General features: G+C 37.9%; 1 pseudogene; it reads right to left on the bottom strand.

The window, feature by feature from the left end:
* Window positions 1-134,209: 134,209 nt before the first annotated feature.
* On the bottom strand, window positions 134,210-137,328 carry LOC149249888 (ribosomal RNA small subunit methyltransferase, mitochondrial pseudogene; annotated as a pseudogene).
* Window positions 137,329-144,179: the final 6,851 nt, after the last annotated feature.

Here is a 144,179-nt window from a genome sequence, read left to right as displayed (position 1 = left end):
GCCATAAATGGGGTCATTTTTGTTGCTGTATGGAAGGAAGTGTTATACCACCATTCAGCCAGAGGCAACCATTTGACCCATTGTGTCTGTTTATCAGATACAAAGCAACGAAGATATCCTTCCAAACATTTGTTTACTATCTCAGTTTTCCCATCAGATTGAGGATGATAAGATGAGCTATGAGCTAACTGAGTACCAAGACAAGAAAATAATTCTGTCCAAAAATTTCCAGTGAAAATGGGATCTCTGTCACTTACAATAATCTTTGGGTTTCCATGTAGCTTTTGAACTGTTTCCATAAATGCAGTAGAAACTGTACTGGCTTTAAATGGATGTGATAATGCACAAAAGTGTGCATACTTGGTAAGTCTGTCAACTACCACCATGATGACACTCTTTCCCTCAGACTTGGGTAAACCTGTGATAAAATCCATTGAAACCTCCTCCCAACGTTGGCTTGGAATGGATAAAGGTTGTAATAGACCTGGTGTCTTAATTGTTTCAACTTTATTTTGTTGGCAAACCAAACATTCCGCCACAAACTTTTGAATATCTGATTTAAGGCCATCCCAAAAAAATTCCTTCTTAACCCTGTGGTAAGTTTTTAAAAATCCTGAGTGCCCTCCTAAGGGAGAAGTGTGCAATTCCATAAGAATCTTTTGTTTTAGCTGGGAATTCTTACAGAGGTATAAGCGATCTTTGTACCATAACGAATCATTTTGCCAGCTAAATGTATCAGAAGTACTGGAATCTTGTTGTAGCTTTCGAATAAGTGCCCACACTTCTTCGTCATTCTTCCATTCCTCCTTTGCTTCGTTTATCCAATCTGGTTGGATAATAGAAATGGCACACAACAATGCTTCCACATCCTCATCCTTTCTTGAGAGTGCATCTGCCACCACATTTTGCTTCCCTTTTTTGTAGATGATTTCAAAGTCATAACCCAACATCTTTGTGACCCACTTTTGTTGCTCTTCAGAGGATAATCTTTGTTCTAAAAAGTATTTAAGGCTATCATGATCCGTTTTTACCTTGAAGTGTCTTCCCATTAGGTAGGGTCGCCATTTCTTAAGTGCATGGAGTATTGCCAACATTTCCTTCTCATAAATAGCTTTGCTTAAAAACTTTCCCTTGATTGGACGACTTTCAAAAGCAATGGGTCTTTCATCTTGCATTAGAACAGCACCAATTCCATTTCCTGAAGCATCACATTCCACAATAAAGGTTTTTGTGAAGTCCGGTGTAGCTAAGACCGGTGCTTGGCACATTGCCTCTTTAAGATGTTCAAAGGCCTTTGTTGCTTCCGGAGTCCATGAAAATGAATCTTTCTTCAATAATGTTGTTAGAGGTGCTGCTATTCTCCCATAATTCTTAACAAACTTGCGATAATACCCTGTCAACCCAAGAAATCCTCGCAGATGCTTTATGGATGTGGGGATTTTCCATTCCTTAATGGCTTTAATTTTGCTAGGGTCTACCTTAACTCCTTCATGAGATACAATATGACCCAAATATTCCACCTCCTGGACTCCAAAGAAACATTTGGATCTTTTTGCATATAATTGTTTCTCCTCCAATAGTTGTAGCACCCTGTCAACATGTTCAACATGATCCTTCCAAGACTTGCTGTAGATTAGTATATCATCAAAAAATACTAACACAAATTTTCTAAGGAATGGTTTGAAAATTGAATTCATCAAACCTTGAAATGTTGAAGGTGCATTGGTAAGGCCAAAAGGCATGACCAAAAATTCATAATGACCCTCATGAGTTCTAAATGTCGTTTTCGGAATGTCTTCAATCTTCATTCTGATTTGATGATATCCCGAACGAAGATCCAACTTGGTGAAGTAAATTGATCCATGCAATTCATCCAGTAATTCATCAATGACAGGAATGGGGAACTTATCTTTAATAGTGAGCTTGTTGAGCTCCCTATAATCTGGACACATGCGCCATGATCCATCCTTCTTGTGCACCAATACTACTGGAGCTGAGAAAGAACTTTGACTCGGTTGAATTATACCAGCCTCTAGCATTTCTGCAACCATACGTTCAATTTCACTTTTTTGGACATAGGGATATCTGTACGGCCTGATGTTTGGAGGAACACTTCCTGGAATCAGATGAATAGCATGATCATGATCACGCATAGGTGGGAGACCTTTGGGAGTCTCAAATACCTTGGAATGATTGTCCAGGACTTTTTGGAGATCTGGAGAAATAGATGATTCCAATGTGGAAACATCTAGCGAACATAATTGTGCAATTACACCTCTTTGCTCCTTTTTTAGAAGCTTTGTCATGCCATTAGAGCTGATTATCTTTCCTGGTTTCCCTGCAATACCCCTTAATTCAACTTCCTTTCCTTCCACAGAAAATTTCATGAAAAGTTCTTGAAAATTAAAAGCTATTGTACCCAAGGATTGTAGCCATTGGACTCCTAGTACAACATCAGCACCTCCCATTGGAATGGAAAGCATTGGGCTAGTCAATACATATTCTCCCATGGATAGCTTGATATTATGGCACTTTCCAGAACAATTTATTGTTCCTCCATTTGCAATCATCACTTGACACTCTGGTGCTGGATATAGGAAGCAATTCAATTCTTTTGCTACCCTACAATGAATAAAATTGTGGGTGCTTCCTGAATCAATCAACACTATTACCTTTTTCTTCTTGATTTGTCCTTCTATCTTGATGGTTTGAGGAGTGGTAATTCCCGCCAATGCATTACAAGATATGGTCGGATTTATTTGTTCTTCATCTAGGCTTTGTTCCTGGAATATATCCTCTTCTTTTGACCTTTCTTGCTCCTTTTCTTCTTCCTCTTCACAATCTATGTAGAATAATTTCTTCTCAGCACACTTATGACCTTTTGTGTATTTGCTATCACAATTGTAACAAAGCCCTTTTGCTCTTTTTTCTTCCAATTGTTGTGGTGTCAACCTTATAGGTTGTGGAAGACTATGGGCAACAACACTTCCATCTTTATAGTTGTGAATGGTATGCTTCCTAGTTGCCATAATTTTGCTTTCCATTTTTCTTGCTAACCTGAATGCCTTCTCTAATGAATCAGGTTCCCAAAGGCGCACATCATGTTGGATATTATCCTTTAAAGACCCTATGAACACATCAATCCTATGCTCCTCTGGAATATCTTTTACCCTTATGTTCAATTTTTGGAACTCCTCAATGTGCTCCATTATTGAACCCTTTTGTTTGAGACTTATCAATTGGCTAAAAAAAGTGTTGCTTTTTGTATCCTCATAATGTGCTATCAATTCTTCCGTAAAAATTGCCCAAGTGATAAATTGTTTACGAGAACAAAGCCATTGATACCATACAAACTGATTTGGTTCCAAATATAAAGTTGCCATACGTACCTTTTGTGTGTTTTGCACATTATTGAGATCGAAGAATTGCTCCATCTGTAATATCCATGTGGCGGGATCCTTGCCATCAAACTTCCTCATATCGATTTTTGGAACATGGTGAGTCTTCGATCCAACATTAGAGTCTATGGAATCATGATTAACATTTCTTTTGTTCTCATCATGAGTTTCCTTTAGTACTCTTTCACCCTTAGTGACCATTTCTTGTAGCAACTTATTCATATTTATCTTCAATTCTTCCATCTTATCATCCATGTCATCAATTTTAGCGTCCATGCCATTCACCTTAGCTTCCATGCCATCCATCTTAGCTTCTACGCCTTTCTTTAAACGGTCCATCTTAGCTTCTACACCTTTCTTTAAACCATCCATCTTAGCTTCTACATCTTTCTTTAAACCATCCATCTTAGATTCTGTTCCTTTTTGTGCAAGGGACAGTTGTTGCACTTGGTCTTGTAATTTTGATATATCATGTTGCATTTCTTCCTCTTCTTCATGAGTCATGCTAGAGCTTTCAGGTTCCTTACTAGGTGTTTGCATTTTCTTTCCTCGGGGCATCAGTTACCGATAATAATGCTCTACTATGCCCTTTGAATTCCTTCAAAATAAATTTTCAAACCAAGCTTAAGCAAAAATTTAAAAAAATCTACACACCTTTTTTCACTTTGTAGGAGCTTGATATTGCCTCTGATGTATCTCTGTACTTTCCAATCATCTAGTTCTGAAATTGTGACCTGTAGTAGCTCTTTGTGTCCTCTTTCCAATGCCACCAATCTGATCCAAATTGGATTCTCCAAGAAAGAGTTATGCACAATCTCCCAAGCTGACCTGATTATAGACCTTTCCAGAAGAGTGAACTTGTATGAAGTGCCACGTGTACAATTTTTGACCTCTGGTTCTGAAAATTATATACAAGAAACTACAGTCCGTCCTCTTTCTGTACCTTCTTATGAAATTTCAATCCGATCCCGAGAGAGAAAGTTATGATGATTTTCCCTAGGTCACCTGTTTTGAATGTAATTCAGGAGTCTGCAAAAAGACCAACTTCCTCAGATCATATCTCCGCAAATATCGCGCGAAAAGCTCTGAAATTCGGACCCAAGGTTCAGCGCGATTTCTTCTCAAATGGGTTTTTTTGAGACTTCTGAAACGTCACAGAAAAAAAATTATAGCGAAAATGCCACGATGACCTGTTTGGAGCAGCGAAACCCTAGAATCCAAAGCTCTGATACCAAATGTTATGAAACCAGCTCAAGAAAAGATAGAAAAGATAGATCAACGCCTTAGAATTCAGCCTCTTCGAGGGGGCAACCTCCTTTACATTACATAAATGAACAATTATTGGATGATACAAATGACAAAACCTCCTTTCTATATATAGGAGTCTAAGGAGTCACAATATAATCCAGCCAACCTAACAATAATAATATAAAGCCACAAAAATAACAATAGAGGGATTCTATGGGGCACAGAAATAACAATATGGGGGTAATAGGGGCACAACAATATAAATAAGGGGTATAACTACAATAGTAATGGGGTAATCACTAGTATTATAGGGACCCAACAAACTCTATGGTATCATATATCACACAAGGAGAACAAAAACCATACATTCCCCAAAGAGAATAGAACCCACTCTATTACCACTCTTTGGTATCAGATATGACCCAAAGAGAGCTTAACCCACTCTCATACCACTCTGTAACACCATCATCCCACATCTACCCAATTAACTAGCCAAGTAGGGTAAATATGCGACAAGATGCAACTATAATGGGATTGAACCTCCTAGGAGACCTTAAGGAAGTGGAATTGACAAAAAACCCACAACACGGACCATCTATACCTACTACAAGACTCCCACAAGCCTTCCTAGTCATCCCTATGACTAGTCCCTGGGTCCCACTGAGTTTTTAGATCATTAAACCATTGGACACTCCATTGATATGGAAAAGGGTGCATATGGGAGCCTCCAGTCACTCCCACAGTAAGGCATGAGTGCATCTAGGGAAATTTCACCTCAGTCTTGTGCTTGCAACTCCAATATTTGTGCCACTTTTTCAAGCCCAGAGCCCAGGTCATTGCCCACAACTCCATGAAACTTTCAGAATTGAAAGATAACAATGGAATAATGATACAAATACAATTACTTGAATAAGGACTTGACTCAACCCCTATTAGCCATGACGAGAATTTCGTCAAACATGTCACGAATATGTAATCTACAAGTTTAAACAACAAATATGAGCATAGGAGTCTCATACTTATCTGAGAATCGCTAAGAAGCATTGTTCCCTTATATCATTAGTTGAATTATCATCTATTAGTTCATAGATACATTGTTCATTAATTTACAAATCAAAACATGAGGAGAGCCATACATCATCATTATCATAATACATGCTTATAACCAGCATAATAACAACAGAAATATCAAGGATACATAATCCATAGAATCCACCTATATACCAGTACATTTACACATAAGATACCAAGGAAAGAACCTCTTATTAATGAATGCAAAATCCAACCCAGTATGGGACTACCATGTTCCACCTAACCATAGATTGGCTAAGCCAAATATCTCTTCGGCTAATCACCCTCATGCCATATTCCAAGCATGAATGTGGGACTCAAACCGAAATATCCAACCAGGGCATCCTGAGGCTAAACCACCTCACCCTCATCAATAGAAACCAGGCTTTACTACAAGCCACTGTGAATCACTAGGCGAAAACAATAAACATGTAATAATGGGCTTTACCATGATCTCCACCATATCACTAAGGAAAAACAAGCATGGATGCCACTAGATTTCTCCATCTACACCATGAGGAATTTTCCTGTCTCCCAGTCTCTAGGCTTTACCGCAATCCACACTGGGTCACTCAGCCCTAACCAAGACTCCACTCTCTAGGCCTTATCGTATATTCCATCCTGAGATTACAAGGCCTAATGGAGAGCACCCACTTCTAGGCTTTACCATATATCCAGCCATTCACTGCTCGAGGATTCCTAGGCCCACCGAGAAAACACAAAATCGGGCTTTACCACAACCCACAATGTGGTTCAAGGGTTACGAGGCCATGTGTTTTTTTATTTAGATATCCACCTCACTCAGCTTTGAATCCATTTGACAATCCAGCTCAACCAAAAAATGAGAACCCCATCACACCATGGCTATCAAGAAATGTTAAGGCTAGTCTGGAAAACACTTCCACACCTGGTAAAACCTATGCCAATCATAGAAAGAGAATCAAGAACATGCATGCAACATCAAGAATGCCAAATATAGCAAGGAAACCACACATGCAAATTGATACTTGCAAAGAATCATGTTGTATCTACTTCATCCAGCTCTTCCTTACTTGATCTTTGCTTCCTTTGCGTTTCTTGGACCAATGCTGAAATTCTCCAAGAAAACTCTAGGTGTGTAAGAGTGAGAAAGAGAGAGAGAGAATAATGAGAGAGCTCCAAAACTGAACTGACAAAAGATACCAACTGATCCTCAGAAGTGTTTTTATTAATGAGACCTATATTTTCTTCATTTTTCATTATTTTCCTTCATTTTCCTTCTCACATGTAACCTGTGACCTTTCACCTTCCTTTTCATCTAATTTCGAATATTTTCATAAATAAAATGTCAATTAATGCCAATTTACCTTTCCAAATGCCTTAGCCATTTCCTTTGCCAATTTCCTTAGCCATAATAAACCAAATGAACACCCACAGTAATATGTTCTTCCAACCATTCTGTTGGGTCCCTATAATATTAGTGATTACCCCATTACTATTGTAGTTATACCCCTTATTTATATTGTTGTGCCCCTATTACCCCCATATTGTTATTTCTGTGCCCCATAGAATCCCTCTATTGTTATTTTTGTGGCTTTATATTATTATTGTTAGGTCGGCTGGATTATATGGTGACTCCTTAGACTCCTATATATAGAAAGGAGGTTTTGTCATTTGTATCATCCAAGAATTGTTCATTTATGTAATGTAAAGGAGGTTTCCCCCTCGAAGAGGCTGAATTCTAAGTCGTGGATCTCTCTTTTCTATCTTTTTGGAGCTGGTTTCATAACATTTGGTATCAGAGCTTTGGATTCTAGGGTTTCGCTGCTCCAAACAGGTCATCGTGGAATTTTCGCTATAACTTTGTTTCTGTGACGTTTCAGAAGTCGCAAAAAAAACCCATTTGAGAAGAATTGGCGCTGAACTTTGGGTCCGAATTTCAGAGCTTTTAGCGCGATATTGTCGGAGATATGATCTGAGGAATTTGGCCTTTTTGCAGACTCCTGAATTACATTCAAAACAGGTGACCTGGGGAAAATCGTCATAACTCTCTCTCTGAGGATCGGATTGAAATTTCGTAAAAAGGTACAGAAAGAGGACGGACTGTAGTTTCTTGTGGGTGAGTTTCAGATTCAAAGGTTGAAACAGTGACTCGTGGCACGTCGTACAAGTTCGCTCTACTGAACCAGTCTAAAAGCAAGTCACTGTGGGAGATTTCACATAACTCTTCCTTGGAGAATCCAATTTGGCTCAGACTTGTGGCATTGGAAAGAGGACGCAGAAGGCTACTACAGATAGCAATTTCAGAACTGGATGATCCGAAATTACAGAGATACATCAGATTCAATATCAGGCTTCTATAAAGTGAAAAAAGGTGTGTAGTTTTTTTTTTTTTAATTTTTGTGTAAGCTTGGTTTAACGGAATTCAAAGGGCATAGTAAAGCATTATTATCGGTAACTGATGCCCCGAGGAAAGAAAATGCAAACACCTAGTAAGGAACCTGAAAGCTCTAGCATGACTCATGAAGAAGAGGAAGAAATGCTACATGATATATCAAAATTACAAGAACAAGTGCAACAAATGTCACGCTCACAAAAGCTAACAGAAGCTAAGATAAGTGGCGTGGAATCTAAGATAAATGGCGTGGAATCTAAGGTAAATGGCGTGGAATCTAAGATAAAGGGCATGGAAGCTAAGATGGATGGCATGGAAGCTAAGATGGAAGCTAAGATGGATGGCATGGACGCTAAAATTGATGGCATGGATGATAAGATGGATGAATTGAAGAAGTTGCTACAAGAAAGGGTCACTAATGGTGAAAAGGTAGTAAAGGAAACTCATGATGAGAACAAAAGAAATGTTAATCATGATTCCATAGACTCTAATGTTGGATCGAAGACTCACCATGTTCCAAAAATCGATATGAGGAAGTTTGATGGCAAGGATCCCGCCACATGGATATTACAGATGGAGCAATTCTTCGATCTCAATAATGTGCAAAACCCACAAAAGGTACGTACGGCAACTTTATATTTGGAACCAAATCAGTTTGTATGGTATCAATGGCTTTGTTCTCGTAAACAATTTATCACTTGGGCAATTTTTACGGAAGAATTGATAGCACATTATGAGGATACAAAAAGCAACACTTTTTTTAGCCAATTGATAAGTCTCAAACAAAAGGGTTCAATAATGGAGCACATTGAGGAGTTCCAAAAATTGAACATAAGGGTAAAAGATATTCCAGAGGAGCATAGGATTGATGTGTTCATAGGGTCTTTAAAGGATAATATCCAACATGATGTGCGCCTTTGGGAACCTGATTCATTAGAGAAGGCATTCAGGTTAGCAAGAAAAATGGAAAGCAAAATTATGGCAACTAGGAAGCATACCATTCACAACTATAAAGACGGAAGTGTTGTTGCCCATAGTCTTCCACAACCTACAAGGTTGACACCACAACAATTGGAAGAAAAAAGAGCAAAAGGGCTTTGTTACAATTGTGATAGCAAATACACAAAAGGTCATAAGTGTGCTGAGAAGAAATTATTCTACATAGATTGTGAAGAGGAAGAAAAGGAGCAAGAAAGGTCAAAAGAAGAGGATATATTCCAGGAACAAAGCCTAGATGAAGAACAAATAAATCCGACCATATCTTGTAATGCATTGGCGGGAATTACCACTCCTCAAACCATCAAGATAGAAGGACAAATCAAGAAGAAAAAGGTAATAGTGTTGATTGATTCAGGAAGCACCCACAATTTTATTCATTGTAGGGTAGCAAAAGAATTGAATTGCTTCCTATATCCAGCACCAGAGTGTCAAGTGATGATTGCAAATGGAGGAACAATAAATTGCTCTGGAAAGTGCCATAATATCAAGCTATCCATGGGAGAATATGTATTGACTAGCCCAATGCTTTCCATTCCAATGGGAGGTGCTGATGTTGTACTAGGAGTCCAATGGCTACAATCCTTGGGTACAATAGCTTTTAATTTTCAAGAACTTTTCATCAAATTTTCTTCGGAAGGAAAGGAAGTTGAATTAAGGGGTATTGCAGGGAAACCAGGAAAGATAATCAGCTCTAATGGTATGACAAAGCTTCTAAAAAAGGAGCAAAGAGGTGTAATTGCACAATTATGTTCGCTAGATGTTTCCACATTGGAATCATCTATTTCTCCAGATCTCCAAAAAGTCTTGGACAATCATTCCAAGGTATTTGAGACTCCCAAAGGTCTCCCACCTATGCGTGATCATGATCATGCTATTCATCTGATTCCAGGAAGTGTTCCTCCAAACATCAGGCCGTACAGATATCCCTATGTCCAAAAAAGTGAAATTGAACGTATGGTTGCAGAAATGCTAGAGGCTGGTATAATTCAACCGAGTCAAAGTTCTTTCTCAGCTCCAGTAGTATTGGTGCACAAGAAGGATGGATCATGGCGCATGTGTCCAGATTATAGGGAGCTCAACAAGCTCACTATTAAAGATAAGTTCCCCATTCCTGTTATTGATGAATTACTGGATGAATTGCATGGATCAATTTACTTCACCAAGTTGGATCTTCGTTCGGGATATCATCAAATCAGAATGAAGATTGAAGACATTCCAAAAACGGCATTTAGAACTCATGAGGGTCATTATGAATTTTTGGTCATGCCTTTTGGCCTTACCAATGCACCTTCAACATTTCAAGGTTTGATGAATTCAATTTTCAAACCATTCCTTAGAAAATTTGTGTTAGTATTTTTTGATGATATACTAATCTACAGCAAGTCTTGGAAGGATCATGTTGAACATGTTGACAGGGTGCTACAACTATTGGAGGAGAAACAATTATATGCAAAAAGATCCAAATGTTTCTTTGGAGTCCAGGAGGTGGAATATTTGGGTCATATTGTATCTCATGAAGGAGTTAAGGTAGACCCTAGCAAAATTAAAGCCATTAAGGAATGGAAAATCCCCACATCCATAAAGCATCTGCGAGGATTTCTTGGGTTGACAGGGTATTATCGCAAGTTTGTTAAGAATTATGGGAGAATAGCAGCACCTCTAACAACATTATTGAAGAAAGATTCATTTTCATGGACTCCGGAAGCAACAAAGGCCTTTGAACATCTTAAAGAGGCAATGTGCCAAGCACCGGTCTTAGCTACACCGGACTTCACAAAAACCTTTATTGTGGAATGTGATGCTTCAGGAAATGGAATTGGTGCTGTTCTAATGCAAGATGAAAGACCCATTGCTTTTGAAAGTCGTCCAATCAAGGGAAAGTTTTTAAGCAAAGCTATTTATGAGAAGGAAATGTTGGCAATACTCCATGCACTTAAGAAATGGCGACCCTACCTAATGGGAAGACACTTCAAGGTAAAAACGGATCATGATAGCCTTAAATACTTTTTAGAACAAAGATTATCCTCTGAAGAGCAACAAAAGTGGGTCACAAAGATGTTGGGTTATGACTTTGAAATCATCTACAAAAAAGGGAAGCAAAATGTGGTGGCAGATGCACTCTCAAGAAAGGATGAGGATGTGGAAGCATTGTTGTGTGCCATTTCTATTATCCAACCAGATTGGATAAACGAAGCAAGGGAGGAATGGAAGAATGACGAAGAAGTGTGGGCACTTATTCGAAAGCTACAACAAGATTCCAGTACTTCTGATACATTTAGCTGGAAAAATGATTCGTTATGGTACAAAGATCGCTTATACCTCTGTAAGAATTCCCAGCTAAAACAAAAGATTCTTATGGAATTGCACACTTCTCCCTTAGGAGGGCACTCAGGATTTTTAAAAACTTACCACAGGGTTAAGAAGGAATTTTTTTGGGATGGCCTTAAATCAGATATTCAAAAGTTTGTGGCGGAATGTTTGGTTTGCCAGCAAAATAAAGTTGAAACAATTAAGACACCGGGTCTATTACAACCTTTATCCATTCCAAGCCAACGTTGGGAGGAGGTTTCAATGGATTTTATCACAGGTTTACCCAAGTCTGAGGGAAAGAGTGTCATCATGGTGGTAGTTGACAGACTTACCAAGTATGCACACTTTTGTGCATTATCACATCCATTTAAAGCCAGTACAGTTTCTACTGCATTTATGGAAACAGTTCAAAAGCTACATGGAAACCCAAAGATTATTGTAAGTGACAGAGATCCCATTTTCACTGGAAATTTTTGGACAGAATTATTTTCTTGTCTTGGTACTCAGTTAGCTCATAGCTCATCTTATCATCCTCAATCTGATGGGCAAACTGAGATAGTAAACAAATGTTTGGAAGGATATCTTCGTTGCTTTGTATCTGATAAACAGACACAATGGGTCAAATGGTTGCCTCTGGCTGAATGGTGGTATAACACTTCCTTCCATACAGCAACAAAAATGACCCCATTTATGGCACTTTATGGGTATCAACCACCATCCATCACATCATATTTAAGAGAAAATTCTAAGGTTCAGGCAGTGGAACATCACATCGAACATCAACAACAAGTCCTCCAACTCTTAAAGGATAACCTCGTGTTGGCACAAAATAGAATGAAACAACAGGCAGATCAACATCGCAGTGAAAGAAGTTTTGATGTAGGTGATTGGGTATTCCTACGGCTACAACCATATAAGCAAATGTCCCTAAAGCAAGCTAAGAAGGATAATAAATTATCACCAAAGTATTATGGTCCGTACAAGGTGTTGCAAAAGATTGGTACTATGGCATACAAATTGGAGCTTCCTGCAGCTTCTCGATTGCACCCAGTTTTCCATGTTTCATGTTTAAAGAAGGTTATAGGTGACAAGCTCCCAATTCAAACAATATTGCCAGAACTTGATGAGGAAGGAAAAATTATATTGGAACCAGAAGCAGTCACAGAAACAAGAACTCGACAGCTACGAAATCGATCAATTTCAGAGTATCTTATCAAGTGGAAGAACTTATCCGCTGAAGATTCCACATGGGAGGATGAGAATTTTATGCAGAAGTATCCAGAACTACTCAAGCGTTGAGGACAACACTTTTTTGAAGGAGAGGGGCATGTTGGGTCCCTATAATACTAGTGATTACCCCATTACTATTGTAGTTATACCCCTTATTTATATTGTTGTGCCCCTATTACCCCCATATTGTTATTTCTGTGCCCCATAGAATCCCTCTATTGTTATTTTTGTGGCTTTATATTATTATTGTTAGGTCGGCTGGATTATATGGTGACTCCTTAGACTCCTATATATAGAAAGGAGGTTTTGTCATTTGTATCATCCAAGAATTGTTCATTTATGTAATGTAAAGGAGGTTGCCCCCTCGAAGAGGCTGAATTCTAAGTCGTGGATCTCTCTTTTCTATCTTTTTGGAGCTGGTTTCATAACACATTCATCTTGGAATAAGTGTCCCATAATTTGTGGTTTTTATTTTTCCTTTATTGACTTTTATTACATGGAATTTTCACTAGGGTTGTTACAATTGATTTCAAAATATGTGTTTTTGATAAGGATTATAAAAGAAATGGGAAACTTTTTCAACCTAGAACTATCACGCTTTCTTATTCTCTTGATGTAATCTATGAAATGGACCCCTATTTATAATATCAAGATTCTTTTACAAAAATCTATTCATCATGATCAAGGATCTTTTGCATCTCCAAATTCTTTCAAACAATTCAGTGTTAATATTGGTATATACTAGGATAGGATTGGAGATTGTCTTGAGAATTCTTGTCGAGCAAAGTTCCCAAAGAATGGTAAGATAATACTTTCCTTGCTTTTCAATGAGGACTTTCCAAGTAAGCATGATTTGTTTATCTTTAATTTCATCATTCTCCAATTCTTTTTACTAATTGGAGATCTCTTTGTCGTTCCAAGATTGAAGCTATTTGAATGGATACACTAGAAGATTCATTTCACTTAGATTTTTTATTTTTAGAGTAGTGTAGGGTGGCTTTAGATGTAGATTAGTCATTGTTTGATTTTCACTTTTTGTTGTCGAATAATGCAGGTATAGAAAGTATGAGGTGGATACGATCCATCATCACAACACTATTAGGGGAGTTTACTTAACTTTGTTTCTTTCACTCTTTGTATTGTTAATGCGATTTCTATCCTAAGATTAGCAAACAAGAATACATTTAGTGAAATAATAATTCATAAAATTCTCTTTAGTTCTCATGAATTTCTTTAGATTTGAAGTTAACATCATACCTGCATATTTTCATTTATCTTTTAATTTTATGATTTTGTTAATAAAGTGTTAAATCATCAAACATCTCATGCAATGTATAACTTTTAGAGGCAAGCATATGCTTATAAAGGGGATACAATATTAAAGGGTAAATTATGTAATTTTTCCCTACTCTCTAATCCCTTTTATCATTCTTGTATTGTGATTTGATTAGCACATTGGTCGATGTTCATTTTGTTTTTGGCCTATTTTCATGCTTTTGTTTTGTTTTGATTTGATTTCACATTTGTAGGTTTCGAGAGTCTTTATCCCTAGCTTGAATGAGGATCATTTTCACCATTTTCAGGTTCTCCTTGCTTGATTATTGGACAAAACTTTTATGCTCCGTTATACATAAATGAAATCTCATCTTTAAGGAAATTTGTACGCAAAGATGTTTTTCGTGTGCTAACACTCAATCTTCTTGATAAGTTAAATTTTTTATTTTGTAAACTTATTATTGGACTACACTTAATTCTTTTCTTAATATTTCTTCCATTATTCTAAATCTTTGTATTAAACCCAAGAGAAATATACTCACATCACAGTTTGCTTAAAATGAGTCCTTAGGCAGCAAAATTGACCAATAATGATTAGTTATTTAAATAAATTGCATACAATTCCTCACTCTTAAGGAGCATATTTGCCTCCCCATCTATTAAGTAATCCATTGAAGGTTAATTATAATCAGAGTTGCTTTTAATTGGGAAATAGTAGGTCTCATTAAGAGCCGACCTACCATAATCATAGGTCCTAGCAAAAGTGGCATTAATGCTACTAGTCACTAAGCCAGGGTAAAGGTTGTTGGTCACAAGGCTGAAAGACAAGAGGTCTCATCACAAGATGGCTTGTTCACGTTGGTTAGTTCTTGTGAATTGAATTGTCGTCAGCTAGTAACCAAGGCAAGACAATGAACTTTAGTTGATTTCTAATAAAACACAAGTAAATATTCTAAAAAAACTCTGAATCTATATCTAATAGGTGGGATAAAGGCATTTCATTGGGTTAAAAGAAATCCCTATCAAGGCTATAAACACTTGTTGGAAGTAGTGGCCATGCTGGTTGTATCAAAAATTTAAGAAACATTTTGATTTACTTGGTCACCTTGTCTTTCCATAAGCTCATGTCGAATGAATTTTGTTGTTCACATTTTTGGGTTTATACTTAGCAAATATTTAAATTATGGTGGAAATGATTTGGGCATGTTGGATTTTCCAATTATTGTTCATAAAAATTAGAGATGGAACTTTTCAGGTTACTTGAGCGCCAACATTCCTTAACTTCTCAATTTTATTCCTTGACTTTTATAGATTTCAGATCACTCACCTAAAGATAGTTGGTTCATCCTGGTATGTTTCCATATCTTGGCCCACCATATCAATTTTGGTTGCATTACTCTACTCTCACTTTTCCTTTAATGAACATTTTGGAGTGATGTTTCTTTCACACTATGGCACCTTGTTTCGATGAATTTTGACTTATCCTTCGAAAGATTATATGTCTTTCCTTTCATTAGTTCTTTCTTTCGTACCCCCTAGTCTTTAGTTGATGCAATTTCTTTCTGTCATTATTTTCTTAATCCCATATATGTGTATAAAAAATATTATTTTTGTTGTTTATTTTCATTACTCGTAAATAATTATATTATTAAGAAAATATCGTAATGTATATATTAACTAAACTTTTTCTAATATATTCACAAACGTAACCTAATAAATATTTTATATATATATATATATAACTTAAGACATATATCAAAACAAATGAATATCAAATGAAAACAAATACGTAATCCATATGATATATGTCAACACGAAATGAGAAACATGAATATAAAGTGTTGTTATTCTTTTATAGCAAAAGATATTATACAACCATTATAAATCGTGTTTTTTCTTTCATATACATAATCCATTTGCACCACGTTTGTCTTGTTTGCTACTTTATTCATTTTGGGAAACTCTTACGAAATGATAATGCCATAAAGAATATAACATATAGAGGTCAAAGGTCGTGGGGAGGCAACATAATGGAAAATTTAAAACAACATTTTCCCAATTCTATTATATGATGTGTGGCGGCATATGAATATTTGATCAATGATCAATGCACAAATATCATTTATAGTCATATTATTGTAATTTTCGACAGGCAAACTTTCATGCATATGAAATGAAATGAAATGATATTTTAACGTCTATGAAATTAAAAATAGTCTATGAAACCATAAGTTTTTTATTTTTCATCCTTTGTAATTCAATCATTTTCTTATTCAAATTGATGATGAGCTGACTCAACCTTCCAACAATCCCCTCACTGAAAAGACAATGCCAAGAAACTGATTCTAACATATTCCCATAACTTTCTCTGATGTCTTTGAACACATTACATTCCAAAATGAAATGTTTTTCCAATTCCACTGCCCTAGACATGCAAAATGTACACACTGGTTCTTTCCAAGCTTCTTTAGGCCATTTCCACCATCTTGTTTCACACTGAAGTTGATGTGAGTTGGTTCTTAATTGAGAAATAAGAACCTTTGACCTCCACAAAACATTAGCTACAATGTACTCTTTTTGTTGGAGATCACACATAGGGTTGAATTCCTTAATGTAGTGCTTCGTCTTTCTAACCAACTCTTTTACCCATACATGTTTATGAAACTTATCCATAACAAAATTATTTAGCTCCTTGCTATTTGTGGGACAAACATTGAGGTAGATATTCCATTTTTGCATCCATGTGTAGTTTTGTCTCATCCATGTTTTCTTTCTTTCACTCATGTCTTCATTGAAGATAACATTAGGCCATCTACCTACTCTCATTTGCTCAATTCTTTTTAGATATCTTATGAGCCGCACCATAGCAATTTATTCGATAGGAGTTGCTCCTGTTTCACTCAACATTATCTCATAAGGTACCAAACTTTTTATTTTGAACTTGCTCATGATCAAGCGTTTTTGGATTTTCTCAATTTGTTTCCATTTTGAGACAGGAGTGTTGCTAGCCCACACTTCACACCCTTATAACATCACTGGACAAACTAGAAGTCCAAAAGGCACTTTAATCGTTTTCCAATCCCATAACTTTGTCTCTCTACATTTGTTTTGAAGAGCATATAATGCTTTCCACCCTCCTTAAATTCTCTTCTTTTTGCATTCCTCCCAATTAAGTTTGTTGTTGAAATCAATCTTGAGATACTTGTGCTCAGTTACTTCTTCAAGAATGTTTCCTTCAAATAAGAATGTACGCTAGCTCTACTTCATTTTATTAGAGAAAATCAATATTTTGGTCTTGCTAGCATTGACTTGCATCCCCACTGCTCTACAAAAATGCTCAAGGGAATATAGGTGCATCTGCAATCCATGGACCGATTTAGAAATCAATACAAAATCATCAGCATATAAAAGAAGATTTATCACAATCTCCCCCAACCGAACACCATCTCCACCTTGCAGATTTAGCCACTCTTCTAGTTTATCAATATGTAAACTAAAAAGAGTAGGGGATAGAGGGAAACTTTGCTTGACTCCAATGTCACTTCTAAATCTTTCTGAAATACCCGTTGAGGTTCTAATTTTGACTTTCACCTCTTCATAAAGTCTATGGAATAACGACTCTACAATGCAAAGGAAATTCAAGTTCTTCCATTCTATGCCACAACTTATCTCTAGGGATTGTGTCAAATTCCTTTTTTAAGTCAACAAAGCATCAAAATACTTCTTCTTTGTCCCCCAAAACCTTTTCAATAATGTGTCTCAATGTGATACCATGATCCACTGTAGAATGTTTCTCAATATGATACCATGATACACCTAAATAAATTGTGTAACACATAAAACATTTATGAACTTACACATATGCCTTTAGCAGTATATTTTTTGATTCGTATCATATTGTAAACAATCGTTTAACTTGTAGAATAACTACACTAACACATGTATAGGATTAGATTAAATAAAGGATAAAATAGGATAGGACTAACCTTTGTCTTTTCCTTTTCACAAGAAGAAGAAGTAAAAGGCCAGTGGGGCCTATAAACTCGTTGAGAACAACCACACCAAACAGCTAGAGTTATTAAAGAGCTTCGGTCTAGGTCGTTTCTCTCTTATTGACTAGGGTGCATAAAACCCATGCCAACATTATTCCAATCTCTAAAACATAAACTTTATACTGGCATATATGAAATTTTTGTGGAGTATCACATGAGTTGTCATAGAGAAACACAAATTATTCAAATGTTGTTAATCACTTACACAAGTGTTTATTTTTCCTTATGTTGTGTGTAACCTGTATTTCATATCATGGATGTTTTTGAATGTTGATGGCATTAAGGCATAATCAAGGACTTCAATTATCCACTTTACGAACTTGTTCAATTCCAAGGGTTCAAACCTATTGCTTATATCAAACTTACGTAACGATTTCCTTACAAGGTCGACTTAATTTCCTTTGATAGATCTGTGGGAACAAGTATACATATATATAAAAGTCATCTCATATATTTTTATGTAACATGTCATGGTCGATTAACGCCATTTAAAATTGAGTATACAACGTTTCACTGATGCCAATGAATCTAATTTCTTACCATACCTTAATTGAAGCAATCTTCAATAAAAGTACTAACAGAAGGGCCTTTTGAATCTTTGCTCTAGATTAGTCACTTCATGAAATTTCATATATTTTTGTCCTAGATGTGATAAAAGGAGGACTGAAAATGTATATCCACTTAACCTTTCGCATGAGGAATTATTTCTTGTTCACAAATTCCATGTTGACATGTGAATAAGAGCCGCAAAGTTTAAGTATGTTGAAAACCATGTCGTAGAGAGAATATTGAGTACTCCACGCTCATTAAAATGAGTCTTTAGTGAGTTCCTGGATATGGTTATATGAGGCTTCTCATTCCTTGCTTCAGAACATCCCCAAATATGTGTCACAAACTTTGTCCTGGGGACCAAGAATTAGATCATAGTTTTGTATGACGAGTCTTCAATAAGCTTGAGATGATCAAGCCTTAGATAGTATGGTTATTAGAGAGTAGGGTCAAAGACCTTAAATATGTTCTTAGATTTGAATGTGATACCGATCCACCTACGGTATCCGTGCATAGGAAATCCATCCTCTTCACTAACATGTATCAATAAACACAGAGATAAGAGCATATATCCTGATGAGACACAAAATAAAAGTAACAAAAAGCCCTTTAATTTTGCCTCTCATTAGATATTCATGAATTCCATAGGGCGGAGAATTTTTCAGAACAAAATCCAAAGATATGCATTGAGTTCATACTTGGGTGATGAGATGAGGTCTCCTTATATAATTTTGGAGGGCTCCATAGTAGGAAACTGAATTGTTATCTTGGATGGAGACTTGTATTTGAAATTCAAAATTTTTTGGGGTAAAAACCACTTTGAGGGTTTTTAAATTTTTAAATTTAGTTTCCTTTGGTTCCAAAACCCTCACATGCCTTTGACTTTAAAAAATAATTATTTATAATCAACCTTTTTACACAAGAAACATTATTTTTTTCTTAGTCCGGAACCTTATGACATGAGAATTTGTGTTGGCAAAGGAAAGGTTGCTACATCATCATCCTTTGGGGTTTATGCCCACAGTTGGGGGATTGATATTCAAACAAGCGTAGCCACCAAACCATGAAGGCTCTCATGCCATGCTCAAAATTGGCTTAATGACAAGCATCTAATGACAATGATCTTGAGATCAAATTCACTGATATTTATCCTTAAAAACATTAAAAAATGTGGGGCTAATAGGTTTTCCATCCATACTTCTATTAGATCTTCCAACTAATGAAATTTAGACAAATATTAAGAGTTCTCAATAACATATGTTTACATCAATGACAACACCATTCAACAATCTCCCCATTTATTATTGATGGCAACACATACTCCTCCTGTGATCATTGCTCCCCATGACTCCATGCCCTTGGTCTTCTCTTCTTGATTTCTCTCCCCCTTTGACATCAATAAAAAAGGGTGGCTCCCCCTAAAAATGTTCCTTCTTTTCTTTTCATGTAACATATCATTTCTGCTCTTAACAAAATTCCTTCATCTCTCTTCTTGTAATAAAATTCCTTTCATGACTCTCCACATATGAGAAATTCTTCTATGCAAACATGCTACTCCTCAACCTGACTAATCTACCCATAATGTTGATGATAGCTTCACTTTTTCAACCTATCATCCTATTAATGATATATCTTCAAACGTCTAACTACTACTGCATAGACCCCCCCTCTTCAATATTTAGGGAGTCAACAAGTTGTAATCTTTAGAATAATTTATCAATCTGCTCTTTGGTTGAATCATCCTGAAACTTGACATCTTCAAATGTACTTGTTGATTCATCATAACCTTTCTCTTTTCGAAAACCTGAAAGCATGACTAGAAAGGCCTTTTCATTTACTTGATCCTTTTCCTTTTTCTTTCTTCTCCAAACCTTCTTGTACATGATGTTATGCTGTCTTTCATGGAAGTTTCCATACCGTACCTGCAATCACGAGCTATCTGCTCATAGTTATGTCATATGTATCATTCAATGTTGGGCCTGAATAATGGAGAAAATGACATATACTTTATGATTTCAAGGTCATCATGAAACATGTTTTGTGATCGTGCAAACTTGCTTATAGGATTTTGACAACGTCTTTGATAATCAAACCTGCTATACATATTGCAATCCCTGACCATATGGCCAAAGTTATAACATGAAAAATAATAACAATTAAACATGCTAGGGTACCTGGATGAGATGTCATGTCTTGATGATCTTCTATAGTCATTCTTCTTTGGATGAGGTGCAACATTTTTAACCTTCTTCTATCCTTCATCTCGATTTGGAATTTGAGGGATCCTGTTATCAGCCTGCTCACCAATCTTGCACTACTAAGACTTCAAGCTTGTGCCTTCATTGCATGTGTCTTTTCCTACTTATTTTGCCTTCATCTTCAATTGAGCAAATTCTTGATCTTTCCTGTCAATATCCTACAAGTGCTCATTTTTCCTTTCCTTGAGCTTGTTTATTTCAGTTAGAGTTGTGTCAAGTTTTCCTTGTTTTTGAGCAAGGGCTTCCTGAAAATTGTCTTTCAACATTTTCCTTCTTTCTTCTGCCTCTTGTACTTATAATTTTAAAAGAGTGATTTTTTCAATTACTATGTTGAAGTCTTACATTTGTTCCTTCTCCCTTTAATTTTCTTTCTCGAGCCTGTCTATTTCTGCAACAATTGTATCCAGTTTCTTTTGCTTTTGGCTAAATTCTCCGTCGTCCTTTTGAATATATTCTTCTGATTTCTTTTATGTTTCCTTCACCTGGTGTTATAAGAGAGAAACTTCTTCTTTGAGTGTTCAATTTTACTTCTTTTTTTTTTTCCATTATTTGAAGGCATTAATGAATGCTTTCTTTGTGTCCTCTTTTGCTTCTTCTCCATCATTATTGTCAAATTCTTCGATATAAGGACCTACTTGATTTGAAGCATGATTATCAACATCTTTATCTTGACCTATATGTTTTTTACCTACATAGAGATATTGAATTTTTTCCCAACTATGTTTGGTTGATGAGCATTGACCTATATTAGATTTCACAGAATTTGGAACAACACCTAGAATGATACTCAAGCTTTTGAATTTTACCCTTTTTATTCATCAAAAGATGTGTCACCAGTAATAATTAAAAACCATATATTACATTCAATACCTTACAAATCGACTTCCATTTTAGCTTTCCAAAATAAAAAACTTGATTTAGTTAATAGAGGAATCGAAACAACCTACCTCTCTTTGTCGATTTTAAAAGGTTTTGAAATTATTTCAATATCAGGGACTTCCTTTGATTCCTTTGAATTTTTAGTATCTTTCTTTATTTACTTTCCCATCTTGATTCACCTGAGATTTTCCTTCCAACTGTTGAGTTGCAACTGAAGGAACCTACTCTAATACCAATTGTTGGAAATACTAAGAGGGGGGTGAATCATTATTTCACTTCAATTAGTATATTTTTAAATTCACGCAGCATTAATTAACATTATCATCATATGTAACATAAATCAACAGTAAACAACACCATTCAACAATGTGCAAAAATTAAGATAATGGACAACAAATTTTTAGGTGGAAACCCCTTCGAGACAAAAACCATCGAACGCTTCTTAATATTTGTCTTCAATCAAATGTACGTCAATATTTTCAACTCCAAATAAGGGAGGATCCAATGTCGTGGTTTACAAGCTCCAAACCGTAGGATGCTCCAACACCCAATTCACTAGTTGAATGACAAGGACGCCCCAATGCCCTAGTTTACAGGCTCCAATGACAAGGATGCTCCAATTCCCTAGTTTGTAGGCTCTAATGGCAAGGATGCTCCAACACCCTATTTACCATATGCAACTGGAAGGACATGACAATTCCCTATGCATGCTCCAACCTTCCCTAACACCACCCTGCCACCCTAATCAGATGCTCCAACACCCTATTTACCATATGCAACTGGAAGGACATGACAATTCCCTATGCATGTTGCAACCTTCCCTAACACCACCCTGCCACCCTAATCATTTGGCGAACCATGTTTCAAAATTTTCATACTAGATCCACTTATGCTTGATATAAAAAATGTGATTCAAGAAATTGCTATACAATCATTGTTAATCAATTCTGCCTCTATTCTATTTGCATATCAAACCCTAGTTTCACCAAACATAATCCTCAACCAATTCACTGCTTTTCATCTATGCAATAATGTATTGTCATTCCATAACTTAGTTATATAACCTTGGTCAACAATATATCAACAACAAACCTTGGCACATGTCATTTCCCCATAAATGTCTGCACAAGTTTGTTCAAAGTGCCTCTAAATCTTAACAATAGCTTTTAATCACACATCGATAATACATGGACATGACCCAATGTATAGAAAAGTCTTACAATTCCCTACACTATTCTAATGCATCAACTCCTATCAACACAGTTGAATCATCATAACCTTATTATTGTATCAAATCCATACACTTTCAATCATGTCAAACCCTAGTTCATCAGGTTTCTCACTTTCAGATCTGTAGCCCTGAAGCTTCTACTCATCTTCAACAAGCAACAAGGTCAATCTATCAAATCATATTCTGTCAAGGAATACCTATCTAATCACTCAAGCAATCATCAAGTTGCACCCTAACTGGAAAGCATATTCTACTCAAGATACACATATTTTTGTGAAACATTAGTAGTAAGATGTTGCAACTTAGCACAATCTAGTCTTCTTCTTTATCAAAACTTAACTAGACATCATTTCACCTTGTAGAAAAAAACATGTTGAAATCCTAGTCTATGAAAGTCTTTAACCAATAGATCTATGGACAACAGTAAACAAAATCAATGACTTTTCCCTTTGCATATAGCTTAACATCTTCTGGAGCTTGCAAATTTATCCACACATGTGTAGTTGTTACACATCATTTTATCACATTAGGCAAATTACCATCAATTTGGATATTTCACTACCATTAATGTGTTCCAAATCATCCCCTTGCAAGGCTAAAATCCAAACTTTTCCAAAGAGAATGAAATTCTTGGATCCCAAGGCTCAAAAACCTATTTTTGGCTTCCTACGTAGTACCCTAGTCCATTTATACGCATACACAGAAGAGTCCATTAGACACTGTGCATAAGTGCACTCTGTCTAATACTATGGCTTGTGCACATGACTTAACACATGTAAAATAAAAAGTAAAGTATAGAAGCATTGTTGGTCAAATCTTTCCCAACTAACAAACTTTGAACGGATATCTATTCAACCTTGATCCCTTTCATTATGGAGCTACTTACCTCTCTTTGTGGAACCCCTATCCCACCATATGTGGATCTCATCCCTTAGGAAATGGATCCCAAACTTCCTCATGTTGGCCTATAAAGCTAACACAGGCCTGAGGATTGAAGAGGACTATTGAAGGTAGGCCTATGTTGTAGAAATAAGGCTATGAAACTATTCATCCAAGGAGAGGGTTGGAGACTGTGAGAAGAGGCTTGTAACATCAAGGATTTGAGTTTGTAAGTTTATTCTTCATTTTATTAATATAAAAGCATTTCTTCTTTCTTAATTATGTATTTTCTGATATCATTTGTGGGATTCTTTAATCAACCACATAGGTTATGATTTCTTATTGATTCAAGTTATGATAGATGTTGAGTTAATTAATTCATTTATCTTTTATGTTATATATTAGATGCTTTGATCCTTTGTGTATTTCTGTCTATGCATATCTCCTTCAAGACATCACGGAGAAACTGTGGGAAGCATTGCAACGATATCTAAAGCATCAAGGAGAAGTGAATTTTCAAAGGAACTAAAAGGAACTTCGATGGACATTTTGATAAATGGTAAGTAACCTCTCTCATATTTTTTGTTTCAGTCAATTATAACTTAGGGAAAGTAGCAGTTCTTTCTTTTTTGTTGCTAGATTTCTCTGAGGTCTAGGGAGATTCATCTTGTCTGCAAGAGGGATTAGTCCACCTAACAAATTGGTGAATCCACTGGAGAATGTCTCACTCTCCATTATTCTATTTGTTTTGAACTTTGATCCTTTAGCCATAGCCCTCTCTGAGTGTTTGGAACTATTGAAAATCTATATTTTGTGATTTATTTGACTTGTTTTTATTTTTTCTAAAAATTTCCCATTGTACGCACTTCAGCTTTAAGCATAGAGCATACTCTTGCGCACTTTTAATTTTCCAACAGTGTGTATGCGCACTGGTTTGTTATATGACCTACACACATACCTGGAATTTTTGAAAATTTTAGTTTTCTCTTCATCAAGTTCAAAGATTTTGATTTTTCCTGTTTAGTTACACTTATTTGTACCTTCATTGAGTCTCCATCATTCTACCAAAGTGTTTTTAAGGGATTTCCTTGTAATTTTCTTGTTTTCCCAAATTAGGGTAAAAGCTCCATCTGGTGTGTAGTCAAACTATCAAAAGAAAGATCAGTTGGTCTTAGTTTCTAGTCTTCCTGTCTTTCTTCTTTCAAACATATCAATTTTTGTGTTTATTTTTCTCTTGTGTGAATTTTTTTTTTGTGAATGAAAATCAATGATTTACACGAATGAGTATTGTTCATGAAAAGTGCTTCTTATGTTGAATGTGAAATGAAAAGTTATTTTTCTTCCATTGTTGAAGTGTTTCTGAGTTGTACTCTTGATTACAACAAGTTCATAGCATTCAATAGGGAAAATTTCATTTTAGTGTTGATTGGTTTCTTCATGCTTTTTGGAAATTTCCGAGTGAGTGTATGTCAAAAAGAGAAGTTTCTTGATTTTGTGAATTATTGTGCAAAAGTGAAATTTTAAATTTAATTTCCATATTTGGGGTTAATTGAAATTGAATATTTGCATTTAGGAAAATGGATTTGGTGGGGATTTATGAGTTTTTTTAATTTCCATTGAAAATTTGAAAAGAATCTCTCCTTACTTCAATTAGAAATTCATTGAAAAGAAAATATTACAATTTCATATTTGACTACATTAGGATTTACGTCAAGTCATAATTCCATCAATTTCACGTCCATTACCTTTGAGTAAATAACAACGTTTAAAATCAATGCTAATAAAATCAATCTAGATTTTTAAAATATTTTAGGGCTCTTTTCCACCTACATTAGATCAAGTTGTAGGGATTTGGAATAGGGAAGTGAATTAACTTTCCAAATATGAAAACAAAGATTAGTATATGGCAATAGGGATTAAATCCATTTACTGCAATTGGCCCTGTGAAGCTCCCGTCACAAAGGAGTTAAGCATGAGATCATATCAGACCCAGTGGAGTGATTGACCCCACTTCATTGGTTACAGTAGAGTGATTTACACGTATTAAAACGATGTCTAAAGGTACTTGGGAGTCACTTGGAAGTAAACCTAAGATTAACCATGTTGAAGAAATTTCAAGGGGATTGAGCTTTGTTACTCTACCCTTATGTGTATGTCTGATCTGCAACTGTCCCCCTAGGTTAAATTGTTTTACGTGGTAACATTAGAGACCATAATCTTAGGGCTATTACCCTAGGTGATGGCAAAGGGGAAGTCTTTGTTGTACCTATAACAGACGTTGGCTAGACTCACTTAGAACTTTTTGGAGGGTATTCTTCATTCGAGATGGCATAAATTAAGTTTACTTGCACCAGATCATGTACAATAAGCAGGTTGTCAGCGTAACTAGTTCCACTTGCTCTATCTTTAGCCACTTTTCACTTTGATATCTGCAGTGTTGGATTTCATCACCACTTAGTGATTTCGCTATGAAAAGATTGTTTGCATGGTTTGAATCCTTAGATTTACTAGCACATGTTAATTGTTTGTTTTTAATTTTTAGATAACTTAGGTTGGATTGTGAATATTATTTTGTTTTTTGATAAAATTTCATCTTGGATGATTCACCAAGGCATTCACATAGAATGCAGGGTAAACCCCATGGATTTACACCTAGTCAATTGGAAAAGATCAAGACTAAAAGTTCAAAATCAAAAAGATCTAGAACCTCAGAACAACCCAAAACATCTAAAGTTTTACAATATGAGACAGTAGAAATCGAAGTGAATCCAATGCAAGAAATAGGATCAAGCTTAGTTCATTCTGGTCCAGAAGTTATCGAAGTTGTTCAAAGTCAATTTGATACTAGTGAAGTTTCAGACACAGAATTAACTGAAACAGAAGTCAAAGAACCTAAGTTTGATATTTCTCAACCTGAATCACCTTCGGCTGTTATAGCTCCTACTCCCTCTCCACCTTCACCTAGAAGGAAACTTGTAATTATGACCGAATTACCTCCTAGTTTTATTAGTATTGAAGATATTACTAAGAACGAGGAAGAACAATAACCTCGTACTCCAATTACCACTGGTGATCCAAGAGCTTTTCCATGAGTTCCTTTTGATCCCTTCTGACCTAACTATTGGTATTCTACCCCTTTGAAATTTTTGGGTCCAAATTTTCCACCTCACCGCATTCCTTTTTATTCACTGAGACGAACCAGGTTAGAAATTCCTCCTTGGAGACAACCTACTGATTCATCTATGTTTACTAACTCTCTAAATGCACTATTGTATGGTGGTCCTTCTGTTCCTCTTGGATACCAGTCACTTAATGGGACTTTTTTAGGAGCTACTCCTTCTCCTCAACCTTCTACTCGGTCATCTAGTTTATCTACATCTACTAATCAGAGCATGACTTCCATGTCTAAAGAACCTTTGGTGTCAAATTAATATGTTCACATGATATCTGATAACTTAGGTAATCCTTAAGGAACCCCATTTGGTGCTTATTACCTTCCTGGGGGGAAACCACGTTATCCTACACATGGAGGAAAACTTGTACTAGAACTTATGGTCATATACCTCAACCTAGTCTGGGTCAACATTTTGTGGCTTAACCCTTGTTTGGTACTCCTTACCTTGGGACAAATACTATTTAGAAACCTTATTTCTCAACAACTTGTTCCAATTGCTCCTCAAGTTCTAGTTTATCAACCTATTTAGCCTAATGGAAACTCTATTCCAAAAATACCTATGAAAAGTGTTGTAGTACCTATCTAGTAAACTGTCCATGGAATTCCGGAAACACCTATCCAACATCCTATCCAAGGAATTCCTCAAACACATGTTCAGCAACCGGCTTAATAACTTGTTCAGAGTGGACCTCAAACACCTATTCAAACACTTTTTTACTAGTCAGTTCCGAATTCACCTGATACACCTATCCCAGGAGTATCACAAACAACTATCCAAGTTACCCCCCAAATACCTGTTCCAAAAACTACGCAGGCTATCCCTCAGGCATATGCTCATCAAAATGTTCCTATGGTCTAGTCTACACCACAGAGTCCTGTTAACACCCAGGTTGTTCCCTATGACTCCCAAGGGAATACGGCCGGGGTAACCACTAACCAATCTTTGGATCACAGTTCCTAGCCAAACTGTAATCAGAGAGGGCTCTCTCTTTATGATTTGTCTTTGTTTTGATCGTGTTTTTAGGCTAGCTATTATGCTCAGGTTTTGTTTTTTGTTTTGGTTGAAGGACTTCTTTCAGGGCTTAATATGTAGTGTTCAGAGAGTAGTGTAACATTGGGCAATGGAGTCTAGAGCTATGAAATGCTTTGAAATGCTGGAGTGATGATGTTCTAACTGCAGGGCCTATTGTGTATCTCAAACAAACAAATTTAAACTTAAGTGGTGATGCATGGTCAACCAATAGAAAGCAATTAAGAATTCTCTATTAAGCTGGTGATGTGAAAGTGAAACATGTTGCACAGGAGAAAACTTGAATTCCTGAAACAAAGGTCACTGTGAAAGATATATTCTGAAAGTGCAGCAATTAAGAATTACACTTATCAAGATTATAGCTGAAGAAAAACATTCATTAACAACACAGATTGAACTCAGGGTATTGCATGAATAAGTCCTGAAAGTTATTCTTTTTCTTTGTTGTCAAACACTTAGAAATTAGAAACATATATGGATTTTAATAGATCGAAAATACATAACAAAGAGAGTTACAGAAACTTATTGTATTGTGAAATACACAGGAATCCAGCAGTTTTCAATAGACACCAGAACGCATTCAACACTTCAGAAATCCGAGAAATTCCATCACTTTCTTTATTAAACTCTGAAAGGATTACAGCATAAGAACTTCTTCAGGAGAAATCAACAACAACCCTGCAAGCTTGTGCGAGGGGCAAATATATACTCTCGGTCGTTACAAAATATCTGAGTGCTAAGTTATCTCAGAATTGAATATCTTCACCAACCTTTCAAGATATTTAGATCAGAAAGTTATTACATCATTGAATACAAAGTAAATGCATCTTTATGCTTGTCAAAAGATATTTTGGCCTTTGGAGGCCACTGAGTCGGTTGGAGTAATATGCATAAATGCTGTGAAATGCGCTTTTGGAGCTGCTCTGCTGTAGCTTCTCGGCCTGGACACCTGTAGCTTCCTACTTTGCTTTGTTGGCCGAAATTTCTGCTGAGTTGGCTCAGCTTTAATCTTTAATGCATGCTGATTCTTTTTAAACTATCCTGTGTATGACAGTTTTGCCTTTTCGATGATCAAAATTTGTTGAATGGCTTCCTGTTTATAAAATTTTCTGTATGGCCTTAGTCCACCAGTCTACTGTAGGTAGTTGATGCCTGAGAATTGCATCCATAGTCTCCTCTACCTCTGTATACTTATAAAAATTAGGAGGTGCCTCAAACAGGTGTTTGATTTCATTCATTATAAAAAACAAATTTTCTACTCTGTTATAGAGAGTTTGTCCTGTGGTTGGCCCTGTTTCCTCTGAGGTGCCGGGCTTCTCATTGATCTGACTTGTGGCAAATGTGTTAACCCTTTTGGCATACTGGTCATGTGTGAACAATCTCCCTGCGCTGTTCAGTAAGCTAGGGAGCCCTCTATTTTCTAACACCTGGAACTTCTCCATAAACCTGTTCACCTCAGTCTGCATGTCCTGGGTTCTTCTTTCCAATGTCTGCACTAAGTTTCTCAAGGTGAGAACCCGCTTGATTAACTGAATGTGCTCAGTTCTGTTTGGAATTCCCATGGCAGCCAACTGAGTGCTTGTCCTATTGTTAAGCACATTGATCATCCTGGTGGCTATCTCAGGCATGTTGCTTGAGCAGCTCTTGCTCTCTGAATTTCAGTCTGTGCTTTTGGAATGAGGTCCAAATGCTCATGGATTGTTTCAATATATTGCCATTGCTCATTTATAGATTGGCCAATGTTAGCCCATAGCACTATTTTAAGCTCTACCACCACCTTATCTAATTTGAGCTCATTCTCTAGCTCTTTGATCCTGTCTTTAAGGGCTTTTATCTCCCTGCCCTTTTCTGCCACAGACTGCTTGGATTTATCATATCTTTCATTGACCTTGGCTAGTTTCTCCTTGGCCTCATTCAATTCTGTCATTTGTGCTTCCAAGGCCTGGATCTCATTCCTCAGCTTCTGCATGTCCAGGCTTGGGGCCTGCTCTGTTGCTGGTGGTGCTGCCGAAGTGGATGTTGCTGCCTGTTCTGCTTGTTGAGGAGGAGGAACGGTGATTGGAGCAGTTTCCTCAAGATTTATCACTTCAGGAGGAGGCTGGGAGGTCTGACCTTCTTCTCTTTGCTTCAAAGCTGCCTGTAATGCTTCCTGTGCAGCCTCTGATTCTCCCAGCTTTTCTTGTGTCTGGATTAACTGCTTATATAGAGACACTAGCAAGTTTGAGGCCTCTTGATCATGCCTTTGTTGAGCAACCTCATCTGTTTGAGGGTGGATTGTGGCTGGCATTTTGATCTTTTTCTTCAAAGCAGCCATGTCTGCATCCCTTAACTTCAATATCTCCTGGATGCCCTTGATGTCTTTGGGATCATGCCCAATCTCAATAATTATATCTTCTAAGGACCTAATTCTGTTGTCCTTAGCCTGTGATGATGCCCTTTCCAACTCAAGTTGGGCAGCTGTATTATTAAGGCTATTTTCTAGCCTATAATTGTCCAGTGTTTTGTCAGCCAAGGAGGCATAGACCATCTCACCTGTTTGCTTATGCAACTCAATTTTATCCATTGGGTGGATGTCTTTGGCAAGGACCTAAAGATTGGTCCTTATATAATCTGCATGAGACTGGGGCTGTGCTACTGCTGGCAAGAAATGACTCATGATCATCTTGCCCTCCTGGACATCAAAAGCAGACATTAGACGTTGCTAGTTGGTGGGAGCCATATTTAACAGATGGTTATACAGCTGTATTTTTATTGGTTCATTCCTTTTCTTGATTTCAATGAACTGCTGCTTAATGCTGAGTTCACCCCTTCTCTGCTGGCTTGAGGAGCTGACTTCTCCTCCCACAGTTCTGTTCTGTTCCTCTTGGAAAGAACTTGCAGATGCTTCCCTGCTAGGTGGGCCCATGCCCAGAGATTGCCCTGTTGGCATTTCCTCATCAAAGAAAGGGTTCATTCTCTGCCTTTTCTCACCATGACTTTTTGATGTGGTCAAGGGAGTCTCTCTGTCCCTTTTTCTGCTAGTATCCTCCTTTTGTGCAGTTTGGAGGATTGATGCATCAACTGATGTTTCTTGCCTAGAAGGCACCGTATTTTGTGCCTGCTGTTCTGTGGAAATTGGGGCCTCAACTGCCCCTTCTTGCTGTGGGGGCTGCTCTTTATTATGCTGCCCTTCTTCTTGCTGCAATTCCAATTGTTGTTGTTGTTGTTGTACCTGTTGCTGCTGTTGCTGCACCTTCTCATGCGGTGGCTGTTCAGTATCCATCTCTTTTTCCTTTCCCTTGCTAGATATATCTTCAGTGGCCTTAGGCGCTTGCTGATTTACAGTCGAGGAGGATGCAACTGCTCCCACTTGTGTGCTTGGCAGTGAAAACACCTGTGAACAAAGTTCAAGGTCAGCCATCTTTTTAAGATTCCTCACCGCTCTTTGATTCAGCTCTTCTTGTGTAACTGGTTCTTCTAGGTTTGCTCTCCTCCATTTTGCTTGGTTTGCATGTTTTTCAATGTGAGGGATCTTTACATGATCATAGCCAGAGAGCCTATATATGAGCCTTCTCAAAGTGATGAAGTGGTTGGGGTCATAAGGTTTCAAGAGGAAACTGGTTTGAAGGCCAAGGGACTCAAACATCCTGTCTGCTTCTCTCCAACCTTCCTCCCTTTGGTTATAGACAAAGTGGCCAATTTGGTTCCTGACTTTCAACTGTGCTTTCTTGCCTTTGCCTGAAAAGTGAAGCACATCAACATTGCCAAACTGCCTGAAGTATTCTAGGGCAAATAGCCTCATAGGCACATATCTGGGTAGTCTGTAGGGAGGCAGTTCACACCCATACATCCTGATGACGGTGTGGTGCTGGTAAAAATACCAGTCCCCAATGCTGTATGATTTGGATAACTGCAGGATCCTTTGCATTTCATCTGTGAGCCTCAGAGGAGGTGAGCCCATCATCATTGACATAGCTGGGTGAACTCACAATAAGTATAAGGAGTTTCACCTCTACAGTGGAAAACAGATGACCAATAGACCACTGATCTTGGATTGCCTTGGGCATCCTCTCTTTTGATTGGGAAAGAGAATTTCTGATGTTGATGATATAAGATCAAGTGGTAAATGTAGGAGGTATACCTGAACACTCTTTCTCTTGCCAGGTTCATTAGTTGCTCATGTATTTTGTCTGCTATATAGGTGGCATAGTCATAGCAGATAGGAGACTTGCCAGGAGCAAACATGAGCATGATTACCAGCACAGTTTGATCCACAAACTCAATGGAGTTGTAGCCCAAAATGGGACTAATCATGTCAGCCAGATCTCTGCCCAGTTGGTTGAGGTATACTTGATTGATAGGAGGATACTTCACAGAGTCAGAGCCAATGTATAGCTGGTTTAGTTTGGTGACCTGAGCATCTGTCATTCTGGCTCCTTGATTTATCAGGTCTACAAGTGATAGAGGGACCAGTTTCTTCTCAGTCCTGAAGCAAAGCATATCCTTGATAGCTTCTGGGGTGACATAAAACACAGCTAATCCTGAAGGGTCAAGAACTGCCCTCTGAGTGGGGTCATAGTTTTCAGCACACAGATGGATCAAATCAGGGAATTGGTTAACTTGAGGGAGCTTAAAAATAGGGAGGAATGAGTCCCATATGCCCAGCACATCTGTTCCAGCCTCATGCTTGGCCTTCAATTCATTGAGCAAGTGGAGGTGGAACTTAGTACCCATCAGCATTTCCTCTGAAATCTGATAGTCCATGTCTGCCAGAGACTGCCATTCCAATTGTCTCTGAGGGGCATTTAATGGAGCAACGTTCAATGCTATTGGAGCTACTGGTGGATCCATGATTTCACCTAAGATTATGGATGGAGTTGCTATGCAGAGCAACACAAAGAGTTTTCTTCAACGAAAAATGTGAATTGTATGGCACAGAGGGTGAGTGAAACAGCTGCAGCAATTGAAATACTGTTTAAGGTGCGAATAAGACCAATGTGTGGTCTCAATCTGTCTTTTTTAACAGGTAGGTACGGTTTGAGTAAGTTGTTTCGCGATTGCGCGAACAAAGTGCAGTTTCTGTGAAAAAATATGGGCAAACAAGGCTCAGCTAGTGTTTTTCGAGCTCACAGTTGTAAATGGGGGCTAGGCACCAAGATTTCGCCGGTGAATTTTGGGAGTTTTTGTCGTTTAAGCTCTTTTGAGGGAATTCACAGACAAAGTAGGCATATGAAGAATTTACAATGGAGAATACCTGGTAAAGAGCGAGCAATGGTCACGGATGACTGTGGAAATAGCGCGCTGGACGTCTCCGAGTCGATTTCAGCAAAGGTGGTATAATTTGGACGTAAAATCATGCAGAGAAAGCAACAGCTCTTGCGGCAAAAAGTGTGAAAAAACGCGAAAATTGGCCTAAATATGGATTTTTGGCATATTGGCGCGTTTTTTGGATGACGTCAGCATGACGTCATCAGGTGGGGTCAAGGTCGGATGACGTCAGCATGACGTCATCGGGTGAGGTGGCGAGCTACTATTGGTCCACGGAGATGATGCGGTGGCAGACACATTGGCACAGGGGCGGACAAAAGGTTGACGCGATGGCGGGATGGCAATGACGTGAGGATGACGTTGGATGAGCGGATCGACCGAAACCGGAAACGGTTAGCGGTTTTATATCGCACCGCTATAGCTACGGAGGTGGAATGTGTTAGGTGTACCTCCGATGCATTGTGGGGAAGGCGCGTGGCGGGCACCTGACGTCACCTTCTGACAGATATCGGAAGGTATCTGTCGGACATCGGGGCCGCTCCGATATGAACGAGGGCCGTCGGATCACATGGGTCCGATCCGACGATTGACGGAAGAGTGATGTGATCGGACAATACGGATGGGGGGCGGGATTAATTTATTATTTGTTTTGGAATTTGCGCCCGGCGGAAAACATTAGGATATGGTGTTTTACAATGTTTTTCAATGTATTTTGGAAATATAACAATGCAGGCGGATACTTTGGTTAAGCAGCAAAAGGTGGGTTTTTGGGTTATTTCACAATTTCAAAGGGGTTTATGGGTAGGAGGGGGTTTTTATAAGGTTTTTCTTTACAAACGAAGGTTTAATGGGCCAAATGGATTCAGAAGAGGGGAGGGGGTTAGACTTAGGTTCAACAAAGTGACCAGACGCCATTTTGATCCCTGACAGAAGACATATGGCTATAATGCCAAGGGGAGGGATATTTATACAATGTTTGGGGTTTATACACCATGGTGTTATAATACTAGGGAAAGGGTAATATAGGGGAGTTACATAATAGAGTTAGGGTTAATATGGATGAAAAGGAGTGGATGAGGGGAGATAACACTAAGCTTTTTTGAAAATAACTTAGCTTAAGGAGTAGATCAAAATGAAAAGAGTTTTAGACAAGAAATGTGGCTTCTAATAGGACTAAGAACCACTAAAAACTACCAATTCTTTCATGAATATCAACTGATGAGGGGATGTTAGTAATGAATGGAGAGGGGAAAATTGGGAAGTTAGACATGCTTCTTTGCTTGCTGCAACCTGATGGAGAAGAAAGACTTCCCAATCCATTGACTTTGCTTTGTGAAATAGGTTAGCATACCTTCAATTGTAAGGAATGATACTTCTGCAACCCCAACTGCCTACCCATCTACTTGCCTAGCATTTTTTGTTTCTTCTTGGAGGGTGCACTTAGGCTTGCAGACCCTTACTTGCCTTTTCTTTTCTTTGGCTTTTTCTTTTGTTTTTCTATCTACTTCTACCCTTATTTCTTCCAAGGTCCCAGGTTAAGCTGTTGGGAGCCTTTTCTTCTCTACCTAAACTACTTGTCTGCCAAGATTAAACAGTTTGGACAGACTTCTTTCTCTATTCTACAACTGAAAATTCAAAACATGGCATGATCCAGATTAGGCTGTTGGACCATCCATCAAAATTTGAGTCCACATCAGGCTATAAGCACAGATTATATTCTCTTGGAAATATGTGATCTTTGAATCATCAAAGCAGAGCATATTTGGACCTTTTCATTGCCAATCATGAAATATGAAACCTATTGGTATAGGTAGCTAACAGTGGCTCCACATGGGGATGGTTTTTCATTTGAAAGACCAAGAACAGCAGGTCAGATTGCCTTGCCCCTTGACTGCTCTTGCCAATCTTGAAGTTTGCTGCTTTGAAATGCTCAAAATTGTGTGCTTCTCTTCTTGGCAGACCTCTGATTCTATTTACCTTTTGCTGGCAGTTTAAGAAAACTTTGAGAAATTGCATTTTTACATGTTGACAGAAAATAAAAATAATATATACATCTGGATATGTACAAGGGAAAACTCAGGCTGCACTTATGGGTGATATTCAAAATAGTGCTTCAGCATCCTGCCATTCACAGGACCCTCATCCAAATCAGTTTCATTAAGACTTTTAAGGAAATAAGTGTTGTTCCCTTGTACAGCTTGGACAGCAAATGGTCCTCTCCAAAGGGAATCAAATTTTCCATGTTTTCCCTTATCCTCTCTTCTTGAATCCCACTTGAGGACTTTGTCACCAATGTTGAAATCTTCTGCCTTGGTTTTCCTATCAAAGGCCTTCTTTAATTTTTCTTGTAGAACTTGAACTCTGCTGAAAACTTGGTCTCTAGTTTGTTGTAAACATATGATTTGATTGATTCTTCTTTGCATATCATTTGGTTCAGCTTGGATTTCTTGAAGAAGTTTCATAACAGGTATCCCTAGTGATGAGGGGAATTTGGCTTCTAATCCATAAACCAACTCATATGGGCTGATCCCAATTGATCTTTTGGTTGTTAGTCTATCTGCCCATAGAGCATTCACAAGCTTCTTATGCCAATTCTTTTTGTTCTCTTCTAGCACTTTCTTTATGATGTTTACCAGACTTTTATTTGATGACTCATCAAGGCCATTTCCTTGTGGATAGTATGCAGTAGAATGGCCCAAGGTGATGTGAAATTTATGGCAGAAATTCACCATCTTCTTGGATCTGAAAGCAGCGGCATTGTCTGTTATTATTTTGTCAGGACAGCCAAATCTAGCCAATATGTTGTTCTCCAAGAACTGAATGATAGTGGAATCATTTGCTTGTCTACATGGAACAGCTTCAATCCACTTGGTGAAGTCATCTGTAGCTGTTAAGATCCATCTATGTTGGCCTGAAGATAAGGGATGAATTTCCCCAATGAAATCCAAGCCCCATTGTTGAAAAGGTCTCTCTGTTGCAATAGGTCTTAAGGGAAGTGGCAGCAACTGTCTCTTTCCCTCAAACACTTGACATTTATGACATGAGGTTGTGAATTTCTTGACATCAGAGAACATTGTGGGCCAGTAGTAACCAGCCCTTAATATTTTATCCACAGTGGACTTCCAGTACAAGTGTCCACCACAGTCACCTGCATGAAATTCCTTTATGATATTGTCAATTTCATTCTCAATTAGGCAGTTTAGCAATATTCCTTCATGGTTTTTCCACAATAAATTTCCATCCATAACACAGAATTTAGAAGCTTTCATTTTTAAGAACCTACATTTAGTTCTGGACAATCCTAGGGGAGCACACAGGTTTTGCAATACATAACATATATCAGAGTACCAAGGGGATTGTTCAAAGGCTACATTGATCTTTGGAGTCGCCAGTTCCGGTTCACTGTCCAGCTGGTTGATGTCTAAGGCTTGGAAATTTGCTTCTGTCATTAGTTTGGCCAAACCTTGCCCTTTTATTAGTTTTGTAGGTTTTATTTCAATATCAAATTCCAAGATGTTTGCAATCCACTTTCCTCTTCTGCCCTCTAAATTTTCTTGGGTGAGAATGTCTTTGACAATAGGACTTGGTACATAAGCTATAATATGTGAATAAAGGATGTAAATCCTAAAGTCCTTAATGGCTTTAACCAAAGCATAAGCTTGCTTTTCCATGATTTGATATTTTAAAGGTGCATCCCTAAGAGCTCTGCTAAAGAAAGCAATTGGCTTCTCATTTCCCTGGTCATCTTTCTGTAACAAAACAGCAGCAATAGTATGCTGGGAAGCAAAAGTGAAAATGATAAATTCTCTGTCAAACTGAGGATTGGTCAACACTGGGGTTTGGGTAATGGCCAGTTTTATACCTTCAAAGGCTTGATTGGCTTCAACAGTCCATTTGACTTTTGAATCTTTCTTTAGCATGTTATTTAATAATCTGATTAGTTCTGCTAAGTTTGGGGTAAACCTTCTTAAGAAATTGATTTTTCCCAAGAATCCTTGCAACTCTTTGACATTTCTTGGGTGGGGCATTTGTAGGATAGCCTGTATCCTATCTGGGTCAATTCTAATGCCATCTTTAGAAATGATGTGGCCCAATAGCTTACCTTCCTCTAAACCAAACAGGGATTTCTTGGGATTCAAGGAAATTCCATATTTTCTGCATTTTAGGAAGATCTATCTCAAATGTTTTATATGTTCTTGGTCTGTTTTTGAGAAAGGTGTAAGATCATCCAAGTAAATGACTAAAAAGTCATGAATCTCCTTGGCAAAAGCAATATCCATTGCTCTCTGAAATGTTGCCCCTGCATTTTTCAATCCAAAAGGCATCTTTACATATTTGAAAGTTCCCCATGGGGTTGTGAATGCTGTTTTGTCTTGATCATCAGGGTGTACCAGGATTTGATTGAAGCCTGAAAATCCATCCAGTAATGAGATCCTTGAGGCCCCTACCACTCTTTGGAGAATGTGATCCATCTTGGGTAAGGGATAGTTGTCTTTGAGGGATACTTGGTTCAGATTTCTTAGGTCCACACACAGCCTTATTTCACCAGTTTTCTTTCTTGTAGGGACTAAGTTGGAGATCCATTCAGAGAATCTGATTGGTGCTATGATGCCTGCCTTGAACATTTTTTGTACTTCTTGTTCCATTGCTGGGAGAAGCATAGGATTGATTCTCCTTAATTTTTGTTTAAAGGGCTTTTGATCAGGCTTGAGAGGGATAGTATGCTGGATAACAGAGGTGTCATAGGATTTTAGGTCCTCATAACTCCATGCAAAAACATCCTGGAACTCTTTAAAGAGGTCAATATATTTAGGCTTTTGGTCAGGAGGTAAAGAAGCAGACAATTTAATTATTTTGGGCTTGTCAATGGTACCAATGTTGCATTCTTTAATGGCTGCATTTAAGGGCTGCATTTTTGGTTTTCTGGGAATATCATTTGAATCAAAGATGTCCTCTAGTGGAGTTAGGCCTGTTGGTAGAAAATTGTCTTTCAGCTCTATGATGTCAGTTTCAGCATTGGCCACTTCTTCACAACTGATTGGTTGAATTTGTTGAATGTTTTCCTTGCTGAAAATAGTTGGATTTAGCATTTGTTTTGCTGTTCTAGGTGATATTGGGTGAGTAATCTTTTGAAACTGTATTTGTGATGGACTTGCTCTTTCAAGTATTTGTGATTGACTTGCTGTATTAAGTATTTGTGATTGACTTGCTGTATCAAGTATTTGTGATTGACTTGTTGTATCAGTGTCAATATTTAATCCTGCAAATTCTTGTTGCAGAGTTAAAAAATGGTTTATTTGCTTGTCATCCTCAAATACTTGCCAATCATTAACATTGTTTGGAATGGAGGGTCTGTGTTTTACCTCAGCTGTAAAACAATGATGGGGCTCAAAAGGCAGCTTGCAGGTACTTGCAAATGTGGCTAAACTATGAGCATGCAGATTGTGGGTTCTAGGAATTTTAGTGATTTGGAATTCAGAGAAAAAGTCTAGTACCTCAACAACAACAGACCTATAAGTCCTTAGTCTTTTGTCATTGGTGACAAAATTTCCCTTCACTTGTTGGATAACTAAATCTGAATCACCCATGATTGAAACCCTGGCAGCTTGTAAGAACTTTACTAACTTGAGGCCTAGTAACAGAGCTTCATATTCTGCCATGTTATTAGTACATTTGAAGTTTAATCTGTAGGCTCTGCCTTCTGTATGACTATTTTCTTTATTGTGTACCCAAACTCCAGCTCCTGCCCCTAATTTGTTGACTGAGCCATCAAATTCAAGGAACCATAGAATATCCTGTTGGGAAGGAGGTTTAATGATCTGTTCATGGGCTGGCAATGTAAGTAGAAGCTTTGGTTTTTCATCTGGCTTGTCTTCTAGGACAGTTTCATCATTTGATTGGGTATGCTTGATATTTAGAACAGCAGCAGTGTCTAGCATTTGATCGACTGTTGTTTCATGGGTGGTAATTCTTTCATTAGAGTCTTCCTCCTGTATGAGCATTTTGGTTTCAACATCATTTTTTGAGAGAATTGTGCTGTTATTGAAGAGAATGTATGAGTCTATGTCTGAATGGACAGCATATATGGGAAAGTTTTGAGGCTTTTCTTCACTGCTGACCATGTATTTCATGAGTGTTTCTCTGTACAATCTTTTTGGTTGCCCAAAAACAGAGATGGTGGCATATGACATGTCTAATTGTAGGGAACCTTGGAGTTTAGCTCCCCATGATCTTGATAACAGCATCCCATATTTAGGTGGGATATCAGCAACTACAACATCCATCAGAATTGTTTTGTTTGGGTATTGAACCAAAGACACACATAAGTCTTTTATGAGACCTAAACACTTGACTTGGCTGGAGTCAAAGGAAAACAGGTCCTTGTATGGTCTTGTTATATCTAGATTCAACCTCTCCATGACTGCCTTTGGCATGAGACTGTGAGAGGCACCTGAGTCAAACATTGCATTATGTAATATTTTATCATGGATATGTAAGCTGACATAGAAGGGTAACACCCCTGTGACTACCGTTTTTCCATCCACTTCTGGGCCGAACAGTAATTCTGGGGTGTCATCCAGCACATTGACATCATCTTTGTTGCTAGTGAGTTGAAGGGACTTCTTGATCTGTAGTTTATAGATGTCATGCTTGGCTAGTTCTAAGAGAGGAATTGCTATCTTTAATTTGCCAATTTCAGTTTCTAGGTCAAAGGGTTTTTCAGGTTGGGTCTTGGGGTTATGGATAACAGTCCTTTCCTTGTTCATTAAATCTTCTTCTTGATTTTTATCTTGACTTTGGGACTTTCCTCTTTTACTCATCTCTTGGGGAGTAACATTTAAATTAGGTTGAGAGGGTGAAGTGGCCACAGGCTGCTGTTTTAAGGACAGTGGTTCAGTGATCTCTTCAATAATCACTTCTTCTGCAGGTGAATTTGTTTTGTCATTAGGTTCTGTGACTATGGCTCTTTTAGGCTGCTGATTATCCTTTATCTTATCAGGCTGATTTACATTCACAGTTCTGCTCCTTAGCTTGTATTGTTTATGGACTTCATAGACAGCAGTGTCATAGCCTTGTTTAAAGTCAAAGGATTCACCTGATTTAGTTTGGAACAGTTTGATTTCATCATCCTCATGATCTTCTTGTGTTAAGAAAACTTGACTTTCACCATCTAGACCCATTAAATTAATCTCAGGATCTTCATTGGGCTCGATTGATGTGGAAGTTTCTGCATAATTTTCTTGGAAAGGGGGTCTTATGTCTTGATCAGCACTGGCTTTGCCAATGCCTGGGTTTTGAGTTCTCCTAAAATTTGGATTCCTAGGAGGGTTGTTTTGTGGCGCTTCCCATGATGATTTTCTTTCAACCGATTCCACTCTATCACCCAATCTTTTCATTCCAGTGAGTATTGCATCGAGCTTTTGATCAAAAGCAGAGGGTTCCTCTTTGAAAACAGTCCTCTTTTCCAACCTTGCTCTGTTTCTTTTGGCAATTAGGTTGGCTTCCACTGTAACAGCAACCCTTTGGGCCTCTGCAAGGGATTGAGGATCTCTTTCCTTCAACTGATAGGCCATGTCAGGGTCAAAACCATCAGGGAATTTGTACAAAGCTAAATCAGGAGGGGGTCTTAGATTTTGTGGGATTGCGTTATAAACATTGTTAAATCTTGCACAATACTCCAAAACAGTCTCTTGGGGGCCTCTTTTGATAGTGTCATATTCACCAAGTATGTGCAAAGGATCCTTCTTCTTCTCCCATCTGCTAGTAAAGGCTTGATAAAGCTCATCAGGAGTAGTGATGGAATTTGCATTCAGGGATCTAAACCAAGTTCTTACATCCCCAGTTAGGCTTTGAACAAACATCCTCATTCTGACACTGTCATCATCTATTTCATAGGTCTCAAAATGATCTTGCATCCTCTTAGCATGCTGGACAGCTATCAGAGGGCCATTGGATTCAAAATATGAGATTTTGGTTTGGTAATCTTGGGGTAGAGCTGCAGCATTAGCTGGTATCTGCAAGGGTGCATATCTGTTAGCCATATTTACAGGGTTTAGAGGATTAACAGGGGTAGCTGGGATAATAGGAACTGTGGGTACTACAGGGGTAATAGGTAAGGGTGAACCTACAGTGTTGGTCAAGGGGATATGTGCAGTGGATGAAGATGTGAGAGGAGGACTTTGAGATGTGGATGGTGAACTAGGGGAACTAGGAGTAGACCGGAAAAGGACCTTGCATGGGGTAGAGATAAGGCTGGGATGATCTGAATCTGAGGTTAGATCAGCAGGCTGCTCCTGCCTTTGCTACCTCCTAATGTTTCTAGGGATGGTATTTGGATTATCAACAATGATGGGTGGATTAGGGTCAGGATTTGCCCTAGTATGCCGTGGATTTTTCTTGGGAGCCAGCTTCTAACTGTTTTTTAGGATTTTATAGGAAGTTTTTTATATTTGCAAGGACTGGATAAAGATTTTGGAATGGCTATATATATTCCAAAGCTGAGATGAAGACTCACTGAAAAAGCTCTTCCCTAAAGCTGTCCATGTGATACAGAAACAGTTTTGAAGGCCTCCTGACTGATTTCAGGCTTGATTTTCAGCTTTGAGAGATGTATAGAAATTGGAAAATCCTAAGAAGTCCCCAGTGGAGTCGCCAATTATGTTAACACCCAGGTTGTTCCCTATGACTCCCAAGGGAATACGGCCGGGGTAACCACTAACCAATCTTTGGATCACAGTTCCTAGCCAAACTGTAATCAGAGAGGACTCTCTCTTTATGATTTGTCTCTGTTTTGATGGTGTTTTTAGGCTAGCTATTATGCTCAGGTTTTGTTTTTGTTTTGGTTGAAGGACTTCTTTCAGGGCTTAAGATGTAGTGTTCAGAGAGTAGTGTAACATTGGGCAATGGAGTCTAGAGCTATGAAATGCTTTGAAATGCTGGAGTGATGATGTTCTGACTGCAGGGCCTATTGTGTATCTCAAACAAACAAATTTAAACTTAAGTGGTGATGCATGGTCAGCCAATAGAAAGCAATTAAGAATTCTCTATTAAGCTGGTGATGTGAAAGTGAAACATGTTGCACAGGAGCAAACTTGAATTCCTGAAACAAAGGTCACTGTGAAAGATATATTCTGAAAGTGCAGCAATTAAGAATTACACTTATCAAGATTATAGCTGAAGAAAAACATTCATTAACAACACAGATTGAACTCAGGGTATTGCATGAATAAGTCCTGAAAGTTTTCTTTTTCTTTGTTGTCAAACACTTAGAAATTAGAAACATATATGGATTTTAATAGATCGAAAATACATAACAAAGAGAGTTACAGAAACTTATTGTATTGTGAAATACACAGGAATCCAGCAGTTTTCAACAGACACCAGAACGCATTCAACACTTCAGAAATCCGAGAAATTCCATCACTTTCTTTATTAAACTCTGAAAGGATTACAGCATAAGAACTTCTTCAGGAGAAATCAACAACAACCCTGCAAGCTTGTGCGAGGGGCAAATATATACTATCGGTCGTTACAAAATATCTGAGTGCTAAGTTATCTCAGAATTGAATATCTTCACCAACCTTTCAAGATATTTAGATCAGAAAGTTATTACATCATTGAATACAAAGTAAATGCATCTTTATGCTTGTCAGAAGATATTTTGGCCTTTGGAGGCCACTGAGTCGGTTGGAGTGATCTGCATAAATGCTGTGAAATGCGCTTTTGGAGCTGCTCTGTTGTAGCTTCTCGGCCTGGACACCTGTAGCTTCCTACTTTGCTTTGTTGGCCGAAATTTCTGCTGAGTTGGCTCAGCTTTAATCTTTAATGCATGCTGATTCTTTTTAAACTGTCCTGTGTATGACAGTTTTGCCTTTTCGATGATCAAAATTTGTTGAATGGCTTCCTGTTTATAAAATTTTCTGTATGGCCTTAGTCCACCAGTCTACTGTAGGTAGTTGATGCCTGAGAATTGCATCCATAGTCTCCTCTGCCTCTGTATACTTATAAAAATTAGGAGGTGCCTCAAACAGGTGTTTGATTTCATTCATTATAAAAAACAAATTTTCTACTCTGTTATAGAGAGTTTGTCCTGTGGCTGGCCCTGTTTCCTCTGAGGTGTCGGGCTTCTCATTGATCTGACTTGTGGCAAATGTGTTAACCCTTTTGGCATACTGGTCATGTGTGAACAATCTCCCTGCGTTGTTCAGTAAGCTAGGGAGCCCTCTGTTTTCTAACACCTGGAACTTCTCCATAAACCTGTTCACCTCAGTCTGCATGTCCTGGGTTCTTCTTTCCAATGTCTGCACTAAGTTTCTCAGGGTGAGAACCCGCTTGATTAACTGAATGTGCTCAGTTCTGTTTGGAATTCCCATGGCAGCCAACTGAGTGCTTGTCCTATTGTTAAGCACATTGATCATCCTGGTGGCTATCTCAGGCATGTTGCTTAGAGCAGCTCTTGCTCTCTGAATTTCAGTCTGTGCTTTTGAAATGAGGTCCAACTGCTCATGGATTGTTTCAATATATTGCCATTGCTCATTTATAGATTGGCCAATGTTAGCCCACAGCACTATTTTAAGCTCTGCCACCACCTTATCTAATTTGAGCTCATTCTCTAGCTCTTTGATCATGTCTTTAAGGGCTTTTATCTCCCTGCCCTTTTCTGCCACAGACTGCTTGGGTTTATCATATCTTTCATTGACCTTGGCTAGTTTCTCCTTGGCCTCATTCAATTCTGTCATTTGTGCTTCCAAGGCCTGGATCTCATTCCTCAGCTTCTACATGTCCAGGCTTGGCGCCTGCTCTGTTGCTGGTGGTGCTGCCAAAGTGGATGTTGCTGCCTGTTTTTCTTGTTGAGGAGGAGGAACGGTGATTGGAGCAGTTTCCTCAAGATTTATCACTTCAGGAGGAGGCTGGGAGGTCTGACCTTCTTCTCTTTGCTTCAAAGCTGCCTGTAATGCTGCCTGTGCAGCCTCTGATTCTCCCAGCTTTTCTTGTGTCTGGATTAACTGCTTATATAGAGACACCAGCAAGTTTGAGGCCTCTTGATCATGCCATTGTTGAGCAACCTCATCTGTTTGAGGGTGGATTGTGGCTGGCATTTTGATCTTTTTCTTCAAAGCAGCCATGTCTGCATCCCTTAACTTCAATATCTCCTGGATGCCCTTGATGTCTTTGGGATCATGCCCAATCTCAATAATTATATCTTCTAAGGACCTAATTCTGTTGTCCTTAGCCTGTGATGATGCCCTTTCCAACTCAAGTTGGGCAGCTGTATTATTAAGGCTATTTTCCAGCCTATAATTGTCCAGTGTTTTGTCAGCCAAGGAGGCATAGACCATCTCACCTGTTTGCTTATGCAACTCAATTTTATCCATTGGGTGGATGTCTTTGGCAAGGAACTCAAGATTGGTCCTTATATAATCTGCATGAGACTGGGGCTGTGCTACTGCTGGCAAGAAATGACTCATGATCATCTTGCCCTCCTGGACATCAAAAGCAGACATTAGACGTTGCTGGTTGGTGGGAGCCATATTTAACAGATGGTTATATAGCTGTATTTTTATTGGTTCATTCCTTTTCTTGATTTCAATGAACTGCTGCTTAATGCTGAGTTCACCCCTTCTCTGCTGGCTTGAGGAGCTGACTTCTCCTCCCACAGTTCTGTTCTGTTCCTCCTGGAAAGAACTTGCAGATGCTTCCCTGCTAGGTGGGCCCATGCCCAGAGATTTCCCTGTTGGCATTTCCTCATCAGAGAAAGGGTTCATTCTCTGCCTTTTCTCACCATGACTTTTTGATGTGGTCAAGGGAGTCTCTCTGTCCCTTTTTCTGCTAGTATCCTCCTTTTGTGGAGTTTGGAGGATTGATGCATCAACTGATGTTTCTTGCCTAGAAGGCACCGTATTTTGTGCCTGCTGTTCTGTGGAAATTGGGGCCTCAACTGCCCCTTCTTGCTGTGGGGGCTGCTCTTTATTATGCTGCCCTTCTTCTTGCTGCAATTCCTGTTGTTGTTGTTGTTGTTGTTGTACCTGTTGCTGCCGTTGCTGCACCTTCTCATGCGGTGGCTGTTCAGTATCCATCTCTTTTTCCTTGCCCTTGCTAGATATATCTTCAGTGGCCTTGGGCGCTTGCTGATTTACAGTCGAGGAGGATGCAACTGCTCCCACTTGTGTGCTTGGAAGTGAAAACACCTGTGAACAAAGTTCAAGGTCAGCCATCTTTTTAAGATTCCTCACCGCTCTTTGATTCAGCTCTTCTTGTGTAACCGGTTCTTCTAGGGTTGCTCTCCTCCATTTTGCTTGGTTTGCATGTTTTTCAATGTGAGGGATCTTTACATGATCATAGCCAGAGAGCCTATATATGAGCCTTCTCAAAGTGATGAAGTGGTTGGGGTCATAAGGTTTCCAGAGGAAACTGGTTTGAAGGCCAAGGGACTTAAGCATCATGTCTACTTCTCTCCAACCTTCCTCCCTTTGGTTATAGACAAAGTGGCCAAGTTGGTTCCTGACTTTCAACTGTGCTTTCTTGCCTTTGCCTGAAAAGTGAAGCACATCAACATTGCCAAACTGCCTGAAGTATTCTAGGGCAAATAGCCTCATAGGCACATATCTGGGTAGTATGTAGGGAGGCAGTTCACACCCATACATCCTGATGACGGTGTGGTGCTGGTAAAAATACCAGTCCCCAATGCTGTATGATTTGGATAACTGCAGGATCCTTTGCATTTCATCTGTGAGCCTCGGAGGAGGTGAGCCCATCATCATTGACATAGCTGGGTGGATGAACTGATCTATGAACTCACAATAAGTATAAGGAGTTTCACCTCTACAGTGGAAAACAGATGACCAATAGACCACTGATCTTGGATTGCCTTAGGCATCCTCTCTTTTAATTGGGAAAGAGAATTTCTGATGTTGATGATATAAGATCAAGTGGTAAATGTAGGAGGTATACCTGAACACTCTTTCTCTTGCCAGGTTCATTAGTTGCTCATGTATTTTGTCTGCTATATAGGTGGCATAGTCATAGCAGATAGGAGACTTGCCAGGAGCAAACATGAGCATGATTACCAGCACAATTTGATCCACAAACTCAATGGAGTTGTAGCCCAAAATGGGACTAATCATGTCAGCCAGATCTCTGCCCAGTTGGTTGAGGTATACTTGATTGATAGGAGGATACTTCACAGAGTCAGAGCCAATGTATAGCTGGTTTAGTTTGGTGACCTGAGCATCTGTCATTCTGGCTCCTTGATTTATCAGGTCTACAAGTGATAGAGGGACCAGTTTCTTCTCAGTCCTGAAGCAGAGCATATCCTTGATAGCTTCTGGGGTGACATAAAACACAGCTGATCCTGAAGGGTCAAGAACTGCCCTCTGAGTGGGGTCATAGTTTTCAGCACACAGATGGATCAAATCAGGGAATTGGTTAACTTGAGGGAGCTTAAAAATAGGGAGGAATGAGTCCCATATGCCCAGCACATCTGTTCCAGCCTCATGCTTGGCCTTCAATTCATTGAGCAAGTGGAGGTGGAACTTAGTACCCATCAGCATTTCCTCTGAAATCTGATAGTCCATGTCTGCCAGAGATTGCCATTCCAATTGTCTCTGAGGGGCATTTAATGGAGCAACGTTCAATGCTATTGGAGCTACTGGTGGATCCATGATTTCACCTAAGATTATGGATGGAGTTGCTATGCAGAGCAACACAAAAAGTTTTCTTCAACGAAAAATGTGAATTGTATGGCACAGAGGGTGAGTGAAACAGCTGCAGCAATTGAAATACTGTTTAAGGTACGAATAAGACCAATGTGTGGTCTCAATCTGTCTTTTTTAACAGGTAGGTACGGTTTGAGTAAGTTGTTTCGCGATTGCGCGAACAAAGTGCAGTTTCTGTGAAAAAATATGGGCAAACAAGGCTCAGCTAGTGTTTTTCGAGCTCACAGTTGTAAATGGGGGCTAGGCACCAAGATTTCGCCGGTGAATTTTGGGAGTTTTTGTCGTTTAAGCTCTTTTGAGGGAATTCACAGACAATGGAGAATACCCAGTAAAGAGCGAGCAATGGTCACGGATGACTGTGGAAATAGCGCGCTGGACGTCTCCGAGTCGATTTCAGCAAAGGTGGTATAATTTGGACATAAAATCATGCAGAGAAAGCAACAGCTCTTGTGGCAAAAAGTGTGAAAAAATGCGAAAATTGGCCTAAATATGGATTTTTGGCATATTGGCGCGTTTTTTGGATGACGTCAGCATGACGTCATCAGGTGGGGTCAAGGTCGGATGACGTCAGCATGACGTCATCGGGTGAGATGGCGAGCTACTATTGGTCCACGGAGATGATGCGGTGGCAGACACATTGGCACAGGGGCGGACAAAAGGTTGACGCGATGGCGGGATGGCAATGACGTGGGGATGACGTTGGATGAGCGGATCGACCGAAACCGGAAACGGTTAGCGGTTTTATATCGCACCGCTATAGCTACGGAGGTGGAATGTGTCAGGCGTACCTCCGAAGCATTGTGGGGAAGGCGCGTGGCGGGCGTCTGACGTCACCTTTTGACAGATATCGGAAGGTATCTGTCGGACGTCGGGGCCGCTCCGATATGAACGAGGGCCGTCGGATCACATGGGTCCGATCCGACGGTTGACGGAAGAGTGATGTGATCGGACAATACGGATGGGGGGCGGGATTAATTTATTATTTGTTTTGGAATTTGCGCCCGGCGGAAAACATTAGGATATGGTGTTTTACAATGTTTTTCAATGTATTTTGGAAATATAACAATGCGGGCGGATACTTTGGTTAAGCGGCAAAAGGTGGTTTTTTGGGTTATTTCACAATTTCAAAGGGGTTTATGGGTAGGAGGGGGTTTTTATAAGGTTTTTCTTTACAATCGAAGGTTTAATGGGCCCAAATGGATTCAGAAGAGGGGAGGGGGTTAGACTTAGGTTCAACAAAGTGACTAGACGCCATTTTGATCCCTGACAGAAGACATATGGCTATAATGCCAAGGGGAGGGATATTTATACAATGTTTGGGGTTTATACACCATGGTGTTATAATACTAGGGAAAGGGTAATATAGGGGAGTTACATAATAGAGTTAGGGTTAATATGGATGAAAAGGAGTGGATGAGGGGAGATAACACTAAGCTTTTTTGAAAATAACTTAGCTTAAGGAGTAGATCAAAATGAAAAGAGTTTTAGACAAGAAATGTGGCTTCTAGTAGGACCAAGAACCACTAAAAACTACCAATTCTTTCATGAATATCAACTGATGAGGGGATGTTAGTAATGAATGGAGAGGGGAAAATTGGGAAGTTAGACATGCTTCTTTGCTTGCTGCAACCTGATGGAGAAGAAAGACTTCCCAATCCATTGACTTTGCTTTGTGAAATAGGTTAGCATACCTTCAATTGTAAGGAATGATACTTCTGCAACCCCAACTGCCTACCCATCTACTTGCCTAGCATTTTTTGTTTCTTCTTGGAGGGTGCACTTAGGCTTGCAGACCCTTACTTGCCTTTTCTTTTCTTTGGCTTTTTCTTTTGTTTTTCTATCTACTTCTACCCTTATTTCTTCCAAGGTCCCAGGTTAAGCTGTTGGGAGCCTTTTCTTCTCTACCTAAACTACTTGTCTGCCAAGATTAAACAGTTTGGACAGACTTCTTTCTTTATTCTACAACTGAAAATTCAAAACATGGCATGATCCAGATTAGGCTGTTGGACCATCCATCAAAATTTGAGTCCACATCAGGCTATAAGCACAGATTATATTCTCTTGGAAATATGTGATCTTTGAATCATCAAAGCAGAGCATATTTGGACCTTTTCATTGCCAGTCATGAAATATGAAACCTATTGGTATAGGTAGCTAACAAGTCCTATTGGACAACCTAGTATGGTAAAAATGCAAACACATTCACAAGGTCAATCTTTTTAGTTTCCACCTTTTCAAGGTCAATTTTTTCAAAGTCCACCTTTTCAAGGTAAAAATTTCCAAAGCCAGCCTTTGCAAGGTCAATTTATCGAAATTCAACTTGTTCAAAGTCAGTTTGCTCAAGGTCAACCTTTGCAAGCTCAACCTGTATAGGGGAAATATTGCTTGGGTCAAATCAGTCAAATTTAATGTTTCTAGAGTCAATCATACCCTTGTCATACTTATCAAATCCCTGTTCAACCTCAACCTAGTATGATTCACCCTGGTTACCCTGGTTGAATACAAATTCCAAATGCACAAGCTATTCTAGGGTATCCTTAGTATCCTCCTCTAGGAGTTGAACTTAACCCACAAGGTTATCAAACTCTTCAAAAGGACCTTAACCGATAGTTATCATTCATTGCAATCCTATATTTACCACACCTATCTCAGCTAACAAACGATCCTATTTATTATTATCCTTTTTGGCTGATGATTCCCACCAAGTTACCAAGTGACATACCGAAGTTTGAAGGAAAATAAGGAGAAGACCCATCCAATCACGTGATGACATATCATCTTTGGTGTGCATCAAATTCCTTAATCGATGATTCTATCATACTTTGCCTCTTCCAACAAACTTTAACCGGTTCGGCAGCCAAATGGTACATTGAGTTACCTCATGCTTCTTTCCATAACTTTAACTCTCTAGAAACAACATTTTTTACCCATTTCCAACTACTAATTCGATACGACACTGGTATCGAACTATTGACTTCCTTAAAAAATCAAAATCCACTCACATTTCTATTCATATACATGAATGGAGATGTACGTGTCGATTAGTCAAATTTTATATTCTAGATCAAATTTTAGCTGAATTGTTTACGAAGTCATTGCTTCCTGTTATTACCGAGGATTTTTCTAAGGGAGGTGTCGTGATGGAAGAGTAGGTAATTTATCATGCACAGTACTTAGACTTGGTCTATACCCAATCTAGCACCTTGAACGAGAAAATCCCAAATTTACCCCCTTCCCAACAATTTTGAATGATCAAACAGATTCAACTCCTATAAGATCTAATGTCGTTGATGGTATAATAGGTTTTGTGAGCCAATGGTCTAAGGGTAAAAATAAAAATTCTAAAAGTACTCAAGCTTTAGACATACAAGATTCACTCTCTGAAAGTCTTTCTCTGTAAGTTATTTCCGAAATTAATGTCATAGAATCATCTATTGGAAAAAGTGTTATATGAGATTTACGATTGCAGACAAAAGTATCTCCCCTAGGTTTGGTGGCTAACCTAGAAAAAAATAGAGACAAGGAACCCAATACTTTCCTTAAATTAAATAGATGACAAAATGAAACCTACTTGGAATCTGTCTAAGGGTTTTCTCCTTCTTTAGCTTGAATGCTCCAATTCTGACTCCGATTGCCAAAGTTAGAACTTGCACAGTTAGATAACACAATGTAATAAACTACAATATCTATGTAGTATCATCTAAATACTCTATTCAATAGATCAATGTGGTATTTAAATACATGAAATAATAACAACACATACAGGGAAACATAGAATTCTTTTCATTAATATAAATGGAAGCAATTTACAACCATAAATAGGTGTTGATCGTGTAGAATAGCTCCTCCAATCTAACTTGTCCTTTCCTTGTCATAATGTGCACCTCCAATCACCCTAAATGCATGAAATGAAAACCTCTCACCACAATAGCATAAGGGTAGAATCACTCTAAAAAATCAAACCCCTTGCATATGGAAGGCTGTAAATATATAGAGTAGTGGGGTAAGTTGGGAGTTCTTATCCAATTACCAATCTAAGGTTTTAGATCCACCTTTAATGGGAGGATGGGATCAAAGGATAAGGGATGGAAACTCCAAAGTAGGATAGGATAGGATCCAAATGTTTTATCTGAGGTAAATGGTTGTAACAAATTCTGGAAGCTTCTAGAAAAATAGGCTTCCTGAATATCTCTATTTTTCCCAAATTTATAGAACTAATGTAGGTGCAGAGAGAAGAAACTTGTAGGTCATCAACACAGGCCACAATGGAGAAAGTTGTAGGTGAGAATTTTCCAGCAAGAGGCTAGGGTACGTTGGTCCTAAAACTGGCTCAAATGATGCAGTTTAGGGAAGAAACTCTAGGGAATGAGAGAAGCATGCTTAGGGTTTGTGAAAGATGGTAACAAGGGGGAATAGGATGTTGATTGATACCATTAGGAGGCCTATTGATTAGATGTGAAAAAATGGCCTATAACAGATTGACCCCTAAAGCGAAAAGTTAGAAATGATGACTAATGGTTGAGTGTTTTAATATGTGACAAGTCGGGTTCAAGAACAACCGACGAGCTTCATCTGTTACAATACATTTTTTTCATGACATATTTGTTACTGAGGAATACATACCCATACTCAATACATAAGCTAGCATAACATGTACAATTATCAAAACACGCATCCATAGATGACAACTAGTGGACCCATTATAGAATGAATGTCTGTATGATCATGGCCATCATACATTGTGATCTTTGTATAACTCTTGAAATCACAGCCCAAATGGATGAAACTAGATCTAGTTGTTGGCATTATGACACAAATTTGGCACTATGACACAGGTGTTGTCCTTGATGACAACTCACTGAGATGACAGATCAAAGTTCAGACTCTCAAAATGAAGAAAGAGAGGTATATGCAGGTTCCTCATTGACCAAGGCACGTGTACATGCGGGTTTGCAAACCAAAAGGTGTGTATGGCATACACACGCACTTTCATGGAAGGAAAGGCGCGTACATGTTGGAAAACTTAGTTTTGGTCCGTGGTATTTGGTCCATGGTATTTTGATCCATGGTATTGGTCCAAGGTATCCTGTCCAAAGTGTTGACCCCAGGTATTTGGTCCAAGGTATTGGTTCTAAGTGGTTTTGTTCCATGGTATTGAGTAAGGTCTAAGACTATAAAAGGAGGAGAAGATCATTAGGCAAAGGCACTCATGCATTGAATATCTAATGAAGAGAAAGATTTAGAATACAGGTTATTGGGTTATGTTTCACAGCTGGATCTGAATCAAGGATGAACCTTAACGCTTGAGGAAGGATAAGATCTAATGACGGGTCAAGATCTTAAAGCTTGAAGTGAAGTATCTTTGTGTGTTTTGATCTTTTATTTGAATAACTGGCGCATGTTGTAGACTATAAATATGATGATCTGGGTATAACTTAAGTCTGGAATTGTTGTAAGATTAAATCATCATTTATAGATTTGTACGCAGGTTCACCTTAGAAAAGGCGCATATACATGTTGGTTTTGCATATCAAAATAGCGTATACATCTTAAAATTGATTTGCAGATTTGTACGCAAGTTTGCCTAGAGAAAAGTGCATATGCACGCAGGTTCCACACATTGAATTAGCGTATACCTCATAAAATATGCTTTAGCTACTTCTGGTTGTTGTTATAGTGTTCTGGGTTCTAGTTACTGTTTCTAGTTACTTTATTCTGGTTATAGCATTCTGAAAAGTGATTGATTGATTTAGTTGTGGTTGGTGAAAGGAGATTGACTGATGTAGATGTATTTGATGTTTGAATGATGTTATTGATGGATCCAGTCTGAAAATTTATGAAACATGGTCCTTGGAAGAAAAGAGAAGGTTGTAGCCTTCTGTAGGCCGGCACCTACGTACTAGTAAACATATCAACTAATACAAGAGCTAGGGGGTTGTAGATCCCTTCCAGGAGAAGCTGGAGAATGAGAGAAGGTTGTAGCCTTCTACAGGTAGAAACCTATGTACTAGTATAAGACTGCACCAGTACAAAAATTGTAAAAATAAGTTTCTTATTAAAAAGAAGATAGAGATGATTGGAGCAGGTGGTTTTCACCCACATTGGATTTCCACCTTATATCTTGTGTTAATGTGTGTGTGATTGTTTGTTCTATTTTACTGCACCTGGTTACTGTTTATATGGTTCTGATGCACTGAGTAAAGATCAACATATGATAAATTAACTAAATCATAAGTTTGCAGGATATACGCTAGTTGCCTTAAATACAGTTACGTATACACGCAAGTTCCATTAACTGAAGTAGCATATATGAATCTGATTATGGAAATTAAATATTATTGACTTGCTAATACTAATTCACCCCCCCCCCCCCAGTATTATTTCCAACAATTGGAATCAGAGTAGGTCCTTCAGAAGAAGCTTGATCGCTTGAAGGAAGATCTATCATCATGAGCAACTACGAAAGAGAGGGATCCATTAGACCACCAATCTTTGATGGGAGAAACTTCGTTTATTGGAAGGTAAGGACTACATCCTATCTTCAATCTCTTGGAACAGATGTCTGGGAAATCGTGGAAGGAGGATATACATTTCCATCAGCAATTCCTACAGATATGGCAGGTAAGAAGCAATATGAAACCAATGCCAAGGCTCTCAATACATTATTAGGGAGTCTGTCACAGTTAGAATTTGTCAAATTTATGCAGCTCAAATTTGCCAAAGAAATATGGGACAAGATCGTTCTAAGCTATGAAGGAGACATTCAGGTAAAACGTGCAAAACTGCAATCTCTCAGAATTCAATATGAAACTCTCAAAATGCACAATGATGAAAGTATCACTAGTTACTTCTTACATATAGATGATATTGTTAATTGCATGAATAACTTGGGTGAAGAGATAAAAGAAGTTACTTTAGTTGAAAAGCTTTTAAGATCCTTGTCTACTAGGTTTGAATCAAAAGTATTTGCGATAGAACTATGACACAACTACACGGAATCTTAACTGCTTTTGAAATGAGAAAAGGAGGTCCATCAAATATAAGAGAAGCCGCATTCAAAGATTCAGGAAGAGAAGAATTCCATGAATCGGGACATATTTCAAAAGGAGAAGAAGAAGCAAAAATTTTCAAGAACCTTCAACGGGGTTCCAGGAGATTCAGAGGTAAACTACCTTTCAAATGTTTTGTTTGTGGAAGAGTCAGTCATTATGTTGCCAAATGTCCTTATAAAGATAAGCTTGATAAAGGTAAGGAATCATCAAAATGGAATAGAAAACAAAGTGTAAGTAAGAAGAGCTACTATATTCATGAAGATTGTGATGGTTTATCAAATAGTGATGAAGATGAAAATAGTAATGACTATAGACTTCTAATGGATTTTGAAGATGATGATTTCTTGGATGCTTTAGATGAAGATGACCTTTATGAAGAAATCTCTAAACTCAAAGTCTGTTTAGAAGAAAATAATATGATTATAGATACTCTGACATTCCAACTCGTTGAAAGAGAAAAACACAATGAAAAACTAGAATGTGAAATTTTGGGTCTAAGAAAGGATATTGAGAAAACAAAAGCTCTCAATCTTAGATTTACTAAAGGATCAGAAACCTTAAATGAAATTATCAAAGTGGAACGTTCTCCTTTGATAAAGACAGGTCTTGGATATACTAAAGAAGCATCCCAAGCACAGAAGTCGTCAACTTCCATTAAAAGCTATCTTGATGCAACAAAGAGCAGCGAACAGTTTGACAATTGAAAGTAAAGGCATAAAGCAGATCACCAGGTAAATCAGGCTCAATTTACTTCAAGTATGAACAGAAGCTACAAACCTCAGCTAAATAATACTCAATCTACTTCAAGAATGAATATCAATAGCAACTACAATCACTAGGTCAGTAGATTCGATAATCGCAAGAACTTCTTTAATGGCCAATGTTTTTCATGTCATAACTTTGGACACAAAGTTGCTCAATGTGTTTCTTACAATACCATCATGAATATAGAAGCACAAAATCAAACGAATGTGATGGGGATCATGAAACGGACCTACAATAACTTTTCTCTTCTTGAAAATGAAATAGAATGCCCTATCTGCAACAACTTTGGTCACAAAGAATCTGAATGCAGGAGTAAATTTCGGAAAACATCTCAAAAGGAGAAAACTGCATTAAATCCCAAAATATGGAGAAAGAAAGAACCACAAACAGAAAGATGTGGTATAGCCCTGTATGCAAAAGTACAAGAAAATCAGTGGTACATCGATAGTGGATGCTCAAAACACATGACAGGTGATAAAGAAAAACTTCAGTCATATACTGCCTTAGAAAAGGAAAATAAGGTCTCATTTGGAAATGACACTTCTACTATCATAAAAGGTAAAGGCTATGTTCTTTTAAAAGAAAAATTTAAAGTTGGGAATGTTATGTGTGTTGATGGTCTAAAGCATAACCTGTTGAGTGTCAGTCAAATGTGTGATCAAGGAAATGAAGTAGTATTTCGATCAAATGGATGTGTTGTTCGTGAGCTTGATACAGGAGAAACCGTGATCAAAGGTATAAGAACTCCAAAAAACTTATATATACTCAAGGGAGGACAACAATAATGTTATCTAAGAAAAAATGATGAACAGTGGCTATGGCATAGAAAATTGGGGCATCTAAGCTTCTCTCAAATAAGAAAAGCAAGCAAATTCCAGGCTGTTCGTGATCTTCCTGATATCAGCATTCCAAAAAATACAATATGCAAATCATGTCAATTTGGTAAGAAAACCAGGTCGTAATTCCCTGAAAAGGAAGGATCAGCTAGCAAGCCTCTTGAACTTTTTCATACCGATTTATGTGGTCCATCAAGGAAAAAGTCACCTCATGGAGAGAAATACTTTATATTGTTCATTGATGATTTTTCCATAATGTGTTGGATAGGGCTTCTAAAGCATAAAGATGAAGCATTTGAAAAATTCAAAGCCTTTAAAGCCCTGGTTGAAAATGAATCAGATCGCAAAACCAAATGTCTCAGATCTGATCGATGAGGGGAATTTACCTCGAATGAATTCTTTGACTTTTGTGAAGAACATGGAATAAAAAGGAAATTCTCCACTACAAGGACTTCTCAGCAAAATGGAGTGGTAGAAAGGATGAATAGAACTGTTCAACAAATGGCTCATGCTATGCTAGATGAGTCTGGAAATCCTGCAACCTTCTGGGGTGAAGCTTCATTCATTGTCGTCACTACTCTCAACAAAGAAAATGTTCGGGTAAACAACACTCAAACTCCACATGAACTTTGGTATGGTAAGACTCCTACCGTAAAATACTTCAAAGTTTTTGGAAGCAAATGTTACATCAAAAGGACTGATGAAAAACTTGGCAAGTTTGAACCTAGAGCAGATGAAGGCATTCTCCTTGGTTACTCTTCTCGAAGTAAAGGATATAAGTGTTATAATAAAAGACTTGGGAAAATTATTGAAAGTATTGATGTTGTGGTTGATGAAGCATGCAAAAATCCAAAGCAGGTAAAAACCAAAGATTGTGGAGAAGATGAGGATTATCCTTCCACATCAAATTAGACTAATTCTGAAGAAGAAACCAATGAAGCACCAGAAGAACAGATAACGGTAGAAGAAAAGACTCCATCCAGGTATGTTCAAAAAAATCATCCAGAGACTCAAATTTTGGGATAGAAAGAGGCAGGTGTGCAGACAAGAAGAACTATTACAAAAGCTTCAAGCTATCTAGCATTTATTTCCTCCATCGAACCTCAAAATGTAAATGAAGCATGCAAAGATGAATGTTGGGTCAAGGCCATGAATGAAGAGCTTGAGAAGATTGAGAAGAATAATACTTGGGAATTAGTTCCTAGACCTCATGATAAGAGTATCATAGGAACCAAATGGATATTCAAAAACAAGCTGAATGAAAATGGAGAAGTTATTAGAAACAAGGCCAGACTTGTTTGTAAAGGGTATGCTCAACAAGAAGGTATAGATTTTGAAGAAACTTTTGCACCTGTTGCAAGACTTGAAGCCATAAGAATGTTCCTTGCCCTTTCTAGTTTTCAGAAATTCAAAGTATACCAAATTGATGTAAAATCCACTTTTCTTAATGGGGACTTAGAAGAAGAAGTATATATTGAGCAACCAAACGGATTCATTCTTGGAAATGATCCAAAACTTGTATGCAGACTCAAAAAGGCTCTCTATGGTCTAAAACAAGCTCCAAGGGGCTGGTATTATCATCTTGACAGATATCTCCATCAACAAGGTTTTTCAAAAGGATCGGCTGATAGCAATCTATACACAAAGATTGACAATAATAAATTGCTAATACTTGTTGTGTATGTTGATGATATCATTTTCAGTAGCAATGAAGAAGCCATGAGTCAAAACTTTGCTTTGGTAATGCATCAAGAATTTGAAATGTCCCTGCTTGGTGAGCTCACATATTTTCTTGGTCTACAAGTTCAACAAAAGAAAGATGGTATTTTTTTGTCACAAACCAAGTATCTCAAACAGATCTTGAAAAAATACAGCATGGAAGATTCTAAACCAGTATGTACCCCTATGGTAACAGGATGTAGTCTCAGCTCAAATGATGAATCAGCAGCAGTACATCAACCAACCTATAGATCCATGATTGGCAGTCTGCTTTATCTAATAGGTACCTGACCAGACATCATGCATGCAGTGGGAATAGTTGGAAGATTCCAAGCCAATCCAAAGGAATCACACCTTCAAGCAGTCAAAAGGATTTTCAAATATCTTCAAGGAACACAGAATTTTGGTTTATGGTATCCTAGAGATACAGATATTACACTTCATGCATATACAAATGTAGATTGGGCAAGAAGCGTTGATGACAAAAAAAGCACTAATGGTGGTGCATTCTATATGGGTTCCAGATTAGTATCTTAGTTTAGCAAGAAGCAAAGTTCAATTGCATTATCTACAGCTGAAGTACAATATGTGGTGGCTGCATCTTGCTTCACACAACTCCTTTGGATGATGCAAACATTTCAAGACATTCAGATCACATGTACTCCACCCATCTCCATTCTCTGTGATAATACAAGTGCAATCAATATTTCAAAGAATCCAGTCATGCATTCCAATACCAAGCACATACCCATCAAATATCATTTTCTACATGAACAAGTGCTTGAACAAAAGGTCAAATTGGAGTATGTTCCCTCCAAAGAACAAGTTGCTGATATATTCACCAAACCACTACCGAGAGAGACATTTGAATATCTCAGATAGAAGCTGGGAATAGTTGATGCATCATCTTACAGTTAAAACTTATTTGGTTTAGAGAAAAGTGGTTATACGCGAGTTTCATGAAGCATATCCATGTACATATATCGGTTTCTATGGATACAGTCGCGTATATGTTGGTTTGAAGAAAAACAGTAGGCTAGATTCAGGATGAAAGGAGTCTGATATGGGTTTGACAGTGATCATCTGGAACAGGGGAAGCATATACTTCTAATAATGCATTGTTGGCATTATCTTAGAAGATCTTGGTACAAATTCACAATTGTTTTTTATGCAGGTGGAACATGTTCAAGGGGAGATCATGGTTGCTGGTCTGGATGGTGATTGATAGATGCTGCTAATGATAGTTATTGATAACTATCATGGTCTTGTTTCGGATATTTAGTCTCTATGTCATGTCAAGGTCATGAAACGACCTATTTTGGTTCCCCACTATGCATGGGATGGATGATGTAATGTTCTTATTTTGACATGTATAAACATTTGGTATATCCCCACTTGGTTGGGTGGATGAGTCAAACTTGGTATATCCCCACTTGGTTGGGAGATGGATGTATGTATGATTCATTGGTGATAGGAAGGTCATTTATGATGTATAGAGTTATCTTTTTGCAGACCTTTCTTATTTTCAGGGGGAGCATGGAGCTCAATCAGCACTCTTCAACATTTCAGAGCATTCAACATGTACTTAGGGGGAGCATAACCCTTTGCCCTTGATGAAAAACGGGGAGAGTGACTTGGGGTTGCCATCAAGTCCAAAGGGGGAGATTGTTGGCATTATGACACAAATTTGGCACTATGACACAGGTGTTTTCCTTGATGGCAACTCACTCAGATGACAGATCACAGTTTAGACTCTCAGAATGAAGAAAGAGAGGTATAGGCAGATTCCTCATTGACCAAGGCATGTGTTCACGCGAGTTCGCAAACCAAAAGGCGTGTATGGTGTACACATGTACTTTCACGAAAGGAAAGGCGCGTACATGTTGTAAAACTTAGTTTTGGTCCATGGTATTTCGATCCATGGTATTGGTCCAAGGTATCCTATCCAAAGTGTTGACCCCAGGTATTTGGTCCAAGGTATTGGTTCTAAGTGGTTTTGGTCCATGGTATTGAGTAAGGCCTAAGACTATAAAAGGAGGAGAAGATCATTAGGCAAAGGCACTCATGCATTGAATATCTAATGAAGAGCAAGATCTAGAATACAGGTTATTGGGTTATGTTGCACAGCTGGATCTGAATCAAGGATGAACCTTAGCACTTGAGGAAGGATAAGATCTAATGATGCGTAAAGATCTTAAAGCTTGAAGTGAAGTATCTTTGTGTGTTTTGATCTTTTATCTGAATAACTGGTGCATGTTGTAGACTATAAATATGATGATCTGGGTATAACTGAAGTATGGAATTGTTGTAAGATTAAATCATCATTTATAGATCTGTACGCAGGTTCACCTTAGAAAATGCACGTATACACGCTGGTTCTGCATATCAAAACAGCGTATACATCTTAAAATTGATTTGCAGATCTATATGCAGGTTTGCCTAGAGAAAAGTGCGTATGCATGCAGGTTCGACACATTGAAGTAGCGTATACCTCATAAAATATTCTTTAGCTACTTCTGGTTGTTGTTATAGTGTTTTGGGTTCTAGTTACTGTTTTTGGTTACTTTATTCTAGTTACAGCATTCTGAAAAGTGATTGATTGATTCAGTTGTGGTTGGTGCAAAGGAGATTGATTGATGCAGGTGTATTTGATGTTTAAATGATGTTATTGATGGATCTAGTCTGAAAATTTATGAAACATGGTCCCTGGAAGAAAGAGAATGTTGTAGCCTTTTGTAGGCTGGCACCTATGTACTAGTAAACATACCAGCTAGTACAAGAGCTAGGGGGTTGTAGCTCCCTTCTACGAGAAGCTGGAGAATGAGAGAAGGTTGTAGCCTTCTGCAGGTAGAAGCTTACATACTGTTATAAGACTGCACTAGTACAAAAATTGTAAAAAGAAGATAGATATGATTACAGCAGGTGGTTTTCACCCACATTGGGTTTCCACCTTATATCTTGTGTTCATGAGTGTGTGATTGTATGTTTTGTTTTACTACACCTGGTTACTGTTTATGTGGTTCTGATGCACTGAGTAAAGATCAACATATGATAAATTAGCTGAATCATAAGTTTGCAAGATATACAATAGTTGCCTTAAATACAGTTGCGTATACATGCAAGTTTCATTAACTAAAGTAGCGTATATGAATCTGATTATGGAAATGAAATATTATTGACTTGCTAATACTGATTCAACACCTCCTCTCAGTATTATTTCCAACACTAGCGCCTTCTATCTCCTTCACACGACCAACCAACATACAAATCTAACTATGTGAATCAATGAGATGAGGTTGAACATGGTATACGCCATCTTATTCCCGATCAATGATGTAAGTCGTTAACGGACACAATAGAAACCATCAATGATGTTAATGGCTCTTAAGGTACTATAGTACAATATGTATGGTGTGAATAAATGAGTTGATGTTGAACACCACACAAAATATTTTAGCCGAAGGCCTTTGATGTAAGCTTGGCTCCTAGAAAAAGGAAATTTTCCTTTGACATATGCAAGTACCAAGGTACAAAAGGGTGTTTCTAAGCCAACTTCCTGGATAATGTGTTTATGTCGACAAGAAGCGACCCGTCGCAGGAGGGCCTTGATGTGTCCCCCATCAATGACATGAAACAATTATCATGATTGAGATAAAGTGATCATAATGATGCTGTGTTATGAAACCAGCTCAAGAAAAAGATAGAAAAGATAGATCAACGCCTTAGAATTCAACCTCTTCGAGGGGGAAACCTCCTTTACATTACATAAATGAGCAATTCTTGGATGATTCAAATGACAAAACCTCCTTTCTATATATATAAGTCTAAGGAGTCACAATATAACCCAGTCGACCTAACAATAATAATATAAAGCCACAAAAATAACAATAGAGGGATTCTATGGGTCACAACAATAAAAATATGGGGACAATAGGGGCACAACAATATTAATAAGGGATACAACTACAATAGTAATGGGGTAATCACTAGTATTATAGGGACCTATCATGCCCCTCTCCTTCAAAAAAAGTGTTGTCCTCAATGTTTGAGTAGTTCTGGATACTTCTGTATAAAATTCTCATCCTCCCATGTGGAATCTTCAGCAGATAAGTTCTTCCACTTGATGAGATACTCCAAGATTGATTGATTTTGTAGCTGTCGAGTTCTTGTTTCTGTGACTGCTTCCGGTTCCAATATAATTTTTCCTTCCTCGTCAAGTTCTAGCAATATTGTTTGAACTGGGAGCTTGTCACCTGTAACCTTCTTTAAACATGAAACATGGAAAACTGGGTGCACTCGACACTACAGGAAGCTCCAATTTGTAAGCCATAGTACCAATCTTTTGCAACACCTTGTACGGACCATAATACTTTGGTGATAATTTATTATCCTTCTTAGCTTGCTTGAGGGACATTTGTTTATATGGTTGTAGCCGTAGGAATACCAAATCGCCTACATCAAAACTTCTTTCACTGTAATGTTGATCTACCTATTGTTTCATTCTATTATGTGCCAACACGAGGTTATCCTTTAAGAGTTGGAGGACTTGTTGTTGATGTTCAATGTGATGTTCCACTGCTTGAACCTTAGAATTTTCTCTTAAATATGATGTGATGGATGGTGGTTGATATCCATAAAGTGCCATAAATGGGGTCATTTTTGTTGTTGTATGGAAGGAAGTGTTATACCACCATTCAGCCAAAGGCAACCATTTGACCCATTGTGTTTGTTTATCAGATACAAAGCAACGAATATATCCTTCCAAACATTTGTTTACTATCTCAGTTTGCCCATCAGATTGAGGATGATAAGATGAGCTATGAGCTAACTGAGTACCAAGACAAGAAAATAATTCTGTCCAAAAATTTCCAGTGAAAATGGGATCTCCGTCACTTACAATAATCTTTGGGTTTCCATGTAGCTTTTGAATTGTTTCCATAAATGCAGTAGAAACTATACTGGCTTTCAATGGATGTGATAATGGACAAAAGTGTGCATACTTGGATGCCATAATTTTGCTTTCCATTTTTCTTGCTAACTTGAATGCCTTCTCTAATGAATCAGGTTCCCAAAGGCAAACATCATGTTGGATATTATCCTTTAAAGACCCTATGAACACATCAATCCTATGCTCCTCTGGAATATCTTTTACCCTTATGTTCAATTTTTGGAACTCCTCAATGTGCTCCATTATTGAACCCTTTTGTTTGAGACTTATCAATTGGCTAAAAAAAGTGTTGCTTTTTGTATCCTCATAATGTGCTGTCAATTCTTCTGTAAAAAGTGCCCAAGTGATAAATTGTTGATGAGAGCAAAGCCATTGATACCATACAAACTTATTTGGTTCCAAATATAAAGTTGCAATATGTACCTTTTGTGTGTTTTGCACATTATTGAGATCGAAAAATTTCTCCATCTATAATATCCATGTTGCGGGATCCTTGCCATCAAACTTCCTCATATTGATTTTTGGAGTATGGTGGGTCTTTGATCCAACATTAGAGTCTATGGAATCATGATTAACATTTCTTTTGTTCTCATCATGAGTTTCCTTTACTACCCTTTCACCATTAGTGACCCTTTCTTGTAGCAACTTATTCATATTTATCTTCAATTCTTCCATGTCTGTCTTCAAATCTATCTTCAAATCATCCATCTTAGCTTCCACGTCATTCATCTTAGCTTCTACACCTTTCTTTAAACAATCCATCTTAGCTTCTACGCCTTTCTTTAAACCATCCATATTAGATTATGTTCCTTTTTATGCAAGGGACAATTGTTGCACTTGGTCTTGTAATTTCGATATATCATGTTGCACTTCTTCCTCTTCTTCATGAGTCATGCTAGAGCTTTTAGGTTCCTTACTCGGTGTTTGCATTTTCTTTCCTCGGGGCATCAGTTACCAATAATAATGCTCTACTATGCCCTTTGAATTCCTTCAAAATAAATTTTCAAACCAAGCTTAAGCAAAAATTTAAGAAAATCTACACACCTTTTTTCACTTTGTAGGAGCTCGATATTGCCTCTAATGTACCTTTGTACTTTCCAATCATCTAGATCTAAATTTGTGACCTGCAGTAGCCCTCTGTGTCCTCTTTCCAATGCCACAAGTCTGACCCAAATTGGATTCTCCAAGGAAGAGTTATGTGAAATCTCCCACAGTGACTTGATGATAGACTAGTTCAATAGAGCGAACTTGTACGACGTGCCACGAGTCACTGTTTCGACATTTGGATCTGAAAAATGCATAAAAGAAACTACAGCCTATCCTATTTCTGTACCTTCTTATGAAATTTCAATCGATCCCCAGAGAAAAAGTTATGACACTTTTCCGCAGGTCACCTGTTTGGAATGTAATTCAGGAGTCTGCAAAAAGACCAACTTCCTCAGATCATATCTCCGCAAATATAGCGCGAACAGCTCTGAAATTCGGACCCGAGGTTCAGCGTGATTTCTTCTCAAATGGGTTTTTTTTGTAACTTCTGAAACATCGCAGAAAAAATTTATAGCGAAAATTCCACGATGACCTGTTTGGAGCAGCGAAACCCTAGAATCCAAGCTTTGATACCAAATGTTATGGAACCAGCTCAAGAAAAAGATAGAAAAGATAGATCAACGCCTTAGAATTTAGCCTCTTCGAGGGAGAAACCTCCTTTACATTACATAAATGAACAATTCTTGGATGATTCAAATGACAAAACCTCCTTTCTATATATAGGAGTCTAAGGAGTTACAATATAACCCAGCCGACCTAACAATAATGATATAAAGCCACAAAAATAACAATAGAGGGATTCTATGGGGCATAGTAATAACAATATGGGGATAATAGGGGCACAACAATATTAATAAGGGGTACAACTACAATAGTAATGGGGTAATCACTAGTATTATAGGGACCCAACAACCTACCACTTCATTTGTGGGCTGAGGCATGCAATATAGTAGTATACTTGCAGAATAGAAGCCTGCATCGCATACTGGGGATGAAGACACCATTGGAGGCCTTTTCCAGGAGGGGACCAGATGTGAGTCACTTCAAGATCTTTGGATCATTGGTTTATTTCCATGTGACCAAAGATGCCCGGAAGAAGCTAGAGCCAACAACTGAGTTGGGATACTTGTAGGGTACACTAATACACCCCATAACTATTGGGTGTTCTTGCCTACCAGTTAGAGGAAAGTGGTACGCAAAGATCTGAAGTTTGATGAGCAGAAGGCCATGCGAGTTTCCCTTGAGAGGGAGCTCAAGTTTCATACAGAGGAGGAACTTTTGGTTCCAAAGGAGGAGGAGCCTCAGACTGATGCGGAGAAGACGCATGTACAGGATCCAGGAGTGGAGACATCCACTCATGCAGAGTCTTCCAAAGATGCGCAGAAATGCTCAAGGAAAGCTGACAGATTGGTGATGGATGTGAGATAGAATGTGGGACAACCATCCTCTCAACGTAGATAGAGGAGATCACCTGAGTGGTACACTAGTTACATGGCCCTAGTTGGGGAGCGTGTAGAGACCGAACCATCTTCCTTTGAGGAAGCAATGCAGCAGTCAGTCTGGGTTGATGCTATGGTGGAGGAGTATGACTCCATAGTTCAGAACAGTGTTTGGGATGTTGTCCCAAGACCGAAGGACAAGTTAGTGGTGAGTTCCTGATGGCTTTACAAGGTAAATTAAGCAGCTGATGGCAGTGTTGAGAAACATAAGGCAAGGTTTGTTGCACGTGGTTTCTCATAGGTTGAGGGGATCAACTATGATGAGACTTTTACTCCCATAGAAAGGTACTCATCTATCATATCAATGTTGGCACTATCAGCACAAATGGGTTGGAAGATCCATCAGATGGATGTGAAGACTGCATTCCTCAATGGCAAGATTGAGGAAGATGTGTACATAGAGCAGCTAGAAGGATTTGAGACCTTTGATCATGAGTCACATGTGTGCTGACTCAAGAGAGCTTTGTATGGGCTAAAGCTAGCACCTCGTACTTGGTACACCAAGATCGATATCTATTTCACCGAGTTGGGCTTCACCAAGAGTGAAGTAGATGCGAACCTTTACCACATCATGGTAGAAGGTAAGCCATTGATCATTGTTCTTTCTATTGATGATCTGATATTGACAGGTGATGATCAGTTGATCAAGTCTTGCAAGAAGGACCTTGCAAGAGAGTTCAAGATGAAAGACATGGGTCTCATGCACTACTTTCTAGGCATGGAAGTGTGGCATAAGGATGGGGAAGTGTTTGTGTCTCAAGGCAAGTATGCCAATGAGATACTCAGGCGATTCCACATGGAGAAGTCCAAGCCCATGCAGACTCCTCTAGCAGGTAACTAGAGGAATGAGGATGCTACTTGAGGTGAGGTAGTAGATGCTATTGTTTATCAGCAGCTTGTGGGTTCATTGATGTATTTAGTGAACACACGACCAGATTTGTGCTTTGTAGTGAACCAGCTGAGTCAAGCTATGGTTCAGCCTACCAAGTTGTTTTGGAAGGAAACAAAGCATGTGCTGAGATACCTTAGAAGCACATCTCAGTATGGATTATGGTACAGACGAATAGAGGGAGTGAAGCTCTAGGGCATCACAGATGTAGATAGGGCAGGGAGTCCATCAAATCGGAAGAGAAATTTAGGTGGAATTTTCAACCTTGGTTCAGCAACAGTTTCTTGGTACAACAGGAAACAAAGGTCAGTTGCACTTAGCTCAGTAGAGGTTGAATACATGGCTACCAGTCAGGCAGCATGTGAGGCCATTTGGATGCAGAAAATTCTAGTTGGATTGTTTGGTCAAAGGATGGATCCAACTGTGATCTATTGTGATAATCAGAGTTGTATCAAACTCTTTGAGAATCCAGTATTTCATGACAGGTCCAAGCACATCGATATCCAGTATCATCATCTTCGAGACTGTGTGGTGAAGAGGATCATGTTGTTGCTGTATGTTTCGACTGAGGAGCAGTATGCAGATATTTTGACTAAGGTATTGTCAAAATGAAAATTCTAGTTCCACAGAGACAGGATTGGGGTGACAGATAATCCCTTTCTTGTTGAGAGGGAGTGTTGAAAATAGCAACAAGAAATGCTAAATATAGAAGTGCTAAAAATAGCATTGCTATAAATAGCATTTCAGGATACATTCCAATTTTAGTCAGTCCCTGAACTAAAACTGAGAATTGAAATTAGAATTTGATCCTAGCAGCTGTTTGAAAAATAATTAATTAATTCATCTTGAGTTAATTAGTTGGAGAAAATCAAACATGAAGTATATTTGAAGACATGCAACAATTTTCCCTTAGATTGAGGAAGTTATCCCTTAAATAAGGAGATCAGGATGAGTTGTACTTTGATTTGTAATTAGTTAGTTCAGTTAACTGAGTTAATTCTAGTTAGATTAGCTCCAACAATTTGTGGAACTGATTGCGAGTTCAGTTAGTTAATGCATGCATGCATGTAACTAGTGTACTTCAGATAACTGAATATTCTCTCATAAATAACTCATGCATGTCAATTCAGTCAGAGACCTAGTTGAGATCAGAGGATGGGACAATGTACTATCAGTTGCAGGAATATTACATTGAGGATATCTCTTGCATCTAGAAGGAACTCATTCCTTGAGGATTGCGCAGTTATTTCTAAGTTTGGTGAGTTGTGTGAGAGGTGAATTCACACAGGTGGCAGCCAGAGGACCTAGGAGAAACTGCACAAGGAAATAGGAGGCTTGGAGGACTGAAGGAAGGCATATGTTGTGTCTATTCAGGGTATGAGAAGCATTAAGGGATTTTACTGAGAGCTGGATAGCTTGTGAGCTAAAGCTTTGTGTAATCCAAAGATATTTCCACTTGTATGATAATACAAAGATCGGGGTTTTTAGCTGAGGCTTTCCCCAGAGTATTCTTCTATTTTCATGTGTGATTGATTTCTCATTATCTGTTATATGTGTTATATTTGATCTTGCTCAAAATTGACTAAGCTTCCGCAAGTTTGTTTGTAAAAGTAGATCAAGTATTTTGCTTTAGTATATTGCATTATCAGGTGATCTACAGTGGGAAATTATACATGTTCAAGCACAAGCATTCAAGTTTGGGGAACATCTACTTGAGATAAAGGTAGATGATATCTATTTTTTGATAGGTTTATCCAGAAGGGGCGCCCCCATCTCTCTCCTAGTTGGGATAAGTGGTGGGGAGACAATGAAAGATTATATTTCTACCTATTGTAGACCTCGAGCCCAGCAAACTAAGGATGGAAAGATAAATATAAAAGACATAACCCAATTACCTTTGAGAATGATCTTGTTCATTATCGCAAGATTGGCAGGTAGCTTAACACTTCACGTAGCAAGTAGCTCATACATGCAGTATGGGGTGGAGTGCCTATAGCCAATAGTCTTTAACTGGAGTGAGGTAGTTTTGTTCAATATGAAAGAACAATTGACTAAAGTAGGAGAGGGGAAGTTAGAGAAATTCAGCTATGATTCGATCTTAGTCTCTTTTTCTCTAAAATGGGTGCCACTACTTCATCCTCAATAGATTGTACTCGAGAATGTCGATCTAAGGGCCCCACAAATGAGGAGGTGGATAGATCATATGGCCCGACATGTAGGTCTGTTGGCGATAAAATTCTCACCAACCTTCTTTGGGTGTTTGCATAGACAATTCATCATGATTAATGATTATCCCTATGCATGGATGAATTCCTGTGATGATATTGAGCTCGTGCTTCCTGAGGGTGAGCAATGGGATGCTTCAGGTAAAGTATTTTGACCATTTAAGTTTTTGAAAGTTTTACAATTTTTTGTGTTTTTTGATGTTTCCTGAGACTAAACTATTGATGTTTTCATGCAGATATTGGATCAGTTCAACCAGTGGGTGCTTCATATCTCCGTCAAGTATAGAGACAACCACATGAGGAGGTAGTGGAACTAGTACATTTCACTACAGTAGGACGGGATGTGCTACGAGAACGTGAGGTAGTTGATATCTTATCAGAGGTAGAGTGCCACATGGAGGGGTTGAAACATAGGATTGATGAGACCGTGGTCAATCAGATTTCGATGTGACTTCATCGACACACTATTGGAGTGCCTAGCTGTATTGATCAATTACTGCACAAGATAGCTTGTGTACTATCATTCTATCATGAGCACTTGTCTACTTATATTTCTACATGTAGTTTTTCATATAGGCGATGTAGCCATATTTGTCTTGGGGCACAATTTTTTGTAAAATAAAAATTAATATATATACGTATTCTTAGTGTTTCCTAATTTCTATTATGCTTTCAATATGATGTGATATGAATTGAATCTTATTTTAAATTCATTGCAAATGTTTATCTAAAACATATTTAGCTAGGGCATCTGTTAATGTGTTTATATTTCTATAAATATGATCATATCATATCAAATCAAAATGTCTTTCCAAAAGATGCACTCTCAAAACCATGCGAAGGATGGCGGGATTTCTCACTGAATAAGTATGCTTAAGTTGTAGTACTATGAGCTGGGAGTCAAGCCTGACCACTAAACGGTATATACCATATAAAATAGCATCGGATAGTAGCCCACCACTACGTTATACTCAGTTATGTTTTTAGTAAAGTGACTAATGCAAATCCCTTGCAACTCACTAGCTCGTCATTTGGAGCAAAGATATCCCATGCTACAGAAGATATTTTTTGAGTACCACGACTAGCACCATTGACATAACCAATATACTGTTTGAGAGAAGTCGATATCTACAAACCAAATGTAAAAGGAATCAACAGAAACAGTGAGAAACTCTGAAAAACAAACTATAAACACACTTAACACACCTATAGACAGTATGTACATAGTGTACTACGCATGGGATCAAGTATAGTATTTTTTGAGCTACATCCCATTCTGAGGCTGCACCATTCGAACTCCATCTAAGTCTAATAACTCATAGGTCCCTTTTGCAAGGAATCTCTTAACAATGTATGGACCCAGCCACATAGGTTGGAGCTTTCTTGGACCTAACTTATCAACCTCCTGGTCATATAATAGAACCAGGTCTCCTTCTGAGAAGACACAAGGCTTGACACTCTTGTAATATTTTTCCTTGACAAGTCTTTTATGAGATTCATTGGCTAAAGCAGCATCACGTCGGGTCTCATCCAAACGAGTTATATGTAAATGATGCTCCTCCTTTGTAGAAGTGGTAGGAAGAATTTCGAGAGCTAGTTTTAATGATGGCATTTCACATTCAATGGGGAGGATTACTTCTAGACTAGACTAACTATAAGGGTGTGCACCCGGTAGCAGTCCTAACTGAGGTTTGGCATTCCCACTAGGTAGCATAAAGAAGTAAGTGCCAGTTTGATTTGTTGGCCCCTACCATATGTTGAAGCATAGTATTAAGCATTGTTTTAATAGCCTCAACCTATCCATTAGCCCGAGGATAGTAGGGAGTGTAAATTTCATGTGAAAGTCCCAACTTAGCAGTTATTTTAGTCATCATATGATCCAGAAATGCTTTTCATGATCCGAAACTATTTCTTGCAGGACACCAAACCTAGCAATAACATGATTGAAGAACAAGTATGCAACCATTTTGCCCATGTTATTATATGTAGGCATCACCTCAGCCCACTTAGTAAAGTAGTCAACAACGAAAATGATGTAACCATGCCCCCTGGCCAAGTGAGGGTTACATGTCATAAAGTGGATACCTCATTTCACCAAGGGACCAAAAAATACAACAGCATGCAATGGAGCAGGCAGAGCATGGATTCGATGATCGTAGGTCTGGCACGCATGACACTTCTAGTCGGAAAGAATATAAGCACGAAATATAGTAGGCAAAAAGTAACTATCATGTAAGATCTTCTATGTGGTAGTGTAACCAGATAGATGTCCACCACATGCCCTCGAATGGCATTCATTCAGGACTTTCTTGGCCTCCTCAAGGGTGAGGCACCTTCTTAAAATCATATAGATACCATGACGGTAAAGGGTGTCACCGATAATAACATAATTTTGGGATTGGTATCGAATATGTCACTACTCAGAGCAAGCGATATTGGGTCGGAAAGTCTAGATTTGGATCCGAAAATATCCATACCATGGGTCAGATGACAAAATCAGAAACAATGACTCAACAGGGATGGAATCTTCAAATGTAGACTCTGAATTAGGAGAAGAGAGATCACACATTATCTCGACGAAAACTACGAATTTCTTTGACTTGGACTTGATGAACTCCAGGTTGAACTCTTGTTGAATAACGATCCACTTAGAGTACTTTCACCATAGAAATTGGTGTGACAAGATATATGTCATAGGGTTGCAATCCGAAACGACCGTAGTTTTCCGAAGTAGGATGTAATGGTGAAATCTTTGGACGGCTTGAATGACTGCCAAAGCAAACTTTTCTACATGAGTATATATGATTTAGAATCATTAGAGTTCTGACTTAGACAATAAATGGGATGTTAATTCCCTATATCGTCTTCTTAGACCAATACCATTTCTATAGTAGAAATGGCAGCAAGAAGATACAAGAAATAATCACACTGATAGTCAGTGGATTATACTAGTGCATAGGTTGCTCGGGCTTGAGAAACCATTGTATTTATTCTTTATTTTCTGACTAATGGAATACATATAGGAAGGGGTTTTGAGCAGTTAATTTCCCCTTAGATAACTCTGAGCATATGTGACTGAATCTTGTCTCATGTTTATGTTGTGATTTCTTGATCATTTAATTATTTTTGTTGATGAGTAGTGTAGATTCAAGTCCTTTTCTTAGCATATTATGTAATTAGGTTGAATCTAGGAGGAATTTCTACATGATTCTCCAGATCGTAATCATTTCTACAAACTGATGTCGATATGCGAAGGAAAAATCCTGTCATAATACTTTTAATTTTGTCATATAGACCTTTGATTTTTCAATAATGAGAGTATTGGTTAAAATATCACTTTTCTTAGTATTTGTTTGTTTTGAAGGATTTGGTTTTATATTTGTGGTGAGAAATGAAAGCAGAATGCAATGGGATTTTTCCTCTAGAAAGAAGGATAGAATCCAAACTTTCAATGCACCATATTCAACTAAAGAAAAATGATGAGGAGACACCAAATTTCTAAAATGTTTCTCTTTGACAGACTAAAGCTTAGGTTTAGAGATCATTGTTGTCCTTACAAGCAATTAACTTCCATATTGACCATTTTCAAAATGTAAAATCCAAATTTGATCTTGAATTTTAGATTGTTTGTTAATTATATATCAAAGGAATATCGATGTGTAACCTAAATGGGAAATCTTTGTGTATAAAAGACTTGTCGTTTCTTTGAAAATGGGGGAGGGGGATCTATAGGAGAGATAGCGTGCACACTAGAGGTGACAATGGATATATTTTATATTTTTGTAATTGTTATATATTATTTGGTTTTATTCAATCAGTTCAAAACTTATAGCATTTGTTCTCTTTCCATAGTCACTCTATTTATCGTCTTCCGTATGTTTCACAATTTGATTCCATGATGTTGAGAAGATAGTAATATTATTGTTGTGTGATTTGATTTCTTAAGAAAACATTAAATCTATATGCATTTCCTTTTTTCTTTGTTAATTTAAATTCAGTTGTTTCAATTTGATCACTTTAGCCTCCAGTGACTTGTGTCTTGATGCTGATTATGATTTGGGCATTGATTAAGCTTAGATTTATGTGGTTTGATTCGAAGAGTTTAGGTTGTAGTTGATGTTACTTTTATTGATATATATCTCAGGTAATAGTTTCAAAAGTTTTTTTTTTTTTTTTTAATAAATGGATTGCAGAAACATTATTTGATCTTTTGGGATTGTTACAGTCATTTCTTCCCTCTATTCTGACTGGAAATTACGTATGAATTTATATATTTAAGTTTTATTCTTAATGTGCATCATCATAACTGACAATGTTTGATATCTGTTAGTTTGAGGGAGTTGAAATTTACTTTTACTATTTTTGTATATTTCATTTAAACCACATTAAGCATTATTTTCTATTATTTTATTTCATATTTCACTTATAAATTAAAAGATAGTTTGCATTTGCATTCTAGAATCAGTAACCTATTTATATTTGAATATTCAATGTACATATACATATATTCGTTGTTTTGTATCATTGATAGTTACTTTTTTTCTAGCTTTTATTTTGTGTGTATATATTATGTATATGTTGCCATGTTGGATTGTATGATATTGTAAATAATTGTTTAACTTGTAGAATAAGTACACTAACATAAGTATAGTATTAGATTGACTATATGATAAAATAGGGTTAGATTAACCTTTGTATTTTCCTTTTCGCGAGAGGAAGAAGCGAAAGAACAATGTAAACTTTCAAATGGGAACTATAAACTCAAAACGAGAACTCTAGCCAAAAAATCTCCCAAAAACATAAAAAATCAACTCGAAAATGAAAAGTGTTGATGCTGGAATAACACTTTCTTTTCTACGGTAAATTCTCAACATGTTATAAAAATGACAGTGAAACCCAATTTCTTGTTCAAAAATGCAAAAAACACCCTGAAAACGAAAAGTGTTGATGTTTTGATGGGACGATTGGTAAGAGCTAGGGTTTACCAAAATTATTCAGACATTGAACACCATGGAGAGGCTTAAAGGGTGGAGCGCCACTCCCTCCTACATTCAGGCAGTCTCCAGCCGAGGTAAGAAACCGCTAGAGGTTGAAAAAGGTCTCTCAGGAGGAGGGAAAGGGAACATCGATGACGAACAGGAGCAGAATAATAAAAGGGAGGAAGACAAAGTAAAAGAAAAAGAGGAAGAGGACAAGAAACAAGAAGCATAAAATAAAAAACAAAAGGGTCCATGTAAGCCTACGACCGAGGTCATACCCAGAGTGATTTTAAGTGATCCCGCACTGTAGGCACATAGGGATCATATGAGGACTTATGCTATCATTTGTAAATTCATGGGGTTATGGCCCATAGATAAGGCACTACAGGCATGGATTAAATATCACTGGAAAACTAAAGGGGATATAGACCTACATCTTGGGTCAAAGGGTTTCTTTACTGTAGTCTTTACTAACATCGATTATAAAGACAGGGTATTTAAAGGAGGGCCTTACTTCTATGCAGCTACAGGCCTCTATATGCGGCCTTGGATGATGAATTTTGTCCCGGAGCGCGAGACCTTCACTTCAGTCTCGATTTGGGTACGTCTCTACTCCTACCTCTAGATTACTAGCAACCACAATCTTTATCAGCAATATGAAATAAATTAGGGCATTTTGTTAAAATATCTGAGGCAACCAAAAGGGGAAAGTACACCTCCTTCGCCCGTATATGTGACATGTAGATGGATCTCTCAAGAGCTCTACTGGATGAGGTGATCCTAGAAGTCTTTGATGAAGAATGGGTGCAAACAGTGGATTATGAACATATTCCTTTAAGATGTCACAAATGCCATGAACATGGGCATCTATTCAGAGAATGCCCTCTCAAAAATACAGAGATCAGAAGCAAAGTTACAATGGGAAAAGACACTGAGAGCTTTCATAAAGTGGGAAATAGAGGAAAAAGAGGTAAAAGGTTGCAAAAAAAAAACCACACAGAGGGACAACAGGCAAGTCTGAACAGGTACAAAGTTCTAAAAGAAGAGGAAGAGATAACAAAGGAAGATCAGGCCATGGAGGGCAGCCCAGGGAAGAAGGAAAAGGAAGAAAATAGTGAGAAGATGCAGGACATTAACCAGGAAAATGGAAATATGTTGAGTAATATGGAACTGGAAATGGACCAAGAAATGACCCCAAGTGAGGTAGAAATGGAGGATCATGAACTGTAGGACATACTGGAAAGAGAACATCTAGATCTAGAAAGGTTCTTGAAACAGGAAACCATGGAAGGGGTGGATTCACTCCCTTAAGAGGAGTTTAATAGAGTGCAGCAACTGTTTTTATGGAGAACTCGGACTAAAGGGCTGGGAGGGAAGAGAAACCTCGAAAGGCAAGACAATGAAGGGGTGAAAACCATGAAAACCACATCAGGACTCGCTCCCAGAAACCCAGGAAGGAAAAGGGGTAGAAAAAATCAAAATGAGCTTCTGATTGAATGTGGAAAACTGATGATAGATTTAGGTAAGATGAAAGATCTAACCAACTACTCCTTTACAAATAATTCTTAATGAAGCTCACATATTGGAATATTAGAGGTCTAAGAAGTAAAAGGAAACAAAGGATTCTCAACAACAGAATGAAACAAGAAACTCCTGATATCATTTTTATCTAGGAAACTAAATGTTCAATTCAAAAAACTAGAGAAATACACAGCAAATGGCTCAATAGATATGATTTTCTAGAATTCAAGGCAGACAAGACAGCAGGAGGTATTCTTACACTTTGGAACCCCCAAAAGATTGGCATAGTGGATGCAGAGACATCTAGGAATTATTTATCAGTAGTAATTCAACCTGTGGGAGATAGGGAGATTTATTTAATCACAAATGTTTATGGCCCTGATGATAAACTCAGGCTACTCACTGCTATAGAGGATCTAAGAGATAGACATTCAGGAATACCATGGATTCTGGGTGGGGACTTTAACATGATCAAATCCCTGTCAAAAAAAAAATGTGGGACCAAAACTATAAGCAGAGACTCTGTAGCATTTCAAAATTTTATAGACAACATGAAGCTAATTGACACAGACACTAGTAATGGCCTCTTCACCTGGAACGACAAAAGAGGAGGAGAGTCTCAAGTAGCCTCAAAGTTAGACAAGTTCATAATATCAAAGGACCTAATGTTCACAGGCCTTGATATGACAACGAGAATTCTCCCCTTTGGTGGCTCAGACCATTGGCCGGTTCAATTCGAGGTTACTGGCATTGGAACCCCAAAGAACAAACCTTTTAGATTTGAAAATATCTGGCTCACCCATCCAGAATTTATTAGCAACATTGAAAAATGGTGGAAAGAATATCTGTAGATCTAGGGAACAAGAATGTTTCTATTACACAAAAGATTGAAGCACATCAAGCTCAAGCTTAAAGATTGGAATAAGAATGAGTTTGGTAACATTTTTGAAGCGAAAAAAGTCGTTGAAAGAAAAATACAGGAAATTAATCAAACCCTTATCACAGATGGCTTTGATGGGGAAAGAAATGAACAAGCCAACAAGTATCAACAGGATTGGGAGGACTTATGTAAACAAGAGGAAAGACTTTGGAGACAAAAATCAAGAGTTCAATGGCTAAAAGAACAGGAGAGAAACACAAGATTTTTCCATGGATCTACAATGGAGAACAGGTTCTCACAATAGGATCTCAACAATCAAGGACTCCAGAGGCCAACTTCTCAACACCCATAAAGATATTGAAGCTGTGTTGGTGCAACATTTTCAAAGTATAGCAGAGGGACCTCTCTTAGATAGATCACAATTTATCAGGGACTTCACAAAGCACATTCCTAAGCTAGTAACTAGAGAATATAATCATAATATTAATAGGCCAGTGAAAGAAGAGGAGGTTAGTGAAGTCATCAAAGAAATGCAGAATGGAAAAGCGTCAGGCCCAGATGGTTACAATGTAGATTTCTTTAAAGAATGATGGAATATTGTCAAGCAAGATATTCTGAATGTAGTGGAGGACTCCAGGAATAATAGAACCATATTGAAGGTGCTCAATACATCCTTTATCCCCTTGATTCCCAAATAGGACAATGTTGTGACTCCAGATAGATTCAGACCTATAGCTTTGTGCAATGTGGTGTATAAGATTATATCCAAAATTATTGCCAATAGACTTAAACCCCTGCTCCAACTCTGGTTTCTGTGGAGCAAACCGGATATGTGGAAGGCAGAAAAAATTTCAATAATATCCTCCAAGAGCATGAGGTGGTTCATTCATTGATGACTAATAGGCATGCATGAATGATTATGCAATTGGACCTAGAAAAGGCTTATGATAAGTTAAATTGGACCTATATTAGGATGGTCCTTCTAGCCTTTGGATTTGACCACAACTGGGTAAGATGGGTAATGGCCCTGGTGACTTCCTCTAGTTTTTCAATTCTGGTTAATGGTTCTCCATCTAAGACCTTTAAACCCTCAATAGGCCTCGGGAAGGGAGATCGTCTCTCCCCCTTTCTCTTCATTCTCATGATGGAAGGACTAGGATGAACCATCATGTCCGCTAAAGAAGCGGGTAAGATTCGGGGCATCAAACTTTTTGAGAATGGGCAGGCCTTGACCCATCAACAATTTGTAGATGATACCATGCTACAGGGCACACCCACAGTCAAAGACGCTCTAGCCTATAAAAAAATACTGAGTGACTTTGCTATGGCGGTAGGTACATAGGTAAGCCTGTCCAAATCAAAGGTTTTCTTTTTCAATACTATCATTGCTATTCAGAGGAATATCTCTAGAATTCTGGGCTTTCAAAGAGATATGATACCTTCCAAATATTTGGGAGTACCGCTAACAGACAAACCTCTAAACAAGAATGTTTGGGAGCTAGTTATCAACAAGCTACAGGACAAGATTAGAAAATGGACATTCAGATCTTTGAACCTGGTTGGCCGATTAGTGCTTACTAAAGTTGTCCTTAAAATAATCCCCATATTCATGTTATCAGCCCCTCCAGCTCCAAAAGGAGTTTTGCAACAATGTAGAAATATCCAAAGAGATTTTCTTTGGGGTAAAGGGGAGGAGAGGAAAAAATGGGCCTTGGTAGCCTGGGAAACGATTTGTAAACCTAAAAAACATGGAGGTCTCGGGCTAGATGATCCTGAAGTGCTAAATAAAGTTTTAGGGGAAAAATTATGGTGGAGATGGATAAAATACTCAGACGCTCCATGGGATTAGATTTGGAACGGAAAATATGCAAGTAATTGGAAAACCAAGGACCACATAAGGATGTTTGGTATCATAAAAGGCTCCCACATCTGGAATAAAGCTTGGGCGAATAGATGCATAATTCAAAAGAATAGCTTCTGGGAAATTAGAGCAGGAGACCTGGCATGGTTTTGGGAGGATAAATGGAAACAGGAACCTAAACTGTTAGGAGAGGACTTTGTGGATCTCAAGAATGATACTGACACCAAAGGGCTACAACAGGTAAAATATTTTTGGGATCAGACAAATAGTGAAGGAAAGTGGAGAACCTGGAAGAAAATGGAATACAGGGATAATAGTCCCTTGAAAGCAAAGGCTGATGCTCTAATAGCAATTTTGGATCAAAGAAAAATATTGATATCAACTGATCAAGACCAACTTAGATGGGGCAATAACAATGAAGGCACCTTTAATCTTAAAGAGGCCAAGCGCTTAGCCCTTGAGCTTGATTCTACAGAACCAGATTGGGTTTGGAAGAATCTCTGGAAGAACCAAGGATGGATGAAAACCAAACTGTTCATGTGGTTGGTACATCATAAGAAAATTCTGACTTGGGAGAACATCTAGAAAAGAGGTGTTTTGGGCCCATCCAGATTCCAACAATGTGAGTCTCAAGAGGAGATAATGGAGCACCTCCTCAACACCTGTATTTTTACCTCCATGTTGTGGGATGGCATTGCCTTAATTTTCAGACAAACAAATAGGGATAGAGGAAGTTTTACCAATACCCTTAGCAACTGGCAAAGAAACTTCTCTGATAATGAAACGATTAACAGAGCCTGGGCATTAACTCCAAGCTTCCTGATATGGAATGTCTGGAAAGAGTGCAACAATAAAATCTTCAAAAATAAAAATAAAAAAAATTCCTCTCAAAGCATCATGGAACAAATGTTAAGACAGCTTAGGGGGGCAATTGGAACTCTACTGCAAACATCCCCTAATAATCTCCCTTCAAATGTAGATATGCAGATACTTCTTCACTTGGGTATGCAGGGGATCATTCCTCAGGGTATGAATAGGATGGTTAAGTAATCGGTCGTTGAGAAAGACTTCTGGCATCCTCCCCCTCAGGGATTTATGAAATGTAATATAGATGGGACCTCAAAAGGAAATCCAGGTATAGCTGGTTATGGTGGTGTGTTAAGGGATGAAAAGGGCTGCATACAATATATTTTTCATTGCAATTTGGGAAGAGCCACAAACAATATTGGCACTAGAACAATGTTTAGAAATCCTAAAGCACAACAATCTTCAGAATATCATAATTGAAGTTGATTATGAGCTAATCATCAATTAGGTCAAGAGAATCTGTTGTGGTTCGGCTCTGGAAAAGGTCTCGAGAAAATGGAGGTTGCTTCAGGTTTATCAAAGAATTCATATCCACCTTTAGAACATGAGGACCTTGAATTTCACACATGTGCGAAGAACGGCCAACAAATTGGTGGACATACTTCCCAATAAAGGGGCTCTCTGTACTAAAATCAACAATACATATAGATGGAAAGATGTTCCACAGGGAAGACTAAGGGATGACTACCTCAACCAGGCGAATGAGGACCGAGAGACATATCTAACCAGAAAATGTCAACAGTAGTAGAGGCTGGGTTTAGTCGATACAACTTTATCATGAAGTGGTTCACCAGAGGTAATTTTGAAAGACATACACAGGCCGTTGTTAGTTATATAAGCCCAAAATAGCTTAGACACAGAGTTCTTGGGTGGAAGTTGATCGGCAGCTGGTGGATTTTTGCTAAACTTCCTCCTAATACAGATCCTCTCGGTTTTGACCAGTGGGAAGAGGGGATGAAGAGCCTTCAGTCAGAAAGTACAGCGGATTCACACCATAGGTACATTATTGTTGGTAATGGTCACAGTGAACCAATAGGGCTGATCTACGGGTTTTTAGGTGCTCGGATGGCTGAATTCCATCCTAGTTTTATTCAAAGGGAGACTACTCTCCTCCGTTGGAGCAAGCGTCTGAGGATCCAGGGTGGTGAGTCAAATTGCAGTTCAATGGGTTCCAGCCAAGGTCTTGGTTTCCACAGTGGCAATACCACCCTTAAGGTGGTTTACGGTTTATCGGAAGCTCTCAACACCGGGAATGGTTTCACCGATTTGAGCCCAATGCCACTCAACATGCAACACGTGGCCACAGCCGGAGAGAGAATACCACCCTCATCGGGCGGTTATTCTTTGGGCTTCTTTGCCTTCCGATATGTTCCTCAGCCATTGGACCTTACATTGCAGATCAACGGCCCAGATGCATTATGCATGTTGGTGGGTCCGAGTTTACGGTTCAAGGTGGTTTACGGTTTATCAAAAGCTCTCAACGCCAGGAGTGGTTTCACTGATTTGAGCCCGATGCCACTCAACATGCAACACGTGGCCACACTTGGAGAGAGAATACCACCCTCATGGGGCGGGTATTCTCTGGGCTTCTTTACCTTCCGATATGCTCCTCAGCCATTGGATCTTGCGATGCGGATCAACGGCTCAGATGCATTATTCATTATGCTCAGCGGTGGGCATAAAGGAATAGTTGATTCCACTTATTCTTTGTTCATTCCCCTTTCTCGGACCCGAAATATGATTAGTTGGGGGTTTAATCTCTTTTTGATTCCAGTTTTAGTTTCTTCCTATTTGCTTTCTTTCACTCCATTGCTACGGATTAAAATGTTTTTGTTTTGTGTAGAACCTTTTTCAGGGGAGTTTACCATTGGTACTATGGTTTAGCCTTTGGATCGCTGCCCCTTACCCTTGGGGTTGTATTTTATGTAATTAATCCTTTTTGGTTATTTTGAATAGAAGGTATGACTCTTGCATTAGCAAAAAAGAAAAGTGTTGATGTGTTGATGTTGAAATAACGTTTGTTTCTTTTTTTCAAGATAAATTTTCAACATTTTGAAAAAATGGCATAAAAGATTTTATCATAACGTTTCTTTTTCTTTTTTTACGTTTTTTTAATAACTATTTTTTTTAAGATTTTAATATTAATGTTCTAAAAAAATTAATTAATTATATTTTTATTATTATTATTTTAATAATTTTTTTAATTTTTGTTAGTTTGTTTTTATTTTTGTTTTTAAATTATTTAAAATTGTTTAATTTTTTTTTCTTTTAAATCAAGTTTGTTTTTTAATATTTTTGGTATTTTTTAATAGGTTTTTAAAATTGTTGTGTTATTATTTATTTTTATAGTTTAAAAAAAAACAATTTTTTTATCGTTTACAAGATAATTTTTTTTTCTTTTTTTATATATATTTTTATATTTTTTTTAAGTAATCAACATTTAGAAAATGAGAAATAAAACAACTAGAAAATGTGTTAAGTAATCAACATTTAAAAAACAATTGGACATAAAAAAAATTAAAGTGTCAAAAAAATCTAACATTTAAAAAAATATCCATAGTGAATACATTAAAAAAATAAAGTGCCAAAAATAAGCCGTCTAAAAAAAGCGATTGATGCTGCATCAACACGTTTCAAAATCAGCATGAAAATCACTAACATTTAAAAAAAAATATTTATATTTGATACATAAGAAAATTTTGAAGTGTCAAAAATATGCTCCAAAGAAAAAAAGTGTATTCAAAATCAGCGTTTTTCAAAATCAGATAATTTTTTTGCTACCTCAAAAAAAACGGGTAATCGTATCAGTTTCTATTTCAAAGTTTACATTGTTAAAGGCCAACGAAGCCTGTAAACCCGTCAAGAATGACCACACAAAATAACTAGATCTATCAAAAAGCTTCGGTATGGGCCATTTCTCCCTTATTGCCTAGGGTGCATAAAACCCACATCAACAAATTGGGGCTAGGAGGGCCTATCAAAAATTAATTAACTAAACCTCAAACTCGTAGCCTCTATTACTTCCATATTTTAACCCTTCATTGTGTCATTTCTTATGTACTAGCATGCAAGTTAGAAGACAAGCTAACCTATAAGGAGTGAGTGTTTAATTGTTTCATTTAATTCATGCCTCTTGCCCTAACTTTTGTATGTGAGGATTTTTTATTTTTATTTTTTTCCATTATCACATATCCTTCCAAAGAAAACTAGATACTTGTCTACATCTAGATTTGATGGTGAGGATCATTCTTTGACTGCTCTTGTACATCTTCATTGTTTTATTTTTAAATGTAAAGCTTTCAGAGAATTACTTGACAGTGTGTTAGGTAGGTTGTTTACTTTGAATTTCCAAGGGAGGATACATAACTGGTTCAAAGCACTTCCATCCAAATCCATTTATTCATGGGACCAGTTCATTGATATATTTCTTAATGCACATCAAGGCTATGATTATGATTCATTGTGTTCAGAAATTAATAGTTTATCTATGCATGAAAATGAATCATTGTAGGAGTTTTCTTCTAGGTTTCTTGTACTTTGTTGGAGACTTCATTTAAAATATTTACCCCCTAGGCACAAGCTAACCTTATGGTTTTGTAATCTTGTTATTTCTAGTAATAAACAAATAATTGAAAGAGCATAGATTTTGAGCCAATGGTTAGTCCTAATCTTGTCTTGGAACTTTTAGTTCCCACTAGTGAATCCCAAATACCTTCACAATCACTTGTAACAAGAAGTGAACTTCCACTTTCTAAATAATCTAAAATTTAATTTGATTATAAGACTCAATTGAAAACTATTCCTAAAATCCTTCTTGATGTTTGTTGCGAAGAGAAAAATTCATTAGAAGTAAACTTCATTGAAAATCATGATTTAACTTGTGAACATATTGATGATGATTCATCCTTAGAGGATAACCTAGAACTAGTCTCTTGTATTCTAGCAAAAGGTTCATTCATTAACTAGAGTCTGACTAATAATGTTTTAAAAGATGTTTCACTTCATGAAAATCACATGTACTCTGGTAGTCATTATTTAATGTATCATGATTAAATGTTTATGAATCTTCATGCTCGAACTTCTATTTTAACTAGTTCAAATTTAATTTTAGAGTAAAATCAAGAAAATAAATACAATGAGCTTGATGAGGTTTCTTAAGACCATGTTCATGCAATTGAGGTTGAAAACAATTTACATGATTTTCTTGCATATCCATTTGTCAATAATATTGAGTCTAAACTTTTTCATGGTTTTCAAGAGAGGGAAGTTCGTTATGATTATTACGATGATTATTTGCAGGATTATGACGTAGAGCCTTCTAAACATAAGTTTTAAATATCAATTTCATGTTCCTCTGACAAGAATATTTCATCCTATGGACTTATTAATTCTTTATCAGTAGGAAGATTGAGAACTAATTCAAATTTATCTCAAAGAATCTCTTCTATTGATTTAGATCAACCTGTGTTTATTGAAAGAATCTTGTATTTATCATAATACATTACTTGATATTGAAGATGATAATAAATTAAATGTGATTATTGGTTCCCATCATGATAAAAAAAACCTTTACATCAAGCCATGATGGTTCAAAATTATTGTTTAAATATCCCACTTCATCTCAAATTGTTGATGTAAAACCCTCATCCCACAAATACCCAAGTAACCGGCCCACTAGGGTAAATATGTGACGAGAGGCCACTATAATGGGATTCAACCTCCTAGGTGACCTTCAGAAAGTGGAATTGACAGAAACCCACAACACAAAACTTCTATACCTGCTACAGGACTCCCAGAAGCCTTCCCAGTCATCCCCATGACCAATCCTTGGGTCCCACTGCGTTTTTAGACCATTAAAGCCCTAGGTTCCCCCTTGATATGGACAAGGGTGCATCTGGGGGGCTCGAGTCGCTCCCACAGCAATGCATGGGTGCGTCTGGGGACTTTCCTCCTCAGTCCTGTGTCTCTGAATCTAATATTTGTGCCACTTTTTCAGGCCCAGAGCCCAGGTCACTGCCCAGAACTCTATGACACTTTCATAACTAAAATATAACAATAGAATAATTATACAAATGAAATTACTTGAACAAGGACTTGACTAGACCCCTACTAGCCATGACAAGAATTTTGTTAAACATCTCACAAATATGTAATCTATAGGTTCAAACAACAGATTTGAGCATAGCGGTCTCATAATTATTTGAGAATCGTTAAGAATCATTTTTCCCTTACATCATTAGTTGCATTATCATCTATTAAGTCATAGATACATTATTCATTCATTTACAAATCAAAACATGAGGAGAGCCATACATCATCACTATTATAATACATGCTTATAACTAGAATAATAACAACAGAAATATCAAGGATACATAAGCCATTTTATGCACCTATAAACCAAACATTTACATATAAGATACAAAGGAAAGAACCTCTTATTAATATATTCAAAAGAAAACCCAGTATGGGACTACCATGTTCCACCTGACCATAGATTGGCTGAGCCAAATCATCTCTTCATCCAATCATCCCCGTGCCATATTCCAAGCATGAATGTGGGACTCAAACCAAAAGAACCAACCAGGGCATCCCGAGGCTAAATCACCTCACTCTCATCAATAGAAACTAGGCTTTACTACAATCCACACCAGATCACTAGGAAAAAATAATAAAAATGTAATAACAAGATTTACCATGATCTCCACGAAATCACTAATCCAAAAGAAGCATGGATGCCATAGGATTCCTCTACCTACACCGTGAGAAATTTTGCTGTCTCCTAGTCTCTAGGATTTACTGCAATCCACACTAATCACTAAGCCTTAACCAAGAATCCACTCTCCAAGATTTATCGTATATCCCATCCCGATATTACTAGGCATGATGGTGAGCACACACCTTTAGGCTTTACCATATATCATGCCATTCATCAGTCGAGGATTCCTAGGCCCACCGAGGCAACACAAAATATGGCTTTAACACAACCCACAATCTAGTTCAGGGGTTACTAGGCCATGTGTTCTTTTATTTAGAGATCAACCTCACTCATATTTGAATACATGTGGTAATCCATGTCAACCAAAACATGAGAACCCCATCATACCATGTCTATCTAGAAATGGCCAGGTTAGGATGAAAAACACTGTCACACCTATAAAAACCCATGCCAATGACAAAAACAGAACCAATAACACACATGAAACACCATGCATTCCAAATAGAAAAAGGAAACCACACATGTAAATTGATACCTACAAATAATCATGTTGTAGTTGCTTGATCCTACTCTTCCTTGCTTGATCTCTGCTTCCTCTTTGCCCCCTTTCCCTTTCTTGATCAAATCCTGAAATGATCCAAGAAAACTCTAGTTTTCTAAGAGTGAGAGAGAGAGAGATACAAAACTGAACTGACAAAAGGTACCAACTGATCCTCAGAAGCCTTTTTATTAATGAGGACTCTATTTTCTTCATTTTCCATTATTTTCCTTCATTTTCCTCCTCACATGCAACCTGTGACCTTTCACCTTCATTTTCTCGTAATTTCCATTGTTGTCATAAATAAAATGTCAATTAATGCCACTTTTCCTTTGCAAATTCCTTAGCCATTTCCTTTTCCAATTTCCTTAGCCATAGAAAACCAAATGAATGTCAACACTAGGATGTTTTTCCCAACATTCCCATAATCTGTGGTTATGTTGTAGCGGCCACAACCACCCTCCAAAATTTTGGCCTGCACCAATTTCGGAGCCTCCCTTGAAGAGTTTCACTTGATGACTGCACACACTAGGGTTCACTCTATGAGCTCATGTGAGTCTTCACTATCCTTGTTTGTTCATTGCATTCAAGTCTCTGCATGCTAATGTCTAAGTCATGCTTGCGATCATATTATGGTTATGCTCAAAGACTTCACTTCGTATGTGCTTTTTATGTTCGCTATGAAAGCATCAGTCTCACTCACACACAGAGTCACATTCACTATCACGCAAGCATCATCTCGATCAACGAATGATCAATCATGAGTTTCGCACTTATCACATACACCATCAGTTAGTCTTGTTGAACATGTGTTTCTGGATGGTTTGGTTGTTTCGTCGTCAAGTCCCACGAGTGTGTGTTCATATGACCACCCATGCATCTTTCGATTGTTCACACACTTAGCCTTTCGCTGAAGGATCTGGTGACCAGACTCCCCTCTGACAGCTAGACCATCACCCTGCCATTGACTTGATAAACTGTTGACCAGAATAGCACAGAAGCACCAAGATAGTCTTTTCAATTTGTGTTTCCTGCAAGCAATTCAATCAACTCTCATGCTGGCCACCCGAACAGTCGGACCCAGCAATCACCTCAGGAATAACTCCCCTAAAAAATTGCACAGAGGCCACTGACCTCACCTGTTCAACTAAATGAGTAAATTGTGTAGACAAAACAGACAGACACCAAGTGCCTATCCCTCTCTCCCTCGGAAAATTATGCAATTTTCCCAGTCAGTCATCCCGACAGTCGACCAACTCTTCATCTCAAAAATTATGCATTGTTCATGAGAAGGCCTCTCACTGCCCATCAGTTAGCTTAGCTCAGAAATTGCGCAGGGATGATCAGTATGCCAGCTTACCAGCCTCAGTCTAGTTTTCCTTGCTAGCAACCCCTAGCAGTAGACTGCAAGTTCCCTCTGGGAATTGCGCAGTTTCCGCTACCAGTCTCCCAGACAGCCAACTGGCAGTTCCCTCTAGGAATTGCGTAGTTTTGGCTGCCAGTGACCCAAGAAGCCAACTGGCATTTCCCTCTATGAATTTCACAGTTTTGGCTGCCATTATCCCAAGCAATTCCCCAAAAACACTATGCAATCCTTGTCTGCTGACCCTTCATGCAGTCAGGCCCATTCCTCTGAAAAATGGCGCAAATTTGGTTGTCCAGCCCTGCTGCCCATTCGCTCTAAAAAATGCATAGAGCATGATTTCCTTTCCTTCCAACAGCCCAGAGTGTTCCTCCCAAAATTTGTGCAATTTTGCCTCCCAGCAAAGCCAAACCTTGCAGACAATCACTGTCGACTCAGATTTCCTGTCTCCATCTCTTAGTGACTTTTATGCAGTTTTCATTAGCAATTGCCCAAAACCATCATCTCGCATCACAGCCTTGCTGCCTCTCCTGGTCACCTGCATCTGAATGATAATGTGTCATGGTAGACTAGGAGGTTTTGGATTTGATGTCATCTCGTCATGAGTGACTGCAAGTACAGGTACACCAACAAACATGGCAAGATGATGAATGGGATGAATGAAGGGAGCACATGCAGAATGACAAGTTCACCAATAGATGAACGAAAGAAGCATGAAAAGTGGATGAATGTGATGAACATGCACCTTCATGAACAGATGAGCCTGTCAAGCCTTCCATCATGCAAGCAAGGAACAACATGCCAAAGCTTCATCAAGCGAACCAAGGACCATCGAAGAATCCGCGCACTTTGCCATGCGAGGTGAAGCTATGATACTATAGCTCGACATGCACTCTAGCAGCAACACTATAGCTCGACATGCACTCCAGTAGCAACAACACTATAGCTCGACATGCACTCCAATAGCAACACGAATGTGCCAGCATTATCATGTCAAGCCATGTCGAGTCACATCATGAGTTGTGTCCCGCACATCTCTACTATGGCCTTGTTTTAAGTCAATGTGATGTAATGTGGAAGTCCAAGAGACCCAGTTGTTGAACAAAAATTCATGTAAGTCGAAAAGTCATGGAAGTCAAATGGTCAAGAGGGTAGTCGAACAGCCACAAGGATTAGTTTCACCCTTGGCTATAAATACCCCCTCATTTGTATATGTAAGGGACTTTTCACCTCATCTCCTCCCACATAGCCAAGAGAGTCTGTAATCTTTTCTTTGAGGAGTAAGTAGTGGCTCCAACGCCCCACACTTGGGGTTACGGATGTATGGTGTAACGATGTGTCTTGGAACTTTCGCTTAATTCAGAAGCCTGCTAACAGGCCATCATATTTTCACACATGTATTGTATTTGTTGTAATACTGCTCTTTAACACTTGTAATGAATGTTGCTTTAACCGGTGTTCTCCATCTGAACTGCTTCATTTCTTGTAATGCATAATATATTAATGGAAATGTGTTGTATATGATGTTAATGTTGTCTCACCCATGTAGTGTTATGAAACCAACTCACAAAAAGATAGAAAATAAATATCAACGCCTTAGAAATAAGCCTCTTCGAGGGGGCAACCTCCTTTACATTACACAAATGAACAATTCTTGGATGATACAAATGACAATACCTCCTTTCTATATATAGGAGTCGAAGGGGTCATAATATAATCAGAGCCAACATAACAATAATAATGTAAGGGCACAATAATAACAATGGTGGGCTTCTATGGGGAAAAATAATAACAATATGGGGACTACATGGGAACAATAATATAATAAGGGGGTTGTGCTAATAACAATAAGGGGTTACACTAGTAGTATAGGGACCTAACATGCCCCTCTCCTTCAAAACGTGTTGTCCCCAACGCTTGAGTGTTTCTTGATGCTTTTGTATAAAATTCTTGTCCTCCCATGTGGAATCTTTAGTGGGTAAGTTCTTCCACTTGATAAGATACTCTGAAATTGATCGATTTTGTAGCTGTCGGGTTCTTGTTTCTATGACTGCTCTAGTTTCCAATATGATTTTTCCCTTCTCGTCAAGTTCTGGCAATACTGTTTGAATTGGGATCTTCTGCAACTTTTGAATGAGTGGCCACACTTCTTCGTCCTTCTTCCATTCATCCCTTGCTTCATTTATCCAATCTGGATGGATAATAGAAATATCACAAAACAATGATTCCACATCCTCATCCTTTCTTGAGAGTGCATCTGCAACAACATTTTGCTTCCCTTTTTTGTAGATGATTTCAAAGCATAACCCAACATATTTGTGACCCATTTTTCTGTTCTTCTAAAGATAATATTTGTTCTAAAAAGTATTTAATACTATCATGATCCATTTTTACCTTGAAGTGTCTTCCCATTAGGTAAGGTCACCATTTCTTAAGTGCAGTAGTATTGCCAACATTTCCTTCTCATAAATAGCTTTCTTGAGATGTAGCCGTAAAAATACCCAATCGCCTACATCAAAACTTCTTTCACTGTGATGTTGTTCTACCTATTGTTTCATTCTATTCTACACCAAAGTGGCGTTATCCTTTAAAAGTTGGAGAACTTGTCGTTGATGCTCAATGCGATATTTCACTTCTTGAATCTTTTTCTTCTTGCTATGTCCTTCTATCTTGAGAGTTTTAGGAGTGGTAATTTCTTCCAATGCATTACAGGATATGGTTGGATTCATTTCTTGATGCTTGATGTGATCTTTCACTTCTTGAACATTTTTCTTCTTGATATGTCCTTCTATATTGATATTTTGAGGAGTGGTAATTCCAGCCAATGCATTACAAGATATGGTCGGATTCATTTCTTCTTTCTCAATGTGATCTTTCACTTCTTGAACCTTTTTCTTCTTGATATGTCCTTCTAGCTTGAGAGTTTGAGGAGTGGTAAGTCTTGTCAATGCTTTACAAGATATGGTCAGATTCATTTCTTCTTTCTTTGGGGTTGGTTCCTGGTGTATATCCTCTTCTTTTGATGTTTCTTGATCCTTTTCTTCCTTCCCTTCATAATCTATGTAAAAGAATTTCTTCTCATCACACTTATGACCTTTATTGCATTTGTTATCACAATTATAACAAAGCCCTTTTGCTCTTTTTTCTTCCAATTGTTGTGGTGTCAACCTTGTAGGTTGTGGAAGGCTAGGAGAAACAACACTTCCATCTTTATAGTTGTGAGGGGTATACTTCCTTGTTCCCATAATTTTTCTTTCCACTTTTCTTGCCAACCTAAATGCCTTCTCCAATGAATCAGGTTCCCAAAGACAAATCTCATGTTGAATGTTATCCTTTAAATTCCCTATGGAGACATCAATCCTCTACTTTTCTGGAATATCATTTTCCCTTATATTCAATTTTTTAAATTCCTCAATGTGCTCTACCATTCAACACTTATGTTTGATATTTATCAATTAGCTAAAGATAGTGTTTCTCTTTGTATACTCATATTGTGTTATCATTTCCTCTATGAAAATTGACCACGTAACAAGTGGTTTACAAGAACAAAGCCCTTTATACCATAAAAATTGATCTGGTTCTAAATACGAATATGCAATACATACCTTTTGTAACAGTTTCACCTCATGTAGATCAAAATATTGCCCCATCTGCAGTATCCAATTTACCGGATCCTTGCCATCAAACTTCCTCATATCATAATTTCTTGATCTTGAAATGACTATAAATCTATAATTTTAGATCTCCAAGCTCTAAAATTGCATCCTGCAGTAGCCCTCTGAGTCCTCTTTCTAACACTACAAGTCTGATCAGGATTGGATTCTGCAACGAAGCGTTATGTCAGATCTCCCACAATGACCTGATTATAGACTAGTTTAGTAGATAAAACTTGTATGAAGTTCCATGTGTCCCTGTTTCAACCTTAGGACCTGAAACCATTAAACAGAAAACTTCATTCCTTCCTCTTTCTGTATCTTCTTACGAAATTTCAATCTAATGCTTAGAGAGAAAGTTATGACAATTTTCCCAAGGTCACCTGTTTAGAATGTAATTCAGGAGTCTGCAACAACCCTAACTTCCTCAGATTATATCTCTGAAACTATAGTGAGATAGGATCTAAAATATGGACCTAAGCTTCATCAATACTTTGGCTCAAATGGGTTTTAATTTCAGATTCTGAACCTTCGTAGAAAAAAAATTATAGCAAAACTTCCATGATGACCTGTTTGAGATGAATTCTGGAGCTTGCAAAAATCCTAACTTCCTCAGATCATAGATCCAAAAATATAGTGATACAAGATCTGAAATTCAAACCCAAGGTTCAGAACACTTTCTTCTCAAATGGGTTTTGTGTTTAGGTTCTGAAATTTTGTAGTGAAAATGTTATAGTGAAAATTCCACGATGACCTGTTTGGAGCAGCGAAACCCTAGAATCCAAAGCTCTGATACCAAATGTTATGAAACAAACTCACAAAAAGATAGAAACGAAATATCAACACCTTAGAAATAAGCATGTTCGAGGGGGAAACCTCCTTTACAATGGTTCCATGGACACTAGCCGGACACTATTAGCCGTAGTAAGTTCATACGTGTTCATCTCTATACATTGAACTTAGACTCGCCTACGTGTCACTTTTCGCATCGAGACGTCCTCGCCCTCCTTATGTCAGGCGAGCCCTACGTCCTTGCCTAATAACGCTCGATATAGGTTTTGACCATAAGCCTGGAATAGAGGCCTGGACACACAAGAAAGTAAGGCATGATAAGACCAGGGACTAAGACTACTAGAGCTAGTCCATACCGTAGACAAGTGTCAATGACTAAACTTACACTCTATGGCTTTAACTCTCAGAAAGATTAGATAATAAGGTAGAAAAGAAGGTACAAATGAACAATTCTTGGATGATACAAATGACAATACCTCCTTTCTATATATAGGAGTTTAAGGGCTCATAATATAATCAAATCCAACATAACAATAATAATGTAAGGGCACAATAATAACAATAGTGGGCTTCTATGGGGCACAATAATAACAATATGGGGACTACATAGGCACAATAATATAATAAGAGGGTTGTACTAATAACAATAAGGGGTTACACTAGTAGTATAGGGACCTAACATGTAGACTTCTCTCCCAGACATTAGACATACCATTCACATGAAGCTTGTTGTAACAACCGTTGCACTCTTTCGAACTGATCCATGAGTGTTGTATGTGTTATCTTACCTTGTATGTTGTGACTGCCACATCCATGTGGACTACTTCGTTGGAAGTTGCACATGTCCTGTTGTGTTGTGTGTTCCTAGCAGTGTTGGGACTACTCCCAATCGACCTGGAACTCACTCTCACCCTCTCCCTCGATAGTGAAAGAACCATTGACACAAGTGACACTTACACTCACCAGGCACGTGAACCTCACTTCTCGAGGACAAAGTGAACCACTCTCTTGTGCTGATAAGCAAGAGTTGAGGAAAATCCTTAAGATAATGGCAACGGGGTGATCATACCGGATGAGACTCCCACACCAAATGGTGTGAGGCCTAGTTGGGACTTCATACTGGGGTGATCCCCTGAATGTTGGTGGGTCTACCACCATCAACATTTCTAGCACTAGAAGGAGGGAAACCAATTGTACATGGCTAAAATTCCCCTCACACTCACTCATCAATCATCTGGTCAAGGAAGTAACTCGCACTCCCTCTCACATGACTCTATAGTTGGTTACTCCTCACCTCCCAGAATTGAACACGAGATTTCATATCAACACCTTCACTTAGTCCATCCCATCACTCGCTAGTTTGCAAAAGAAGTCAGACTGGTCCCTGGTGTATAGCATCTTCCACACACATCTAGGAAGCCAAAAGCCACTCCCACAAGAGTTGTTGTATCATCGGTGGAAGAAGTAGTCCTTGCCACGCTTGAAGGTCTAGAGGAAGCTATTGAAGACAGAGAGGAACCTCCAATATTCCTTGAAGATGAACAAGGAACTCTTGTGATCTTAGGATCAAACTCTGGTATAGAAGGTGGAGGAGAAGGTAGCAGAGGAGGTGGAGGTGGAGATGAACCAACAGACTCAGATCCAGAACCATTTGACTCTATAGGAGAGGAAGAAGATGAAGAAGACGAAGAGATGGCTGACCCAAATCTTGAATGGATGACTCAGGGACCATTGGCTCTCTTGGATGTTGTGCACAAGATGTTGAAGCGAGTGGAGAGAATGAACATCAAGTTCAACCTTGACAATGCAGTGAAGGCAGAAGACCACTTAGACAACTTCTACCTATAGATGCAGACCCTTGAGGTATGTTATGACGATGTAGCATGTAGACTGTTCCCATGTACCTTGAACGACCACGTAGCTGCTTGGTATCATAGCCTTCCACCCAACTCCATACAAAACTAGGGTTCTTTCAAACATATGTTCCTCGAAAAGTTTGTTGATGACAAGACCCCAGCCATGCTGCTCAAGGAATTGGGAAGCCTTAGGATGGAGGGAAAAGAGAAAGTGAAAGACTTCAATTAGAGGTTTATACGTATTTTGAAAAAATTTGCAATAGACACTAAACCTCATGACTCCATCACTATTGACTATTACATGTCTACACTGCTGACCACTATTTCGCAATTTGTCAAGTGAGCTATGAAGCCAACACTTTTAGAAAGTTGTGAAGAGGCTATTGCTATTGAAAAAGAGTTGCGCGCAATTAGAGTCATCAAGGATGATGAATCAACGAAAGACTCCAAGGATACAAGAAGAAAGCCTTAAGAAACGACGAGCAAGGGTAGAGACAAGGAAGCAACTGATATTGATACCCTCACTCGCCTTGTCAAGAACTTGGCGACGAAATGTCCAAACTCAAGCAACGGAAAATAGACACATTCGCAAGCAGCCATCCGCCCAGACAAAGACAGGCAATCATTTCATCAACCAGTTCATCAAGCAATAACCGGTTCACTTCCAAATTTGTGCAGAAGCTTGTGTTCCAACTCGATTAATGTGTTGATCCTAATTTATGTTCATTCCATGAAGAGTTCCACCCCAAGAACTATTGTTTAGATTGGAAGCGATTCGTTACCTCTGTCTGCAATCATACACTCAATGTGAAAGGAAATATGCAGGAGCAGCCAGAAGACACTGATGATAGCCAGGAGGTTGCACCTGACGAAACACCAAGTTCTGGGCATGTGGTGAATGCTTATCAGTGCTCACAAGTAATCTCAAAGACAAACACCAAGAAGCATCCCCAAAAGAAAAATGATTTTTACATTCTTAGGAGTAAAGGGGCTCTCGCTACACTTGGGGAAATTCAAGAGAAGGTGAGGCAACTGATAAAGAAGGTCAATCCACCAGATGGCTTGAAGAAATAGACAAAAAGCAAGTTTGGGAAGACAACGACATATAAGAATACATCCATGAGCAACAAGATGCAAAACACTCCGCCGGACAGCACAAATACCCATTCCACCCCGAACACCTTGGTGAGTCTACCACCTCTAGACTACAACATAGTCGATGACATGAACAAAACTCAAGTGAACATTAACTTGTTTGATTTAGCCAAAGTCCAGAGTCAGTGAGATATCCTGTTGCGTATGTTGGGACAAACAACAACAGATAGCACAACCTCTACAAGCAAGGGAGCATGCACACCTCCCTGATCACTATCTACTGTGCTCAATACACTCCGGATGGAAGAAGAAAACTTAGGTTGCCCCCCACTCCTTCTTTCATTCGAAGTTTTCAACTACAATGTTCACAACTACTTAATTGATTCTAGTGCAGTGGCCAACTTCATACCACTCTCCATTGCTAAGAAGATCAATGCACGATGGAGCAAAACATCCGCGAGAATCATCCAAATTAACAGAACATCAGTACCAGCCATTTGTGAACTTTGATATGTGATCATCCGACTATCTCATGAGAGTTGAGTTCACCAATGCATCAAAATAGTTGTTGTGGACATACCGGAAGCATATGGCCTGCTACTCAGCAGAGACTAGTCTAGCAAGCTAGATGGATATTTTGCTACAGATTGGTCTCACATGTGGTTTACGTACAAGGGCAGATGCAACCAAATCTGGGTGGTATCCAAAAGGTATATGAAACACAATGTCACTCCCCTTAACAATGAGAACGAACTGTTGGCCTTCGTAGAAATCATGTTTGGCAATTGCCTCCTAGAAAAGACATTGGAGTGTGATCCTACATGGCCAGATCCAACCTCGTCAGACAAGAATTTGGGACTCCTTCCTTGCCCAACTGATGATAATGAAACTTGTACAATTTTTTTTTCCAATTGTAGAAGTCGCAGCAACAACGGTAGTAGCAGTAGTACCAGCACACCAAACGGTCCATATACAGACAAACTGTCAGTCGTGAGTCTTGACAAATTGGGAACACATGATGGCTCAAGGACCGATTGTATCTCAGTCGTCAAAAACAATGAAAAACGCATGATTTCAAGCTTTTAGAAGTTCGAAGGCACAAACGGCGATGTTGAGTATGAAGCACTCATGCTGAACACACAAAGGACCAACACTATGAACGAACAAAGCAACCTGGGAACCTACCATGATCCGAAGATGGCTTATCTTGGTACAAGCTACACACTACAACAGCAACAAATAGTTGACCTGTTGATCGAACAATACTGGGATGGGTCTGGATGAGTAGATGATGATATGAGTACACACTACACGCGAGCAATCCAACATTAGATTCTAGGTAAAGGGGGAGACAAGCTATTGCATCAAGGAACATGTAACACATACATGTTGCTTGCACTCCTTTCATCGAAAATATTTACTAACAGTTAAAGTGTTTGGATTATTTGCAAAGTTCATCATCATGCTTGGCTTTCTAATTTAAATCCTGCACGTAGGAAATATGGGAAAGTTTTCTTATGCATTGACTTGAGAAACTTGAATCCTTCCTGAAATAAAAACAACTACCCTGTGCCATCATCCAAGCCCATGTTGCACATAGTACCTAAAACAGTGTGTTGTCTTCACTTGAAGGTTTTCTGGAATGCCACCAGGTTCCGGTAGCAGAGCCTGGTGGACTTGCACTGGTCTATGAGAAGCTTGGCCCACACACATATCATTTGCAATCACTGGGTAGGAGGATTGACAACCTTCCTACCAATGGCCAAGATCTCAAACATTATTTTCAATAGGTCAGGCCATGCTCATGCCATGTACATAGTTTGCTTGCTACTCGTTGTTTCATTTGGTTTGTTTTTCTTATTATTTTCTTTTGCTTACTATTTTTGTTCACGTTCACTTTGTTTGTTTGATATTACTATTTTTGTTTCCGAAAATAAGTGTTGCCAACTACTATGCCGTGGCTTTTGAATAGAGTATGTGGATGAAATTAGAGGTAACTCGTGACACTATAGCAATTGGCCAATCTTGTGTCTGCCTTCTCTATGCTTGGTTGTAACCTTTGGCCGATGAAGTCTTAACGGAAAATACAAACCATCTGCAAGGGAATTTTGGGTCCAACCGTGAACCTATGTCCACACTAGGAAGCCCCATGCATGTACTCAGCCTTCTGCTCTGTGTGTTCAAGCTCATCCAACTAGTAGAAACGGAAAAGGGGAAATCTAAATGAGTAAACCTATGTCAAAGGTCTTACATGCTTCTCTGAAGGAACAACCTCTTCTACTCTCAATAAGTCAAGATACCTCTTCCGCCCCGAAAATAAATAAGTGCCTATGCATAGCCCTCTTGAAAAATACAAAGGCGAAAGAAGAGAAAGGCTTCCTGTGCAGAGAGGTGAAGCATGCAACTCCACCGAGGTACTGACCAGGCTCACTGGCAATGGAGCAATGTATGTGTTCTTGTGTGACTCCACCAAGGTATTGTCCAGGCTTGCTGTCAGGGGAGCAACATTAAAGATGGAAACTTGTACTTTGAAAATCTTCAAGTCGTGAGCTAAACTACCCTTCCCGGATTTGAAACACTAAGATTCAAGATGAACTTTTGATTGTGTTTAACTGAGTTGGCAAAGGGTGAACCATGTATGTCCATGGGGTAACTAGGGAAAATGAAGTAACCCACACAATAATTCAATACTCCCGAAATACCAAGGCCCTGTGCTAGAAATGAATCGAAACAGAGAAGCTGGAGTTTTACCAGTGTGTCGGAAAGTGTTGTAGCGGCTACAACCACCCTCCAAAATTTTGGCCTACACTAATTTTGGAGCCTCCCTTGAAGAGTTTCACTTGATGACTCCACACACTTAGGTTCACTCCGTGAACTTGTGTGAGTCTTCACAATCCTTGTTTGTTCATTGCATTCAAGTCTCTGCATGCTGATGTCTAAGTCATGCTTGTGACCATGTTCTGGTTATGCTCAAATTCTTCACTTCGTATGTGCTTGTTTTGTTTGCTATGAAAACATCTTTCGTACTCACACACGGAGTCACATTCACTGTCTCACAAGCTTCGTCTCGATCAATGAATGATCAATCATGAGTGTTGCGCGTGTCACATACACCATCAGTCAGTCTTGTTGAATATGTGTGTATGGATGGTTTGGTTGTTTTGTCGTCAAGTCATGTGAGTGTGTGTTTGTATGAACACCCATGCATCTTTCAATTGTTCACACACTTAGCCTTTTATTGAAGGTTATGATGACCAAACTTCCCTCTGACAGTCGAACCATCACCCTACCATCAACTCAATTGACTGTCAACTAGAACAACGCAAAAGCACCAAGCTAGTATTTTCAAGTTGCGCTGCTTGCAGCCAATTCAATCAACTCTCATGCTATCCACCTGGACGGTCGGACCCGACAGTCAACCCAGGATTGAATCCCCTCAAAAATTGCATAGAGGCCATTGCCCTCACCCGCTCAAATGACTGAGGAAATTGCATAGAAAAGACAGACAGACACCAAATGCCCATCCCTATCTCCCTCAAAAAATTGCACAATTTTCCCAATCATTCATCCCGACAATCGACAAACTTTTCATCTCAAAAATTTTGCAGTGTTCATGAGTAGGCCTCTCACTACCCATCAGTCATCTTAGCTCAGAAATTGTGAAAAGATGATCAGCAGGCCAGCCTACCAGCCTTAGTGAAGTATTCCTTGCCAGCGCAGAGTGCCAGTTCCCTCTGGGAATTGCACATTTTCTTCTACCAGTATCCCGAGCAGCCAACTGGAAGTTCCCTTTGGGAATTGCGCAATTTTATCTACTAGTCTCCTAGGCAGTTCTCCAGAAAAAATGCACAATCCCTGCCTGCTGACCCTTAATGCAGCCCACCTCATTCCTCTGGAAAATTATGCAAATCTGGTTGTCTAGCCCTGCTGCCTATTCATTCTGAAAAATGTGCAGAGCATGCCTACCTTAAGTTCCAACAGAGCCAGACCTTGCAGGCAGTGATTGTCAACTCAGATTTCCTATCTCCATCTCCCAGTGACTCTTGTGCAATTTTCATCAGCAGTTGCCTGGAGCCATAATCCCACATCATTGCCTTATTGCCTATCCCAGTCACCTACATCTTAATGATCATGTGTCATGGTAGACTAGGAGGTTTTGGATTTGATGTCGTCTCGTCATGAGTGACTACAGGTACAGGTACACCAACGAACATGGAGAGACGACAAATGGGATGAGCAAAGGGAGGACATGCACAATGACAGGTTCACCAATGGACGAACGAACGAAGCATGCGAAGCGGATGAATGCGATAAACATGAACCTTCAGGAAGAGATGAGCCTATCAAGCCTTCCAACATGCAAGCAAGGAACAACATGCTAAAGCTTCATCAAGAAAACCAAGGCCCATCGAAGACTCTATGCACTTCATCATGCAGAGGAGAAGCCATGATACACCATGAAGACATCCATCACCCAGCAACACTATAGCTTGACATACACTCCAGCAGCAGCACGAATGTACTAGCATTGTCATGATGAGTCATGTCACCCAGAGCTCCACTATGGGATTTTTGTTAGTCAATGTGATGTAACATCGAAGTCCAAGAGACCCACTTGTTGAACAAACAATCATGTAAGTCAAAAAGTCATGGAAGTCAAATGGTCATGAGGGTAGTCGAATAACCACAAGGGTCAGTTTCACCCTTGGCTATAAATACCCCCTCATTTGTACATGCAAGGGACTTTTCACCTCAGCTCCTCCCACATAGCCAAGAGAGTCTGTAATATTTTCTTTGAGGAGTATGTAGTGGCTCCAACGCCCCACACTCAGGGTTAGTGATGTATGGTGTAACGATGTGTCTTTGAACTTTCACTTAATTCGGAAGCCTGCTAACAGGTTAGCAGGTTTTCAAACATGTATTGTGTTTGTTGTAAGACTGCTCTTTAACACTTGTAATGCATGTTTCTTTAACTTGTGTTTTACATCTAAACTGCTTCATTTGTTGTAATACATAATCTATTAATGGAAATGTGTTGTATATGTTGTTAACGTTGTCTCGCCCATGTGGACTGCTCTCCCGGACATCAGACAGACCTTTCACATGAATATTGTTGTAACAACCATTTCACTCATTCGTAATAACATGTGAGTGTTGTATGTGTTATCTTACCTAGTATGTTGTGACTACCGCATCTATGTGGACTGTTCCGCTGGACGTTGCGCATGTCCTATTTTGTTGTGTGTTCCTATCAGTGTTGGGACTGCTCCCAATTGACGTGGAACTCACTCTCATCCTCTCCCTCGACAGTGAAAGAACCATTGACACAAGTGACACTTACACTCACCAGGCACACGAACCTCACTTCTCGAAGACAAAGTGAACCACTCTCTTGTGCTGACAAGTAAGAGTTGAAGCAAATCCTTAAGAAAATGGCAACCAGGCATCATACTGGATGGGACTCCCACACCAAATGGTGTGAGGCCTAATTGGGACTTCATACTGGGGTGATCCCCTGAATGTTGGCGGTTCCAACATGGTCAACAGGTTATTATTTTTCCTTTATTAACTTTTATTACATGAAATTTTCACCAAGGTTGTTACAGAACCCTCCCCCTTGGGGGACATCGTCCTTGATTTTCAACCATAGATATACCTTAGCAACACCGGTGAAAAGAAACCATACTTTCCATGGAGCTTTATAACATAGCTCGATGTCGTATTTACAATGATCACCTTGCTAAGAAGCAAACCAACATGACAATTATAATGACATGAAACACATACTGCTTATTGGAGATTTATAACATAGCTCATGGAAATATTTACATCCATATACATATGTACATATACCTAAACATCACATCGAAGCATATGCCAATCATATACCAAAACATCATATGAAAACTACTCTACCTCAACTAGAAACTAATGAAGGATACATAGCCCGCATCTAATCTGACATCTCCCATTGTTGCTTTCAGATTCTTCTTGATTACCTGCAATTCCTATTCCATTTCCGCAAACATGTCCATTCCAATCAACACCTTATTAACCGGATCACTCCAACTGATGGCAGTATTGCAACTTCACCCATACAATGCCTCAAATGGACTCATCTTCAAATATTCTTGATACCCATTGTTGTAATCGAACTCTACCAGTAGAAGATACTCTTCCCACTATCACTTTTGATGCATCACGTACATCTTCAACATGTCCTCCAATATTCTATTTACCCTCTCAGTCTGTCCACCTGTCTACTGATGATAAGTTGTACTAAAGGCCAACTTTGTTCCCAAACCTACAAACAACTCCTTCCAAAACTTGGAAGTGAACTTTGCATCCATTTCTGACACAATCTTGTTTGGAACACCATGCAATATGACTACATCTCTGATGAAAACCTATGCCACATCACTAGTTGAATACATAGTCTTCACTAGAATGAAGTGTGCAACCTTTATCAACCTGTTCACAACAACCATGATGTAATCATGTTGTCTAGATGTCTTGGGAAAACTCGTGATGAAATCCATAAAAATGACTTCCCATTTCCACTCTCGAATCTAGCACTCCACCTGGATTCTTACACTCTGCCTTTACTTGCTGAAATTCGAAATATCTAGCTACAAACTCTACCATGTCCTTCTTTAGATTCAACCAATAATAAAACTTCTTAACTACAGTCAATGTATTCTAATAGTCTAGGTGATCGAAATATGGTTTTGCATGAAACTCCCTCAAGATCACCTTCTTGAGCCCACTGTTTTCTGGCACATATATCCTATCTCTAAATATGATCAATCCATCTTCTATAAGACAATAGCCCACATCTTGTGCACCTTTACCTATACCACTAGATGTACATGCACTCTGTTGTAACTTGTGCATAAGCTCTCTATACCTGCCATCATGCTGACCTACCTGTAAGGTCGGATCCTGTAATTTTTGTCCCATAGGAGCTCATAGTTGTAATATGATTCACCTATATCCACCTACTAAGAGCATATGCAACCATATTCTCTATTCCCTTGATGTACCTAATCTTGAAGTCAAAATCACTAATCATGGCAAACTATCTAGTTTTTCTGACATTCAGATTCGACTGTTCAAACAAGTATCTCAACCCACTGTGATCACTCATTAGTACAAACCTCCTGCCAAGAAGATAGTTCCTCCACATATTCAATGCATGTATGATTGCTACTAGCTCAAGATCATGTGTCAGATAATTTTGATCATGTTCATTTAGTTTATGTGGTTCATAACATACCACTTGTCCTTCTTGCATTAGGAATCCACCAAGTCCTCTTTTACAAGCATCTATACACACCATGAACTCGTTGTCCGAGTTTGTGATCTTTAACACTAGAGCACATGTCAACAACTCCTTAAGTTGCTCAAAACTGGCAGCACATTCCTCTATCCATTCATACTTCTTATCTTTCCATTGCAATGATGTAATAGGACAAGAAATCTATGAGAAGTTCCTCATGAACCTCCTGTAACAACCATCCAACCCCATGAAGGACCTCACCTCATCCACATTTCTAGGAGTTTCCCACTCCATGATAGCCCTTATCTTTTTTGGATCTACTGTTATGCCTTCCTTGGAAACCACATGCCCCAAGTAGTAATGTACCTTTTTCTGAAAGAAACTGCATTTTCTAATATTATCATACAATTGATGCTCTCTTAGCAATCTCAACACTCCTACTAAATGTTCGACACACTCTTCTTCATTTTTAGAATATACTTATATATCATCAATGAACACAATAACAAACTTGTACAGATAAGGACACAACACACTATTCATCAAACACATGAAGGTAGTTGGAGCATTAGTCAAACCATAATATTTGGATCTCATATCAATCTTCAAGAACACTATTGCTCCCTTTAGCTGATCAAATAAGTCATCAATCCTCGACAATGGATACCTGTTCTCGATGGTCACTTTGTTCAAATTCCTATAGTCGATGCACAATTTGAGAGTACCATCCTTCTTCTTTACAAACAATACTAGTGCGCCCCAAGGTGATATACTTGGCCTAATGTATCCATTGTCAATCATTTCCTTTAATTGCAACTTCAACTCTACCAACTCTGGAGTGCCTATCATGTATGGTGCTTTTGATGTTGGGGCTACCCCTGGTACCAACTCAATAGAAATGTCTACTTCCCTGTAAGGTGGCAACTCTTACATCTCTACGGGAAACACATCCTAAAACTATTGTATAACTAGGTGCCTGCTCAAAACATGTGCATCCTCAACTTCCTTACCTTCGTCACTAGAGATATGTACTACAAATAAAACACACCCTTTCATGTCACTGTGCTTTGCCTGCATAACTGTCACCATCCTAACTTATGTTTCTTTCCTCTTACCCTCTAAGATTATCAGCTCCCCATTGTCATCCAAGCACTCAATGGCTTTGTCATAACAATCCACCTTGGTCCTCTGAAGATATAACCAATCCATAACTGAGAGCATAATGTACATTCCAAATAGAAATATATTCAAATGGTTGATGTAGACATACCACTCAACTCAAATGCACAAGCTCTTACCCAATGACGAACTCTTTTCTTTGTACCTGTAGCCAACTGCACTAACCAAGACTCTGCATGCACTTATTTATTCAAACCACACTTATCCACCAAGTCAGGACTAACATAACTATTAGTTCTAGGATCAATCAAAATAGAAACAACTTCATCACAAAGCTTACCATCCATTTCAATTATAGATACCTGATGGTTTTCCTGCCTATTATCCGACGTTGCATCAATACCAAGAGCGCTCTAACCAACATGCCCAATAGTTTGCGCCTCCTGTGCATTATATATTTGAGGCCTACGACCTTGATTCTACAAACAATATCTCTTAAGGTGTTCCTTACCACATGTATAACACTCCAACCAAATAGTACCATCACCTCTTTGTTACTGTTGTGATCCATGTCCTTATCTAGTTGCATTGAACTTCTTTTGTGGTGCCACATTTTCTTTTTCTTCTGCATTCTGAGGCCTTGTTCTTTTCGGCTTCCATTTACCTTCACCTTTATCTTTCCCTTTCCATCCTTGTTGAGATTCATTCGTACACTTCGAATTCTCATAACAATGCATCAATTTACCAATAACTTCCTCAAGTGACTGAGGCTCATCATACTCAATTCGATCTCTAAATGTTAATGGAAAGCCACTGACAAATCATTGAACTTTAGCCTTCTGATCTTTAAGATATGGTACATGCCTCAATAGCTCTAGGAACATAGTCGTGTATTCTTCATCTGTCATTGATCCCATCTTTAGTTCATAGAATTCTTTGGCCTTACCGTCATAGTATATTTATGACAATTACTTCTTCCTGAAAATCATCTTGAACTCATGCCAACTCAAGTCTTTTGTCCTAATCTCTCTGACCCACTTCACATATTCACACTAAATATCTGATTTACCTCTAAGGCTGAAGGTAGCTACTCTAGCCTTCATATTATCTATGTAATTATGCAACTCGAAGAACTTCTTCATCCCAAGTATCCAAGCCTTTGCATCTTCTGACTTCTTCAAATATCCATCAAAAGTAGGTGGCTTTTCTTTTTTAAATTCATCTGGAATGTATCCCCTATCACTCCTCCTGTAAGGATGATAACGATTATAATCATAATTCCTATTAGAACCAGAACTAGAGTAGTACATGTGTCCATCACCTCTCCTATCCAGAGTATCCAACAGCCTATCATATCTCACTGTTTCATCTCTATCTGGCTTGTGACCACCATGAAAACTATTTCCATATGCCCCATTAGTTTTTTCCTCCTACCCATGGCTGATTCGAAGAGGTCCTTGTTGCTACGATTCTGAAAAACTCTGAAGAAGTATTTCATTAACCTATGCTTGTTTCTAATATGCCTGCATGTTTTTTTCATTGTTCACCTTACAACTCCTTATTTCTTCCTTCAAGGTTCTCAATGTGTCTGCTAAATCAGAAGATTTCCCAACACCACATTTCTCATCTAATTCAGAGGGAGAATTTTGTAGTCTACCATCTTGCTAATCATTTTGATCTCTTCCATGCAAGGCATACTATGTCAGCTAAACCAAATCACATTAAACCAACGTACCTTAGCATAATTTGGGGAGGATATCTCATCTACGAGATCAACCAAATCATCGTAATGCATGTACAAACTTAATCATAACAACATATACAAATATAACAAATAAGTGTATCAACACATAAAAATCATTCTAGCTAGAGTCTAGTCATCAGTGCATGACCATATCAACCACACACCATGAGCTCATGCATGAAAAAAACAACCATACCAATGCACACTGATAATACACAAGCACAAAAACATGTAACAAATCATACACTCATGACGACGCATTCCACAAGAACACCCTCCCTTTCACAGGGTGACATCACTACAATCATGACTATCACCATACATATGCAACAAGCATATAGACCACAAGGATGAGTAACACATATGAAACTAACATGAATGCATGACCACCAACACACACCACCCATCCAGTCCAAGGGGCGAACGAGGCTCTTATACAACTTTGTGGTATCAGATATCACACATGGAGAACAGAAACTAGACATTCCCCAAAGAGAACAAAACCCACTTTGATACCACTCTGTGGTATCAAATATGACCCCAAGAGAGCGTAACTCGATCTAATACCACTCTGTAATGTTGTCATGCCACATCTACCCAATTAACTAGCCAACCAGGGTAAATATGCGACAAGAGGCCACTATAATGGGATTCAACCTCCTAGGTGACCTTAAGGAAGTGGAATTGATGGAAACCCACAACATAGGCCTTCTATACCTGCTACAAGACCCCCAAAATCCTTCCCATTCATCCCCATGACTAGTCCCTATGTCCCACTGAGTTTTTAGACCATTAAACCCCTGGACTCTCCCTTGATATGGACAAGGGTGCGTCTAGGAGCCTCCAGTCGCTCCCACAGCAAGGCATGGGTACGGCTTGGAAATTTTCTCCTTAGTCCTGTGCCTGCAACTCCAATATTTGTGCCACTTTTTTAGGCCTAAAGCCTAGGTCACAACCCAAAACTCCATGACACTTTCAAAACTGAAAGATAACAATAGAATAATGATACAAATGCAATTACTTGAATAAGGACTTCACTGGACCCCTACTAGCCATGACATGAATTTCGTCAAACATGTCACAAATATGTAATCTATAGGTTTAAACAACATATATGAGCATAAGAGTCTCATACTTATCTTAGAATCGCTAAGAAGCATTTTTCCCTTATATCATTACTTGCATTATCATCTATTAGGTCATAGATACATTGTTCATTCATTTACAAATCAAAACATGAGGAGAGCCATACATAATCATTGTCATAATACATGCTTATAACCAACATAATAACAATAGAAATATCAAGGATACATAAGCCATATAATCCACATATAAACCAATACATTTACACATAAGATACCAAGGAAAGAAACTCTTATTAATGAATGCAAAATCCAACCTGGTATGGGACTACCACGTTCCACCCGACCATAGATTGGTTGAGCCAAATCTCTCTTCAGCCAATCACCCTCGTGCCATATTCCAAGCATGAATGTGGGACTCAAACCAAAAGAACCAACCAGGGCATCCCGAGGCTAAACCACCTCACCCTCATCAATAGAAACCATACCTTACCGCCATCCACACCGAAGCACTAGGCCAAAATAATAAACATGTAATAACAAGCTTTACCATGATCTCCACTAGAACACTAAGCCAAAACAAGCATGGATGCCACTAGATTTCTCCACCTACACCATGAGGGTTTTTCCTATCTCCTAGTCTCTAGGCTTTACCACAATCCGCACCAGATCACTAGGCCCTAACCGAGACTCCACTCTTCACGCTTTATCGTATATCCCATCCCAGGATTACTAAGCATAATGGAGAGTACCCACTTCCAGGCTTTACCGTATATCTCGCTATTCACTGGTCGAGGATTCCTAGGCCCACTAAGGAAACACAAAATATGGCTTTACCATAACCCACTGTCTGGTTCAGGGTTTACTAGGCCATGTGTTATTTTATTTAGAGATCTGCCTCACTTAGCATCGAATCCATCTCAACCAAAAAATGAGAATCCCATCACACCATGGCTATCCGAAAATGTCAGGGCTAAGCTGAAAAACACTACCACACATGTCAAAACCCATGCCAATGATAGAAAGAGAACCAAGAACACACATGCAACACCATGCATGCTAAATATTGCAAGGAAACCACACATGCAAATCGATACTTGCAAAGAATCATGTTGTAGTTGTTTGATCCTGCTCTTCCTTGCTTGATATTTGCTCCCTCTTTTCCTCCTTTTCCTTTCTTGATCCAATGCTGAATTGCTCCAAGAAAATTATAGGTGCCCAAGAGTGAGAGAGAGAGAGAGAGAGAGAGAATAATAAGAGAGCTCCAAAACTGAATTGACAAAAGGTACCAACTAATCCTCATAAGCCTTTTTATTAACGAGGCCTCTATTTTCTTCATTTTCCATTATTTTCCTTCATTTTCCTCCTCACATGTAACCTATGACCTTTACATTCCTTTTCTCCTAATTTCCATTATTTTCATAAATAAAATGTCAATTAATGCCACTTTTCCTTTCCAAATGCCTTAGCCATTGCCTTTGCCAATTCCCTTAGCCATAATAAACTAAATGAACACCCACAGTAGGATTTTTTTCCCAACATTCATCTTGGAATAAGCGTCCCATAATCTGTGGTTATTATTTTTCCTTTATTAACTTTTATTACATGGAATTTTCACCAGGGTTGCTACAATTGATTTTAAAATATGTGGTTTTGATACGGATTATCAAGAAAATGGGAAACTTTTTCAACCTAGAGCTATCACACTTTCTCATTCTCTTGATGTAATCTATGAAATGGACCCTATTTATAATATCAAGATTCTTTTACAAAATTTTATTCATCATGATCAAAGATCTTTTTCATCTCCAAATTATTTCAAACAATTCAATGTTAATATTGGTATATACCAAGATATGATTGGAGGTTTTCATGAGCATTCTTGTCGAGCAAAGCTCTTGGGGAATGGTAAGATCATACTTGCCTTGTTTTTGAATGAGGATTTTCCAGGTAAGCATGATCTGTTTATCTTTAATTTCATTATTCTCCAATTCTTTTTACTAATTGGAGATCTCTTTGTCATTGCAAGATTAGATCTATTTGAATGGATACATTGGAAATTTCATTTCACTTAGCTTTTTTATTTTTAGAGTAGTGTAGGGTAGCTTTAGACGTATATTAGTGGTTGTTTGTTCACTTTTTCTTATTGAATAATGCAGGTATAAAAATTATAAGGTGGATACGATCCATCATCATGACACTATTAGGGGATTTTACTTAACTTTATTTCTTTCGCTCTTTGTATTCTTAATGCAATTTCTATCCTAATATTAACAAACAAGAATACATTGAATGAAATAATAATTCATAAACTTCTCTTTAGTTCTCATGAAATTCTTTAGATTTGAAGTTAACATCGTACCTGCATATTTGCATTTATCTTTTCATTTTATGATTTCGTTAATAAAATGTTAAATCATCAAACATCTAGCGCAATGTCTAACTTTTAAAGCCAAGTATATGCTTATAAAGGGGATAAAATATTAAAGGGTAAATTATGTAAGTTTTCCCGACTCTGTAATCCTTTTTATCATTCTTGGATTGTGATTTGATTAGCACATTAGTCGACGTTCATTTTGTTTTTGACCTATTTTCATTCTTTTGTTTTGTTTTGATTTGATTTCACATTTGTAGGTTTCCACAATCTTTCTCCATAGCTTGAATGAGGACCATTTTCACCATTTTCAGGTTCTCCTTGCATGATTATTGGGAAAAACATTTATCCTCTTTTATACAAAAATGAAATCTCATCTTTAAAGAAATTTGTATGCAAAGATGTTTTCCTTGTGTCAACACTCAATCTTCCTAATAAGTTAAAATTTTGATTTTGTAAACTAATATTGGACTATACTTAATTATTTTCTTAATATTTCTGCCATTATTCTAAATCTTTGCATTAAACCCAAGATAAATATACTCACATCATAGTTTGCTTAAAAATGAGTCTTTAGGGCAACAAAACTAACCAATAATGATTAGTCATTAAAAAAAATTGCATACAATTCCTCGCTCTTAAGGAGCATATTTGCCTCCCCATCTATTAAGTAATCCATTAAAGGTTAATTATAATTAGAGTTGTTTTTAACTGGGAAATAGTAGGTCTCATTAAGAACCGACCTACCATGATCATGGGTCCTAGCAAAAGTGGCATTACTGCTACTAGTCACCAAGCTAGGGTAAAGGTCGTTGGTCGCAAGGCTGAAAGACGAGGTCTCATCACAAGACAACTTGTTCCCTTTCATTAGTTTTTGTGAATGGCATTGCCGTCAGCTGGTAACCAAGCCAAGACAATGAAATTTAGTTTATTTCTAATAAAACACAAGTAAACTAAATATTCTGAGAAAACTTTGAATCTATATCTTATAGGTGGGATAAAGGCATTTCATTGGGTTAAAAGGAATCCCTATCGAGGTTATAGATGCTTGTTGGAAGCAGTGGCCATGCTTGTTGTATCAAATTTTAATAAACATTTTGATTTACTTGGTCACCTTGTGTTTCCATAAGCTCATTTCCAATGAAGTTTGTTGTTCGCATTTTTGGATTTATACTTAGAAAATATTTAAATTATGGTGGAAATGATTTGGGCATGTTACATTTTCCAATTATTGTTCATAAAAATTAGTAATGGAACTTTTCAGGTTACTTGAGCACCAACATTCCTTTACATCTAATTTTTATTCCTTGACTTTTATAGATTTTAGATCACTCACCTAGAGACAATTGGTTCGTCCCAGTTTGTTGCCATTTTTTGGCCCAACAACAACTCCCCTTACATTTTTGGTCAAAATGAAAGGGTCCCCATTAGATATTTTTGGAAACTTCCCTTTATTTCACTCTATTCATTAATGGTTCATCCTATTAGCAGTGACTGACTTCTTCTCTTCTTTCTCCTTTAGGGTTAGTATGATGTTGTGGTCTCTTTCTTTTGTTTCAATCCTAGGGATTGATATTTTGGTTGATTGGTTTTGAGTGAGTTTGCATATTGGTTTTGGTTGCATTATTCTACTCTCACTTTTCCTATAATGAACATTTTGGAGTGATGTTGCTTTCACACTATGGCACCTTGTTTCAATGAATTTCAACTTATGGTACGAAAGATTAGATGTCTTTCTTTTCATCAGTTATTTCTTTCGTGCCACCTAGTCTTGAGTTGACGTAATTTCTTTCTGACATTATTTTCTTAATCCCATGTGTGTGTGTATATATATATATATATATATATATATATATATATATATATATATATATATATATATATATATATATATATATATAGAATTATTATTTTTGTTGTTTCTTTTCATTACTTGTAAATAATATGTAAATAATTACATTATTAATAAAATATTGTAATGTATATATTAAATAAACTTCTTGTAATATATTCACAAATCGTAACATAAATATTTTAATTATATCATATACATATTATATTATATATATTATATATATAGCATATATCATATTATTATAGCATGTGTTTCCTCCTAAGAGGTCACAGGTGCAAAACCATAGGGGTTAGAGTATGTATGCTTTCATAAACTTAGCAGTCAAATTGTTGCGCAGAGGTGGGACCCTTGTCCCGCAAACAAAAGGGTCTCATACACCAATTTGGTGTCTGGCTTGGCTATGACCTGAAAATTATATATATATATATATATATATATATATATATATATATATATGTATATGTATATGTATATGTATATGTATATGTATATGTATATGTATATGTATATGTATACATGTACATGTAAATGTAATGTACATGTACATGTACATGTACATATACATGTACATGTACATATACATATACATATACATATACATATACATATACATATACACACACACACACACACACATATATATATATATATATATATATATATATATATATATGAACACAAATGAATATCAAGTAATAAAAAAATACGTAATCCATATGATATATGTCAACATGAAATGAGAAACATGAATATAATGTGGTGTTATTCTTTTATAACAAAAAAAAATATGATATAACCATTATAAATAGTGTTTTTTTATTTCATATACATAATCCTTTTGCACCATGTTTGTCTTGTTTGCTATTTTATTCATTTTGGGACACTGTTACGAAATGATAATGCCATAAAGAACATATCAAATAGAGGTCAAAGGTCATGGGGAGGCAACATAATGGAAAATTTAAAACAACATTTTATCAATTATATTATATGATGTGTGGCGGAATAGGAATATTTTATCAATGGACAAATATCATTTATAGCCATATTACAGCACCTTGAGCATGCAAACCCTTGTGCATATAGACACCTAAATAATTTGTGTAAAGCATAAAACATTTATGAACTTACACATACACATTTAGTAGTCGAAATTCCATGATTCCTGCTTATTCTCGCCATGTCAATGTGAAGTGAGTGAGTCCATATGCTCTAGGAACACTGAAACAAATGAAGCGCCACAAAAAACTCTAAATCATGCTGAAAATAAAGAACCTATTTCACTGCGTCAATCGTCAAAATACTTGGTTTAATCCATGAAGGAGGGTTCATAATGACGATGGTTACATTTATTAGGAAACTTAATGTGTTCTTTGTGACTTGTTGGTAATAGGTATATCAATAAATACATTTATATTTGGCATATTAAATATAAATCTAACATATTTAGGTTGATAGGCCTTTTTTTTTTAATAAGTGAACCTCTCTCGTTTTCGTCTACACTTCTCATCTCAGCTTAACATCTATAAAGAAAGAAAGAAAGAAATTATTTTAACATCCATGAGACTAAAGATAGCCTATGGGACAGATTGCTTCTTCATATGCTTAATGTATTCGGCCATTTTTCTGTGAAGCCTCACAATAAATGCTCCTATCTTCTTGACAAACCCCTTGCTAAATAGATTATCTTAAGAGTTAGCTGCAATCATATCTGCATAACTTTCCATGTTGCCTGTGAAGGCCTCACATTCTAAAATGAAATTCTTTTCTGTTTCTAATTTTTCGGAAGAATAAAAAATGCATACTCTTTCCTCCCACACTTATTTTGGCATTTTCCAACGCCTTTTTCTTTCTTCCCAATGCCTTATCCAAGTACACTTGTGGGACTTATACATAACAAAAGTTTTTAAACCCACACTTCTGCTTTCCACTTGACATATGTGCTTCTCCATCTAACATCTATACACAAAATTTTAAACCCACCCTTTTGATTTCCACTTGACATTTGTGCTTCTACTCTCCACTTGAAATCTATGTGCACCATTTTTATGCCGGAGTTAGGACGGTTCGTCTGACCCACATGGCTGATTGGCATCCTCCTCACTGTGAAGCTTAATGGGACCTAAAACTTGTACAAGCCCAAATAAACTCCATAATGAAATAACACAATGAAATATCGTCGTATTAATGATAAAATTACTTATTTATACATGTACAATCTAGGTACAAGACAGTTGTGTCTCAGTAAGTTATTAACCGTAAAAACATAATGTAAAAATAAGTATATATTATATAATAACAATATCGAAGGATTAGTTAACATTCCCCCCTTAATCCGAAGGGACATCTAACATGCCGAGTAACATTTTGAACTCAAATTTTTCACGTCCCAGTGGATTTGTAAATATGTCTGTGATCTACTCTTAAGTAGGACAATGTGTCAAATGAATAACTTTGGCCTCTACATAATTCCAAATCAAGTGATATTTGGTGTTAATATTCTTGCTTCAATCATGAAACCTAAGATTCTTGGCCAACTGAATTGCAGAATAGTTGTCGATGAGTAGTGGAGTTGAAGCCTTTTGTTTCTCCTGCAAGTCTTCAAGTATTTTGCAAAGCCAAATGATTTCTTTTGTAGCTTGAGTTGTTGCAACATATTCAGCTTCGGTGGTAGAATCAACAGGAACAGATTGCTTGCGTGATCCCCAACTGATGATTGTTGATCCAAGACTCATCTAATAACCAAAAATAGAGACTCCATTCTCTTTATCTCCATCAAAATCAAAATCTGAATAGCCGGTGAGATGGAAATCTGCAACTTTGGAATATTTGATGCCATATGTTTGAGTGCCTTTCAAATACTTGAGCACTCGCTTTGCTGCATTCCAATGACCTTCACATGGCTTATGCATGAACCTGGAAAGTATCCCTACAACAAAAGCTATGTTAGGTCGAGTAGTAGTTAGAAAATTCAAACTTCCAACAAGTTTTCTGTACTTTTTTGGATCTTCAAACATACTTCCTTCAGTGGAAGTAGGCTTCAAATTATTCTCCATAGGAGTAGCGATATGATTACAATATTGCATCCCAAATCTATCCAATAGCTGTCCAATATACTTTTTCTGATAAATGAAAATATATTTGGGTTTCTGATCAACTTCAATTCCTAAATAATAATGTAATAAACCCAAATCTGTCATGTTAAAAAATTGCAATAATTCTCTTTTAACAGACAACATATAGTCATCATTGTTTTCTGTGTTCATCAAATCATGTACATAAACAAACAAATATACAACTGACTTTCCAATTTTATTAACAAAAACAGTTGCATCATCCAGATCAAATAACTTATAATTCAACTAGAGAAGGTGTTCAGTTAATTTTTCATAACATTGACGAGATTCTTGTTTCAGTCCATACAAAGCCTTAACCAACTTACATACCTTTTTCTCTTTGCCTTTAATAACAAAACCTTCAGGCTGAAACATATAAACATCCTCCTTCAAATCGCCATTCAAAAAAGTTGTTTTAACATCCATATGGTGTATCTTCCAGCTATTCTGAGATGCAAGATAAAACATAGTTCTAATTGTGCCCCATTTTGTTGTAGGAGAAAATGTATCTGTGTAGTCAACACCTTCCTTCTGAGCGTAACCTTTTTCTACAAGCCTTGCCTTGTATTTATCAAGTGAACCATCCGTCTTGTATTTTATCTTATACACCCATTTGCAACCAATGGGTTTATCACCTATAGGAGGATCCACTAACCTCCAAGCTCCATTCTGATTAAGTGCATCATATTCCTTTGGCATTGCATCCTTCTATTCATCACAATTAGCAGCTTCTTCAAAACAATTAGGTTCACTAATTGTACAACGATTGAATTCACAGTTATGAGAAACATTACTTGAATCACCTTTAGAAGTCATTCATGTTTCAAAATCATCATACTTTCTTGGAACTTTTCAAGCACGTGTAGATCTTCGTAAAAGTTGTTGAAGTGGTTGTGATAGTTTTTCATCCTGAAGTACAAGTTCTTCAGGAACATTTTCTGACCTTGCAGAAACAACACTATCCTCCAATTTTTTTTCAAAAATAACATCCTCATCATTCTCATGAGCCAAATATGGAAAAACCATAGACTGACCTAGAATGGGAACCCCCCATTCAGTGTGTGAAACATCATTATCATATTCAAAATAGAACTTCTTAGATGCAAATTTCTCGAAATGAGTCAATTTCCTATAAACAGTGGAAATATTTTTATCTGATTCAAGGAAAATAACATCTCTGGAAAGAATGAACTTCTTTTTCTCCTCATCATACAACATGTAAGCTTTAGAAGTAGCAGAATATCCCAAGAAAATACATTTTGTGACTGGTCTAGAATGGGAACCCCCCCTTCAGCGTGTGAAACTTCAGTATCAGATTCAAAATATAACTTCTTAGATGCAAATTTCTCCAAATGAGCTAGATGCCTATCAATAGTGGAAATATTTTTATTTGATCCAAGGAAAATAACATCTTTAGAAAGAATGAAATTCTTGTTCTCCTCACCATACAACATGTAAGCTTTAGAAGTAGCATAATATCCCAAGAATATACATCTGCGACTCGTAGCACCCAACTTGTTGCGTTGATGTTTAGGAATTAATCCATAGCATAGAGAACCAAATAGTCTAAAATGTTGAACAACAGGAAGATTCAATATCCTCAAACGAATAGACCCAATTCCAGATGGTTTAATTTGAGACTTGTCAGCAAAGTAAATAACACCATCAATATCATCACTAAAAGTTTCAAAAAAATCTCGCCTAAATGTCATATGACAAGTGGCTCCTGAATCCAAAATCCAACTATCTCGCCATGAAGAAAATGTAGTGTTGGAGACATCATTAATATTAAAATTACAGTGAGCACAATGTAATGTGCAGATTCTGATGATTTTCCCTTATCTGGTGGTGGTTGATATTTCTTTTCATTCAACTGTTCTCTCATTTCACTGACTTTCTCCCAAGGGATTTTATAGTTAGTAGTAGTATGACCAATTTTACCACATCTAAAACATTTGATAGCTGGTCTATAGTTAAAATTCCTTTGTTGTCTATCATTTTTTTATCTGTCTCCCTGATTATTCCCACCCCCCCTACCTCTATAATTCCTCCTACCATGACCCCTACTACTTTTATCATCTCTAGAAGTTTTAGCATGAAACTTTTGATCCTTTTGTGCAAGGCACAAAGTTTTTACATTAGAGTTAGGTGGAGCCTCTTTCTTCCCGAAGGCTTTTTCTCTCTCAGCTAATTTTCTTACTAGTTTATCAATTGTAATGTCTTTTATATGCCCACTAGCTTGGAGAGATCCCAAACATCAGGGGAATTTCGAGGTCTAAAATGGGCCTCCTAAGAAAAATGTACAACCAAAATAAATGTTACAAGAATCAATAGGATTCAAGATGATGATGTCAATCATGGGGGATGATTCACCATTTTTGGAGTAAAAAAGTAAAAATATTAAAAAAATAATAAAATAATAAAACTATTTTTCATTTCGTATTCTCAACTTATCGCCCTAAGGTTTTATTCAAATTTTGAGCAGGAGTACTCGTTGGATGAAAAGTTTAATTCCTCATCCAAATATTACCCATGTTTCATACTTTTGATGGACCTTGCTACACGAAAAATGAGAAATACATGAAAAAACGTGATTGAAATCGCATTTTTCATGTATTTCTCATTTTTCATGTAGCAGGGTCCATTGAAAGTATGCGAAATGGGTACTCCTTGGACGAAAAATCAAATTATGAATCCAACGAGTGTTTACGCTTGAAATTTGAGTAAACCCATAGGGAGATAAATTGAAATTACGAGTTCAAAAAATAGTTTTCTCTTTTTTCACTCTAAAATTTGATGATGTCATCTAATCTTATTTTATTATTTCCAGTATTATTTTATAATTTCCTTAGGAGGCCCATTTTAGACCTCAAAAGTCCCCTAATGTAGTTTGAATAGACAAGCTGAAGGACATTTATAAAAGCCGTAAGTTGTAAATCTACTTTAATTCGGTTGGCTTCTATATCATGTGTTAGTGTCAGTCTTTCCAGCCTTCCTCCAGTGATCAAACGTGCTCTTACAAAGTGATTTTGAAGTGTCAAGGTCAAATTTTGTCATTTCAGTGAGTTTTCAAGCAAAATTTGGCCACTAGGCATTAGGTCTAGGGTTTGTTTTCACTCCTTTCAAAGTTGCCCAAATGTCAGTCCATATCATCATTCAGCTGAGTGTATCATCATTCAGAGGGTTGTCATCATCATATTAGGTTCCATTGGGTCATGTTACACCTTGTTCATGCTTCAGTTGTGCCTTGGCAAGGTTCATTTCCCTCTCTTAGGGTTTTGAAGGCAATTTCTATTGGATGGTCAAATCATTAGAAAAACTTGTATCCCGATGTTCGTACACCTTACCCTATCCTTAATGTACCTTATCAAATGCTTCCCATCACTGAGATCCCCCAAATTCCTCATTTTTGCACAAACCCTAGTTTCTTGCTACAACTTGGCAATTTTCTAGGTTGGGCCTGTGTTTTGCCCTTTTGGACCCCTTCCCCTCACTCGATCTCCACGATTCCACTTTCCCCTACTTCCTAACATCCCTCCCTACTTCCAAAAATTTCCCCAAGAATTTAGAAACCTCTTATCCCCTTCATTTCGCTTCATTTCGACAAAATCCCTTGTTCCACACATCGGGATAAGTTTCACTCAAAAGTTGTTTCAGAGCAATCAAAGATGAATTTTGGAAAACTGAGAGAGGTTTTTGTCCAAAACATGCCAAAGAAGAAAAACCTCCTTCACTTTTTACACAGGTATCATGGTTTTAGATAAATGTCAAAAATACAATCGCCAGATCCAAGGAGGTTGGCCAAGGCACTAAAACGACGGAAAAGGCCCGATCCACTCCAAATTTTGGCCAAAGCCTCTTTGACTGAGCATGGTACTTGATTGGGGACTCCCAGCCCAAATTTCAAGAAATTTGGAGAAAATTTTGTCAATTGTGAATTTTTTGTGCCAAAAAACAGGTTTTCTCCACCAACACGTCGCGCGCCGCGCGCGACCCTTTCGATGGGCAACTCATTTTCAAGAAAACTCAGCATTTTTGGATTTTTCATGCAAAGATACACTTGCTCAGAAATTTCCAAGAAATTTCACCAAGTTTTGGGCCTCCAGAAAGTCAAAAAACAAGCAAAAAAATGACTTTCTGCCACCTTTTTGACACACAGGAAGCAGTCTTGGGAGATTGCAATTTTGGAGGGGCAAATGGCCACCAAATTCCGAAATTCCACTTGGGTTGGAAAGTATACATCTAGACCTTTGCAACAAGCCCACTTTTGCCTCATTTGGACACCTGGAAGTGCCTCAGAAGCAGCTCCAAAGGCGCGCGATGCGTTCAGGATCAGGGCGCGACGTGTTGGGCAGTTTTCACAGAAATTCACCTACAACTCAGCAAAACGCAATTTTGACTGGATTTGACTTTTTGGAGTAGATTTTGATCTTCCTTGTTGTAAATTATGTAATTTTATGATATTTTGACACTTATTTATCTCTTCTAGAAGATTCATTCATGAGATAGGCAAAAATTTAATGAATGAATTGGTTTCCTAGCTTATAAAGGCAAGTTGTTTTGACTGCCTAGTTTTCAGTGCTCAGTTTAGAATTGGTTGAAACAGCTCCTAGGATAGTGAGCTCGACCCCTAGAGGCAAGGAAAGATGTTAGATTGCCTATATTATGTACTTTCTTAGTCATTTTCATGGTTGGACTCTTGAGGGAGAAAGCTCTATTGTATTACTCATTGTATCTCTGCAATTTTGGCAAAGGAAGAAAGACCAGGGTTTTGCAGTCCTTTTTGAGATTCCTGTGGTTACATGTATTGATGGTGTGTTTCTCTTTGTACTTGTAAGTTTTTTATGTGAATCATCTTCTTACTTTTCCTTCTGCAAATTAGGCAAATGAAGTGTTAAAGTAGAATTCATGATTGCCATGCTCTGCTTTTAAGTTTGCTTAATATCAATGTTTTCATCTGTTTAAGGAGAACTCAAGGTGTTTAATTGCTCTCCTTAGCTCCTCAATAGTCATTCTTGCCCATCTGACTCTTTCAAAGGCATCAATACAGTCTCCTACCTTGCCCCAAAGAACCCCCTGCAAAAACTGTGTCCAATCCCCGCACCCAAAATTGCCTTTCCCCGATTTTCCACCAAAATCCCAAAAATCTCAAATCAAACCTTTTATCAGTTTACTAGCCTAAAATCAGTGTTCTTTATTGGTTATCTCCGCCCTTTGAAGATCTTTGTCGAGATATACCGGAGAGAGCCCTCTCCTGCCCCGTAGGGCTAGCTACGAGGCTAAGTGGTTTGATGTTGCCTTGGAGTTTGCCTTTCTCAGCCTGAGGTGAAATTTCAAGCGCTAACATATTGGCGACCATACTGGGGAGAAAAAACTTGTCTATGAATTGATGTGTTTGTTTCATAAGTCTTAGACGGAGCCTGAAGTTATGCCAGGTAGCCTTTGAAACGCTTTTGCTTTGCATAAGCGGAAGTAGATAAACGTTGCTTCAGTCAATCTCCGTGAGCTTGTGAATACAGCCACCTCGATTGCATTTTACCCCAGTTCATTTGTAAACTCTGAACTTTTGGATGATTAGTTGAGAGTTTTCACAGGCTGAAATCATTCACTGGCGACTCCTTCACTGAAAACTCCAGAGATCAATGCTTCATGGTGACTTCACTGCAGAGAGATCAGTAGCTGTGAGATTTTCAAGATGGACCAAATCACAAGAAGATATGCTCCCTTGAGTCGAGATCACATTCCAGGTTTTCCGAATAAAATTCCGAAGGTAGATTGGTCAAGGAATTTGCCTACATTTAAAGATGATGGTAGGAAGGATGCTGATTTACATATAGTTAGATTTCACATGCATATTCGCAAGTTGAAGGTTGATTTTCCTGAAGATTGCTTGATGAAGATATTCTTGGCCACTCTGGAAGGTAAAGCCCAATCATGGTATGAAAGTTTGCCGCCTGCTTGTATTTACTGTTTAAAGGATTTTCATGCTATGTTCATTGAACGATATAAGGACTCTTATCCATCATTAAATTTAGTTCAAGACTGTTGCAAGCATGCTTATAGTTTTATTGAAAGCCTTGAGACATATTATGAAGATGATAATTTTATGGATGTTGAGATCATGGAGGCTCTGTATGAGAATCCATTTCAGCAGCATAAAGAAAACTTAGAGGATACCCATCAAGATGATCAGGAAATTTTGCAGCAGAATCAAGATCAGCAGGCTGAAGATGGTCATATAGTGGAAGATGATGAAAGAGAAGAGCTTGTTTCAGATCTGCCCACAGAAGAAGGCCAGATTGCAGAATGTGATAATGTTAGGACAGCTACTTCAGAACAACATTTAGATTATGATAACCAGGAATATCCTGTGCTGAAGCCCATCAAAGAGAGCTCTACTGTTGAGATCATAGACAGAGTTTTGGATTCAGATGTTCATGAACAGCAAGGTGAGATCTTTGTGCAAGTAAGTGATAAATCTCCTTTCAATAACTCAGTAATAAATGATAGTTTGAGTGCCCTATCATATGAAGATAAATATTGTTTAAGCAGAAGAGAACAAAAGGCATTGTCTCCTTTGTCTGAAGAGGAGATAGATCAACTTTTGAAAGGTCTTGTTACAGCCCAAGCTACAACAGATTTGCAATGCACGCATAGTCAGGAAAGTGTTGGGGAAACTTCTTCCTCTGTTGAAGAAGATGATTGTCTTGTAGATCAACAAACAGATAATGTTTTCCTTCACAAAGATGATAATCCGGCTGTCATATCATTTGAAGATCACCTACCATATTGTCAGACTACCGAAGATCATAGCATACAGGATTACCTTTCAGATTCTTCATATGTTTCATGTGCTGAAATGCTTTTCGAAGAAGAGATCTTCCCATCCATTTGTTCAGAGTTTTTTGAAGCCCATGAGCATACTTTTACCGAAGCACATGATGAAGGCAGATCAGAATTTGAAACAAAGGACACCTTGATCTTTCAGCAGGAGGTGGCAATGGCAAATCTTCATGTTTTTTAAGATCCTCTAGCGGGTTTGTTGCAGCCAGCAGTGAAAGTGTTTATTACAGTGTTTTGTTGCAGCCATGGTCAACTATGTTTTTGGATGCCCAGTGATAGGTTTGTATTGTTGACCAGAAGATCTAATCAGGAGAATCAATCAAGAAGGCATCTGCTTGATTGGTTGCATTGGCATTTTGATATAGTTTGATGTATATTGTCTTGTAAGAAACACAGGTGGTTGTCATCATGATTTCAAATCTTGATGGACTGCTGCCCTTCAATAAGCTTTGTAAGTTCTTGTTTTAGTTAAGTCAGTCATGAGTCATTTGTGAGTCAGTTTTCAGTCATGTAGGTTTCATAATTGAGTCGGTTTGAATCAAGTTTCAGTCAATAAATGAGTCAAAGTCTTGTATTGTTTGTCAAATAATGACTCCATCGCCCAATGGATGAAGGCACTGTCTAGCTCTTACAGAGATCTGCGGTTCTTGGCACCTCCAAGGAGCTACCATCCCCATTGGAGCCAATGTTAGTGTCAGTCTTTCCAGCCTTCCTCCAGTGATCAAACGTGCTCTTACAAAGTGATTTTGAAGTGTCAAGGTCAAATTTTGTCATTTCAGTGAGTTTTCAAGCAAAATTTGGCCACTAGGCATTAGGTCTAGGGTTTGTTTTCACTCCTTTCAAAGTTGCCCAAATGTCAGTCCATATCATCATTCAGCTGAGCGTATCATCATTCATAGGGTTGTCATCATCATATTAGGTTCCATTGGGTCATGTTACACCTTGTTCATGCTTCAGTTGTGCCTTGGCAAGGTTCATTTCCCTCTCCTAGGGTTTTGAAGGCAATTTCTCTTGGATGGTCAAATCATTAGAAAAACTTGTATCCCGATGTTCGTACACCTTCCCCTATCCTTAATGTACCTTATCAAATGCTTCCCATCACTGAGATCCCCCAAATTCCTCATTTTTGCACAAACCCTAGTTTCTTGCTACAACTTGGCAATTTTCTAGGTTGGGCCTGTGTTTTGCCCTTTTGGACCCCTTCCCCTCACTCGATCTCCACGATTCCACTTTCCCCTACTTCCTAACATCCCTCCCTACTTCCAAAAATTTCCCCAAGAATTTATAAACCTCTTATCCCCTTCATTTCGCTTCATTTCGACAAAATCCCTTGTTCCACACATCGGGATAAGTTTCACTCAAAACCTATTTTAGAGCAATCAAAGATGAATTTTGGAAACCTGAGAGAGGTTTCTGTCCAAAACATGCCAAAGAAGAAAAACCTCCTTCACTTTTTACACAGGTATCATGGTTTTAGATAAATGTCAAAAATACAATCGCCATATCCAAGGAGGTTGGCCAAGGCACTAAAACGACGGAAAAGGCCCGATCCACTCCAAATTTTGGCCAAAGCCTCTTTGACTGAGCATGGTACTTGATTGGGGACTCCCAGCCCAAATTTCAAGAAATTTGGAGAAAATTTTGTCAATTGTGAATTTTTTGTGCCAAAAAAACAGGTTTTCTCCACCAACACGTCGCGCGCCACGCGCGACCCTTTCGATGGGCAACTCCTTTTCAATAAAAATCAGCATTTTTAGATTTTTCATGCAAAGATACACTTGCTCAGCAATTTCCAAGAAATTTCACCAAGTTTTGGGCCTCCAGAAAGTCAAAAAACAAGCAAAAAATGACTTTCTGCCACCTTTTTGACACACAGGAAGCAGTCTTGGGAGATTGCAATTTTGGAGGGGAAAATGGCCACCAAATTCAGAAATTCCACTTGGGTTGGAAAGTAGACATCCATACCTTTCCAACAAGCCCACTTTTGCCTCATTTGGACACCTGGACGTGCCTCAAAAGCAGCTCCAAAGGCGCGTGACTCGTTCAGGATCAGGGCGCGACGTGTTGGGCAGTTTTCACAGAAATTCACCTACAGCTCAGCAAAACGCAGTTTTGACTGGATTTGACTTTTTGGAGTAGATTTTGATCTCCCTTGTTGTAAATTATGTAATTTTATGATATTTTGACACTTATTTATCTCTTCTAGAAGATTCATTCATGAGATAGGCAAAAATTTAATGAATGAATTGGTTTCTTAGCTTATAGAGGCAAGTTGTTTTGACTGCCTAGTTTTCAGTGCTCAGTTTAGAATTGGTTGAAACAGCTCCTAGGATAGTGAGCTCGACCCCTAGAGGCAAGGAAATATGTTAGATTGCCTATATTATGTACTTTCTTGGTCATTTTCATGGTTGGACTCTTGAGGGAGAAAGCTCTATTGTATTACTCATTGTATCTCTGCAATTTTGGCAAAGGAAGAAAGACCAGGGTTTTGCAGTCCTTTTTGGGATTCCTGTGGTTACATGTATTGATGGTGTGTTTCTCTTTGTACTTGTAAGTTTGTTATGTGAATCATCTTCTTACTTTTCCTTCTGCAAATTAGACAAATGAAGTGTTAAAGTAGAATTCATGATTGCCATGGTCTGCTTTTAAGTTTGCTTAATATCAATGTTTTCATCTGTTTAAGGAGAACTCAAGGTGTTTACTTGCTCTCCTTAGCTCCTCACCAGTCATTCTTTCCCATCTGACTCTTTCAAAGGAATCAATACAGTCTCCTACCTTGCCCCAAAGAACCCCCTGCAAAAACTGTGTCCAATCCCCGCACCCAAAATTGTCTTTCCCCGATTTTCCACCAAAATCCAAAAAATCTCAAATCAAACCTTTTATCAGTTTACTAGCCTAAAATCAGTGTTCTTTATTGGTTATCTCCGCCCTTTGAAGATCTTTGTCGAGATATATCGGAGAGAGCCCTCTCCTGCCCCGTAGGGCTAGCTACGAGGCTAAGTGGTTTGATGTTTCCTTGGAGTTTGCCTTTCTCAGCTGAGGTGAAATTTCAAGCGCTAACATCATGAAAAATGGTTTTTATTTCAGAGGCACTCTTCAAAAGATCATTATCCTTCATCTCCAAATTAAACAAATTTAACAATAATTGAATAATTTTGATTTCTGATTGTGAATCATACAATTCGTTCAACTTCTTTAATGCTTCGAATGCAGTACCAAAAGAAACGATATATATGCTTACCTCTTCTGTCACTGATGCAATTATTAATGCATATGCCTTATTTTATTTTGTCTACCAAATTGCACATTTCTTCTCATTATCAGGTGGCTCCGGTGTAATTTCTGTTCCATCACTATCCTTCTTGCCTTGACAAACTTCCCACAAATCATTAAAAACGAGGGCACTTTTAAGCTTTCTAAACCACTCTTGATAATTTTCCTTTCCATTAAGAACAACTCTAACTTTGGAAGCTATTGAAGTCATAATTGTTATGCAACCAAATATTCTTCAAATCCTTTAAAATTCAAAATATATTCAATACTTTTGAAAAGATATAAATTTCTTTTTCCTCTCGTTTCAAACAAAGTTGGCTTTGTGGTTTAATGGTAAGTTTCAAAAATAGCCTAGCAAAGAGCTAGGTTCAAATCTTATATGTATTTCAAATCCTTTAGAAATATTTCAGTAAAAACTTTGTATCTTTCAGAAATCCAATTATGTATCTTAAACTTTAGTAAAAACTTTGTATCCTTAGAAATCTTTGAGTAAAAACTTTGTAAATCTAGTAAATGTATCTTATTCTCGTTTGATGCAGTAAATGCAAATAAAGCCTTCCAAAATTAAAACAATAAGCAGCCCTTGGATGCATGGAACTGAGACTTTTAACAAACAATCCAGCAATTATTGGCATTCAACTCAGTCTTAGCAATTTTTATTGAGAACAACAAGCACTCAAAACTCCAACATGTATTTTAACTTCCAAGGATATGTTAAAAAAAGAGATTTATGCTACTGAATTTCTCCAATCATCTTTCATTATGACTTAAAGATATAAAACTTACAAAGAGTCAATAGTTTGGGCATCCCGCTGCATTGCTCCACTAGATTAACCATCAGTTTCACTCTATCTTCACAGTCTTCACACTCCGCGTCTCTTTTATGCCATAGACTTCAAATACATGGAGTTTAGGAAAAACTCAACCAGGTCTTTGATACCACTGTACAAGCCCAAATAAACTCCATAATGAAAGAACACAATGAAAGAGAGTCATATTAATGATAACTCATTAACCGTAAAAACGGAATGTAAAACTAATTACATATTATACAATGACAATCCCCAATGATTAGTTAACAAAACTTAATGAGATCTGCTAAAACCTGGTTTTTGGAGGACCCAGTGATAGATTATTCATGCCCAACAATCGACAAAGCCACCAATTTCCCAATAAAAATACCATCCCAAGAAACTCTCAGCTCCTCCCATGAATTCCTTGAATCCTCCCAGGAAGTTCTACGGATATCATTAGAAAACCTTGGATTATCATCATAAGAAGGCTTGGAATCATCAAATATCTTAGACCTTGTGTCACAAGACTGCAGATTCTCGCGTTGTGGGTGATGATGTTTTTGACAGTTTTGCTTCTTCCAATTCTGTATTATTTTCCTAACCATTTCTATCAACCGAAATGTTTTAGCCTTATCCTTGGAATCACTAAATTCATTTGTGATTGGTTTTGGTTTGGGTTTGGGTTTGGGTTTGGATTTGTGGTTTTCTTCTTGTTTTTCTCAAAAGCATTGTGGTTTCTTTCAGTTACTTGCACACAAACCCATTCTATGTCTCGTGATCTATGTGGGATTTCATTGTTCTAGCAGCATTGACAAAGCGATCTCCTGTTTCAAACAATCATAGATCCTAGGAGGCTCAGGCTCAAGAGGTTTGATAGGTTTAGTTATATGTTGCACAAGATCACTTCGGAGCTCAATCTCATGTTCCTCCACCACAACTTCATCTGCGATTCCACCACTTCTGTATCTAGATTCTTATCCTTATCCAACTGGAACAATGCCCCCAGCGTATTCTAGACTCGAATGTCACAGGACTTTCCGAGAATGGCTTGCTTCTTCTCAGGTGGGATCCATTGGAGGAGGAGACGGGGACTGCTTCAGGGACCATGACCATCTTCTTTTTCTGAAGTCTTTTGGGGTCTGGAATGGGTTTTCTATTAGAAGTCTTTCCATCTGTGAGGAAGCTAGTTTTTGTGTGATGGTCTACTGGGTCAACATAGGCCAAGCGCTCCCTCAAACATGTTGTAAAGACCCCTACCACAAACTCCTTTGGGTGCCTCTGGCACCTCACAACATCATGACTCTCCAAATTCATTATGGCTTCACAAAGCTATTCATTCCATTTTGCAGTGTTGAGAGAAGGACTACTTATTCGAACTTACAAACACAAAAGCCAAATCTCTGACCTCAGTATTCTCTGCCTTCAAGCTACATTACAACAAAAACCAAAATTTATGAGAGAACCATAGTACATTGTCAAATTACATATAACAAGACACCACGCAAGCCATCCCTCACATGACAAACTGCCATAAGAGCCAATACCTGTCACCCCAAAAACTGTTAAGTGTGAAGCCAAACCAACACACACTGTGCCAATGCCAGCACCAACTCCCCGACAATCCGCTGTCCCAGCCGTCATCCCCACACTCGTGTCGAAACTACCACACTGCCATTAGTTTCTAGATCTTCATCTGAATCACATGCAAGATTCTAGATCCTCCTTCAGTCTCTATAAATTTGTATTTTCTCAGCCTTAGCAAGGCAAGCCAAGGCCCATGCCTATTATGTAATCAGAAGTGATTTATGTTCTCCAGTTATTTGATTTATCTCTTCCGCTGTTTGTGATTGAGTAATCATGTTGTTGCTCCATTGTCTGTGATGTTTGTCTATTGCCAGAAAAGAAGAACTTTTGTTATGCTTCTCCGATCTTTTGTTGCTTTCTACTCTAACAAATGGTATCAGAGCCAGTAAGCAGGGAACTCTTTGGTTGCTCCCTATGCTTATCTGTATCCCAGAATCTACATCTTATCTGCTAGTTGAAGAAATCCGCAGTCCTGTAACTCTTTGGAGAAATGTTGTTGTATGAGGCATGAGCTCTATGAAAAAAAACAACAATAACAACAACATTGTTGTATGAAACCTGTGCTTTTTAAATCCTGTGGAGAAAGAGTAGCAGAGAAGTGGAAGGTGCCGATGCAGGAGACTGCGGCATTGGCATTGAATACTGCAGAAACCATCAAAAATATTGATTGCTGAGAAGAAGAGAGCGGAGATCCACGTCCAGGAATGTGGGAAATAAATTGCACCTGCAGCGATAAGAGGAGAAATAAATTCATCTGTTGCTTCTAATCCTCCTGCAGAAACCCCTTTGGCTCTGGCTCCATCTCCCATGGCGCAATCTTACACCCAAAGCTAAGACCAGTCACTTCACTTTGGCAGTTGTTGCAAGAAATAAAAAGGCTGTGGAGCTATGTTGAAACATGTCGCTGGAGTTGAAACATGGAGTTAGTAAAAAAATCCTCAAAATCAACATATCCACGTATAAGTATATGTGAAGTGTGAAATGTTTGTCCTTATAATAAATGTTCAAATATTATATATGTTTTTATCTTTATTATAGAACATATATAATTATATGTGGAAATTTTGAAAACAATATTTTAAAAGGGGAAAATAAATTTTGAAAAGGATATTTAAATTGGGAAAAGAAATTTTGAAAAAGGATATTTTAAAAAGGGAAAAGGTCATTATCATTAAAGTTTAAAGAGTAATAATTAAAGTTTTACTTTTAAGTGGAGTTTTTGTTTTTGGGGCATCAATATTATTGAAAATGGAGACAACAGTTACAGATATGGAGAAGTTGAGTGGGGCTAATTTTTCCCTATGGAAATCACAGATGGAGGATATATACTGATTTTAAAAGATCAATATTTGCCGATTGAGGGCACAACAAAGAAACTCTCATCAATGACAGATGAAGAGTGGAATAAGCTAGATAGAAATGTGATTGCAACAATCTGCCAATATTTAGCAAAGAATGTGTATTTCAATGTGTCTAGAGAAAAGACAACAAAAGGATTATGAAAGAAGCTACATGATTTGTATAAGAAGAACACGACATTAAACAAAGTGTTCTTGATGAAGAAGCTTTATAATCTCAAGATGAAGGAGGGTGCTTCAGTTGCTGAGCACTTAAATGCATTTAATATTATTACTAATCAACTTGCCTCTGTTAAAATCATTTTAGATGATGAAATTAGAGCCATTTTTCTAATGTGTTCTATGCCAAACAGTTGGGAAAATTTAATTGTAGCTATGAGAACTTCAGCAACTATAGGGACCCTAAAGTTTGATGATGTCAGCAACAGTTTAATGAATGAGGAGTTGCGACGCAAGTCAATTGCGGAAAACCAGGGAGGAGAAGCTCTAGCTCTAGCTGATCATGGTAGGAGAATGGATCTGTTAAATTGGCAACTAGGGCCAAACTCCATGTGGGTCAGCTTATTTATGGCAGCTGATATTTTTATTGGATCCCTCTCGTTGAGAGGTGTAGGATTGATCCAAAGATCATCAAATTCCAATAAGTATTTATGGAGATATGAATTTATTTTGATTATGTAATTATTATCAAGCCAACCAGCTCTTATGTAGGCTCTAGAAGCCCAAACGTCATGTCTATTCAACCTCTACGTTTTTAGTATAAATAGAAGAGAACTTGAAGACATTTTACACACATCTCTTGTGATCTCTCTCCACGTGTTTGGGTTTTGTGGACAGAGAGATCTAGAGGAGAATACGTTGTTCTAAAGGCTGATCTAGCTTTACCCTAGTTGCAGTCAAAGAAGGCATAACCGCAGTCTGATTGGAGCTCAAGTGCCCTAGCCACAGGTCAATCAGCAGCCCTAATCTATGCAATCAAGGAGGCTTCCATAACACAGTAAAGGAAGGCTTGAACGCTGTCAAAGGAAACCCTAAACGAGATCTAGCCGCAATCATAAAGGTTATCTAAGCCGCAGTTAGAAAGGCATGAACCAGCTATATGTGAAGGCCTAAATCTGCAGTTCTGAAGAGCCCTTATACACTGTCCAAAGAGGCCCTTACACGCTAAACAAAGGTGCCCTAAATCTGCAGTCTATTGTGCCCTAAATCTCTGTTTTATTGGGTTCAAGTAAGGGCGTTTCTAGTGAAGGAAGAAGGGACGTTTAGGCCACTCCTATGATTGTTTTGGAGTGAAAATTAACTAGCAGAAAGACCACAATAAAGGAGACAAATTCTGGGCTATTTTGAATATTATGTGTGGGCTGGAAACTCTGTTTCAATAGGCCGTGGGTACAGGAAGCCACCTGTGGTAGGCCGCAGGCCTTAACCCCACTGAAAAGGCATTGCGTGGGACTGTTTTGGGGCTAGATTGATCCCTAATCAACAACGTGGAGGCAGAGAACTTATACAAGGGTAGGACACAGTTTTTGAAGGTTGTTTGGTGACTTGGTTAAGGGTTGTTGTAGCATATGGATGCCCTAACCAATCACAATTAGGAACAATAGCGAAAACAGATTGGAACAACAATTTGTGCCTTGTGTTGGGTCAAGGAAGTTGACCAGTTTTGGATCAAATTGTTGGGTAGCCTGTGGGAGCAAATTTGGAGGCTTGATTGAGTGATCATAAGCCTTCATCAGTGCAGATCTTACAGTGTAGTATTGGATACCATTGACAAGATGTAAGGGCAGCATGATGTATGAGATCATGAGTAGCATGATGATGCATGATGGTGCTACAAAGTAAGGTGCAACAAATGGACGAGATGCAGAACGATGATAGGTGAAGGAGTCACCTTGGAGAATCAGCTGAAGTAGAATTCCTTCAACTGATTTCATCGTTATACAAAATGATCTATGCTAGATCTAGATAAGTCAAAGTGTTGACTTCTGTTGTAAATGTACTATCTCTCTCTCTCTCTCTGTCTTTCTCTATTGAACTTTGATGAACATAAAAGAAGAATTGATCAAGGGTTTCCCCACACATTGTGGGGTTTGTCCCTAGCTTGCGCCACATCTTGTGTCCTCTTGTCTTGGCTTGTCTTCTATGATTTATATTTATGTTCTATCTACAGTTTACTTTATGCTGATGGGATTGCTAATATGGAAAAGAAATTAAATAAATTGCTCTAGCATAGAATATACCTAAAATTAACAGGATCGAGGCCAGCAAGGGCGATCAAGATTGAGAGGCCAATCAAAATCAAGGAGAGGCGGGATCATCTACTTTCATTATGGAAAACCTGGGCACTTGAAGAAAGAATGTCGATTTTGGAAGAAAGGACAAAAGGATTAGAGACCGTCCAATACAAATCACAAGTCGTCCAGCACAAATGAAGGTGAGACTACTGCTATAGCCACAGATGGTGATGTGTTGTTCACTATTTCAGTAGAGGATGCATGTGTATATACATCTAACAGTAGCTTTGATAGGATCCTTGACTCTGGGGCGTCTCACCATGTAACCCCATGCAAAGATAATTTTGTTGCATATAATCTCGGTGATTATGGTAGAGTGCATTTGGGGAATAATCATTTTTGCAGTATTGTTGGAGTGGGAGATGTCCAGATCAAGATGAAGGATGGACAAGATATATTATTGAAACAGGTCAGGCATGTACCAGAAATGTGCATGAGTTTGATCTCTATGGGACGACTGGATGATGAAGGCTATTCCACAAGCTTTAGAAAAGGAGGCTGGAAAATTAGCAAAGGAGCATTGGTCATGGCCAAAGGACCCAAGACGGGAACATTATACACATTGAAGGCACTGATAGGAAAATCCGATTTGGTTGCTGTCACAAAAGAAGGAAATTCAACAGATTAGTGGCATAAGCACTTGGGTCACATGAGTGAGAAGTGTTTAAAAATCCTTGTTGGTAAAAACTTATTGCCATGATTGAAATCCTACAATCTTGATCTTTGTGAACATTGCATATATGGTAGATAAAGAAAGGTTTCATTCCTTAGAGGTGGCCATGACAGAAAGAAAAATGTGTTAGAATTGGTACACTCAGATGTGTTTGGGCCTATTAACATCAAATCATTAGGAGGAGTATCATATTTTGTAACATTTATAGATGATGCATCCAGGAAGGTTTGGGCATTATCCTATGAAAAGTAAAAGTGAAGTGTTTGGAATATTTCAAAATTTTCATGTTCTTGTTGAAAGAGAGACTAACAAATTGCTCAAGTGTTTAAGAACAAATAATGGTGGAGAATATTGCTCAAATGCATTCAATGAATACTATAACAAGTTTGGCATAAAGCATGAGAAGATTGTGCCTAGTACTCCTCAACATAATGGTGTTGCAGACAGGATGAATCACACCATTATGGAAAAGGTGTGAAGTATGTTATCCAATTTTGGTTTGGAGAAGAATTTTTGGGCAGAAGCAATCAGGACCACTTGCTAGCTCATAAATAGATCTCCAACTACAGCCTTGGATGGCGGTATCCCTGAAGAAGTTTGGACTGGTAAGAAGCTGAATTATTCTCACTTGAAAATATTTGAATGTGAAGCATTTGTACATATTCCCAAAGAAAATAGAACTAAGCTAGATGATAAATCTATGAAATGCATTTTTTTGGGATATGCGAATGAAGAATTTGGTTATCGTCTATGGGATACAATCAAACATCAAATTATTAGAAGTAGGGATGTTATATTTAATGAGTCAGAAATGTTCAACCGGACTATAGGAGAGCTGGAGGTTAAGAAGGTTATTGACAAATTTGAAGAGAAGCAGGAAAACATCCCACCAATGTAAGAAAATGAACAACAAATTCAATAGCAGGAAGAACAACAAGTGGAAAATGATGAACAACAAGAAGAAGGAATCTTACAGGAACCTTTACAGGAGATTCAACCTGATAATGCACCACCACAGTTGGTTCACAGATCTTCTAGGCCTCATAAGCCTTTACAAAGGTATCCTCCTTCAAACGATATTTTGTTGACTGATGAAGGTGAGCCTAATTGTTTTTAAGAAGCTTGTAAAGTTGAGCATAGTAAAGAATGGAAAAAAGAAATGGAAGAAGAAATGAACTCTTTGTTGGAAAATAAAACTTGGGAATCGATAAACCTCCCAAAGGGTAGAAAGGCTCTACAAAACAAATGGTTTTACAGGATTAAGCATGAAGGTGACGAAAAGAAGGAGAGGTATAAAGCAAGGTTGGTGGTAAAAGGATTTTCCCAAAAAGAAGGTATTGACTTCATTGAAATTTTCTCACCTGTTATTAAAATGTCATCCATTAGAGTCGTTCTTGGTCTTGTTGCTACTTTAGACTTAGAATGTGAACAGTTAGATGTAAAAACTACTTTTCTTCATGGTGAACTGGAGGAAGAAATTAATATGGAGCAGCCAGAAGGCTTCATAGAAAAAGGCAAATAAGACCTTGTTTGCAGGTTGAAGAAGAGTCTCTATGGGTTGAAACAAGCACCTCGACAATGGTACAAGAAATTTGATTCATTCATGTTGGAACATGGTTTTCACAAGTTGGAAGCTGACCATTGTGTCTATATCAAGAGGTATGATCAAGGAAAGTATATCATATTATTGTTATATGTGGATGACATGTTGATTGTTGGGCATGATAAGAATAAGATCAATAGGTTGAAGAAAGATCTAGGTAGCAAATTTGCAATGAAGGATCTGGGACCAGCACAACAGATATTGGGCATGCAGATTATGCGTGACAGGAAAAACAAAAGTTTGTGGCTATCACAAGAAAAATATATCAAGAAGGTGCTTGATAGGTTTAATATGAAGAATGCCAAGCAAGTTGGTACACCCATTGCAGCCCACTTCAAGCTGAGTACTGAATTATGTCCTAGTGATGACAAAGAGAAGGAATAAATGAGCAGGATTCCTTATGCTTCAACAGTTGGCAGCTTGATGTATGCCATGGTATGCACATGACCAGACATTGCATATTTAGTGGGAGTAGTGAGTAGGTTCCTTGCCAATCCAGGCAAACAACATTGGCAAGCAGTAAAATGGATTTTGAGGTATCTCAAGGGTACTAGTCATTATTGTTTATTTTTTGGTCATAATGAGACAGTGCTTGAAGGATTTACAGATGCAGATATGGCTGGAGATATGGACACCAGAAAGTCCACTACAGGTTATTTGTATACATTTGCAGGTGCAACAGTATCTTGGGTGTCAAGGCTACAAAGAATAGTAGCTCTCTCCACAACAGAAGCAGAGTACATAGCTGCAACAGAGGCTTGTAAAGAGAAGTTGTGGATGCAGCGATTCCTAGGAGAGATAGGAATAAAGCAAGACAAGTGTGTGTGTTATATTGTGATAGTCAAAGTGCTATTCACTTGGCAAAAACCCAACATTTCACTCAAAAACCAAGCACATTGACTTAAGGTACCATTGGATCCGACATGTGTTGGAGGAAGAACAGTTATCCTTGGAAAAGATCCATACAGATAGGAACCCTGTTGATAAGCTCACTAAGATTCTACCAAGAAATAAACATGAGTTATGCAGAGGCATGATAGGACTTGGTGTGACTTGAATCATGACTCTTATTTGGCTTCAAGTGGGAGAATGTTAAGTGTGAAGCCAAACCGGCGCACACTGTGCCAATGCTAGCACCTGCTCCCCTACAGTCTGTCGTCCTAGTAGTCACCACCACACTCGCGCCGAACCTACCACACTGCCATTAGTTTTTAGATCTTCATCTGAATTACATGCAGGATTCTATATCCTCTTTCAGCCTCTATAAATTTGTATTTTCTCAGCTTGAGCAAGGCAAGACAAGGGCCAAGCCTGTTATGTAATCAGAAGTGATTTCTGTTCTCCAGTTATTTGATTTATCTCTTGTGTTGTTTGTGATTGAGTAATCTTGTTGTTGCTCTATTGTCTGTGTCTGTTGCCAGAAAAGAAGAACTTCTGTTGTGCTTCTCCGATCTTTTGTTGCTTTCTACTCTAACAAAAACATCCACATCCCGATTACATTCACAAAACCGCAAAAATTATCACCCCCAATATAATCCCTGAAACGCAAAATCCAGATTTCTCATACACCACCAAAGCAAAATCTGTAAGCAGCTCTGATTCCTGCAATCTGGTTTTTGCTTTCCTCTGCAATTAATCAGAATCCTTCAGAAAAAATCTGACTTATTTGCCCGGAAATCTTCTTCTTCAATGACCCCAATCATCTTCTTTATCTGATCACTCCCCGAATCATCCCAGAACACAGTTCCATCAACCTCCCACAACATCCCAATCAACCCCACATCACCACCACATGTTTGAATAAATAAACTTTTGAAGGTTGATTTTGTTTTGTATGGAAAGGAATTGTGGACAGTACCACGGGGCCGGACATTCTCCAACAGGCATGATTCTTGTCTTATACCTATCCTCTTAATTAACCACTGTTATCAATCACCAATCGTGTGTAAGCATATACAAGGTTTATTACATGAAAATTTATTACTCAGAATGCTGCAATCTCATAATTTATTGGTCTTACAATCTAGCGCTTTCTTTTATACTAAAATATAACAGGAAAAGTCTTAGCACTTGTTCTATAATGGCTCCTACATTAAACAACGTACATAATATTTTTCCAGATAAACAAACAAGCCCCTGGTAATTCTGGACCTCAAAAAATGTATACTTAGCAATCACCAATTATCTGAGTAAGATTAGACTGCCATATTTGGACAGAACAAATCATAACAACATCTTGAATGTTTAAAATAGAATGTGGACAACTTCAACGGACCTTTTTTCAAAATAAAACTTTTTCAGGAATTACAGAAATGAGACTGGTTACCTAAATATTTCTCGAGACATTCTAAAATTTAGTATCCCATCAAAACCCTTAAATCAACAGATTCGACCCCATGAATCATAACCCAAAGCACACAGGAAACAAACAGCACCATTAACTTTAATAACACCTTTTGCCATCAGCAAGCTACTCATCCTGATGTTTAAAGACATCATAATCCTTCACCAATTTTATGATATCGTGCCTCTGGCATGCTGCTCTTCCCAGAAAACGTTTGATTGCATGCCAAATTACAGCGGCCCGTCTCCTTCAACTCCATTTGAAATCCTGAAAACATCATAATCCTTCATCAGTTTTATGACAACGTGCCTCATGGCATGCTGATCTTCACGGGCAACTTTTTAATTGCATGCCAAATTGCAACAGTCCACCTCCTTCAACTTCATGTGAAATCCTGAAATGCTACCAGAATCCAAACAACCACACAATTGGAATCTGAAACATTCACATTACCAAGACCCACGGCAGCCACATCATACAGTCACCTCGAACACCACATCATAATGGAGCCATAAATAGCCATATTATATTGGCATCTAGAATAGCCATGTCACAGAAAACCAAAGTGCATGAATACTTGAACTCATGGCACAGAAAACCATTAAAATGAGTTTGTACCATAAAGTGCAAATATGGGGCTTTTCGTATTTACCTTTTTTTCAAACTTTACAGTTTTCCCGGGGCCGAGAATTTTTCATAATACCTGCTTCAGATCCATTTCCTCCTCCGCAAGAAGTGGCTGGCAATAAGAAATGGAATGGTGACAACCAGTGATCAAATTTGAAGGGCAGGTCTTAATTTCATTTAGAAGGGCACATATTCAGGTCGCACTTCTATAATGAAAAGCATAAAAAAAAAGAGCAATTCAATTGACAACAGTAAATTATTTTCAAATTTCTTTTTATTTTTTCACAGGAAAATGGTGGAACAACAACCCCATGGATGTTGTATATAAGGCAGGTCTGATATGAGCCACAGGAAAATGGTGGAACAACAACCCCATGGATGTTGTATATAAGGCAGGTCTGATATGAGCCACAACTAATATATCGAATGCATTTACCATTAATGGATAAAAAGGAGACCTATATTCCTGCTCCAGTTTAGATAAGGATTAATTTTGTAGGAAATTTTTGTGACCAAAACGTTCAAGCCAATATACAAGTAGCTCAATCAAATTTAAGTTTATTGCATGAACGAAAAAATTTAGTAAAATTCTAAACAGGTTTAGGATTCAACAAACGAATGTACAAATGTGTATATGTTTTTGGTATCTCCTTTTTTAATATGAAAACATACCAGGAATTGGGAATCCGCAAACAAATCAAATCCAGTATGTTAGGAAGCTTGTTGAATGCGCTCCTCTCCAAGCATAAATCGTGCTTAAACCTTGCTTGAAAGTCGTTTGCTGAATGATGAATCTATGCTCCTCTCCAACTTAAATCGTCATCAAACCTTGCTTTAGGCAACCTTCAAGCACAACCCAATGAAATTACAGACCTAATACATGGCCCATATTGACATCTAGTCGCTCTCAATTGAAACTACCAAATGTAATGGTATCAAGGGGTAGTTGTGACATAATAATTAATAAGAACTTCTATCATATGCACAATTAAAAAAAACAACTCGAAAAGAAATTGTTGTTTTTGAAATGGGAACAACTGCCAAATGTAATGATATCAAAAGGTAATTGTGACATAATAATTAACTAGCATTTGCATCAGATGTTGCAAAGGAAACGCCGTAAGGCATAAATTGAAGAACACAAATACAACACAAGATTACTTTGATAAATAATAAAAATATATTGACCACTCAAATCAATGCCCCATTAACTGGAACCACTTAGTAGACATATCTATCAACATTAGGATTATACACAATGATCAAGAAATTTCCCATATACAAACAACACCTTCCACAACAACCTTTTGTCACGTCCACATTTTAAAAAATGCCTTGGAACATGATTGGAATCTCCCATATTGTCTTTTTCATTATGCAGATAAATCTTCCCTATTGCTATTTTCATCATGAATATTGTTAGTTCATTGTTGTAAAGTGTTAGTGTGTTAAAATATACAAACAGCACGTTCCACAACAACCTTTTGTCACATCCACATTTTAAAAAATGCCTTGGAACGTGATTGGAATCTCCCATATTGCCTTTTTCATTACGCAGAAAATCCTTCGATCAAGTCTTGTGTAATGTGCAAGACTAATCTTTGTGGGGAAGTCACCGTTGTACACTATGATCTTTAGAGCCTTTCAGGATTTTAGACTCTCTTTCAAAATGTTGGTATTTATATCGGGGCCTACCTTCTAAAGAGTGGTTGTTACCGACGGAGTCACAGATGAGGCTTTATTTAATGAGCAAGGAATATTTTCCCTCATACTCCAACTTTAGAGTACAAAACACTAAAAAAATTATGCAGCTGAAAGTGATCCATCTTCAAGATATTTTTCCTGTCAGTTACGAACAAAATGTTTAAAACCTTAGTTCTGCGAAGAACTCTGTTAAGCTGGAATGTAAGAGTTTGCCTTGTATTTGACAAGAACTTGAGAAAAACTTCGCAGAGGAAATCGTTCAATAGGAGGGTTTCCTTTTCCCTTTTTCAGTTATATCTGTGATCATGAGTTTCCATTAACCCACAAGTTTTTTCGGATCAAGGTCTGATCCGTGAGTATTGAAAACTGTTTTCAGCACAAATTCACCTTAACATAAGCAGGTTTCAGTCTTTTAACATACATCTCATAAGTCCTGACTAATGAGACAACCGACTAGGCTAAACTGCTGAAACCTATGTGATTCCATTCTAACTAACTTGAATGCATGCTGAGACGAATTGATTCAAGGTAAAATATTTGCAAAAACAATAGTTCCCAGAAGAAAAGGTTTCAAACATGTTGAAGAAAATAAATATGAAGAGATCGAAAAAACATAACTAATTCATATTGAAACGCCTGTCTGCTTAAAGTATTGCTTGCAAAGAAAAACCGAAGATGATTCGTCCTTTTAACTAAAAAGGAAAAATTCCTCCATTTGCTCATACAATGCAAATGTACCTATACTGTTTGTTGAGAAATTGTTGCCATCCATGCTCTAAATGCCTTTAAAGAAGATAATCTTGGGGAGCAAATAAACAATAGCAGGGATATATGCCTTCAAGATTAAAATTGATGAACAGGAAGATTGCACCAAGAGTCTTATTCTTTCTGGTGAAACACATCAGAGTGAATCTATTCCATTCACTCAAGTCGACTGGAGGAGGCCATGCCCTTGGTTCGATTCTCACAACAGAGGAGTCCACTTTAGGGCATGGCGTAAAATGCCTCTTGCTCACATCCATAAGGAGCTTGGTACTGGCCAGAAGATCCACATTGACAGCCAGGCGATTGAAAAGGGAATCACCAGGCTTTGCCACGAGGCGGTGGCCAAATTCCTTCTGAAGCATGAGGGTGGCACTTCGAAACTTGGGCATGGTGGACAAAAGCTTTAAGATGAGCGGAGATGATATCTGGTAAGGTATATTGGCTACACATATGTCAAAAGTTGGCAAGTCTGTTCGTAGTATGTCCCCTCGCACCAACTGTCCATAACAGAAAAGAAAAAGGAGATAGTCATATTAGAGAAGAGCAACTTTGATTTATCGTAATCCCAAAAATTAATAAGGTATCACCAAAGACAGCAATCACAAGGAACAAAAAAGGAATTGCAAGAGACAATTACGAAGACATCACAAGGGAACCTGCAAAGCACATAGCTTAGGCTAACCTTGCAGTAAACAGAATCTCTTTCCAGTGCATTTTCCTTGTAAATCTGGCAGAAATTTTGCCAGAATCTTGGAATTACAGGTTTGAATTGCATAAATTTAATATTGAGGTGCCCAATTGGACATAAGGGGGTAGGGAATCCATCTGCAACATCAAATTTGCAAAAAGAAGAAGTGTTTTATTGCCAAAATTGGCATTTTTCATTGCCAGACAGAAAGTGCAGTACGTTACAAGATTATGGCTTCCCAAAGCACACAGGTACTTCTAAGCATCATTAGATTGGAGAAAGGTAGTAACTGAAGAAAAGAAGGCTGCTATCACATAAGCATGAGGACTTCACCCCATAGCTAGTTTTCATCGCATAGGCATGAGAAATTCACCCTAAACCCAGTTTTCAGATTGGCAAAGATTTGAAAAAGTTTTAATGTATGTGGTATTTCACAAATAAACCTTCTTCAGTATTGTTGTCAATGTAGGATTTTTTTTTGGTTGATGTTTCCAGTTTACAAATGCAGCAAGCGCACCCTTCTCCATTATGGGATTATCACGATGAACTGAAGTCAGGTCATGCAGAAAGCATGCCCATTTCCATTATGTGAATATCACAACGAACTATAGCAGGCTGACAACAGATATTCGAAAACATATGTCTCAGTGATTGTCGCAGAAGACCTACACCTTGCCCCATCCACATGGAGCCGGAGCCTGAGCCGCTACTTACACAGGTGCATAGAAGCAACAACTCATGAAGGGAAAACATGTCTCTGAGGATTTGAAACTTGGGGTGGGCATGAAGAGTCACAATCCATGTGGAATTGACATATTGTTAATGAGGTAAATAAGGTGAATGAATGTAAAAACAAGATGCAAAGGAAATTGGAACTCACCTCCAATCTCTGAGCCATTTCAGTCCCCTTTATGCGTTTGTGAACTACTTCGATCATCGAGGATCGATCTCGACTGCGATGACTCTGTGGGCGGCCTGCAGCAACTCTAGGGTTAGATTTCCAGTACCCGGGCCGATTTCCAGGACGGTATCGCTTTCTCTCATGTCCGTTTTCTCAACGATGGATTTGAGAACACCGGGATTTGTGAGAATGTGCTGCCTGCTCAGTACAGCCTTGGGATCAATCAACTCCACCCACAGACAGTACAAGAAAAGCCCACCAACATGGTTAGTGGGACGCATGTAGCACTAGAGAGCCCGGTTCAACTGCCCTGATGAAACTATTCGATCTGCCAAATGAAACGCCCAAACCGTTTGGGCAACCCTTTTGAATCAACGATCAATGGCTGAAATTGTTGCAATCGTCTAACATATAATCGTGTGCACTGTGGCTTACACGATGACAGGTAAACAGAGAGGGGAGTTGATTTCAGAGGGAAACGCGGCGTAATAAGAACTTGCATCATATGCACAATTAGAAAAAACAACTCAAAAGGAAACTGTTGTTTTTCAAATGGGAGTTTCTAAAATGGGACTTAAGTTTTAACATGAAAAGAAATTTACAAATTCAACATTCCTAAAATTCTAAGTTTTTCATTTCTAAAATTCTAATTTCAGGAAAAATGAAATTTAAAAAAAAATTGACAATTTGACAGCACTTCTTAAAAAATTTTAAGATATTATTCCAATTTTTTTTTAAATGACAAAAATCAATTTTTAAATTTTTTTTTGACTGGTAAAATTTTCTTCTTACTTCTCTGACTTGCCAGAGACCCTTTGAAGGGCTCTGACGTGTTCAATTTTGATCCCTGGTGAGAACGCATCTAGAGAAACTCCATTTAGCAAATGTGGACTATGCAATTCACCAACAAAATCACAACACAATAAGAAACCTTAACCGTTATACAATAAAACAATCAATGGAATTCTTGTAGGACTAGTCTCAAGGAAATAGAGCTCTAATTTGGGGCTAGTCAACAGGAATGTATAATTAAATTTGCTAAAGCTTACACTGAGAAGTAAAAGATAAAGTAAAACATCAAAAATGATGTGATGAAATGTGTTATGCTAAAGATCTATGCCATGTTGTAAATAAAAAATTATATGCCATCACATACCGGTTGCTACAGTCTTCCCACTAACTAATATCCCCACTATTGAGAAATTGGTTTTGTAACAGTATAAATCAATCTAAAGCTTGATACATCCCTTAAACTAATTTCCTCAATGCATTCTTTGAACAAAAATTTCCATGCTATGATTTAAACGATCAACTAGCCTTTCATTTTCAGAATATCTTGTCTCAAGGTTTCTTCAATGATTCTTGTCAGATGTTCTCATTTGTGAAAATATCAGTTGCCTTTTCATTGTGCCGAGAGGTGTTATGCAGCTTCATCTGTTTTGTCTAACCCCGAGCATCTTCACAATGAGGCTTCCTTCCACGTAACAAAACTATTCAGTTGCAAGGAGGTTGTAAAACCTAGAAATGGAAATTACAAATGCACCACTAATGATAGGAATATTAAGGCATGGGATATCGAAAACACGAGAGGAATACTCAGGCACGGGGATATCGAAAACACCAGTTATGGCAGGAACTCATATTCATTATTTATTGAGGGAGTAATACATAAACTTCCAATTGTTTATCCAGGGATGGGAATCATAAACAATAGAGATGGAAATCACAAGAAAATGCACCAGCAGCCTGCATGAATTTGTTTTTGTTAATTATCCAAATGCTTAATGCACCTGTTAGTTATCTAGGCATGGGAATCACAAATGCACTAGGTCTTAACTTAATCCAAAATTATCATTCATTAGCTTGAATCAAGTCTCTTGTAACTCCACAATGTTTACCATCATCAAATGGCAATATTTTTAATAGGTAATTGCAGAAAAATCTAATGGATGCGTGGCTTCTGCATCGTATATCATTGTGGTGAAAGGTGATGTGAACAGATGAAAGAGAGTGGCCTCAAGGGTTTTTAAGCCTCTCAGACCTTCACTGGCCTGAATTTAATTGATTTGAGTTATTTACAATAATTTATAATGAATCAAGGTAGTTTGAATTTTGTCCCTAACAACAATATGAGAGTTTTGCTATTTATTTTGAATGGCATTTTCTCACCTAATCACTTTCAAGTTTCAATGCTGGTACTTCCTAACATAGTCATGGATTACAGGGATAAAAATGACCATAAAAGAGGTTTGTCAAGTCTTGCAGCGCAGCGCATCCCTTATGGTACTCGCATAAAAGCCCAAAGCTAAATTATGTGGCCAACTGCTCTGAAGACTTACCATTTTCCAACAGTACAGTAACTATTAACTCTTAACAAACTAAACAAATTTATACACAATTGCTTAGCCATTTGACATTGGTTGCTAGGGACACTGAACCAACCAATTATTACCCTTAACTAATGAGAAGTACTTTTGTTCAGCAAAGTTATTTTTTGTTAAAAAAAATATTTTTTGGTGGGGTAATCTAATGGCATTGTTTATTAGTTAAATGTTGCCAACTATGTTTTTATTCTTTATTTTGGGTATTTTGTGAGTTTATATAAATTTATTTTTTAATTTAGATTATATATGAAATTAAAATGTCATTACTTATTATTTATATATAAAAATACATTATAAATCAATTTTAATTATTTTTTAAGAAAAAATAGTATTAATAATATAATTTAGACTATAGATTTTATAATCTAATCATTTTAATTGAGTTTAAATAATGGTTTTCAATGCTGGTTATTTTCTATTTAATGATTAATTGAGTTTAAATAGTGGTTTTCAACACTGGTTATTTTCTATTTAATGATTAATTGAGTTTAAATAGTGGTTTTCAATACTGGTTATTTTCTATTTGTATTAAATGAATGTTTTTAGTTTAAATTATATATATGTACCATTTATTATATAATAAAAATTCATAAAACTAAAATATCATTTTTTACCATATAATTTAAAACTAAAATATTATATTATATGTCAATATACCTGGCATATATATCTACAAATATTTTTATTGGAAAATTTTTCCAATTTAAAAAATCTATCCACATTTCTTTACACCTGAACCTCTTTTCGCACCTTTTAAGGCAATTGGTAGTGATATACCTCCTAACGCTTTCTACAAGTGGTCAAACCTTGCGATCCGACAACTTCATCTCATAACTGATTCTAATTGCCGTATCCATAAATTGAATTGTGGGATTTGTTATCACAATAAACTTATTTTTCAGGGGTTGTCATAGATTATTTTCCCAAGATCTCGCCAACGATTATGTCGGTAGAGATTTTTCTCATGAATGTCAAGTAGAAATGTTCAACATAGATTTGAATGATTTTTTTTGTTTGATTCAGCAAATCGTAATCGTTTCTACAAACTGATGTCGATGTGCTAAGGTAAAATCCTGTCATAATACTTTTATTTTTATCATATAGACCTTTGATTTTTCAATAATGAGAGTATTGGTTAAAATCTCTGTTTGTTTTGAAGGATTCAGTTCCGTTGTCATGGTGAGAAACAAAAGCAGAGTGCAATGCGATTTGTCCACTACCAAGAAGGATAGAATCCCAACTATCATTGCACCATATCTGACCAAGAAAAACAATGAGAAGACACCAAAGTTCTGATATGTTTCTCTTTGATAAATCGAAGCTTAGGTTCATAGATCATTGTCGTCCTTGCAACAAAATAGCTTCCATATCGACCATTTTCAGAATGTAAATCCAAAATTAGTGTTCACTTTCACATTTTTTTTAATTTTGTATTAAGGAATATCAACGTATAACCCAAATAGGAAATCTCTGTGTATTAAAAACACGCCATTTACTTGAAAATGGGGGAGGGGAGGGGAATCTGTAGGAGAGATAACGCGCACACCAATAGATATGATATTAATCCCAACCACTGTGTTAAACACTTTGATAGTAGTTTTACTTGTCAGAAGTATTTTTGCAGGTTGCGCCTTTGTTTGAAGATGGAAGAACAGAAGAATCATTCCGGAGTACATCACACAAGTTAAGGAATTTAATGAAGTTTAGTAAATACGGGCAAGCATTTACTACACCTGAAAACATAAGTTACTATGTTTCACTGTGTGTTACTATGCAACCTTTGGTGAAGTGTAAATCACTGTAAACCTTTGTTTTTACTTGGTGAATGAGCCGCAGTCTCATATGAATGTATTTTCATTAGTTAGAATTTAATCCTAAGTTTTATTGTGTTGCTCCAACCTTACTCTGTTTTGCCCTGATTGAATTCTGTGTTTTATTAAGCCTCTGCATAGTTGCGTGAAACCTCTCCCATCTGCCTCTACACCTAAAATTCTATTTTCTAGTGCAAAATCAAGCATTTTTACTAGTAGACGGAATTGCTTTGAGGGCAGATTGTTTTTAGCATATTTACCGGTAGGTAGAATTTTTTTTTTTACACTCAGAAATGGAAACATCAAACACAAGCTTGACTAATCCTCAAATACCTCAGTTTAATGGCAAAAATTATGATTATTGGGCTATTACAGTGACTCAAGACATTTGGGATTTGGTGGAGAATGGTTTTCAAGGACCAGCAGATGCAGCAGCATACAATGTCATGTCTCAAGCAGAAAGAGATTTGTTAAGAGACAACAGGAAGAAGGATGCAAAAGCTCTCTTTTACATTTTTCAAGCCACTTTCAAGCAGTTCATAAAAGTGTTTTCCCAAGAGTTGCAGGAGCAACGGAGTCCAAGAAAGCATGGGACACCCTCCAGATAGCCTACCAAGGCATGGCAGAAGTCAAGACATCAAAGTTGCAAATGTTGAAAAAAGACTTTGAAACACTTTCTATGAAAGAGTCTGAGAATGTAGATTCATTTTTTACACATGTAATTGGATTGGTTACTCAAATCAGGTCTCATGGTGAGACACTTGAGGAAAGAAAAATAATTGAGAAAGTTTTGAGAAGTTTGCCAGCAAGGTTTGATGCCATTGTTGTGGCCATAGAAGAGACAAAGGATCTCTCACAGTTCTCAGTGGATGAGCTTAATGCATCACTGATTTCTCATGAACATAGACTAAATAGAGCAAAAATCTCCTCATTGGAGCATGCCTTCAAGACACAAGTATCATTTGGTCAAGGTCGAAGCAGAGGAAGATCATATGCTAGAGGAAGAGAAAGAAGCCCACACAGAGGTGGAAGAAGCAGCCCTTCAAGCTCAAATAGAAGAGGCAGCTATCACAATCCAAGTCAAGGCCCAAGCCAAAATCAAGCACAAGGTCAGAGGTATGATAAATCTCAAGTTTAATGTCATTACTATAAGAAGTATGGTCATTATGCAAATGAATGTAGAAAGAAGCAATATGACATTAATAACAAACCAAGTGTAAAATTCACAAAAGAAAGTCAAAACCATGATAATATGTTTTTATCTTGTAATGTAGCACAAGAAAAACAAAGTGATATATGGTATCTAGATTCAGGGTGTAGCAACAACATGTCAGGAAACATAGAAATGTTTTCCAATCTAGATGAAAGTGTGAAATCTGAAGTGGCATTAGGGACTGATAGCAAAGTCTCTGTCATGGACAAAGGAAGAGTTAATATCCTAACAAAGAAGGGGGAGAAGAAGTACATCTCATATGTTTACTTTGTCCCTGGTTTGAAGCATAACCTCATGAGCATTGGACAGCTCATACAAAAGGGCTACAATGTCTTTTTCAAAAATGATGTGTGCACAATTTTGGATAGGCCTCCAAGAAGACAGTTGATTGCAAAGGTTCAAATGACAAACAATAGAATGTTTCCCCTAAAAATAAAATCAGATTTGCAGAGAGAAGGTGCAAAAGCACAACTCTCAATGAACTCACAAGAGGATGCAAGAAAAGATGCAGTTGTCATACAAGTAAACTTTCAAGCAGAGGTCAAAGATGAAAATTGGTTATGGCATTTGAGATTTGGACATCTCAACTTTGGAGGTTTGAATTTGCTGCATAGGAAAGGCATGGTGAAGGGACTACCACTCATAGAAAAACTGGACAACCTATGTGAAGGATGTACCTTGGGCAAGCAACAAAGAGAGACATTTCCAGCGGAAAAGTCAATAAGGGCAAAGGCACCTTTGGAGATTGTCCACTCAGATTTATGTGGACCAATGCAAACACCATCAATTGATGGAAACCACTATTTATTGACTTTCATAGATGACTACACAAGGAAGACATGGGTCTATTTCCTAAAATAGAAAAATGAAGTGTTTGAGCACTTTCACCAATACAAAGCTCTTTTTGAGAAGCAAAGTGGACACTACATCAAATTCCTTAGGACTGGAAGAGGTGATGAATACATCTCAAATGAATTCCTTCGATTTTGCAGGGAGCATGGAATTCACAAGCAATTTAAAACAAGGTATACATTTCAACGAAATGGTGTGGTAGAAAGGAAGAATAGGACCATTATGGAAATGGCAAGGAGTATGATGAAGGAAAAGCATTTGCCAAATGATTATTAGGTTGAAATTGTCACTTGTGTAGCATATATCTTGAATAGATGTCCAACCAAAAGCATCCAGAACATAGTTCCTAAAGAGGCATGGAGTGGAAGAAAGCATAGTGTCACTCACATGAGAGTTTTTGGATGTGTGGCATATGCACATGTCCTGGATGAGTTGAGGAAGAAGTTGGACAGCAAGGGGGAGAAATGTATATTTGTTGAATACAATGATGAATCCAAGGCATACAAACTCTATAATCCATTAACCAAGAAGGTAATAATCAGCAAGGTGTGCAATTTATAGAAGAGGAAGCATGGGATGGAAGTTTAGAAAAGACAGTCAATGTCAAAGCATGTATACTACATGAGGACAAAGAGGAAATAACAACAACAAGTAATTCCTCAACAATGACTCCTTCTACTCCTATTCAAGTGCAACAAAGTAGGCAGCAAGCAACACCATCAACAGATAATAGGACAGTTTTGTGCAACCAAGTAAGCGTTTCTCCAAGCATGCCGCAAAGTGCAACCCCAAGTGACATGTCAAGCCCATCTTCAGCAAGCACAAGAAGACCAAAATTCATAAATTTAAATAAAATTTATGAGCAAGATGAA

The sequence above is a fragment of the Pinus tabuliformis genome, chromosome 7, assembly GCF_031772625.1.
Source record: "Pinus tabuliformis cultivar Carrire ecotype Pingquan chromosome 7, CPIR1, whole genome shotgun sequence".
NCBI lineage: Eukaryota > Viridiplantae > Streptophyta > Pinopsida > Pinales > Pinaceae > Pinus > Pinus tabuliformis.
Note: the sequence above shows the minus strand (reverse complement) of the source record. Positions and strands in the feature narration are given on the sequence as shown.